The sequence below is a fragment of the Capricornis sumatraensis genome, chromosome 16 (genome assembly GCF_032405125.1).
Source record: "Capricornis sumatraensis isolate serow.1 chromosome 16, serow.2, whole genome shotgun sequence".
NCBI classification, from domain to species: domain Eukaryota; kingdom Metazoa; phylum Chordata; class Mammalia; order Artiodactyla; family Bovidae; genus Capricornis; species Capricornis sumatraensis.
The window spans coordinates 54,950,351-55,093,552 of record NC_091084.1 but is presented as its reverse complement, the minus strand read 5'-3'; the positions used below and the strand labels follow the sequence as shown (position 1 = coordinate 55,093,552).

At 48.1% G+C, this 143,202-nt stretch overlaps 2 protein-coding genes and 2 pseudogenes across 5 annotated transcripts; 3 read left to right on the top strand and 1 right to left on the bottom strand.

Moving 5' to 3' along the window:
• Window positions 1-36,870: 36,870 nt before the first annotated feature.
• Window positions 36,871-88,950, bottom strand: SLCO2B1 (solute carrier organic anion transporter family member 2B1). 4 transcript variants are annotated; one of them, XM_068988143.1, is made up of 14 exons: window positions 88,859-88,950; window positions 76,036-76,166; window positions 74,900-75,037; window positions 72,351-72,513; window positions 68,670-68,903; window positions 68,338-68,436; window positions 65,638-65,828; window positions 53,098-53,200; window positions 48,613-48,970; window positions 46,240-46,405; window positions 41,357-41,520; window positions 40,145-40,209; window positions 39,679-39,799; window positions 36,871-38,672 (listed from the first exon to the last, which is right to left on the bottom strand). In XM_068988143.1, the coding sequence occupies exons 1-14, from the start codon at window positions 88,872-88,874 to the stop codon at window positions 38,492-38,494; spliced, it is 2,130 nt and encodes a 709-aa protein (XP_068844244.1). In that variant the 5' UTR covers window positions 88,875-88,950; the 3' UTR covers window positions 36,871-38,491. The 4 variants fall into 4 exon arrangements, with proteins under 4 accessions (XP_068844244.1, XP_068844245.1, XP_068844242.1 ...); XM_068988144.1 differs by lacking the exon at window positions 88,859-88,950 and adding an exon at window positions 81,061-81,224; XM_068988141.1 differs by lacking the exon at window positions 88,859-88,950 and adding an exon at window positions 81,128-81,218.
• LOC138092353 (olfactory receptor 2AT4-like) lies at window positions 85,098-104,914 on the top strand (annotated as a pseudogene).
• Window positions 104,915-113,792: 8,878 nt separating this feature from the next.
• LOC138092212 (olfactory receptor 2AT4-like) lies at window positions 113,793-114,757 on the top strand (annotated as a pseudogene).
• A 19,044-nt stretch (window positions 114,758-133,801) lies between these two features.
• LOC138092211 (olfactory receptor 2AT4) lies at window positions 133,802-134,773 on the top strand. The gene has a single exon (XM_068988038.1). The coding sequence runs from the start codon at window positions 133,802-133,804 to the stop codon at window positions 134,771-134,773; it is 972 nt and encodes a 323-aa protein (XP_068844139.1).
• Window positions 134,774-143,202: the final 8,429 nt, after the last annotated feature.

Genomic DNA, 143,202 nt, shown 5'->3' with positions numbered 1-143,202 from the left:
TGGTCCATGGAGTTAACAGGGTGTGTTGTCTTTTCTTATATGGCACAAGAGCTCAAGCATGCCATGGACGCTGGGCCCTCAGCTGTTGCATTCACCCCAGCCCTGGCCCATGTCAGCTCCAAGCCCCAGCTCTGACATCTTCCCCAGTGGGAGGCACTGGCTCTTCCTCCTTGTTGTGTTTCTGGCACACTGACTAGCGCATGAGACTATGCAGTAAGTGTTTGTAAATGAATGAGTGAATGAAAAGGTCTGTTTCCTGTCCTGCTGCGTACAGCCCCTTCAGGCTCCAGCCACTAAGACATCACAGGCCAGCCGTCAAGGCCCGCTCTCCCTTCTCAGGCCCCATAGTGGCTGGTTTCTGATTGGCTGATGGCCTCCAGGGGAAGCCCTGCAGGGGAGCCAACAGCTTTGGTGATGGGGGTGGGGATGTGTGTGCATTTACTAGACACCTCAGTTGGGGAAAGGAGGCCCAGAGAGAACCTAGGACCATCAAAGGACAGAATACAAGACAATGACTGTGTTTTATAAATGGGGTGGTGAGGCCAGAGGCCAGGGACTTGTCAAAAAACTTGTGGTCCTCAGGCCTTTGCCTGGAAACCTGACCCCAGCACCTGGCCCAGGGCTCTGTCCAAGGTAGTAGGTATGTCTGAGTGGCCAGCACCACAGGAAAATCTCTGCTTGACCCCAGGGCCTGAGGCCAAGAACAGATGGCAAGTAGGGTCTGGTGTGACCTTGGACCTCTCTCCACCTCTGGGCTGTCAGCTTCTATTTCTGCAGAGTAGGTGGGCTTCTGAATTTGTCATTTCTGGTCCTTTTAGAGCAATTGTGATAATGTGAAGGGAGAATGTTTTGAAACAAGAAAAGCCATATTAGGGTCTAGGCACCTAGCACCCACATGGTTCTGGATGAGGCATTGCCCTTTTCTGGGACTAATTAGTTCCCATGCTGTTTGGCTCTGTTCCATCTTCCTTCATCCCCCAACACCTCAAATTCATGGTAGATAGTAGAAGGAATGAGTCTCCACCTGCTGTCTCTCTCTATGCCTCTACCCTGCCTTCTCCCCTGTCTCCCCTCTTTCTGCAGGTGTTCCTTATCTCTGTCCAGTTTCCCTTAGAACCAAGTCTGTGAGCCATTTGGGGGGTCTCTGTTCTCTGGAGGAACAGCCTTCTGCGTCTTGGGAGTATCAGTGTTTGGTATGTAGTAGGTGTTGAATAAACACATTCAGTAAATGCATCTTGAGGCTGTGTGTCTATTCCCTGAGGCATCCAGTAGATTGCTCACTGTTTAACTCTCATAGGGTGCTCTCTCCCCTTGATTCTTTTCCTCCAGTCTAGCCTACTGTCCCTCAGGGCTCTACTTGAGTTCTGTCTCCTCCAAGAAGCCTTCCTGGCTTCCTTCTCTCTCCTTTGAATTTCACTGAGTGATCAGAGGGCTAGAGCTGTCCTGAGCCCCCTGACTGTCAGCAGCTGGAGCTCACGACAAGTCTAATTTCTTGTGTTGTCAGCACACAGCTTAGAGCTCAGCATGGAAAGGGCACCAAGGAACATTTACTAAGTGAAATAATGATTTAAAAATCTCTGGCTCTATCCACCCCTGTGAAGCAGGCTAGGTGAGGATCCTTCACCTCTGCTTTACACCAGGAGACAGCTGCGCAGAAAGGTTAAGTGCTTTCCTCAAGGTTGCACAGCTAACTGGAACCCGCGCCTGACAGGAGCTCAGGTTTCCTGTTCATCTTCTCTGCCGCAGCCCTCCCCATCCTAGGTTCTCTCTCTAGGGAATGTGACTGGGTCAGAGCCCAGGGGAGCCTGTGGGCAAAGAGCTCAGGCCCTCAGGGTTTCCTTAGGACTCAGCAAACAGATCACCCCAGCTCCACCCAGGCAGAATGATCACGTCTGCCATGCGCCAGGTTGTGAATCACCCATGTCAGCCTTGAGGGACCTGAATTCTTGAATTTGTTACCCCACTAGGTCCCAGAGCCCCCCTCAGGCTTCCAAGAAGCTTTCCCTCCCCTAAGCCCCAGTTCCTACATCCTCTTCTCCCTGAAAAGGCCCTACCCTCTGTATGCTCCACTAAGCCTTTATAGGGAAACTGGAGAGGTGTTCAACTTCCCCAAGGTCACCCAGCAGGTAGCTCTTACCCATCCATTTTGTCCAGCTCCATTTTGTCCCTTAGGGGAGACTCAGTGTTACTGGAACCTATGGGCAAGTCTGTCTTTCCAGCTCCATTTCCCTGTTTGCAAAGGTGTATGTGCAGGGGATGGTCTTGAAAGGCTTTTAAGTACTGTGCCCCATGGCCTTTTAGGGATGAGGGTCCTGGAGCTGCCCAAGTTGGTGCCCCCATCTTTTCAATATGTGACCTTGAAGCTGGCCCCACCCTTAATTATAAAGTGCGCTAGGATGGCCTGCGGCTCCTCCAGAGTCCCATGCTGTAGTAGTAGTAACCCAGGCTCCCGCTTTTCCCGCCCTCGTGCTGCCTGCCTTTCCCTCTGCTCCCCCTTCCTCTGAGGCAAGTGGAGGAGCAGCCCAGCAAGGCCTGACATGATGAAGCTCAGTCATTAGGTAGTGGAGGAGGCCCCAGGTTCTCTCCTGTAGCTCCAGCACTGGTGGGGAGGGGAAAACTCCACTGCAGGCTTAACTGTTCCCATTTCTCACTGCCCCCCTCCCTCGCCCCACTGCCACGAGACACAGGAAAATCCGTAGACCCAAGATCCATTTTCTCCATTGAGTCAGCAGAGGCCACACTCTGCTTCTGAGGGACTGGCAACCGGCTTTTAAATAACTCAGATATTTAATACCCTCCTCCTCCACTCTGTGGCCAGGGCCTCTGGGGAAAGCCTAGAATAAAATTGGATGAATCCTCTGAAAGTCATAAGTGCTCCTGCCCACATCTCAACCCACCCTCCCCCACTCAGGCTGCCAGGCCATGGAGGAAAACCAGATTCCTTATCAGCTTTGCACAGTGCTTTAGGCAACCCAGTACTCTTAGTACTCTTCAGTACTCTTGCCTGGAGAATCCCATGGAGGGAGGAGCCTGGTAGGCTTGGGGTCGCAAAGGGTCAGACAAGACTGAGTGACTTCACTTTCACTTTTAGAGTTTCTAAGTGGTGCCCCTGACTTGGTTTGTTATCACAAGTTTGGAACTGGAAACTGAAGTGTAGAAAAGGGGACTGACCCCATCTGACTTTAAGTCTTGGTCTGCTGCTGGCTGGCTGTGTGACTTTGAACAGGTCCCTGTCCCTCTCTGAGCTTCTATCTCCTCACCTGTGCTTCATGGTGGTTCAACCCGGGGGTTGCCACTGGTCCCTCTAGCTATTATGTTTCATGAATTGGTGCCCTGGTCTAGGTCTCTTCTCACGGAGCTACTTTTTGCCTCCATACGCTCCTTGGGGAAGGCTAAAGGCCAGAGCAGACTGAGGCTCAAGGCCATGCAGGGTCTGGCGCTAGGATTCCAGTGTAAGTCAGAGACAGGAGTGGGTGGGGGGAAGGGAAAAGAGCAGAGTTGGATTCTTTTGTCCCTTCCTCCCCGCTCCCCTTCCTTTCTTCTGGAGGTGGAGGTCAGGACAGACCAAGGGCAATAGTACTTGACTTTTGGCTTCTTTAAGACTAAGGCTCTCAGTGGCTGTAGATATAATTTGAGAAGGTGGGAGCAGAACCCTCTTCCTAAGTTGTGTCAGGATCAAGGTCCTGATAATGAAAGTTAGCAGGCCCGGTTCTCCTGGCTTCACCTCTGTTCTGTGTCATTTGGAAGACAGGGATTGATATCTACATTGGTTATACGGGAACACTGGAAGATTAAGAGCCGTGCTTGGGGTCACCTCATGATGAGGTGACCCTAATGATGGAAGAGGGCATATAGTCTAGGGTTTTTGATTCCCAGCTCATCCCAGCCTGCTCTAGCAGGAAACTGGGGGCCGAGGGATGGGAATGGAAGAGGCAAGTGGGTTCCCACTTAATCTGGGAGTGACCTTGCTTTGTTTTACTTCTCTTGCATCCTCTTGGGTCTTCCTGATCCTCCTGAGCTCTGCCAGGCCTTCTGTGTGTGTGTGTGTGTATCCTGTTAGTTGCTCAGTCATGTCTGACTCTTTGCAACCCCCTCAACTGTAGCTTGCCAGGCTCCTCTGTCCATGGAATTCTCCAGGCCAGAATACTGGAATGGGTAGCCTTTCCCTTCTCCAGGGGACCTTCCCAACCCAGGGATCAAAGCTGGCTATCCTCTGGTCTTTGCAGAGGAGATTCTTTACATTGCAGGCAGATTCCTTACTGTCTGAGCCACAGGGAAGCCCTACCAAAGCTTCTGCTTCTAAAATTACATAATTTTAGAATCAAAACACTGAATTTTAAGAACCACAGACTCTGGGAGCCATAGAACCATGGTTTGTTTCAATCAGAACATAAGACTCTTATGCTGCTGGTAGTATGAATGGTGGTGAAGCACTTAGAGCTTGTGGTAGGTTGTTATATTAATATTACTCAATGAAACCTGTCTTTCTGTATCCATACTTTAGTGCTGTCCCTTCACTGAGTTTGGTTTGGCCATGTGAATTTCTTTGGCTATTGAGACATCAGAAAATGTGATGCAAGCAGAGGATTAAAAGGTGCTTGTCCCTGAGGCCTCCCCTCTTCTTGCTCCGCTGAGATCTCCAGGCATAGAAACCCCAGTAAGCCTCTTAGGGGAAGAGACCAGCAGTGAGCCATTCTGCTGAAGCCCTCTAGACCAACCAGCTCCCAGATGATCTTCCAGCTGATGCCAGCTGCCTGCATGACCCTAGATAAGACCAAGAGAACTACCCAGCTGACCTGAGCCCAAATTGCTGACTCACAGAATTGTGAACAGATAAAGTGACTTCTGTTTTAAGCTTTTAAGTTTTGGGGGTGGTTTGTTACACAGCAGTAGATAACTGATTCAGAGCCTCAGCATTAGATTTGTAGAATCTTGGTCACCGATTCCACGTACCCCTACAATCATAGTATCAGAGATCCTTTGGTGTAGTACCTGAAGAACAGGAGGGTCCTGAGAACTCATTTAACTCTTGCTCAGTGCTGCCCTCTAATTCACAGAGCAACGGACCCACTCACTCTCTTCCAACCTGGAGCCCCCTGCTCAAGGGTCCCTGATTCTTCAGTATCTGTCCATCATGTCACAGAGTCTTCTTGTTCCACTCCTCAGTTGGTTTCTCAGTTCTTAATTCTTAGAGAACCTTCCCATGCTGATCTGCTTGCTCTGGTCTTAGGAACTAAATGTGGACATGGTGGAAATTTGTTGTCATATTTATCCCAATTCCTGGCACAGTGCCTGGTACAGAGTGAGGGTTAATAAACATACCTTGAGGAAAAACAATCACCAGAAAGCTTTTGTCATCTTCTCTGCCCTATCCCCCCTTACTGAGTCCTGTGATCTGTCCATGGTGCTGAATGCCTATCCTTGCTTCTATCTGCCTCAGAATGGCTACTTCCCAAGGGAAGAAGTCTCTCCCATGTCCTGGAATTCACTCAGTCTCCCTCCCTGTTTCCCTATCTCTCTTTGCACCACCCCTCATGTCCTGTCTTCCTCATTTTGCCCCATCCTTCATATTCAGATCATTGGCCTGAACTATTTAATGCAAACTAATATGAGGCGATGTATACTGATTAGGATTAGATTTAGCTGTAGGCATCAGAATGCACAAAACAACGATCTCTAAAATGATATGGAAATAGGAGGGTTTTTTCCTTTCATAAAAGGAAGTCTAGATGTAGCAGTTCAGAGTCTGAATGGTTTCTCTATGGTTATGAGAAATCAGTACTTCTTCCAGCCTCCCACTCGGCTTGCCCTAGGGTGTAGTCCTCATTCTTGTGGTACAGAATGGCTCCTAGGGCACCAGCCATCACATCCGGTAGAAGACGGAGGCAAAAGATAAATAAAGGTGCCCTTTCCTTTTATGGTTACTTCTCATAATCTCATCCAACACATTCACTGGCATGGGCACATCTAAATAGCTTCAAGGGGCTTGGGAACTTTAGTCTTAACTGGGTCGGGGGGGAGGAGGCAATTTTTCCAGCAAAAAGTTGTGGTCCTTATTACTGAGGAAGGAGGAGAAGTAGTTATTGAAAAGTAACTAGAAATCTCTGACATTAGTGATGAAATAGTGCTGCTGATGGTGACCGTGACTATGGCATACTACTTATGTTGATGGTAACAGCAGTGCTTACGGTGGTGGTGGTGGTGGTGGTGATGATAGTGGTGGAGGTGATGATAAAGCTGGTGGTCAATATAAGCTCATGTCCAGGAGCACAGCCTGGACCAGGAGAATACCCAGAAGATAGACCCAGTGACTACAAGGTGTCTGGAGCTCGGGGCCAGCTCCAAGCCACAGGAGAGTGATTTCTGGCACCCCTGCTGCTTTGCAGTTCATCAGCCATGGGCCTCTCACCTTCCTGAGTCCAGAAGAGCATGAATCAGATCCCTCCCACACCCCACTTAGGCTGGAAATAACCCTGGAATGAAAATTTAAGGCCTTAGGGAGGTGAAGCAGGAAGGGGATAATGGGCTTCCATTTATTAGACAATAAACATTGATGGAATTTGTTGTTTCACTCAAGGAAATCTTTGCTGTGAAATATACAGAGACACACATAGACACATAGCCTCCAACATAAGACAAACGGTTACAAAGATAGACATGCAGAGAGAATTACAGATATACAGAAACAGGCCCATTGTCATGGAGACCCATAGGCCCAGATGCACTTAGTCTAACAAAGAGGCATCAGGATAGCCCCTCTCCCCAATGAGATGCAGGCCATCCAGCCATCTTATTCCATAGGACAACTTACAAGTCACCCCTGGGTCCTGGAGGCTGAAGTCCTGAAGACACCAGGGAGCCAGAAGTGACATTGAAGAGGGGGTTCATAGATCAGTAGCCAATCAGAAAAGGAAGCAGTCTGACCTTTGATACACCTCCCACCTAGGGAGGGATTGTACCATTGCACCGTGGCCTGCCTAGGCCATCCCAGGTTCTGTGGCTGAAGGTGATCAGGTGGGGTGGGAATTGGGTAGGAGGGGGTGTGTCCTCCAGGATGTCTCCCCCCAGGGGCCCAAGGACACACCTGGAGGCCATTAGCAGAGGAGCCATCAGACAGCAGGCTCCAGCTCCAGGTGAGGAGGCGTGATGTGAACATGTGGCAGCCTCCCGCCAGCTGGAGCTGGATCCTGGAGGACACCTTGGCCTGGGTGGTTCCAGCATCACTCCCCCAACACCCACGTGGAATGTGGAGGTAACTGCAGCACAGGCCTTCACGCTCAAGATTGTGGGTGAGCCCACCTCCAGTTTACCTCTTGAACCAGATTTCCTGAATTTCATGGTGACATTCTTCTCCTCAGAAGGCATCCTGATGACTTCACTGCCCCCTCCCCTATCACCCCACCGAGTCTTTCTCTGCTTCTGCTCAGAGCTCCTATGTGACATCGCCCTGACCTGCCTACCCTTTCCATTGATTTGTGCTTCTTGGTAAGTGACAGCCCTGCCTAGCTCCAGCCGCTGCCACCCTCCCCCTGTACCTAGCTGGAGCAGCTTTGCTTCACTGTAGTTTCAGTTCTTTCTTCGTGATGGAAGATGTTTGAGCCCCAAAGGGGGCTGAGCCCCAAAGCGGGCTAAGCCCCTTTTGGGGCTGACTCATTTCCCACCACTGGAGTGCTGGAACTCCCAGCTCATGGAACAGCCCCCAGGGAGCCCCGCTCTGTGCAGACAGACCATCTATCGCCACACTAGCCTAGGCTTGGTGGTTTCCTGCCATCCCAGAGTCTCTGCTACTTTCCCAGATGCATGTTGACCATTTACCATGACAACTTAGTGCTGGCTTCCCCCAGTGGGTCATATTCTAGGTCCCTAGATTTTCCCAACTATATCCCAAAATGGTAGAGAAAGCATTCAACCTTAGGTGTGGTAGGCATAGCTTTTCTCAACCCTAATAAGAGCCTGATTTCCTGGGCATCTCTCTGAGTTCATCACTTTACAGAAGGCTGCAGATGGGTAGCAAGACATTGAAGCCTCGCCAGAACATTGATTATTGGCTGCCCCACATGTTCCTGGACTTAGGACAGGAACCTCGGGGCAGAAAATAGGCAGCAGCCCACAGAGTCAAGAAGCAGTTTTCTACTGAGCAATCCCACACTCAGCAGCCCTGTGACAGACAGCTCTCCCTCCTCAGTGCAGGGCCTGACTGTGGTGGCGGCTGCAGCTTGACTCTGCCAGTGTGTCCCCTGCCCTGCCCTGGGGAAGGAAAAGAGAAGCCAGTTGGAAGTTCAGAAAAAGAAAGGCTAAAAAGGAGCCCACAATTGGCCCTAATTAGCCACTGAGAGAGAAAAAAAGGAGGTCAGAGGGCTGAGTCTACTTCTGAAAGAAAGCACCTGGCAGGCAGAGCCGTGCCTGATTTTTGCTCTGCACCTCCCAGCACAGGGCTGTGTATGGGCCCATCTGACCCCGAACTCTTCGCCCCGCCAGCTGGGGAAGGGCACCACATCCATCTACAGCAGTCGTGGCCCTCTCCTCTGGAAGAGACAGCTGGCTCTAGGGAGGAGGGAGGGAGGGAGGGAAGGCCGACTGTACTGAGTTCAGCGCTTTACATACATAGTTGTGTTTAATGCTCACAGTGGCCCTGAAATGGAGGTACTTTGGCCCCAATTTTTAAATAAAGAAGTGGACACTCAGGTTAAGTAGTTGACCCAAGACCACACAGCTTAAAAGGGGCCCAGTGGGGAGTCCAGTTCAGGCTGTGGGCTCTGCAACCTGTGCTCGGGTGCTATAAAATGAGCACCCAGAGGGCAGAGCCCTGGTCTACGTCACCTCTGTGCCCCCAGCGCCCAGCCTGGGGAGGGGCAGGCATGTGGCAAGTGCTGAGAAGAGCTGTTGGACTCAACAGGCAGGACAGGCTGAACCGGGGAAGGACTTAGAGAGGAGGATAGATGGAGGGACAGTGGAGGCTCCACCAAGACAGGCAGATCACCCCCATGCCCGGGAACACCGTGCAGAGGGCCCTCGGGGTGGGGTTTCCCTTGGGCTGAGGACGGTGCTGGACTGAACACAGCCTGTCCCAGCCAAGGGGGGAGATGAGGAAGAGGTACATTTCTTCTCCCCATTTTGCTGCTCCTCCTACCCCCCCAGCCCACCCCAGATGGTTAAGCTGAAGCAGAGACAAAATGAGGAGCCTTTAGCTCTTGCTGGAGCTGAGCCACCCCCGCTTAGCCTGGGCAGATCACCAGCAGGCCAGCTGGGCCAGGGCCAGGCCGTGCTCCAAAGTGGTAGGGGGAGCACTGGGGAGGGGAGGAACACTGGGCATCAGGGCAGGACCCCTGTGGGTACAGCACCCGTCCACGCAGGCTGCTTCTTCCAGGAGGTGCCGAATGCCCCTCGCATAGGAGAGCCAGTAGGGTGGGGAAGGGGAGGAGCTTCCTTTGGCCCTGTCTTATGAGCACCCCGGTAGCAACTGGAGAATAGGAGAGATCTATTTTGGGTCAGGCTGACTTCAAAGCCTGGTTCAGTCTTCACAATCACCACTCTGAAACATAGTGGTTCTCGAGTTGGATGTTAAAGTTGAGGAAACAGGCACAGAGGGAGCAAGTAAGTTGCCTAAGGTCACAGAGTAGGAGGAGGGCTGGGATTCCACCCCAGGCTCTTTGGCTCCAGGCCTGCTCTTAATCATCATGCTCTCCTGAGAAGAGCAGTGAGAAGCTTGCCTGTCTGCACCCACCAGCAATTAGGGGCCCTCAGTATTGTGAAAAACATCAGTAGAGTGTGTCTGATTAGCCTCATCAGTGCCCAGCATGGGACACGTGTGTTTTTAAGAGGGATCACCATTATCCTTGGCTGAAGAATTGCATGGGGTTTTCTAATTACAAATTATTCCTGCTGGATTTCATTATTCTCCCACTTGTACTGGATTTTTGTGTTCTCAATAATCTTACAAAACTTTGAAAATCATAATCGGCCCAGCTTATTCGCTAGGTCTTAAAATATACAGCTCAGCTTTTGTGAAGGCACAGTGTAGTTTAACAAGTGAATGTTTGACTCAGTATTATAAGAAGACAGCGATTATTTGAATTTTACCATTTCACATTTATCATGAGTCAGAACAGCAGGACAGAAATTTACCTGCCTATAGAAAACCTTCATTCATCCAGAAAGCAAATTTCCTGTGGTTGAGGGAGGTTTTAATTTAAGTGTTTTGAGCTGTTTTCAGCCACTAGTCAACTGTTGTAAGCGAGTAGCCTGGGTTAATTTGCTCATTTCTAAGTGTAACTTTTCACTGAGGACTAAAAATTCTTCAGATTTCACAACACTAACAGAGAGAGCAGAAACAGAATGCTTTATATCATTCAAAAGAAGAAAATGCAGTGGTCATCAGGACCCAGCATAGACTTACTTTCAGGCTAATCTCCCATCTCCTCCTTTGGGAGAACCTGAGATCAGTGGGTCTATCAGAGTCTTGACAAAATCTTGATTTCAAAAGGCATTTGACCATATGATATCACTTATGTGTGGAATCTAAAATATGACGCAAATGAACCTATTTGTGAAACAAAAGCAGAATTACAGACATAAAGAACAGACTGGTGGTTCTGTGGTTGGTGGTTCCAAGAGGGAGGGGTTTGGGGGAGGGATGGAGTGCAAGGTTGGGGTTAGCAGATGCAAGCTTTTATATAGAGAGCTGATAAACAGCAAGGTCCCATTGCATAGCACAGAACTATATTCAGTACCCTGATAAACCATATGGAAAAGAGTATATAAAAAAAAGAATATATATGTTTAACTGAATCACTTTGCTGTACTGCAGAAATTAACACAACACTGTAAGTCAACTATAATCATGAAAAAAAAAAAAAAACCCAAAAGGCATTTGGAACATCTCCCAAGGTATTTTTATGGCAAGATGAGGGGCAGGATCACATAGTGACTGACACTCCAAAAAATCCCTAGCTGCCTGGTTAGCTGGTGAGGGAGAATTGATTAGCAGATCAATGGCAGCCTGGAGGGCAGACTAGAGCCCTGCTCAGGCTCCATCCCGCAGGTTGACTTGTGGGTCTGATGTATTTTTGAAGGACTTGGATGAGGCCAAATAAAATGTGTATCTAGTCTGTGGGGGGAGTGTGACTGTGTCAGATGGCCAGACTAGGTTTCAAAATGATCTGAATTGACTTGGCCTATAGGTGACGACTGTAGGTTCAGGTTCATCCAGGTAAATGCCTAGTCCCTATCAGGGAAAATGTTGGGTGAGGGAGAGGGGAAGGAATTATTGAACACATATGCATGTGGGTGCATGCTAAGTTGCTTTAATTGTGTCCAACTCTTTGTGATGCCATAAGCTGTAGCCCACCAGGCTCCTCTGTCCTTGGGATTCTCCACTATCTACCATAACCTCTGCATACTGTCACTCACTTAATTATGAAACTCCTAAGAGGGGGATGTTGCTCTCATTTTGAGGGGAAGCAGCTGAGGCCCTGAGAAGCTAAGCACTTGCTCTTGGTTAAAAATGGGTGGAGCTGATGTCAAAACTAAGGCTGGTCAGACTCCACCTTCTCACTTAACAGCACTTGATGCGAAAAGACAAAAGTCCACATTTATGAGATGTTAGTCCCAAATTCTAGAGCTGAGGCTTTTCTGAGACTCTCTCTTATTTCTTTTTTTAAAATTTATTTATTTTTTAGTTGAAGGATAATTGCTTCACAGAATTTTGTTGTTTTCTGTCAAACATCAACATGAATCAGCCTTTGGTGTACATATATACCCTCTCTCTTGAACCTCCCTCCCATTTCCTTCCCATCCCACCCTTCTAGGTTGATACAGAGCCCCTGTTTGAGTTTCCTAAGTCATACAGCAAACTCCCATTGGCTATCTCTTTTACATATGGTAATGTAAGTTTCCATGTTACTCTCTCCAAACATCTCACCCTCTCCTCCCCTCTCCCTATGTCCATAAGGCTGTTCTCTTTTTCTGTTTCTCCATTGCTAGCCTGCAAATAAATTCATCAGTACTGTCTTTCTAGACTCTGTATATATGCGTTAGCATTCTATATCTTGCTGTTTCTGATTTACTTCACTCTGTATAATAGGCTCTAGGTTCATCCAACTCATTAGAACTGATTCAAATGCATTCCTTTACATGGCTGAGTAATATTCCTTTGTGTATGTGTACCACAGCTTCTTTACCCATTCATCTGTCGATGGACATCTAGGATGCTTCCACATTCATGCATTTGTAAATAGTACTCCAATGAACAGTGGGGTACTGTGAATTTTTCAGTTTTGGTTTCCTCGGGGTATATGCCTAGGAGTGGGATTGCTGGGTCATATGGTTTTATTCCTAGCTTTTTAAGGAATCTCCATACCATCTTCCACAGTGTCTGTATCAAATACATTCCCACAACAGTGCAAGAGGACTCCCTTTTCTCCACACCCTCTCCAGCATGTATTGTTTGAAGGCTTTTTGATGATGGACATTCTGACTGGTGTGAGGTGATATCTCATTGTAGTTTTGATTTGCATTTCTCTAATAATGAGCAATGTTGAGCATCATTTCGTGTGTTTGTTAGCCATCTGTATGCCTTCTTTGGAGAAATGTCTGTTTAGGTGAGATTCTCTTTTGAGATCACCCTGAAGCCAGACTCAGGGTGCAGAGATGAAATACCTAGCACCCGAGTAAGCTGATCAGAGAAACCAACACAACCACAGGCAAATTGGCAGTTCTGGGCATACTGAGTGCTGCGGGAGCCTGGGGAAGACAGCTCTCCTGCCCCAGGGAGTCCTGGAAAACTGTACAGAGAAGGCAGTACTTGGCCTGAGGTCTGAGGATGGCTGGCTGATCTGGGAGCCCAGGGAGCCCAGGGTTGCAAGCCCAGGCAGAGGGCACCAACTTGGGCACTACATTTCTGCCCCTCTGGGCTCACTGTAAGGCCCAGAAAGTGTCTGGGCTGAGGGGATGGTGAGATTTGCCCACCCTCCACTCCCAGACCCCAGTCCAGAAATGGAGGGAGAAAGCAGAGTAAAAGTGGGAGTTCTGGAAGGCACCTGGGGGCCAGAGTCGGGGCTGTGCCTCTGGGAATGCTGAGAGGTTCTGAGACCTTGGGTAGCAAATCTGCCAGTTACTCTGTGACCATTGGCTGTGTCCTTAAGCTATTCCTTCAAGTGAGAAGGGCCAGAGACTGGCATTCAGCGATGGTGAACATGCAAAGAACAGACATTCATGGAGTCAATTTGGCAAAGGAAAGGATGGCACACCACGTCTTTGTGCCCAAGGGGGAGGCAGTGTGAATGACATGTACAAAGGTCTCTGAGGTGGGGCCCCCAGGCTGGGGGTGGGGCAGAGACAAGAGATCAAGAGATGGAGGAGAGGGTTGCTGAGATACAGTTGGCGAGGTCTGCAAAGGCCAGGCCTTGTGGGCCTTGCAGGCCTTGTTCAAGATGTTAACCTTTCTCCCAAATGCAAGAAGCCACTGAAGGCTTTTAAGCAGAAAGGTGACAATTTTATGTGTTGTTCGGAAAGACCACTGTCGCTGCAGGACAAGGGGGGTAAGTGTGAGAAAACAACTGAAGATATTCTTGGGGGCATGCAGGTGGAAGATGCCAGTGCTTGGGCTGGGTGGTGGGGGTGGGAGTAGCGAAGGGTTTGTCACTTGGTGCCTGGTGACTGACTGGGTATGGGGCTGAGAGAGGGATGGCTCTGGGGTGTCCAGCTTGTGGATGATGCGATCATGCACTGAGAGAGGGAAGGCCAGGTGTGGGGTGGCAGAGAGGGTGAACTTGGCCTTGATCCTGATGTGTTAGAGATGCCAAGACATCCAAGTGGAGATGCTGAATGGGCAGTTGGATAGTTAAGCCTGGCATTTGGGAGCCATGTCAAGGCTGGACCTGCAAGGCTGGGAGTTGTTGGCATTTAGTGGTAATTGAAGCTACTTGGTTATTCAAGGCCCCCTGGGATCCATTGCCTGCCCTGGGAAGCAGTTGCTGGCTCTGGGCCACCTCTGGGTTCCCACAGCTTCCCCAGCACTGTGAGTGCTCAATGTCTGTCTTCTTCCTTAGATGGAGAGCTCCTTGAGGGCAGGGGCCATCTTCATCCTTGCATCCCTAGGGCCCAGCCCAGGTCCTGGCACAGAGGACACACTGGTGGCAGTTTAATAACTGAGTGTGGACAATTTCCCAGTGGATTGGGCTGCTGTAGGAGGGAAGGCGCTTCCCACCCCAGAAGGCACATTGGGAATGCTCTGCAGCCACTGGGGAGTAGAAGAGATTCCTGTATCCAGCAGGTGTTGTTTGGGGACCCTCTCAGCCCTGGATTCTAGATTGCCAGAAACTAAGTCACAAGTCACACTCCCTAAGGAAGAGGAAGTGTCATTTCCTCTTATCCCTCTGTCCAGAGGTGGGGCTGGGACTCTCTGGGGCCTCCTCCTCTGCTGAAAAGGTTTCTGGAGGCTGTGCTGACCTCAGCAGATGCTTCTCTCCCCCAGAACCTCTCAGCTCTGGAGTGGCCACCCGAGCGGAGTGAGCAGTGAACGGAGATGCCTTGCTGGAGTTTAGCAGGAGCTGCTGAGGCAGCTTTGGCCAAGGCTTCGCAGGCTGGCTGCCCACCCTGCCCAGCCTCGGCAGCCTCTGCCTTGGCCTGGGCCCTTCTCCCTTCCTCAGCCACCTCTACTCTACCCTATTGCCTCCCTTGCTGCGGCAGCTTGGCCCCTGCAGGAGCCAAGTGGGCCTCCACCTGGAGATTCTGGGGGCTCAGCAAGAAGAGGGTGGGCAAGGAGGGAGAAGAAGAGGGAGCGGATTGGTGAAGAAACTGAGAAGGAAGGGGGAAGGGGAGGGGTCCAGGAAGAGGCAGTGAGATAAGAATGTCCCCACTGAGACGGAGGACCTGTCCGATGATCTAGCTCCCTCTCTTTGCCCAGGGGAGCAGGAAGGGGGAAGTAGAAGTAGGGGGTAGTGGTGTGTGTGACTTACCGGAGGATGCCGGGGATGATACACAGGGCACAAGAAACCCCTGTGTGCTTGGGGAGGTGGGGGAGGGGAGGGAGCAGAGGGCCAGGAGGCTATGACTGGGACTGTCCAACCTGGAGGAGGGGGTAAGGAGGTAATGGGGTCCTGGCAGAAACTTTAGGAATCAAGCTTGGCTGAGACTGATTACTTCCTGTATAAATAAACTCCTACTCTCTCCTGTCTTGTCTCCCCATTCCACTCCCCATTTAGTGGAAAAACACTGCCTCTTCCATCTGATTGGGACATTCCTCCTGCATTGCAGGTGGATTCTTTACCCACTGAGCCACCTGGGAAGCCCTGATTGGGACATTCCTAAGGCAGGGAATAGTCTAGAGTCTCCCTGAGGTTGGAAGACTGACTCTGCCACCAGACAGGGGCCAGACAGGACCAAACCTCACTTGGCATTGGGGCAGTGGAGAGAGGAGAGGGGATAGAGGACCTGCAACTCAGACCAGGAGACACAGATGGCACCTTTGATGGACCTAAACTTCCCATGACTGAGCATCCCCACCCCATTCATAGGAGGGAAGGTGAACCCTGAAGCCTGGGAAAAGAGAGAGAAAACCAGCAGAGAGGAAGAGCCCAGCCCCCTGAGCTAAATCCTTAGAGGTTAGTAGAGTCTGATAACATGTACATTGTAACAAGAGGTGGGTATCCTGGGTTATTCCCATGATGGTTCAGAGTGTTCAGCATGAGATAACTGGTGACTGTGATGCATGCCAGCTGTGCCAACTCTGGTAGCAAACACGGCAAGGGACTGCCAGGCTGCTCCAGAAAACCCAGAACCAACTTAGCTTCCAACCACTATAGGACATGACTATGGGAACTTGAAGGGTTTCCCTGGTGGCTCAGATGATAAAGAATCTGTCTACAATGCAGGAGACCCAGGTTTGATCCCTGGGTGGGGAAGATCCCCTGGAGAAGGAAATGGCAACCCACTCCAGTATTCTTGCCTGGGAAATTCCATGGACAGGGGAGCCTGGCGGACTACAGTCCTTGGGGTCACAAAAAGTTGGACACTATTGAGTGACTAACATACACACATGGGAACTTGAAAGCACTAAGACGGGGTTGTACCATCTCTTAGCTAATAGCATTTTTACACTGAGTTTTAAAATAAAACTTACTTTACTGTTTGTTTCAGAGTGTGCTCACTATAAAAAATTTGAAAAATGGAAGTTGAAAGAAAGCAGACCCATATCCCACTATCCAAAGACTTTTTGGACAAATTTCCTTCCAGTCTTTTTTCTATGCATGGTTTCTCCATGGTTCTGTTAATACTGGTAGAATCTTTTAAACTATTGTCATTTTATTTTGTCTTATAATTATTAGAGTAATTATACTTTTTTAAAAAAAGAAAGTATAGAAAAACATAAAAAAGCAGGGAAAAATTATTCATAATTTTATTAGCCCATCAATCATTGTGTGAAGATATTGGAGCATTTACTTCTAGTCATTTTTATTTGCCCCATGCTTTAAAAAAAAAAACAAAAACATTTAGTGCAGTTCAGTTCAGTCGCTCAGTCATGTCCGACTCTTTTGACCCCGTGAATCACAGCACGCCAGGCCTCCCTGTCCATCACCAACTCCCGGAGTTCACTCGAACTCACGTTCATCGAGTCGGTGATGCCATCCAGCCATCTCATCCTGGGTCGTCCCCTTCTCCTCCTGCCCCCAATCCCTCCCAGCAGCAGAGTCTTTTCCAATGAGTCAACTCTTCGCATGAGGTGGCCAAAGTACTGGAGTTTCAGCTTTAGCATCACTCTTTCCAAAGAACACCCAGGACTGATCTCCTTTACAATGGACTGGTTGGATCTCCTTGCAGTCCAAGGGACTTTCAAGAGTCTTCTCCAACACCACAGTTCAAAAGCATCAATTCTTCAGCGCTCAGCTTTCTTCACAGCGCAACTCTCAAATCCATACATGACTACTGGAAAAACCATAGCCTTGACTAGACGGACCTTTGTCGACAAAGTAATGTCTCTGCTTTTGAATATGCTATCTAGGTTGGTCATAACTTTCCTTCCAAGGAGTAAGCGTCTTTTAATTTCATGGCTGCAATCACCATCTGCAGTGATTTTGGAGCCCCCCAAAATAAAGTCTGACACTGTTTCCACTGTTTCCCCATCTATTTCCCATTAAGAATCATAAACACAAATTCTCTGTAGTTACAATTTTGGAGACAGCATAATATATTTATAACAACGAAACCATCCGCTTGTATTGGAATCCTGGTTCCATCACTTACCAGGTGAATGAATGTTAGTTCACTTCCAAAATCTCAATTTCCTCAGCTGTAAAATGGGATCAACCAATGTCCTATTGAAAGAGAGTTCGCTTTGCAGATTTGCTTATGTAGAACTCTTGGAACACACCCAGCATTTGGTGACTCCTCAATAAAGGTGTAGTGTGCATTTGTCACATTTCCTGCTGCCTAAGGCCAATCCATCGCTTTGTATTATGTTTTGAGTGTATCTCCCACTAGGTGAGTCCTTGTGGAAACTAGGACCCAATCTTCAATTTCAAAGTCAAAAGGAGCCAGATTCTCTCCCACTCCCACTTCCTGCCAGTTTGACCAGTTGTACCTGTCTCAGAGCTTTGGTGTGACAATTAGTGAGGCTGGCAAGAAGATTCGTTGGCATTCATTTGTGCTTACATCACGTAGCAGTGCCATGTCTGGGTCACAGTACGGTGGAGATGTTCAAAGGGCAGGCCGGTGGAAGTGCTGGGGCCATTTGTTCCTGTGGTATTATATAACCCTGGCTGTGAGTTCAGCTGCATGCTCATTTGGTTCTCCAGCTTTCTCCACCATTCTTAGCTGCCCAGTGGAATTGCTAATCTTTTTTTCCTTTTTTCTGTTTTGCTTAGTTTCAGTAAGTTTCTTTTGCTTGCAATCACAAAGGTTACTTCCTAAATCTTTTAAAAGTAGAATAAATTTCAGGCCCTAGCTTCACTTCCCAGCCAGCATTTTAAATGCAGACAAGTCCTGGATGTGCTGGAATGTTGTGCTTAATGCTGGTCATTTGGACAAAGAACAGGATGACCCTAGGTCTGTGCCTCATTGTTCAACCCAGAGCCTGCTTGAAGAGAAGAGGTACTGAGAGCTGGTGAAGGAAAGACTGAAGGAAGGGAGAGAATAGGGAAGGGAAGGATTTCCACCAGCCACTTCCTACAGACCGCTTGTGTGTGGGCCACTTGAATTCCTAAGGTTCCATGGGCCACCACCCAGTGAATCCTGTAATTGAGGAGCTTGAAACTGTTGCAGCTCCTGACCTTACATCCTCCTGTTTCCCGTAGGATGGCAAGACCCAAGATAACAACCCGAGTGTCTCCTGAAACCCTTCGAGTCTAACTCTTTTACGTTTCTTGATCCATGCCTTGCCTCCCTCCCTAGGACACCAGCTCAGCTGGTCACTCTCCCCTATCTTATCTGAATTTGCTCATGGGGACCTTATTTGCCACAGGACTGGTCCTCAGGAGTTAAGTGTCAGGAGCAGGCCTCCAGAGGCCAGCTCACTTTTGACCAGCAAGACTGCTTGCCTGGGTATCTCAGTCCTTGGGCAAGGGGTTGTAGGCAGATCCAGCCAACAAGCAGAGCTCCAGAGACATCAGCCTGAGTCCTACCTAGAGCCAAGCTGGGACTATGAGGTTGGTAAGGGGAAATATTTGTGTGCACTTCTAGAACTCCTGGAGGACAAGACCTGGTTCTCATTCATCTCTTTATCCCCACTCCCATCTGCTCCCAGTCCCAGCATTGGGCCTGGTACACTGTCAGTGCTCAGGAAGCGAGGGTTGATCAGAGAGACTCTGGGGTCCTTGCCTCTGTCCCTTCTTGGCATGCCATCAGAAGCGAGACTGGGACCAGCTACCTCTTCTGGCTCATCTCCCCCATTCCTACGTCCTGCTCTAGGCTCCAGACAACCAACTGGTTCCCTGAATGTGTGCCAAGCTGTTTCACTGCCATGCCTTTGTACATGCTGTTCCCTCCACCCAAGGCCCTCCCTCAACCAGGTCAGCGCAGTGAACTCCCACTAATCCATCCTTCCTTTAAGGCTCAGTGAGTGCAATTACTGCCTTCCCTGGGGAGCCTTCTGGAACTGGCCCCAGGAAGTCTTCCACATCGTGACCTCTCTGGGTCCTGCCCATGTGGGCCTGTGTTGTACCACTTGGCATAGAACGTTGTAGGTCTACGTCCCCTCCCCTAGGCCATACTTCTCGGTCTGTTTCTCTCTGTACCTCCAGTGCCTAGCTAGGACCAGGCAGAGAGGGAAAAACTAGGAGGTATTTTTTGCCTCTCTACCCACCCCCACCCCTTGGAGACAGGAGATGCAGCTGGCAAATTTGCAGGGCTTTGAATGCCAGGCTAAGGAGAGAGGCTTGGTCAGATTTTCATTTTTGAAAAATCCTGGTGGCTGGGACACCCTCACTTGGGGGTCATTTTTTCAATTTGTCCCTCTCTCAGACCAGAGGACAGGGAGTTAGTTCTCAGCAGGAAGATAGAATATGGGCCTCCATGTGGGCTCATGGCTGCCCTTTCCCCTGCAGCCCCTCTTTTCCCCCTCTGCTTTTACTCGCAACCCCTGAGGTCTCTTCCCAAAAGCTTCAGGTCTGGTATCCACGCCCACTCTTCAGGGGCCAAGTCTAAACCTCAATCCCCTGTTATGTAAGTGAATTATCCACTGTTCCTAACCAGCGCCAGCCAGATCTCCTCCTCCTCCTAATTGATTTAATCTTCTCATACAGGAGAGCTGGGCGGGGTTGGGGAGACAGTGTTGATCAGAAGCCAACACGTCCGTGACGTAGGCTCATTAATTACAGAGAATCTAGGTCATGGATTGGCTCTGGGTGGCTCTGATTCTCCCCCTCCCTTGTCATTTGGGCCTCTGAAAGGACATTTTCAGTTTCTCCTCATTCCTCATACCCCAGACCCAAACAGAATGTTGAGGGTTCCATTAGATCCTATTTCTGTCTCTCATATCTCCTCAAACCCTCAGTGCTAGATGGAAATTCCCCACATTTTAATGTGAACACAGGACACAGCTAAACCTAATTGTTGAGGATTGAAGAGATCAGCAGATGATTTAATTTGGGGGTGGGATGAGACTGTAGAGTTGCCTTTATTTGCGTTCCACACGAAGCAAGTCTCCAGTTTGTAGCTTCTCTGCTAGAGGATGTCCTTCTTGTGCAGCCCTAGAGATGGAAGTCTCACTCTCCCAAGAAAGTTCTTCTCATTGTATGATGTCCTTCCTCCCATGAGGCCGAGACCTCAGTCTTGTGACTTCCTCTGGGAGTTAGCTTTGCCTCTGGGGCCATAGGGCATGCCCCAGGACAGCCAGCCAGTTCCTGAGCCATCAGTTTAGTTCAGTTCAGTTCAGTTCAGTCGCTCAGTCGTGTCTGACTCTTTGCGACCCCATGAATTGCGGCACGCCAGGCCTCCCTGTCCATCACCATCTCTCGGAGTTCACTCAGACTCACGTCCATTGAGTCCGTGATGCCATCCAGCCATCTCATCCTCGGTCGTCCCCTTCTCCTCCTGCCCCTAATCCCTCCCAGCAGCAGTCTTTTCCAATGAGTCAACTCTTCGCATGAGGTGGCCAAAGTACTGGAGCTTCAGCTTTAGCATCATTCCTTCCAAAGAAATCCCAGGGCTGATCTCCTTCAGAATGGACTGGTTGGATCTCCCTGCAGTCCAAGGGACTTTCAAGAGTCTTCTCCAACACCACAGTTCAAACGCATCAATTCTTCGGTGCTCAGCCTTCTTCACAGTCCAACTCTCACATCCATACATGACCACAGGAAAAACCATAGCCTTGACTAGGCGGACCTTAGTTGGCAAAGTAATGTCTCTGCTTTTGAATATGCTATCTAGGTTGGTCATAACTTTCCTTCCAAGGAGTAAGAGTCTTTTAATTTCATGGCTGCAATCACCATCTGCAGTGATTTTGGAGCACAAAAAAATAAAGTCTGACACTGTTTCTACTGTTTCCCCATCTATTTCCCATGAAGTGATGGGACCAGATGCCATGATCTTCGTTTTCTGAATGTTGAGCTTTAAGCCAACCTTTTCACTCTCCTCTTTCACTTTCATCAAGAGGCTTTTAGCTCCTCTTCACTTTCTGCCATAAGGGTGGTGTCATCTGCATATCTGAGGTTATTGATATTTCTCCCGGCAATCTTGATTCCAGCTTGTGTTTCTTCCAGTCCAGTGTTTCTCATGATGTACTCTGCATATAAGTTAAATAATCAGGGTGACAATATACAGCCTTGACGTACTCCTTTTCCTATTTGGAACCAGTCTGTTGTTCCATGTCCAGTTCTAACTGTTGCTTCCTGACCTGCATACAGATTTGTCAAGAGGCAGGTTAGGTGGTCTGGTATTCCCATCTCTTTCAAAATTTTCCACAGTTTATTGTGATCTACACAGTCAAAGGCTTTGACATAGTCAATAAAGCAGAAATAGATGATTTTTCTGGAACTCTTTTGCTTTTTCCATGATCCAGCAGATGTTGGCAATTTGATCTCTGGTTCCTCTGTCTTTTCTAAAACCAGCTTGAACATCAGGGAGTTCACGGTTCACATATTGCTGAAGTCTGGCTTGGAGAATTTTGAGCATTACTTTACTAGCGTGTGAGATGAGTGCAATTGTGCAGTAGTTTGAGCCTTCTTTGGCATTGCCTTTCTTTGGGATTGGAATGAAAACTGACCTTTTCCAGTCCTGTGGCCACTGCTGAGTTTTCCAAATTTGCTGGCATATTGAGTGCAGCACTTTCACAGCATCATCTTTCAGGATTTGAAATAGCTCAGCTGGAATTCCATCACCTCCACTAGCTTTGTTTGTAGTGATGCCTTCTAAGGCCCACTTGACTTCACTTTCCAAGATGTCTGGCTCTAGATTAGTGATCACATCATCATGATTATCCGGGTCGTGAAGATGATTTTTGTACAGTTCTTCCGTGTATTCTTGCCACCTCTTCTTAATATCTTCTGTCTCTGTTAGGTCCAGACCATTTCTGTCCTTTATTGAGCCCATCTTTGCATGAAATGTTCCCTTGGTATCTCTAATTTTCTTGAAGAGATCTCTAGTCTTTCCCATTCTGTTCTTTTCCTCTATTTCTTTGCATTGATCGCTGAAGAAGGCTTTCTTATCTCTTCTTGCTATTCTCTGGAACTCTGCATTCAGATGCTTATATCTTTCCTTTTCTCCTTTGCTTTTCGCCTCTCTTCTTTTCACAGCTATTTGCGAGGCCTCCCCAGACAGCCATTTTGCTTTTTTGCATTTCTTTTCCATGGGGATGGTCTTGATCCCTGTCTCCTGTACATTGTCACGAACCTCATTCCATAGTTCATCAGGCACTCTATCTATCAGATCTAGACCCTTAAATCTATTTCTCACTTCCACTGTATAATCATAAGGGATTTGATTTAGGTCATACCTTAATGGTCTAGCAGTTTTCCCTACTTTCTTCAATTTAAGTCTGAATTTGGCAATAAGGAGTTCATGATCTGTGCCACAGTCAGCTCCCAGTCTTGTTTTTGTTGGCTATATAGAGTTCCTCCATCTTTGGCTGCAAAGAATATAATCAATCTGATTTTGGTGTTGACCATCTGGTGATGTCCATGTGTAGAGTCTTCTCTTGTGTTGTTGGAAGAGGGTGTTTCCTATGACCAGTGCATCCTCTTGGCAAAACTCTATTAGTCTTTGCCCTGCTTCATTCCACATTCCAAGGCCAAATTTGCCTGTTACTCCAGGTGTGTCTTGACTTCCTACTTTTGCATTCCAGTCCCTTATAATGAAAAGGACATCTTTTTTGGGTGTTAGTTCTAAAAGATCTTGTAGGTCTTCATAAAACTGTTCAACTTCAGTTTCTTCAGTGTTACTGGTTGGGGCATAGACTTGGATAACTGTGATATTGAATGGTTTGCTTGGAGACGAACAGAGATCATTCTGTCGTTTTTGAGATTGCATCCAAGTACTGCATTTTGGACTCTTTTGTTGACCTTGATAGCTACTCCATTTCTTCTGAGGGATTCCTGCCCGCAGTAGTAGATGTAATGGCCATCTGAGTTAAATTCACCCATTCCAGTCCATTTTAGTTCACTGATTCCTAGAATGTCGACATTCACCCTTGCCATCTCTTGTTTGACCACTTCCAATTTACCTTGATTCATGGACATGACATTTCAGGTTCCTATGCAATATTGCTCTTTACAGCATCGGATCTTGCTTCTATCACAAGTCACATCTACAACTGGGTATTGTTTTTGCTTTGGCTCCATCCCTTCATTCTTTCTGGAGTTATTTCTCCACTGATCTCCAGTAGCATATTGGGCACCTACCGACCTGGGGAGTTCCTCTTTTGGTGTCCTATCATTTTGCCTTTTCCTACTGTTCATGGGGTTCTCAAGGCAAGAATACTGAAGTGGTTTGCCATTCCCTTCTCCAGTGGAGCACATTCTGTCAGGTCTCTCCACCATGACCCACCCGTCTTAGATTGCCCCACAGGCATGGCTTGGTTTCATTGAGTTAGACAAGGCTGTGGTCCTAGTGTGATTAGATTGACTAGTTTTCTGTGAGTATGGTTTCAGTCTGTCTGCCCTCTGATGCCCTCTTGCAACACTTACCATCTTACTTGGATTTCTCTTACCTTGGCGTGGGGTATCTCTTCACGGCTGCTCAGGCAAGGCACAGCCGCTGTTCCTTACCTTGGAGGAGGGGTATCTCCTTACCGCCACTGTTTCTGACCTTCAACGTGGGATAGCTCCTCTAGGCCCTCCTGCGCGCGCAGCCACCACTCCTCTGGTTGCTCCTCCCGGCCTCCGTCCCTGGCCTCGGACGTGGGTGGCTCCTCCCAGCTGCCGCCCCTGGCCTCGGGCTCGGGGTGGCTCCTCAAGGTCACCGCCCTTGGCCTCGGGCGCGAGGTGGCTTCTCCTGGCCGCCCCTGATCTCGGACGGAGAGTGTCTCCTCCCGGCCGCCACTGGCCTCGGACTTGGGGTAGCTCCTCCTGGCCGCTGCCCTGACCTCGGACACAGGGTGTCTCCTCCTGGCTGCCACTGGCCTCGGATGCGGGGTAGCTCCTCCTGGCCGCTGCCCTGACCTCAGACACGGAGTATCGCAGCGCAGGTGGCTGCGAGCCGGCTCACTAAGCGCAGGCGGCTGCGAGCCGGCTCACAGATTATCAACCCTGATTTTTCTCCAGGCTGAATACTCCTGGTTCTTTCACCAGTTCCTCATTTGGTAGACTTGACAGATTACTCCTCACTGTATCTACTATGTGGATAAGACACGGATGTCATCATCCCTCCTGATGAACAGAGCAGAACACAAGCCCCAGAAAAAGACCACTACCTTTTTTGATCATGTTATTAGACTTTCACTGATATCAGCCTGAGATCTTCTGGGGTCTTAGCACACTTTTGACTCAATTTAAGGATAGCGTCAACTCACCTCCATGGTCATTTTTCTGATGTTAGCAATAGAAAGTCTCCATGATTGCCAACATCTGCTGGATCACGGAAAAAGCAAGAGAGTTCCAGAAAAACATCTATCTCTGCTTTATTGACTATGCCAAAGTCTTTGACTGTGTGGATCACAATAAACTGTGGAAAATTTTGAAAGAGATGGGAATACCAGACCACCTAACCTGCCTCTTGACAAATCTGTATGCAGGTCAGGAAGCAACAGTTAGAACTGGACATGGAACAACAGACTGGTTCCAAATAGGAAAAGGAGTACGTCAAGGCTGTATATTGTCACCCTGCTTATTTAACTTATATGAAGAGTACATCATGAGAAACACTGGACTGGAAGAAACACAAGCTGGAATCAAGATTGCCGGGAGAAATATCAATAACCTCAGATATGCAGATGACACCACCCTTATGGCAGAAAGTGAAGAGGAGCTAAAAGCCTCTTGATGAAAGTGAAAGAGGAGAGTGAAAAGGTTGGCTTAAAGCTCAACATTCAGAAAACGAAGATCATGGCATCTGGTCCCATCACTTCATGGGAAATAGATGGGGAAACAGTAGAAACAGTGTCAGACTTTATTTTTTTGTGCTCCAAAATCACTGCAGATGGTGATTGCAGCCATGAAATTAAAAGACTCTTACTCCTTGGAAGGAAAGTTATGACCAACCTAGATAGCATATTCAAAAGCAGAGACATTACTTTGCCAACTAAGGTCCGCCTAGTCAAGGCTATGGTTTTTCCTGTGGTCATGTATGGATGTGAGAGTTGGACTGTGAAGAAGGCTGAGCGCCGAAGAATTGATGCGTTTGAACTGTGGTGTTGGAGAAGACTCTTGAAAGTCCCTTGGACTGCAAGGAGATCCAACCAGTCCATTCTGAAGGAGATCAGCCCTGGGATTTCTTTGGAAGGAATGATGCTAAAGCTGAAGCTCCAGTACTTTGGCCACCTCATGCGAAGAGTTGACTCATTGGAAAAGACTCTGATGCTGGGAGGGATTGGGGGCAGGAGGAGAAGGGGACGACCGAGGATGAGATGGCTGGATGGCATCACGGACTCGATGGATGTGAGTCTGAGTGAACTCCGAGAGATGGTGATGGACAGGGAGGCCTGGCGTGCTGCAATTCATGGGGTCGCAAAGAGTCAGACACGACTGAGTGACTGAACTGAACTGAACTGAACTGATGATGATCTTTATGATATTTAAGAATGTCTCCATGTTTCCCATAATTATTCTTTCCATATACCCTGACATTTATCTTACCATATAATCATGTAATTATACATCATTTGCCCACACAACTATCTAACTATGTATTAATCTATCCACTCACCAACCACACTGTCCACCTACATACCCTTCGTTTAGCTGTGCATAGAATCACTCATGTACTTTTTCACCTGTCCATCTTCCCACCTACCTACCAACCTGATTACCTTTTCCCCACCTATATTTTGTACTTATCTGTACATCCATAAATTTACCCACCATCCACCCATACACCCACTTACCCATCCACACATCCATCCCTTCATCTACTCTCTTTCCCAGTCACCCATACATCAATATTCATCATCCATCCATCTATCCATCCATCCAATACTTTCTGAGATTCTATCACATCTCAGATCTTGTGTTGAGTATTCTGAGTGCTTCAAAGCTGAATAAAATGCAAGCTCTCTGTCGTCTCAGGGGAGGGGATGGGAGCAGATAAGACAGATGATGCTGAGTATGATAAAACAGGAAGAAAGAAAATGTGTGGAGGTTCAGAGGAGAGAGAAGTGGCATCTGGATAAGATTATGGATGCTTTCCCAACAGGGGAAACTTTGGTTTGAGCCTTGATGGGACAGTAGTATTTGAGCATACACAGATGTATTGAAAGTAATTCCAAGTAGAACCAGCACATGAGAGGTATAGAAAGCAGAACTCATGTCTCATTTTGTATGTTCCTGCCAAAGATGCTAGTGCAGATCTGGGCACATTTTAGTAACCTAATACATACTTCCTGCTTGATATTTTTTTCTTCTCTGATGGGGACATCCCCAACACTTGATCAGGATAAGAGTTCGCTCTTTCTGTTTAAGAGGATTCTACAGTTGCCTTGCTGATGGCCTTGGGCAAAACGCAAAATGTCTCTGGATTTCTCTAAGTTTAGGGCTGAATTTCTGTCTGTCAGGTGTTCCTTTCCCCCAATCTTAGTTATTTTTATCATGCTTTCTGAAGAGAGATTAGCCTTTCCACATATCTTGAATTTTATTTCCTTTTGTTGGTACAAATGAACTCAATCCCTCCTGTCCTTGACTTCTTCAGCCCTGTTCCCAGGCAAAAAGTCTGTGATGTGGACAAAGTGGGGAGTTCTATGCAAGGGAAATATAACTGAAGTAGAAACCAGGAGCCATGAATTCAGACCCACCTTTGCCATCAGCTTGCTATATGGCCTTGGGCAAATCTCTTCCCCTGTCTGTTTTAAATAATTTTAGCACTGAACACAACATTTGAGATTGCCTAATCCAACATCCTCATCTTAAAAATGAAAAAAAAAAAAAACAGTCTCATAAAGGGCATGCCACTTGCTATAGATCCTATCTAGATTAGTAGCAAAGTCAGAACTAAGCTTCAGATTTCCTGACTTTCAGTTTGGGAGTTTCTTTACCCAACCACAACGTTTCATCTCCAGCCACAGCCCCCTATACATTTCAGGGAAAGCTTCCTCTCCCACCTCCATTCTCCAAGAAAAAATGTGAGTCTTTCAGTTGTTCTGGCTATGTGTTCCTGATTCATGTCTAGGTGGGGGCTGGGCAGGCAGTATTTAAGAGCAAGTATTCCCAGCCTGACGGAGTTAATTATGTTCATCAGGAAGAGAGAAGAGAAAGGAACAAGGCGCTCTGGTTATCTACTGGGCTTTAATCAAATTGAGAAACGAGGAAATCCATCACCCAGAGGCTAGGGGAAGTTGAAGAGCTTGGCTTCCGCTGGCTCCGAGTCCTGTAATGGGTTGGGCGCTGTCCAATGTGCTGACATCTTCACTTACTGTTCTGAGTTGCTGGGAGGGGCCCAATCTGGGCAGAGGGACGGCAGCTCTTAGGAGATGGCCCAGGATAGAGCAAGAAAAGGTCTGAACATGTTGGGGGAAAGGTTTGAGTTTCTAATCTTCTCTTCTTCATTTGTCTGTCTGATTTAGAGAAAATATCTGTTCTTAAGACTAGAGTCCTGAACTGGGGTCAAAGAAATAGAAAGAGAAGGGAGCACCCTGAACCCCTTGATTTCAGGAAGTTGCCCCCCCTGTGAGGGCAAAAGCCCAGTCCTTGATCTTTGCAGATTCCCCATATTAAGGGGAGATGTATCTTCTGCTTTTATAAAGTCCTCAGTCTATGGCAGAGAAATGAACTTATCTTTGGGAATTTATTAATCTGGTGGAGAAACCAGATTCTGCCTTTAACTCAAGCTCAAGTATGATATAAGAGAGGCATAGACCATGCCTATATGGAGCCTCCAGTCTGATGGGGAAGACATTGTCTTCCTCTAGAAAACTCTGTTTGGTTGAAGAGACACTCTTCATTTATGCAGGAGCCTGAATTATAATCAGAGAGACAAGATAACAGATAAATTAAAATATGCTCTATAAGCAACCAAAGATGTCAGATCTTCACATTTGTGACTAAGGTTTTTGGTGCTAGATATTCAGTATCAATCAAATCAGGCTTTCTGGTAGAGGTGAGTTTGAGTTGAAACTAAAAGCAAGGAACTTGAGCCCTTAGTATTACAATCATGCCTTTTCATTCTCTTATATTCCTTTTGGAATAAGAATAAGCCTGGGCACAGAGAAGGTTCTTATTTAATGAACAATCACCAGAAGATAGAGAATGAATATACCTGCTTTGTGGGTGTGGAGACTGCAGAGTGAGGCTGAGGTAGGAATCAGGGAGGAGGGCCAGTTGGAACAGAGAGCCCAAGGCTGGGTGGGGGGCGGCAGTGGGATGATAGCATGAGCAGAGAGGTAGCCCAATGTGTGTCCAAGCCAGGGAAGCACTACATACGGAGCAACTCCTTCATGCTTTTGGAGCTGGTAAGAGACATTTTATTGAATCTGGGATTGTTAAAGCTAGAGACTATTAAATTACAGAATCATAGACTGTGCAGCTTCTAGAGTCACACAATCATGGCAAGTTAGAATATTAAAATCATAGCGTGTTAGCCGGGCAGAATTACAGGGTGTTAAAATTATAGAACTGTGGCATATTAAAGCCAAATGGCCAACAATCCATATTAGAGCATCTTAAAATCCAAGAATCTCAGTGTCAAAAAGGAAAAGAAACTGCAATTTATTGACTCTATTTGTATCAGTTATGGTGCTGGGAGTATTAGAATATACTAGAGTATTTGATCCCATTTAATTCCTACCCCAGGTTTTAAGCCATTCTACTCCATTCCTACTCAATGCAGTACTTCTGGCAAATGTTTATCAAGCACAGCCTTGGGTCAATTTCGTGACAGGGGGGTCATTGCCTCTCTGCATACCCCACCCCCCAGCTGAATGGAAGCCAAGAAGCTCTCCATTATATAAGCTGCCTCCCTGTAGTGTCCACATATCAGTCCAGTTCATGTCCACTGAGATACACTAGGTCTAATCTTCCACTCACATGACAGCTTTTCAGATGGCTAAAGACAGTCCTTATTTCTTTCTTCTCTAGGATAAGCTGGTTTGTTCATCATGTAGCTAGAAATGGGACAGCAAGTCAAAGAATATTTGCGCTAGAAAGGCCCTTAGAGGTCATCTTGTCCAGAGACTTCCTTTTACTGCAAAGCAATATAGCATTATGTTTAGGAGCCAGGTCTTTTGAGAAGAGAGATGAGCCTGAATTCAGAATCCAAAGATCCAGCACTAACTTGCTCTGTAACCTTGGGCAAGTTACCTAAAATCCCTGAGCCTCAGTCTCCTTATCTAAAAAATAAAGACAATAATAATATTGACATAGCACAGTTGATGGGAGGATTGAATGAGATAATGCAAGGGAAGCTCTTAGCAGAATGCTTGGCACACAGCAAGCAGTCAATAAATATTAGCTATGATCATTGGAGGCCCATAGGAGCAGGGATTTGCTCAAGATCACAGAGCAACTCAGAGACAGAACTGGGGTTAGACCAAGGACTCCTGCCTCCCAGCCAAGGACCCTTACATGTACTACAGTTTCACTCTACCTTCCTGGGGAAAAGGAAACTCAGAGGGGACTGGAATTCTTTGCTCTCAGTTAGAATGCAAGTAAGAGAAAGCCTGGTAGCTTATGAGGGCCACAACTACTGAAGCCTGTGTGCCCTGGAGCCCATGCTCTGCGACAAGAGAAGCCACTGCAAAATAAGCCCACACACCACAACTAGGACACAGCCCCCTCTCATTGCAACTAGGAAAAAGCCCACTTGCAGCCATGAAGGCCTAGCGCAGCCAAAAATAAAGAAATAAATAAAATCTAAAAACAACACCACAAAGCCAAATGTCTATGGCACACCACCTAAAATTATTCTGAATGCTCCCATGACTAGGCTTACTACACTTTTGGAAATACTGAGACATATATTGAAACGAATGTATATTTGAAACCTTCTCGGTTGGGGTAACTATCAAATCCATAAATGAGCAAGGAGGTCAGGGCAAGGTATTGTGTCTCCTTAAAGTATTCTCTGTACTGTTTTATTATCAAGCTCCTCTAACTTTCTGTCCATCCTCACTAGACCATACCTTCTAAGCCTGTGTGCACTCCTCCAGGTAACAGAGGCCATCACAATAACACACCTCAGTCCCCACATTATTGATCACATGAGTCTTAGCTGAAGAGTTCAAAACATGCATTCCCCACTCTACTGGACAGCACATCAGCCCAACTGGAAATTTAAATATTTTCATTGTATTGCTTTGTCAAAAATTTCACTCAGGTATCATGTAACCAACCACCCTCCCCCTCTGATGTATTTATTCCTTTCTTTCTCATATCTCTCAAAATTCCTTTCCCAGATAAGAGGATGTCTTAGGGTTTCTTGTGACACCCATTCCAATCTCCTATCACACCCCTGTCTCCACACAGTAGGGACTCCAGTTAGTTTAAAATTCTCTTTTAGTACTTACACATTTTTCACAATTTAAATATATTTTCCTCCAACCTCAAAAGGGCTTCTCAGGTGGCGCTAGTGGTAAAGAATCCCCCTGCCAATGAAGGAGATGCAAGAGACGTGGGTTCAATCCCTAGGATGGGAAGATCTCCTGGAGTAGGAAATGGCAACTTGCTCCAGTATTCTTGCCTGGAAAATTCCATGGAAAGAGGAGCCTGGAGGGCCAAAGAGAGTTGGACACAGCTGAGCACACAGAGCACATGACCTCAAAAACAAACAAAAAACGACTGGTGTGGGGACTTCCCTGGTGGTGCAGTGGATAAGAATCTGCCTGCCAATGCAGGGGACACCGATTTGATCCCTGGGCTGTGACGATCCCACATGCCATGGAGCAACTAAGCTCATGTGCCATGACTACTGAGCCTGTGCTCCACAAGAGAAGCCACCTCAATGAGAAGCCCAAGCACCACGACAAAGAGTAGCCCCCACTCACCGCGACTAGAGGAAGCCCACGTGCAAAGCAGCAAAAACCCAGAACTGCCCCCCTCTCCCCCCAAAAAACCAAAACTGATGGCTTAAACTTTTTATTTCCTTAACAAGGAAGCCAGAGGGACATGGAGCCAGGGTTGGTATGGCTATTCAACCATGTCTCTGACGACCCACGCTTTTTCCATTCTAAGCCTTGAGAGAGAGGTTCTCCTTGTGATCACAAAGTGGCTGATGTGGCACCAAGTATCCTGACCTCCCAAGCAGGAAGAAAGGGCATGGAAATGAAAAGGATCTTCTCTCATGCCTCTCTCTTATCCAAGAGGAGCGCTTTCCAAGAAGACCATCCCCTCAAATCTCACTGACCAAAATAAAGTCACACATTCATTCTTAGACTACTCACTGGCAAAAAGGAAGGCATCTCCATGAATGACTTGGATCATCCTGTGGCTGGGCACCTTGCTATTGGAAAGAGGAAAAGGGGATTGGCTGTTGGAAGGCAACCAACAGTGCACGCCACACTCACCCTCTGTCTCCTCTCTGAAGCCTCCCTTCTCAGCTCCACCTCCTCCAGGTGGCTTTTCTTTATTTCCACCCCTTTGTCCTGCGGATCCCCTTCCATCATGTAATTGAACATTGCCCAGTTCACTTCACAGTCTACTCTGCCAAGCTTTTCATCTTTTCATGTCCAAATCTTGTCTCTTTGGCTAGCCTGTGAGCATTGGGAGAATAATAGCAGCTACTAATGAATAAGTACCTATTGGGTGCCAGGCCCTGTTTTGACACTTGTGGTAGCTTGTTTCCAACAGCTCCCAAAGATCCACACCTCCTGGTATCCACACCTGTGTGTGTTCCTGTCCCACGCTGTGCCAAGTTTAGTCTGTGTGACCAAAAGAGTATGATAAAAGTAATGGTATGTCACTTCCAAGATTAGATTATAAAGGATACTGTGGCTTCCATCTTAGTAGATTCTCTTTCTTGGCTCACTCATTTAGTGAAAGTTAGCCCCCGGTCATGAGCAGTCTCATGGAGCCTCTTGTGTAAAATGGAACTGAAACTTTTGACCAACTGCCAGCAAAGGATGGAGACCGGACAACAATCACAGAGGGAGCTTGGAAGTGGATCTTCGAATCCTGGTTGAGCTTTCTGATGACAGCACCCCTGGCTGACACTTGACTGCAACCCCATGAGACATTCTGAGCCAGAATCTCTCAACTCTGAGTTCTTGATCCTCAGTAATTGTATGTTGCACTCTGCTCAGTCACTCAGTCCTGTCTGACTCTTTGTAGACCCATGAACTGTAGCCCGCTAGGCTCCTCTGCCCATGGAATTTTCTAGGCAAGAACACTGAAGTGGGTTGCCATTTCCTCTTTCAGAAATTTTGTGAGATAATAAATATTTGTTGCTTTAAACTGCTAACTTCAGGGATAAATTGTTACTCAGCAATAGTTAACTGCTACAGGGCTACATTATCACATTAAACCCTCATCAAAGTCTTGAAACATAGGACTTTTTTCTCCCAATTTTCTGATGAGAAAACCAAGGATGAGATGAATGCAGCTGACTTCCCACACCTGGAAAGTGAGGAGCTGGGATTTGTCCTCATGTCTACTGGATTCCAAAGCAGAGGGAACTTGGTTCTGTTTTCCCAGCTGGAATGTCTCCAGCTTCAAGGTGAAGGTTCCAGTCACATCAGTTAGCAGCTACTACATCTGTTGTGTGTGTGTGAGTCAGGGACAAGTACGTTTATTAGAAAAAACACTGGGGTTTAAAAGGGGGATACCTGAGCGACCTTGGACAAGTTCCTGCCTCGGTTTCTCTAGCCATTGTGTGGAGATAATAGTTTTTGTTCTACATTCCTCCCAGGCAGCTCTGAGAATCAGTGTGAAGGGACTTTGTAAAGTGTAATGCTGTGTAGCACTGTGAGAGGCTCTCACAGACTGTGGAGAGGCTCTCACAGTCTGCAGGGGAGACAGCCCCACAAGGTCACCTCTGTACACAAGGCCAGCGCGCCCTCTCTTCTTCCACCTGACTCTAGGTTCAGGAGACAGAGAATACTGAGACCAATTGAGGGTCCCAATCAACTGCTCCAGCATCATCCCTCACTATGATCTCTCTTAGACTACACTGTAGTCCTGCTGAACTAGTGGAAATTTCCCAAGCTTGATAGGAACTCTCTGTATTTTGAGCTTTTATCTGTGTAGTTTCTTGTCCCTGGACACTGTCCCCCAACTTCTCCACCTGGTATGTTCCTACTCATCTTTTAAGACTCATCTTAGATGTCCAAACTTATAGGATGCTGCCGCTGACCTGGTTCAAGGCTTTCTACATCTCCTCTTCACTAGAACACCAGTCTCCTGCCTGAGCTCTTGGCATCCAGCTTCTTGTTTCCTTTCAAAGCCCCCATGATGCAGCCTGCAGTCTTTATAAAGCACAAATCTTGTCATGTCACTCCCTGCTTAAAATAACCAGTCAATTGACTGATCCATCAATCAGTGCTTCAAGGGCTCCTCTGTGCCCTCAGGAAGACATCCAAAGCCTTCAGCTGGAAATCAAGGCTTGGTCCCCACAGGTATCTCCAGCTTCGGCTCTCCTTTCTCTCCTGGTGGCCCTGCACATGTAGTACATCCCAACCACATCACTCTTGTACCGTATCTCAGACACACTTTGCTCTTTCTCTTTTTTTTTTTTCTATAAAAATGTGATTTTTATTTATTGCTGTTGTGCCGGGTCTTCATTGCTATGTGGCCTTTTCTCTAGTCGCTGGGAGCAGGGGCTACTCTTCGTTTCAGTCCTTGGGATCCTCTTGTTGCACAGCACAGGCTCTAGGCTCACGGGTTCAGTGGTTGTGGCACATGGACTCGGTTGTGGCTCACGTACGCTAGAGCACCAGCTCAGTCGGGGTGGCTCCCGGGCTTAGTTGCTCCGAGACACGTGGGATCTTCCCAGACCGGGGGTGGAACCTGTGCCGCCTGCAGTTTTTTCTTTACCCCTGAGCCACCAGGGAAGCCCACACCTTGCTCTTTTGTTCCTTCCTATCTTTGCTCTTCCCACTGTTTCTCATGCCCATTCACAGATCCTCTACCTGGGGATTTCCTGCCTAATCTGCAAGGCCAGCTCTGACTTAACCTTTTCTGGGAAGCCTTCCATGGTGGCTCCACGAGAACCCATAGCATGCCCTTCTCCTCTCTCCAAAATGACTACTCATGCTTTTGTTACTATTTGTCAACTTATCTGCTTATACTGGGAGTTTCCCATCCTGGCCCCAAGGCAGCATCCCCAGCAGGGCCAGGACAGGGGTGTAGAGCAGCCATATAAATTGCTGGTTGGTTGGGTGGTCGAATAAATGAATGAATGAATGGTCAATAGATCCATTCCGGAACCATCACTTCTTGGCCAGCGCCAGAACTGTTTCCAGCATTAGCCCATTTTATAGCAAAAGGGGAAGCAGAAGGAAGGGGCTGCTGGGACTGCTGGAAGGGAGAAAGAAAATCAATAAAAATGTAAATCTAGTTGAGAAAAGCTGTCCCAGGCTGGCTGTGGGGAGAGATAAGACTGGGCTGGCTGAGCCCTGGCTGACAGGGGAAGAGAGATTAGGGGACAGGCAGAGCGGCAGCCAGGGCAGGGCAGAGGGAACGTGTCTCCCCCCATTGGTGCCTCCTCCCTCTGTCTTCACTGTCCTCTTGCACCCCCGTGTGCTCCCTAAATTCTTTCAGGGACAGGAGAAGCGGGGGGAAACTTGCAAACACTGATCATCAGGTGTACTGTCTGTGAATGGGTATATTATCATTATTTTGTCTTCATACTTTTTTAGGGTACAGGAAGTAGAATAATCAACCTCACTTTACAGGTGAAGAAACTCAGGCAGAGAAGTTAAATCTTGCTCAGGGTCACACCATAAGTCAGTGGCAGAGTCCAGATTTGAACTGACTTTAAAATTCTGTTCTTTTTTCTCCACTCCACGGGAGGTCTACAGCCAGGCTTTAGATGATCCCCAACCTCTGAAATCAGATGCACAATTGTGTATAAGTCTCTGAGCATCTTTAATGGGGCATCTATATCTTTTATCTGATTCCCTAAGGTGGTAGTCACCCCCTCCCGTTGCTTATATGATGCTGTGTCCCTGGAGGTGGTGGCCTTTGAGCTGGAAGTTTGGGCAGGACTTCATGAAGTGAGACTGAGAGACTAACAGTGGAGTGGGATGTGAACAAGGCCGGATGGATAGAGGGAAGAGCACATGTAGGCGTTCTAGGGGGAAAGAATTCAGCACATCCAAAGAATGGCAAGAGTGCCGTAGGTTCTTGCTCCTGTTTATTTGTGCTCCAGTCGTGGCTTCTGAGGGCGATCTGCCTGCCCTGCAGTTTCTCAGGATGGGTCTGCGGCCCAAAGGAGCTCCCGGCCAGGAATCAGGATGTCCAGTCTGGTTCCAGTTCTGTTCTCAGCTGGTTTTACCACCACAGAATCTAGCAGGAGACTCTACACCTTCTCCTCCAACTCCCAGGGACAGGGTGAGAAGAAAGGGAGCTAACATGTGCAACTGCTCATGGCTTCTCATTGGCCAGAAGCCTTGTCAGGGAAGAGGGCTGCTCCCTGTATCTGGGAAGTCCGCTGGCCCTTAGCTGTTCCACCCCTGGCTCTCAGCCCATGTGTCTCTTGCGATTTACTCCTAGAGTCTCCTCATACTGACCAGCCTGGATGATTTTAAGCACCTCAACTTCTTTGAATCTCAGCTCAACCCAGAGGTGGACTCCGCATGAAGCTAAGGCTTCTTGAGCATCAGGGCCTCTACCCAGGCCCAGGGAGAGGCCTCTGCAATACATCCGCATTGTCAAGTTCTCAGGAAATTTGCAAAGGTTGACACTTTCACCACAATGGGTCAAGATTGCTAGTTCTTTCCACTCCAATTTCCCTTGTATCCCAGCTTCCCTTTATGTAAGGTCGTTGGCATGGGCATTTCTGGAATATGGCTAAGGGGGAGTGGAGTTGGAGATCAATTTAATTTGGGCTTATTGGAATATATTTATGTGATTATCAATCACCTCCATGAAGAGATAAATCATTGCTAGCTACCTCTGTATAAAGAATGGCTTCTAGGAATCTTCCTATCCACAGTCCAACTCATTTGGCATTGTGACATCAAACTGTCATATTCAGAGGTCATCTGGTGACATGAATGTGTTTTCTGCTGCCTTGCCCTGAAGTATATGGACAATAGGGGAGAAACAGTTTTGAAATCTACAGAACCAGAAGCTAGTCTGTAGAAAATATTTCCAATCATTAGGGGGAAATTTTTGGAAGTGTGCACAGCAGATAGTAAAAAAATCTTAGGCTATTTTTCTGAATTGTGAGATACATTGTTTTGACTTCTTTTTAATTCTAAGTAAATATTCACCTTCTTACCTAATTTTGTATTCTTTTGCTTAAAGAGAACTTCCCAAGTTGTATAAGCTCCAGTTCTCACAAAATTGAAGTCTAATCCTGGCTCCAGCATTTACTTTGTGTAATCTTGGTCAAGTTGCTTATCCTTTCTGAACCATTTCCTCTTCTGTAAAATGTGAATGACAATTTGAGCAGGTAAGGACTTGGAAAGCCTTGTGACCTTATTCCACTTCTGAAAATGTTACTAGAGGAAGTAGCCCAGCCAAAGGAAAATGAGACCAGACTATACAGGGAGGGGAAGATGTAATGTACAAGAAATAATGGTAAGCAATGAATCCAGTAAAACTTAAATCTAAATGACTGGAAATAATGTGGCTGCAAACTGTAAGGCAGTTTGTGAGAAAGATTTCTGTAATAGAAGAGACATTGTGCAAGAACAAATTTATTGATAAGCTATATTTATGATTCCAGATTATTTCTGCAAAACATGGGAAACAAGAGGGAAGGAGGAGGAATACGCACATACAAACAGCCTCATCTTGTTGGATGAGACTTTGAAATTTCTGGCATTGATAAGTACAGGCTCAGATATTTGTTAAACGTCTAAAGGTATCAACCAGTAGAATAAAAATGGGGATTAGAACGTTTGTATCTCCCTCTTCTTTCATACAGAATAGCACTGAGAGCTGCACAGAAGGCCAGAGCTTCTGGCTAAACCCCCAGCTTCTCCCCTGGCCCCCAGCACAGGGCTGCACCTGGGCTGGGGAAGCTCCTGCTGATGACTCCCTGTCTCCTGTCTCCCAAGGATGGGTATGGGTGGCGACAGAATGGGCTGGGAGCAGGTTGGGAAACCCTCTCCGCTTCCCAGGAAGATAATCCAGCCAGATAAGACCTGTCCGAAAACCAGACAAGGCCTGACACAGACAAGCGCCTGTCTGTTCGGGCCCAAGCAGCCCACAGACCCACTGATTATGCAGAATCAGGCATTACTGCTCCTGGGTCACAGGGCTGGGCATCACAAAGAACAGGTTCTCATGCCAACCCAGGCGTCACAGAGAAGATGTTATCCCAATATGTGGGTGTCACAGGAGACATTGTCTACACAATCCCAGCTGACACAGGATCAGGCACTGGGGAGGAAATGGTGAAATTAAGATTCTCGTCACAGAAGTCACAGTAGTGGGCCCACGTTAAACGTATGAAATCTTGGCAATACGTGGATGCCAGTGAGTCTGTGATGAGTGGGTTTGGTCTTTGAGATTAGAAAATGCCCAAGAGTGGGGCCTGGATCCCCCTCACCCCCAGGCAGAGAATAGGCCTCACCCAGACTCTGACACCTTGAGGACGAGGGCTGGGGTTTCCTGAGTCCAGAGAGGCGGCTCCCTGCTCAGCCAAGGCCCCTGGGGCCTTCACCAGGTTTCTTGAAGGCCCTGCATACCTGGACGTCCTGTCTCCCACTGCTCAGGACTCTGCCTCCAGGGGGCGCCAAATAGACACATCTCAATAGAGGCTGTGCTGGCCCCACATTCAGGCTGAGTGGGGCTGGGGAGGAGACCTGAGTTGGATGTCCAGGCCACATAGATGGTCCCAGATGGAAGAGGCCTGAAAGCTGACAAGTTCATTTCCACCTGACCGAGATGGAGGCTGAGGCTCAGATGGAGGCTGAGGCTCCAGGTGAGCAGCAGAGAGGGGCCAGGACCCAGGGTGTGGGGGAGCCTGGCTTACCATTGTCCACTTCTCCATCCTAGGGCCCTGGGGGAAGATATGCGGTCCTTCCACCCAGGAAAGTCTGTTTTCAGGCCAGCCTGTGTGGCTGAGGGAGAAAGGCGGAAGACCCTCATGCTCCAGGAGGGGTCAACACAACAAACCCCCAAGGAACTCTTTGGTTCAGATGAACAAACACAGGCCCAGAGAGGGTCAGTGGCTTGCTCGAAGCCACACAACAAGTTAGTGGAAGACTCACAATTGGAAAACAGGGTTCCCAATACCCAATTTCAGGCAAAGGGCCCTGAGGAGGTACTCGCTGTGGCTGCCACTCTTGGCTAGGCTGGGGCCCTGGGACAGCTCACACTCTGGATTCCTCAGGCTCCTTCTTTGCCTCTGATGCTAACAGCTGCTGCTGCAGGCCAGGGTTGGGTTTGGTGGCCTTGGTCCTCTCCTCTTTGTCCTGCTGCCTTAAGATGGCCAAAATCAAGGCAAAGCAGGCCAGGGAGCCTGTCTTGAAGAAGAACTGGAGGCCGATGAACCTGGGAAAGAGTAAGGAACCCTTGAACTCAGGACCTCCCCATTCAAAGCCTGGATGTGCTGGGGCTGGGAGCAGAGTCAGGTCAGCAGTCATCACCCATTATGCAGTGGAGACACTGAGGCCTTGTCAGGGAGAGGCCTCCAGCCCCAGGGCAGTGAACCCAGTCACCATGGCTTTGGCTGGGGAGGCAGGGGAGCCCCTGAAGTTGACCCCCCTGGGAGTCCTTCCTTGGAAAGTGGGAAAGGCTCTGAAAAGGGAGCCCTGGGTTGGGGGAGAAGCCTGGGCATCTCCCCTGCCCTGTCCTGACTGCCTCATGGCCTGGGCTGGCCCTGCCTCTCTCTAGGTCTTTCTAAGGGCTCAAGGGGCCTGTTAGTTGCAACTCTGGATCACCTCGCCTGCCACAGGAGGATTCCTGCTTCTCTAATTCACCCCTCTTCTTTGAGTTTTCCTCCTCTAGGCAGCCCTCCTGGAACCATGCACTCCTGAGCTGGAAGTAAACAGCTCTCTGCTTCCAGATCTACTAGTAAGTCCCTCTCCTCAGCTGTCCATTGATCCCAGGGCCAGTAGCCTCTCTGCCTTCAGGGTCCTTTGGGCTCCCCATTATACAGATGGGAAGACTAAGTCCCCAAAAAGGTAGGTCTCACAATGAGGGAGACAGAGCTGGGCCTGGATCCTAGGCCTCCTGTATCCTAGATAGAGCCATCTTCCTACCGCATGCCAACTTCCTGTCTTTCTCACCACTGCTTGGCTTCCCTTAGTCTCCCCTCACTCAGCCCACCTTTGCTAGTTATCAGCTGTGTGACTTTGGGCCACTTACTTGAATCTCACTATCTTCATCCATCCACAGGGGAGACAATATCTAGCTAACAGGCCTGGGGATTAGCACTGGAGAGAGCCTGTGTCACCTTGCAGGTGGGTGTCAGTGGACCTCCCCTCCCTGATGGGACCCCAAGAATATTTTTAGCAGTTTCCCTATAGCCCCCTGCCAATTGACTCCCAGGTCTCACCGGTTTCGGAGGAGGTCATGGTCATAGTAGCGGCAGACGGCCCGACGCCCGCAGCTCTGGGCCCAGTACACACAGGTGGTGTCGATGGCACTGCCGTGGATCACGGGGCTGGGCATCCAGGCTGAAGGAGGAGGTGCTCAGGGGACAGTGGAACCTTGGCATCCCTGTACCCCTCGCCCCGCCCCGTCCCTGGCACTGAACCACTGGGGCTCTGATCCACTGGGAGCCTCTTAGCCCATTAAGTCCTCAGCCTTCAAGCCTACCCCTGACCCTCGTATTGGATGCTGTTTCCCTGATGGGCTGTTTAGCTGCTTGCGCACCCACGTCCAGGGTACCTAGGTCAGATTTGGAGCCCCGTGGACTGGTGAAGCCTAAGGTCGGGGACTGGTTCCCACTCATCCCTGTGCCCCCCCAGGCCTGGCACACAGCAGGTATCTGGACCAGTGGTCCCCAGCACGTTCTTTACCCAAAACTCTCATGAGCATGAACTGGATCCCCACAGCCAGAGTCTTGTCTTCTTTCTTCACTCCCCTAACAAGCAGGGAAAGAATGACATGAGGATTGAGAGGGCTCCAGCCTTCAAGGGGTTCTCACCATCCTCCTCTCCCCCACTACCCAACATCAGCCTGCCCCCAGTCTGAAGTCCTTGGTGGGTAGGGCACAGGCTCCACACTCCCTTCAACCTACAGAGCCTGTTCCTAGGTATATCCATTGACCATCAGGGCCCTGTGCTGATCTACCTGTGCGTCACAGCACCCCTCTCTTCCCACCCCCTGGTCCCACCAAATTCTCCCCTTCCTTCTACACTTGGCAAAACTTGGAGCTGGGCAGTCAGACACATGGTTTAACTTCCCTGATCACTATGATACCTCAGCCTGGGTGGCCCTGGTGACCACTGGCTCCTCTTCTTAGTAACCCCAGAGTGCTCGCTATGGTTCAGTTATTCTCTAGTGTCCGCCCCCACCATGTCACCACCATATAGTAGGTATAGCATTATCCCCATTTTACAGATAAAGAGACTGAAAGATATTTAGACAGGTTGAGTGACTTGGCCAAGATCCCACAGCTGATGGGTGTCAGGAGTCAGAATTTGCACAGCAGACTGACTGTATTAACTCCTCTTAGGCTGCCTGCTGGGGCATCTGATTCCTCTACTTTCGCTCTTGCAGCCAGCCTGACTTATGGATCTCCATGCCTTCTAATATTGTAAGGATGCCTCTTCTAATTTTCTAGAAAAGAAATAGGGAATAACATAATCCCAGCATAAGGAAAATTTGGAAATATCCTGCTCTGAGGTCCTCTTATTACAGCCTCCACCTCAGGAGGTGCTGACTCTGGCCTCAAGTGACAGTTTGTTGGTCCCAGCAGGTATCCTCAGGTCAATGGCTAGGAAGATCTTGGACCAAGAGGGAGTGCACAGCACAGGCTAGGTCCACAGTGGGCACTTAATCCCTTCAACACTTGCCTCTGACTTTCTCTGAGCCTCAGTTCTCCTATCTATAAGATGGGGAGAAAACTTCATCTCAGCAGTTGCCATGAGGATGATGATACGACAGCCTGATCTGCTGCAGGGGCCCGGGACACCGGCTTCTTCAAACCCCTCCCTCCGGATTCCCTGTCCTGCCTGTGGTTAAGGACCTGTTGGTCTCCCCCTGTTCTGGCATGCCCCTGCTTTCACCTTAGGATGAGCATGAAGGAGGGTGTGTGGGTGACACTCGCCAGCGCGGCACCCAGGCTGACCAGGATCATGAAGGGAAGCACCAGGTGGCTGCAGGCCGAGTCGCAGGAGCCGGCTGGCACGGGTCCGCCCCCCGCCACGCAGCTGCAGTTGGTGTAGAGGACCTAGGGTGGGGAGGGGGGAAGAAGAGCCTTCAGGAACCTCTAAGGACAAGCAGCTGGCCAAGGGCATGAGGCTCCAGGAGGCGTGTGAGAGAGCCACGGACACCAGCGGCAGCGAACTGGGGCAGAGCTGGCTGGATGCTGGGACTTCTGACCCACTGGCTGAGTCAGGATTGCTTGAGCTCCAGACAGTATCTGGACACAGGCTGTCTGCACACAGGTGGGCTGAAGCTGTGGGGAGAGGGGGGCAGGGAGAAGAGAAAAGGGAGAAAGAACCAGAAGAGAGTCACCCCCAACACAGCACAGACACACTCATGCACGTTCGCTACACATGCTCGTGTATGTGCTCACACACTCCCACACACATACATTTAATCACACACTCACTACCTGTACACACACATACCTTCACACATGCTGACAACTCACACCCCACATACATGCTCGTGCACTTACACACACACACACACCACATACGCTCGCTCATTTTTTTCACCTGGCAATGTCAGAATGTTTGAAGTTCCTGACGGTCTGTGCAAATACTAAAGCAGCGAAGAGTATCTGGGGGGAAGGAACTCAGATTTTCCAGTTCAGTGTCCCCCTTTCTGCCTTCCTGAAGTCTTCCCGGACACTGGAGGCTCGAGTGGATTCTCAAGGAGAGATTCAAGTACAGGATGGAGAGACAGACATCACAGGGGGAGTCTTGGATCAGCAGGCAAGGGAGGACCAAGGAAGGCTTCACCAAAGAGAGGTGTTGGGTTTGGGTCTTGAGGAATGAATAGGAGTTCGCCAAGAGGAAAACTGGAGTGAGTAGAAGGAGTGCCAAATGTAAAATTACAGCGGCATGAAAGAAGCCAGAAAACCTTTCCTTGCATGTATGCGAGGGCAGAGGGGAGGCCCCTGGGGTGCGGGACGCTGTGTGCTGGGGCCGCACTGTGAAGAGCCTTGGACACAAAAGGGAACCGACTGCTGTCTCCAGAAGAGGGTGGGCCAGGTGCCCTGTCAGCCATCCTGCTGACAGCGATTTAAAACACTGGATAAAACGTTGACAGCAATGTTCCAAAAGCATCCATAGGCTAGAAAAAAGGAAAAAGTCCTCAGGTTCAGAACTAAGGGAGGCGAACCCAGGGAGCTGAGCAGAGTCCTGACACAGGTTTTGGCTGCCAGGGTGTTTGCAGAACCCTGTACGATGGAACACAGCTTTCCGGGGTTTGGGGGCTGCAGGGCCAGAGGACGAGCCCTGGCCCTCCCTCCAGCCAGGTGAAAAGCCTAATAGGAGACGCCCGGAAAACTGGGACCCCACCAAAGGCTGAAGAATGAGAAAAAGCAGACCACTTTCTAAAGTGCAAGGAAGTGTCCTTAGGCTGGTGTGGGGTGCATTTGATTCCATCCTTCATCCCCACCCCCAGGTGGCCTGGAAGACCCCCAGTTCTTTCAGAATTGGTCTATACCACCTCAGGCGCCTGAAGGGAGCAAAGCTGACCCAATAAGACCTGGCTTTGCTCCTCTTCCCTGTAGATCAGTTTCCCAACCAGTGTGTCCAGAGGCCCTCAGCCTCAGCCAAGAGACAGGTGAGCAGGGATGCCAGCGGCCCTCGGGATGACCTGGTGAGCTCCAGGCAGAGAGAACCCTCTGGGCCTTTCACCTCCAGCTGTGGCAGCTGTAGACTCTTCCTAGTGTGGAAAGGGCTGGGAAGCCCTGACGTGGATGCCCAGAACCACAGGGAGATTTTAAGCATGGGAGAGACAAGACCTGATAGCACACAAGCTGCTCTGCTGATTCAAGAGGGTGGACCTGATCCAGGCGTTGAAGAGGCAGGAGGGAGGGAGAGTGGGATGGAGAAAAGGGTTTTGATTTGAGAGATACTGCTTTGGCCAGAATGTTCATTCGGGTTTTTTCCAAACATACATCATATGGGAAAACCTGAATGAACCTTTTGGCCAACCCTATATTTAGGAGGTGGAATTAGGGCAAGATGAGACACACACACACAGAAACAGAGGAGAGATTGGAGACCTAGGATTCCAGCTTGGGTGACTGGGTGCTCCCTCCATTGCATGACAAGGCTATGCTGGCCATATATGGGTCCCCCCTGAGCACACACCATTTGGACTTTCACTACACTGAGCAACCCACTGGGTTGGAGACACAATAGAGGGACAGGTAAATGGAGAAATATACCAAGGCCAGGTTACTGGACGTGAACGTGCATCCTGTTCTGAGAGGCAGAACGTTGCTGGGAGGGGTGAAAAAGCTACAGGCCTTTCTCTTGGGGTTTTCCCAGCCCTTTTTTCATATTCATCTAATTCCACGGCAGGAAGTTGTTCTTGTGAATGGCTTCAATCTCTCCAGCTGCTTCTGAGTCTCACTCCCTAGGGCCCCACCCCCTAAGCCCTAGATGCTGCCAGCCAGCCACATCTCCCTTTTTTTCCTCTGGGCCTTCACTCATTCATAAATGGTTACTGAGTGCAGCTGTGATGGACACTGACTGACTCATCCCTGGGCGGAGGAGCTCAAGTCTGCCTGAGGACGCAGGCTCATCAAGAGACAATTCCAGGACTGCCCTGGCAGTCCAGAGTGATCCCTGGTCCAGGAGGATTCCACATGCCACGATGTGGCTGGACCTGTGTGCCACAGCTATGGAGGCCCATGCACTCTAGAGCCTGTGCTTTGCAACAAGAGAAGCCACTGTAATGAGAAAGCTGCACGCTGCAACTAGAGAAAGCCCGTGCGCAGCACCGAAGACCCAGCACAACCAAAAATAAATCAATTAATTTTAAAAAGAGAAACAATTCCAGGCCAGCGTGACAGTTTCTGAGTGTCAACCAGGACTCAGCTGTACCCTCCCCCAAATGCCATACCTTACATTACCTCTGAGGGTGCTCTGGAGAGGGAGCCGGGCTCAGAGGCCAGAGCCCTTGGGTCTAGTCCCAGCTCTGGCATTAAAACCTTGGGCAATGCCTTGTCCTTTCCTGGGCCTCCATTTCCCATCTGTATAATGGGCATAACAGAAGTGTGTATCACTGCAGCCTTAAAATTTCTCAGGCTGAGTGCTTTTCATGGATCATGTCATGTGGCTCTTCACTTAATAAATGTATCTAGATGAAGAATTCTGCACAGTGCCTGGTGTTTAGCAGGCACTCAATACTCTCACCCCCACTTTGCAGAGCAGGAAACTGAGGCAGAGATTAAACCATTTGCTGAAGGTAACAGAGCCAGCTGGAAGCAGAACAGGGATCTGAACCAGATAGCCTGGCCTCCATGCTCATAGCCCCATATCTGCAGGAGTTCACAGTCACGTGGAGGATCCTGCCCCAGCCCTCAGGGCTGGAGACCTCTAGGAAGAGTCTAGCGGAGATCAAACAAGGTCAGGACAGTGAGTGCTAGGACACTTGAAAAGGCTTTGATTGTGATTATTCCAAATGCAAACAGTATACATAGCTCGGGAGGCGCCTGGCTGGCTTCTGAAGTACCATCAACCAGGTGCTTCCCTCCATGCCAGCCTGTGTGGCCCAGATCCCTCCCCAAAGGGGTCTTGGGCTTAGAGGCTGCTGCCCAGCAGGACACAAAGGCAGGGGTTCTGCATGATGTGGGTGGGGCTCTGGAGAGAGGGAGGTATTGTCATAACAACCAGCCTGACACTACCCACCCAACCACACACACACACACACACACACACAGAGACACACACTATATTCCAGCCTGGGGACCTGAGGAAGGTGAGTATCGTCCCCATTTGCCCTTCAGGGGCAATGAGGAGAGAGAAGGGTAGGAGCCAGCTGGTCCCGGTGGTCTTCCGAAGGCTCCCATAGGATGCACTGCAGTTAGTTATGCTGTCCACTCCTCCCCTTCTCTCCCCAACACCCCACCCCTGGGAGCTCCTTGAGAGCAGGGCCCCTTGGCTCTGGGTCTGTCCTTAGCCCCCAGCACAGGACCTGGCACAAAGGTGGGGCTCCACAAAGGTTTGTTGACTGAGTGATTGACTAACTGAATGGGCTCATTGCTCCAGCCTCCCCCTCACCTCCCTGCCTCCTGGTCTGCATTCTACTCACCTTCCTCCACACTATGGCCTCAAATGTGATCAAACACAGGTCTGACCTCCCCGGCTCAAAACCCATCCAAGTCTCCCCACTGCTCTCCAGATAAAGTCTCTACTCATGGCCCTTCCTTATTCGAGGCCCTTCCTTGTCTGGGCCTTGCTTTCCCTCCATGAACTCTCAGGCTTCTGCCCCAGTTGTATGTGCAAGTGTGTGGATGTGTGCCTGCATGCCATGTGCTGGGCCCTCCCTGCCGGGAAAGCCCGTCCCTAGCTTGCCTGCTCACCCTTGAAGATCCAGCACAAATGCCATGTCCCGTGAAGCCTTCTGGGACCCTCCCAGGTGGGCTACATCTCCTTCCATCATTGATTGTCCCTGTGGGGGCCACTCTGTCTGTCACGACCCCTGGAATTCCTGAGTTACTTCTTTCTGCACCTCCCCTGCCTGGACAGCTGGGACCAGATCAGATTCACGTCTGCACTCGGGGCCCTGGCCCAAGACTGGCAATGAAGTCTTATCGAAAGAATAACATTCTGTATTTGCCAACAGAAGGAGAAGACAGGTGACAAACAGGAAGAAGAGCCAGAGAATGAGGACATTCAGAGGTGGAGGGTGTGACAGGCACACAGAGACAGAGAGAGCGGAGTCCGTGAGAGGCAGAGGGGCAGCTGGAGGCCTGACCCACCTGGCTTTTGTCTGGCACCTCCTGGACTACCCGGCTTGTACAGCCTGCGTGGCAAGGCGTGATGTACTCCACACGAGTGCTGGAGTCGCAGACAGGGTTAAAGTCGTCTGAGGGGCAGGAACAGGACTCCATGCAGCCTGGAAAAAGCTCCAGGCCAGGCTGGGCGCTGGTGGGAGAGAGGGCCGGCATGGTTGGTCTGGTTCTCCCTCCCTCAGGCCAGGGCTACCTCGCCCCTGCAACCTCCCCTGAGAGCCACGGTCAGATCTCAGCTCTGCACAGAGTTTTTTACCATCAGAGCTGTTCCATGACACGCAGTGGTGAGCCCCTCGCCAAGGAAACTGCAAGAGGCCTCCAATGGGAGAAGTGGGAAGCAGGGTATGGGCCAGAGGGTCTGAGACCCCTTCCAGCCCCAAGATCCTACAAGTCTTTGAGCTGCTTCTGTGACCATCTCTGTTCTTCAGTGACCCTCTTTTTAGGGGACATATGATAAATTCTTCCCAGAATTTAGTCTCAGATGAAAAGTACCTTTATCTCGATGAGCTGGATTGCTTCCTTTTCTGATAGAACTATACGTGTGGGGTCCGTAAGGGTACCTGAGTAGCTGTGAGGTCTCCGACTTGTTCCTGCCTCTCTCTGGCCTTAGTTTCTCTGCCACCTTTGTGGATTCCCTCTCCCTATTGCCATCCTGCAGTCTCACGACCTCCCTGTCACTGTCACTCCCCTGTTCACTGCCCAGGGCATGTATCAGTCCCATCTGACTCCCTTTGAAGGTCTGTTCCCAAGTCTCAGGAGATTCCCTGCTCTAGTCTGGCCAGGCTCGGCACACGGGGACAGGAGATCAGAAGGGAGGGGCCTTGCTATCCTCATCTGTGAAATGGGGATAATGGTAGGACCTCTCCTGGAGATCCCACCAGGGTTCAGTGAGATGGAATATGGGAGCGTCTGAGCGCATGGAAGACCCTCAGTTCTTGGCAGCTGCAGATACCATTAGTTATGATGGAGTATGAAAGTGAAAGTGAAAGTCACTCAGTCGTGTCTGACTTTTTGTGATCCCATGGACGATACAGTCCAAGGAATTCTCCAGGCCAGAATACTGGAGTGGATAGACTTTCCCTTCTCCAGGGGATGTTCCTAACCCAGGGCTCCCGCATTGCAGGCTGATTCTTTACCAGCTGAGCCACAAGGGAAGCCCATGATGGAGTATGAGATATTCTCAATTTGTTAAGTTGGTCCCCAAAAGCTTCTTCAATGAATTAGAACCCAAAGCTCAGTGAGTAAATTGCAAGAATATAGATGAGAATCTGGGTGAGATGAAATGTCGGGTCAAGGTGAGAGACTTCAGAAGAAGAGACAAATGGGGCATGTGAGGTAGGCTGACTTTTCCCCATTTGCTTTAAAAAAAAAAAAACTGTAGTAAAATATTCATTTACTTTTTAATCTAAAAATGATTAAAAGGCCCTGGCTCCCTCCTCTGACCAGAGGCTTCCTGAAGGCCTGGTTGAAGCCCCTCCTTCATGCCCAGAAGGAACCTCTGCAGACCTTCGAGAAGAGAAGAGACAAGGAAAGAGGGGAGAGGTCAATGAGGTGGAACCTGGGACAGGGTGGGCAAGAGCTGAGTATATCTGGACTGAGCCTCCCCAACAGTTACACAGAAAGAGCCCCTGGTGTGGAAAGTTGGCACGTGGGTGGAGGGAGGAGATGCCAAAGAGAGGAGTGAACAGAGCACGTTGGGGGATGTTAGCTGGGTGTTGTGCCAGCCTGAGCCTGGAGTGGCTTCCCAGGAAAAATGCAATCATTCTGGAGAAGAGGCATCAATGGAACTTCCAACATCCTCTCCAAGATGGTTCCCTAGGGGAAAGAGTCTGTGTCTATGAGGGTTTAGGGGACAGAAGGGGAAGGGAGAGAGGCTTTCCTCCTGGCGGGTAGAGGTCCTGCCCCTCACATCTGGGGAAAAAGACTGGTACTTTAGGGTCACAGGACAACAGAATTTTAGCTCCCAGCCTCTAAGGACCAAGAATCTCCAAGGTCTCCAGTCCAACTCCCTCCCAGGGCATATGTCCCCTGGGCAGCGTTCCTGAGAAGGGCCTTCTTACAAGTGCCATCCACACAAGTGGCCTTGCCCTGCCTCAGTCTCCAGCCCATCCCAGACCTGAGCTGTCCTGCACACAAGTTCCACCCCTCCCTGGTGGTGACTGACACCTTCACTGAGCCTTCGAGGGAGAAGTCCCACTGCTCACAGCGAGCTAAGTGGCGAGAGGTGGGGAGATGTGAGGTGGGGGCTACTCCACTGACCTGGCCTTTTCTGGGCCACCCCTTCCTATGCCCCTGGCACCCTCCTCCAGCTTATGCTCACCGGCTCTGAAACATACTCACCCAGGCTGGTGGCTGATGCCTGCAACCTGATGGGAAGAGCAGCCCATGAAGAAGAGGGGCGTGCTGAGGATCAGGCAGCACAGCGCCCCCAGCAGGCAAAGGGTGCCACAGTGCAGGGGGCCCAAGCGGAGGCGCTTGACCAGGATGCCCCCCACCACGATGCCCACGATGGCCAGCGGGATGGTGAGGCAGCCTATGAGCAGGTTGGCGTAGGATGCTGTGATGGAGAACTGGCGTTCCAGGAACTTGGGCAGGAAGGTGGCCATGCCCGCCACCATGGACGACATGCACACCTGGGACAGGACCACCAGCAGAAAGATGGGGTGGCGCAGGGTCCTCAGCAGCACCCTGGGGAAGACTGTTGGGGTGAGTTGGGGGACGGTCAGGGTGGGCTGGCAGTGCCACACGTTTCCGTCCCATCCTGCCCTGTTCAGCTTGTTCTGTGTCTTCCATCCTGTCTCATTCCATTTAATTCTATTGCATTGAGTTTCATCCCATGACATTCCATTTACTTCTGTTTCATCTTTGAAGTTCGGTTGCATTTCATTCCATTGAGTTAGACTGCATTTTAATCAACTACATTTCTTTCCAACTCAATTCTACTCAAGATGCAATTCCATGTAGTTTGCTTCTATATTATCCTGTTTGATTCTCATTCAGCTCATCCCATCTCATTTCTTCTGTTCTATTATCCATCTCATTCCCCCCACTCAGTCTTTTCCAACCTGTCCTGCAATAGCTCTTTCCAAGGTAACCCAGGCCTCTGTCTTCCCTTCTGTGTCTCCAACATGGGGCAGCACCCACTGCCTTGATTTCCCCATTCCTAGTTTATGTTTCTCCATAGCACTTTACCTAACATACTACACATTTCACTCATTCAGCCATTTTATTGTCACCCAATCAGAATGTAAGCATCACGAGAGCAGGGATTTTTATCTATTATGTCAATTGCTGAATCTCCAGAGCCCAGGGTATAGTAGGCACTCAATAAATATTTATGGAATGAATGAGAAAATGAGTGAATGCACATACAGACTCAAGGTGATCAAACAGCAAAATGTTAGAGTGGAAACTAAAATCCTCAGAGAAGGTTAAAACTAAGCAGGCCTGGTGCTAGGCAGCTTCCTGGAGGTAGGACAGAGGCAGGGCCTGAAGAAGGGGAAGATTTGGAGTCAGGCAGTCCTATAGGGGAGAAGCCAGGGCAAAAGCCCATAGATAAGAATAGAAGGGATGGCTCTCCCCTCTCCTGCCACCTCCTAAACCAATGCCTATGTACAGGTCTCCTCGCTGCAAGTCGACACATTGAGTCAGTCCCGCAGTCTGGGCTTCGGGGCCTTCATCAGCAGGGCCACCCAAGGTGATGCCCAAGAAGGCTTTGTGTGACCTCTTTCCACTGACAAGAGATGAGAAATACGTGTTTCTGCCCTCAGAAGGCAAGATGAAATGAGAGCCATAAGGCATGAAGGAGACAGGAGAAAAGGCCTTTCTAAGAAGAGGCATCAAGGTATCGGGGATTTCCCTGGAGGTTCAGTGGTTAAGGCATCAGGTTTCCATTGCAGGGGGCATGTATTTAATCCCTGGTCAGGGAACTAAGATCCTGCATGCCGCATAGTGGCCAAAAAAAGGAAAAAAAAATCCTGATTCATACCAATAGGTCATTCTATAGGATTATATCTAAAACAATAAACAGTATTTATCAAAAAAGAAAAAAGAAAAGGCATCAGAGGAGCAAACTACTTGCCAGGCTGGGCTGGGGGGGAGACATGGACATGGGATCCTCTGGGCTGAGTCTGGGGGGGGTCCCTTCTGTTCCTGCAGCAGCAGGGCCAGCGTCCTTGTCATGGGAAATTTCTGTTTGTCCTCAGAGCGTGGGGAGAGCCAAGCCAGCTGGTTCCCTAGCACCCTGGCCTGGCCAAGAACACTTCTCCTTGGGCGCCAGAGAATCAAAACAGAGTCTAGGCAGGGTGTAGCGGGGAGAGCTGGGGCTGTGGAATTCCCCTTCCTTCATGTCCCAGGCCTCCTCCTGTCCGAGTCCCTGGCCACACATGCAGCACATCCAGCCGGCGCTTGGGGTGGGGAAGGTGTGACACCGGGCCTTCACCCCAGCCATCTGCTCCCCTTTCCTCCCTCCTTGAACTGCTCTGGCCAGGAGTAGCCTGGGCTTGGTCCAAGCCATACAGGTAGGGCCAGGAGTGGGGCAGGAACTGGCCCAAGTTCATCTAGGAAGGTCTGAATCAGGCCAGGAGTTGCTGGGGGTTTCCTGACTCCTGGTGTCAGGGTCATTTCCCCTTCTGTGCCCCAACTCCCACACCAGCCTACATTCCTAGGCCTCTGGCTGCCTGACTTCAGAGGGAGGGCTCCATCTCATGGACTGCTTCCATCCCGTTCTCCTGGGCTGATCACTACAGCGCAGCTCGCTCCTATTCTCTAAACCCCTTCATCATCTTCAATTGTCCCTAGGGCAGATGGAAAATTCCTGGAGGGCAGGGCTATGCCTATAGCTTAGATAAGGGATACCTGAAGGGGAATTCCAAGGCTGTCTCTAGCTCAGAGACTTTAGCTAGACAGGTGCTTCCCTTGGCTCATCACAATGTCTCCTCCCCTTGGACAAGTCAGGGCCTCTCACCGCTTAGAGACTGTGTCTCCCTTATCAGACAGGAGAACCTCCTCCAGCACAGAAGCCAGGTCTCCTCCATTAGCCAAGGCAAGTTCTCCCCCCATTCAGGGACTAGGGATCCTCTATCAGACAGGGACTTATGTCTCCCCATCAAACAGTGCCTCTCCCAGCTCAGGGACTATGTCTCCCCCATCAGATTAGCTCAGAGACTGTCTTCTTCTAAGAATTAAGGATTCCAGAAGCTGAAGGACTGTGTTGCTTCTTCTCTCTGCTGCTCCCTCTCCCAGTCCCAGGTTGTCAAGGCCAAACCTTAGGATTAGACCGGCCTCCCTGGAGCTCAGCAGGAAGCCGAGAAGCTGGCCTGTGCCAGCCCTGTCTTGGTCTCTCCTAGGATCACGTAGGAGCTTGAAACCATCAGAGATAATCTGGCCCAGGACACCCACTCTAGGATCCAATTTCTGCGACTGGCCCCAGCTTTCTTCTGGGCTAAAGCCAAAGCAGTGATTAATAAGCTCTTCCATGGAGCAGGGCACTGGGGCCTTCCAGCAGCTGGGGGTGACCTCAGGTTAGGGAATCTAAGCCCCTGCCTCTAGGTCCAGCCTCATAGGTTCCAGGCCTTTCTTTCCCTAGGAATAGAGGACAACCAGGCTACTGGTACCCTAACATCAAATCCTAGGACACCAGGGGATAAGTGGCTGATATCCTAATATCAAATCTGAGGACACCAGGGGCTAGATTACTAGTGCCCCAACATCAAATCCTAGGAAACTTTCCCTAAGAAACTCTCCGCTAATTAACTTCCTAATGCAAAAGTCCTTGGGGACTGGGGGGTGGTTTAAGCAAACCCTGTGGTTATCACCCTCTTAAACCATAGGCAACTCAATTTACTGTCCTGAGATATAGTCAGAATAATAACAGCAGGGCAGAAACGATAATTGAAAAAAATAATTGTACCTTATATAAGCATAGTTTTTTAATAGTATGTAAAGGACCTTTCATTCATCATCCCATTTGAGTCTCCTAACAGTCCTTGAGAGAGGCAGAGCAAAGATTACTGACCCAGTCTTTTAGATGAGGAAACTCTGGTTAGGGGACGAAAGTAACTTCTAAAAGATTGTACACTGGGCAGTGCCAGGGGTGGGCCTCTAAACCACCCCTTCTTCTGACTTGCCATCCTGTGCCCTACAAGATCCCGATGCACAGCAGGCACTGTGTTTGCAGGATCAGACTCTTTAGCTAGGATGATGGGGCCACAGCATGGACCCTGGTTACTGATCAATTTAGCTCAAAGTCTCAGGGTCAGAGTGAAATGGATTTCACCCCTCACTGTACAGATGGAGAAAGTGAGGCCCAGAGAGGAGGAGCAAGGACCCAAGATGAAAGTCTAGATTTCTGGACTTCAGCCCAGAGCTCCTTTCACCAATGCTACAGCCAAAGAATTTAATTAAAAAAAAAATTTACTGAGAGCCTCCCGTTTGCAGGCTTTATAGTGGGAGGAGAAAAAGGGTCACAGATGAGCCGTCACAAGCCAGACGCTCAGGAGCTCACTGCTTGGTAGAAGGGTTGGACAGCACAGATCTGAGCTGATACAGGAGCCCTGAGAATTCAGAGAGCTGACAGCAGGGAGAGCCAGGCTGGGGGAAGGAGAGAGTGGCTTGACTTAGAGGTAAAAGGAAGCTTTTAATAGATAGTGATAAAAAATGATGTTCTAGGCAAAAGGGATCCTATGAGCAAAGTCTTACAAGAAATGTATGGTGCTTATGAGGGGCCTGTAGGTATGGAAGATGAATCAAGAAAGGTAGATGGGGGGCTGGATTCTGTAGTCTCACCTGCCTCTCTGGCCCCACCTCTGGCCTCAGCTCACTTACCTTTGATAAACTGGATCACAGTCAAGTCTGGGGCAATCTGAGTTAGGTTGTCTTTCTTCTCTGGGGAGTCTGCAGGGCTCTGCTCAGAAGAGGAATCCTCACCCTGGGAAGACACACGGCCGAGGGCAGTCAGTTAGATGCCCAACATTCTGGTCAGAAGTGCTGTGGGCGAGGGAAGGGAGCTCTGGGGGAGGAGAGGACAAGGGGTCTGTCACTGCCAGCAGCGTCCCATTTGTTCTTGGCCCCGCAGATATTTAGCAAGTGGTTTTTGAAAAGTGGATGAAATTCCAATGGTTGAACTTTGTCACCACCATCATTAACATCATAATAACCAACATGACCATGAAAATTCCCACAACCAGCATCATCATTATTCTCATCATCTTAAATATCGCCCCCGTTCATATCACCAATTTCACCACCAATAAACAACCAAGATTGGCCTTACTATTGTTGTTGTCTCTGGGAAGGTCACCAACCACCTGCACAATCTCACAATCATTGTCATCATCATGGTCACCTGACCCTTTACGTCACCAGCAACAACGTCATGATCAGAATCACTGTCATCATCGCTGTCTCTCCCGTCATTGTCATCCCTACCACTGTCTTCACCACAACCAGCAGCATCGCCAGCTTCTATACAAGGTTATCACCATGCTACCTTCAGTTTTATATCACTCACGGCTGTCATCACATGGAGAGTCACCACGAGCAGGTACCTCCAGGGCCTGTCCTGTTCCATCCCATCTGCAGCAACAGGAAGGGGTCTGGGTTGGGGGAGGCAAGAGGCAACAGCCCCCTTCTCCTCTTGGAGGAGTCAGACGACAGTCAGAGGGGATTGCTCAGCCCCTGGACCACATTGCAAGGAACCTCACAGCTACCCTGGGGTGTGCTCTTCCACGCGGGAGAGGATGGCTTCTGTGCAACTGCTGAGAAAAAGGTCTTCAATCCCAGAAAAGAGATCAGAGGTGACACAATTACAGTCTTCTGACTGCACCAAGGAGGGAAGGATAAAATGATAAATAACAGTTAATGGTTATTAAGCACTTACTACCACCCCAGTGCTGTTCCAATGACAAGTCCGTTAACTCATTGAAGCCCCACAGCAACTTTCTTAAGAACAGTATAATCCCTGTTTTTCAGGGGAATAAAACTGGGACACAGAGAGATGAAGTAATTTGCCTGGTCACACAACTAGTAAGTGGTCTGGCTAGAACCTGAATCCAGATGGCTTGACTCCAGGGCCTGTGTGCATTTGGTCAGTTTACCCTAAAACCAGGAGGGAACCAATGCTCTGAGTGACCCAGCACGGAGTGCTGCGTAATCTACCCACCCTGCTCCAATACAACAATGCTTTCCTACAGCTACTATCACCGTGCACATTTTTATGTGAGTAACTAAGTCTTAGAGAAGTTGCTACTGGGTCACTCAAATATAAGTGATCTAGTGAAGTCTGATTTTACTACATTAAAAAAAATTTTTTTTTAGTTTATTTTTCTGGTTGCACTGAGTCTTCGTTGTTGTGCTCCAGCTTTCTTGAGCTGTGGAGAACAGGGGCCACTCTTCGTTGCAGTGCCTGGGTTTTTCATTGCAGCGGCTTCTCTTGTTGTAGAGCACAGGCTCTAGAAGCAGGAACTGCAGTAGTCGCAGCTCACGGGCTGAGTAGTTGTGACACACAGGCTTAGCTGCTCCGTGGCACGTGGAATCTTCCCGGACCTTGGATCGAACCCGTGTCCCTTCATTGGCGGGTGGATTCTTATCCACTGTACCACCAGGGAAGTCCTGATTTTACTACATTTTTATGTGCAGTCCGAGACGAGGATTAGGAGCAACAAGTTCCATGGAAGAAGACTGAAGCCCAGTGTGACAAGCAGTTTGGACAAGGCTGTCCTGGGAGGAAGTGAGTACTTCCTTGCACAACATCACCCAACTAGCACGGGACAGACCTAAGATTTAGCTTAAGCCTGCCTGAGTTAAAAACACACATCTGATCCACCAAGCCTGTGAATCTGAGATCTGGTGCAGGGCTGGCAAAATTAGGAAGCACCATTGTGGGAGGATGTGAAGGGGCCTGAAATCCCATAACTAGGAGCATGCTAGCACAAGCTGGCTTCCCCTGGTCTGGAGTGCTGTCCATGCTGGGGAAGGGTGGGTTGGGCTGGAGAGTCCATCTGGGGTCTCAGTTCTGCCTCTTTTCTCCCTGTAGAGCCTCTGTGAGGCCCCTACAAGCTTCACCCTCTGGCTAGTATATGACACCTTCTCTTTTGTTGCCCATCTTTTATGCTAAGGAGCAAATGTGGGATTTCCCCACATTTTAGAACCTCCATGAGGGCTCCCAGGCCAAGAGTGCCCTGTTCCAAGCCTCCTCCACCTTGCTTCCAGGTGTTGACTGGCTTAAGCCTAGCCTCGCCCCCGTAAGGAAATTTATTCCAAAATCAGTTCAAGTGTGTTTGTTCCCCTGTAGGCTTCTCCCTTCCTCCTCTCTACTTCTATCCCAGCAGGTACTGGGCTCTGGATTCCCTGGCCTCAGGGGAGGTTTGTGGCAGGGCAAAAAGTCATGGCTGCAAGATTTTCTCCCTTCTGGCTTTTGTTTCCAAAGCCTGACTCCATCGATGAGATTACTCTGAGAGTTGTGGGGAGTGTGAGTTGAGAGGGAGGCCCCTGAGCAGTCTGTGGGTTCCCTGAGCAGCAGGAAGCCGCATAGCCTCTGTGACAGTGTCCAAGGAAGCAGTTCACTTCAAAAGGGCAGGCTGCAGACTGACTGAAAGGCTGAGTTCCCATGTTGCCACCCACATGGAGCTCCTCAACCCCAAACAAGTTAAGGGGGACCACATGGACCATGGGGAATTGAGGCTGATGCCTGCTGGGGGTGCGGTGGTGGTGAGGATGGGACCTCCCTGGTGCCTGGATATCCTGTAAGACCTCAGGACATTTGCTTTACCTTGGTGGGAGAGCCCCGAGAAAGGCTGAGGTTGACTTTCCTGCTGAGCCAGGGTGGGCATTCAGAGTAGAAGTTGATTTTCAGAGGAAACCAGGAATAATCTACCTTATAAACACTTAGAGTCTGAGTCAAACCTTGTTCGACCTCTCTCCTGCTGAACTCTGAGCTCAGCAAGAGCAGGGACCGCGTTTACCTCATTCCCTGTTGAAACCCTGGTGCCTAGCCCAAGGCCTTGAGCGAAATGGTGGCTGTCTGAGGAGCATCTATGGAAAGAAGGAGTGCAGGAGATGGCTTCAACGGGCTGTGGGTATAGGCAGCACCAGGCTCTTGGAAGAAATGTGAGAACATCAGCAGGAGATGCTATTGTGTTGGCAGGAAGCTTGTAGCGATCTGAGATGCTGTCTCCCAGGCTAGAGTCCTCCTTTTGCTCCAAATAAAACTTAACTCACAACTCTTGTGTTGTGCTTTTTTTTTTTTTTTTCCAGTCAAAAGTAACTTGCACAACATCACCCAACTAGCACGGGACAGAACTAAGATTTAGCTTAAGCCTGCCTGAGTTAAAAACACACATCTGATCCACCAAGCCTGTGAATCAGAGATCTGGTGCAGGGCTGGCAAAATTAGGAAGCACCACTGAGGGAGGATGTGAAGGGGCCTGAAATCTCAGTCTTATTTTTCTGGATGAGGCACTGTGGATCTGTTATGCATTTTTGTCTCAGAGCTGTGCTGTCTGATGCACCGCTGGAACTGTGACTAGTCCAAACAGAGATGGGCCAGAGTGCAAAGTACACACTGCATTTCAAAGACTCAGTATGAAGAAAAAGAATGGAAAATATCTCACAATTAGTCTTTTATACTTATGATACGGTAAAATGGAAATATTTTAAATATAGGAGATTAAAGAAAATATTTTATTAAAATTAATTTCTTTTATTTTTGAATGTGGCTACTAGAACATTCTTCCCAGATGGCTCAGCAGTAAAGAATCCACCTGCCAACGCAGGGTTTGATCTCTGGGTCAGGAAGATCCCTTGGAGGAGGAAAAGGCAACCCACTCCAGTATTCTTGCCTGGGAAATCCCATGGACATAGGAGCCTGGCAAGTGACAGTCCACCGAGTCACAAAGAGTGGGACATGACTTAGCAAATAAATAACAACTAGACCATTTAGAACGATGTTTGTGACTCACGTTGATATTTCTTTTGGACATGCTGTCTTAAGGAGAATTAGAAACTCTCCTTACTCCATTCTCAGGCCTAGCCTAGCTATAGGAGAGCATGTGGGAAGTTCCTGGGTCCCAGAGGGAGAGGGTGCCGCCCCAGGAATGGGAGTAAGAAGGGTGGGGATAGATTGATTTCTTCCCAATCTTCCTATTGGGGGTGGGGCAGGCCCATCCTTCAGACACGCAGCGTCTTGTGAGTTCCTTGCCTGGGGTTCCTTGTCCCCGAGTAAACAGTAAAAGCCACAGTGTCATCTGCTGCGACACGTGCAAACCCTCTGTGGTCTACACTGCACTTTCACATCCACCCTGTCATTTAATTCCCACAACAGTCTGATGGAGGGATTGTTATTGCACCTACTTCACAGAAGAGGAAACAGAGGGCCTCCCCCCAAAAGGGCACGTGTCACCAGGGAGTAATTGGCAGAGCAGTCTCCGTTACCACCCCCAGCACCATCTTGCCCTCTGGGGTTTGGAGACAGGAGGGGAGGGACAGTCCTTAAGGGGCTGGGGGGTCCGGAGGGCATCCAGGTAGAGGTGAGTCTGAGATTGGATCCACAGGAAGGGAGAGGTTATTTGAAGCAGAGGCCTAGTACTAGCAGAAGGGTGGTGGCGGGAAGAGCGGGGTGTGGGAGGTGGGGGGAACCACCCTGACAGCGGCTAAGAGCCTCTCAGGACCATGGCAAGAGAACCACCGCAGAAAAGCACCCCATCAACCTCTACTTGTTACAAGAAATGGCCAGACCCCAAAACCTGCCAGGGTTAACACTGAACAACCATTTCTCCTTTGAAATACTCACAAACTACTCTCTTTTCCCCTCCATAGGTTGTCAAATATATCTGGAAACCAATTAGAGATTCTCCCCCACTTCCAAAGAAACAATTTTAATAGAATGCTTGCCAATCAGAAATTGTCTCAGTATTCTTTATACTCTTTAAAACTCACTTTTCTTTCTAACACCTTTGATCCTCTCAAGAAAAGAATGTAACAGCAGATGGGTTCACTTGTCAAGTTTATGAATAAACAGTCACTGTTAACTTTGGGGGGGAAAAAAAGAACTTCTCAGGGCAGGAGTGGGGCGGTTCAGAGGGCCAGACTGAGGGATTTGGGCTTTCTTCTGTGGGTACTGGGAACACTGACCTCCAGTCCCTGTCTCTGAGGCCTTCAGAAGTTCCTTCTCCCTCCCCACATCTGTTTCTGAGGACTCCAGAGCGGGCTTCAGAGAATGACACATCTGGGCTGTGGTTTGCCCAGGTCAGCAGGTCTGGGATCTGGTCTGAACTTCCCCTCTTGGGCTGTGTGCTGACTGCTGCAGCCCGCAGGAGTCGGGGAGCTGTGTGTGGTCCAGCCCATGGGAGAGCCCGCTGCCTGCAGGGCCTGCAGAGGCCAGGAGCTGTCCTTGGAGGAAGCTGGGTTCCTCGAAGGCGCTGGGGCAGGACTGGGACCCCAGCCCCATGGAGCCAGTGCTGACCCTGGTGGGTGATGTGGAACTCTCTGCCAGCCCTCAGCTTCCATCACACGTGGTCATAGGAAGCAGCCACAGGATGGCTGCTCAACTTGTACACACACACACACACACACACACACACACATGCACACACAAACACGTGCATGCACACATACACGCACGTACACACATGCTTTAATCAGACAAATTCTACTTTTCCATGTTTTTATACCAGTCTTTTGAGTGAGATATAAATTGAGAAAGGGGTTCTACTGCAAAAAACAGTATTTAAAAACACTGGTACAGTCCAGTACCACCAAGTTTTAGAGGAGGATACTAAGGCTCCTCCAGGGTTTTCTATTCAACTTCTTATCTCCCACAGGAGGGAGATGGTGTTTTCTAGCAGAGTTCCTGGGCATCTGAGATTCTATGGGGCGGGGGGTGGGGGAGGAGGGTGGTGTGCTCCCAGCTCTCTTACATCCATGGGTTTCTTGCAACTGACCGTGTCTCTTTTCCTTGTGGCTACCAGAAAGCTCAGGACCAAGTGAGTGTTTCCATAATAGCATCTAAATTCGTCTCTCTTTCTCTTTCATTCTGATAACCTTTTGCTGTTATTTCTATCTTTCTGTGTCTTGGTCTTGATTGAGTGACTCAGCACAGGCCCTGCAACAGCTTTTCTGAGCCTGAATCCCAGCTTCACCTTTTACTAGCAATTCTACTAGGTTATTTTATCTCTCTGCAATTCAGACCCTCGGGTGCAAAACAGGGGTAAAAACTGAACCTATTTCATAGGTAAGTTACAGGGAATAAATGGGCTAATTAATACAAAGGGCGTAGAACAGAGTAGGCAATACAAGTTGGCCTATTTTCCACTCTCTTACTAGTACTGTACATGTATTTGGTGTGAGTAGCCTTTAAACCTTTTATGGAATATAGTGGAAGTAGGATATAGAAAAGCATCTAAGAAGAATATCAGAAAAAAAGTCATTTTTCCTTTTAAGAGCTGGCCTGATCCATGTTAAGAACAAGCACTCCTGGTTACTGAGACTGCAGGCTAGGTATTGAACAACCCACCTCACAACCTCGCCTCATTTCCTTTTACAACCCCCGCCGCACGGATATAGATGGTCTGGTTATTCCCATTTTACAGATTTCAGATTAGTAAGTGACAGAGTTAGAATTCACATGCAGGCTGGGATGGTGCAGACAAAGCTGCTGCTGGCCTTCCTCCCTGCCACTGAGGGAGGTCTTAGACTCAGACACCAAGGAAATGCTTATCTGGTGCATCCTGGGCCAGATCAGCTGGAGTCAGCTCTCTTCTTTAGCCTCAATCTCCTCCTCTATTATTTGGCAGTGTTGGACTACACCAGTGTTTTTAAAACTGGTTTTTGCAATAGAACCCCCTTCTCAATTTATATCTCACCCAAAAGACTGGTATAAAAACATCAACAAGTAGAACTTGTCTGATTAAGGTGTGTGTGTATGTGTGAGTATAAGGGAGGAAGGTCCTTGGCCCTGCTGGGGAACCCCTCTCTCAGTCTCCCTGTGATGGCAGCCTTGGGGTCCTATGGGGTGCAGTTGAAAAGCCACAGAGCAGATCACCCCAAAGGACTTTCCATACCCAGTGACTGAGGAAGCTTGGATCTGTATCAGGCCGGGCAGAATAAGCCTCTCTTCAGCCCTTTGGGGCCAAGCCCTGCCCTTTCACAGACTGGTGCAGCAGGAAGTGCCACTGGCCAAGCTCTGGACACAATCTTGACCCAATCCCTCTGTCTGTAAGATGCAGTGACGGTTGAGCTGGATGAGGTGGGGTGAGGATCACAAGAGCGGGGTCACTTGGGAAGGAGAAGGACTCCTAAACCAACTGGGAGGGATCTGGAGGCAGTGCCAGCTAAGGAGAGACATTGGGCACAGAGAAGACCATGTCACCCGGCACCCAGCAGGCTCTGCAAGACGGAGCACAGAGTCTTAGGCCAAAACTATAACTACTTGGAAAAGTGAATTTTGGGAGTCACATAGCATTTGAGGCACAGAATCTTAAAGTAATGGAACACAAATACTTGAGAACCTACACCTAGTATAAACTTAGAACTTTAAAACCAGATAATATTAGAATCCCAGACTCTGGGAGATACCCTAAAATAATAGACATGGAGGCTCCTGGGAAATATAACAGAGGCCAGTGGTGCTCAGAGGGTGGGTGCGGACCTGCAGTCCCCAGGGGATCTGATTTCAGTCCCGGGCCCAGGACCAAGGGCAGCTCAGAAGGGCCAAAGGGCCAAAGGGCCTGGAGAGCAAAGAGGGCTGCTAGCTGAATGGGTCCTATAGCCACTGCCCATATGGGGCCAGATGACCTGCTAGGTGCACTTAGGAGACCTCTTTACCACACGGGCCCTGCAGAGCCGTCTGCCAGGAGCCCTGAGCCTTTGACAGGACCTTAGAAACTGGCTAATTGAAGACAGGGAAACAGAGGCCTAAGAGAGGTGAGGCCTACCCTGGTACCCTTCTAGAAAGATGTCTGCGTAGCCACCCGAGCTCGAGGTCACAGACACATGGGCAGAGTCAAAGGGAGGGAAGCTGAGCTCCTGACGCTCCTGTACGGGCATGGCCTCCCCCACCCCCCACCTCATAGTCTTCTCTGTGGAAACTGTTAATCCCCTGCCCCCTGGCAGAGAACTCTGTCATTCAAACCTCAGCTGTGTTTCAGTCATGTTCCATCTCTCTGCACCTGGCCTTCTTTCATGACCTGAGAGCTCCCTGGGGCAGGGGCTGTGGGATGCACCCCACTGTCCCCCTGTGAAAGTGGTCATGTTACTATCAAACCTCCCAGAGCTAGCAAACTTTGTTCAGTCTTCTGCCTATTGCATGGACAGAGAGACTGAGGCCAGAGACCTTCTCTGGGTCATACAATCCTTTCTATTACATACCACCATCTCCTGGACACCAGTAAAAGCTGCACTTACTTCTAGGAAGGTATTTAGAGAACCCCTGTGAGGGGGTGCTTGAGGGACTTCAGAAATAGCCTCCCCCTTGACCCTTCATTTTCTCGTGCCTGTTTCTACTCTCTGCAAAAGATACATGACCATGTCGAAACACTTGGACTTTCACCTAATTGGGCCCTTCCTCCTGGTCCATCCACTTCATCAGTGGCCTGAGCACACTGGGCAAGCCCAAGCAACTGCAAGCCGACGCAGCCTCAGCAGGCGGGGGAGCAGTTCCTCCCACTTCAATATTTATTACCTGAGAGCTGCTGGAAGCAGATCATCATGTTCTCGGCCCTCGGTTCTTTTTTCAGAACCTCTCACCCCCTTCCCTCCCCACTCCCCATCCCCCATGTGCTGACGAATGAATCCAGACAGTCAGACAGGTTCACAGCCTAGGAGCCAGGGTTTCAAGGCATCACAGAGACACAGCTCTCAAAATGAGGATCTCTGCATCACAGCAGCTTTGACTCAAGAAATCGTGTGTTCTCAGAATCCAAGGCACACAAGACATTGCTTCAGGAATCTAAACCCAGTGTCTTACACAATAGAACAGAATGGGGAAGTGACTTGCTCAAGGTCACATGACCGAACAAGGACATATGACTGAGCCCAGCCTAGCCTATTCCACCCCATGGCCCAAGTAGCACTTCTCTGTTCAGATTTAGTACCCAACTTGGAGATTACCCATAACTGGTAACCAGTCTCTTCCCTTCTTCTGTGATCATCCCTTCTTCTGTGATCATCCCTGCTTCTAAGAACTCTTCTGCAAGTTCCAGGAATTTCATCTCATTCATATTTTGGCCTGAGCTAGGCAGAAGCGGGAAGGACCATCTGTGGTTCCAAGCTGTCTTCTTCCTTTCTCTGAAACTGATCTCTCTCCAGCACCTGCCTCCCCCTGCCTCTGAGCCAGCATCAGCCCTTCGCTGTCTCTGGGATGACTGACCCATAGCAGAGCAGGATCCAGGTCTGTGTGTTTCCCCTCCTGCGTGGTGCTTTGGACTCATCCCCACACCCTGCCTTACTGCAAATGCACCAGTTCCTGCCTGGACCGACGCCATAGCTGTCACATCAGTCTTCCTGTCCCCAGCTGCTCTCTGCACATCTTCCCTTGCCTTCCAATTCTTTCTGTGCTAGCACCTGGTGATAAAGCCGCAGGACTCCCTCCAGGGCTATCCGCTGCTCTTGAAGCTGGCAGGCAAGGCTTTAATTGTTCTGGCCCCTGCTGGCTGTCCTGACATCAATTTTCTTTAGTCCCCCAGCCCCAGGTATACACCCTTTGCTGCAGCAGGGGGTGGGCAACAGAGTGGTGTGGGTGCCGTATCAGACTGATTTGGGGGTTGAATCTCAGCTTTTCCAGCAGAGGCATTTTCAGCCCTTCATCTTAAGCCCAGACTTTCTTGTTCTAAGAAGGAGACACTATCTCACATTATGGCAAATGTATTCAAATGCACCAACCTGCAACATTAAATTGAATTATTCTTCCTGCAAAATATTTGACAGGATTTTTTATAAATTGTCCCTTTGAAATTAGAATTACTTAGCAACAACTGACTTCCTTAATTTATGATTGTTTGTGGTTTCTCAAAATTCTGGCACAGAGATCCTAAAACTCCTGTAAACAAGGGTGCTAAGAAAATCTTTTGTTCTAATATTTAGCCTTTGATCCTGGTTCCTGACCCAGAGCTCCTAAGAGCTTTGTAATTTCCTGATTGGTAAGAGCATCTGACACCGAGCCCCTAAATCCCTTGGCATTTCCTGGTGATAAGAACATCATTTGTTTTAATGAGGTGACTCCACTGGGCTCCAGGTTAGGGCTGGTCACCAAAAAGACCAAGCCATGATTGGAAGCTTAGAACTTTCAGCCCACCACTGCAACCTAATTCTGCAGAGAAGGGAGAGAAGCTAAAAATAGACTTAATAATCAATCACGCCAACATGATGAAGCCTCTATAAAAATCCCAATAGTATAGGGTTCAGGGAGTTTCCAGGTTGGTGAACACAGCCACGTGCTGAGTAGGCGATGCACCCAAACTCCACAGGGACAGAGCTCCTGTGCTCAGCACCCTGCTAGACCTTGCCCTAGGCATCTCTTTATCTGGCTGTCTATCTGTATCATTTATCATATCCTTTATTATGTAATGGAGACCTTCCCTGGTGGCTCAGAAGGTAAAGCGTCTGCCTGCAATGCGAGAGACCTGGGTTCAATCCCTGGGTCAGGAAGATCCCCTGGAGAAGGAAATGGCAACCTACTCCAGTACTCTTGCCTGGAAAATCCCATGGATGGAGGAGCCTGGTAGGCTACAGTCCATGGGGTCGCAAAGGGTTGGACACAACTGAGGGACTTGACTTTTTCACTTTATTATGTAATAAACTGGTAAACAAGTGTTTCTCTGAGCTCTGTTAGCCATTCCAGCAAATAACCAAATCCAAGGAGGGCATTGTGGGAAACTCTGACATGTAGCCAAGTCAGACAGAAGTTGAAGGTGACTTGGGGGCCTCCTACTTGTGATCGGCGTCTGCAGCAGGGGCAGTCTTGTGGAAGTGAGCCTTACCCTGTGGCATCTGATACTGTCTCCAGGTAGACAGAGGCAGGATGGAGTTAGGTTGTAGGACACCCAGTGGATGTTGCAGAGAATTGATCAGTGTGGGAACAGCCCCATACACCTGGTCACTGAAGTCTTGTTTATGTGTTTGTGTGGGGGCCGTGGGAGGTGAGGTGTAAAGGTGAAATAGTATTTGTCTTTATACACCCAGATTTGGGAAAAGAGAAACTCTAACGCACAAATTTTCAGAATATAATGAGTGGTGAATATAATGAAATGTGTATGAGCATTAAAGAAAAATGAATGAAGCTGACTCTCATGATGTATAATTGAGCTTTTATAAGACATTTCCATTTTGTCATTTTTCTTTTGTATTTTAAAGCCAATGTATTATTTCTCGGGCCTCGTGTTTTTGTGGGCCCCTGGAAAACGTAGAGAACCCTAGGCCAGAATCCTCTCTCCTGTCCAGTGGCCTCACACAGTCCTGCCTTCTCCTGTCACATGTGACCTTGAGCACATCCCTGCACCTTCTGGGCCTCAGGACGGTCCTCTGAGGAGAGACGACCTGCCCCAGGAGCTGAGCAGAATGGTTCAGTGAATCCCCTTGCAGCACCTGGCCAGTTGTTACTTATCCAAGAGCCTCTGTCCTCACTAGGCTATGCCTGTTTTAAGGGTGGGGCTCACATGCTGAGCCCCGGGGTCCAGCCTGATGCCTGGTCCCCAGCGAGGCACTCAATACCTGTTTGTCCCCTCACTGTCCCTGAAAAGGCCCTGGTCATTTCTACAGCCAAGTCCTTTGTCCAGGCTGTTCCCACCTAGAATGGCCCTCCCCGTCCTTGCCACGCTTCCACACAGGCTTCAAAGTCCAGTGGAATACCCCTCTCCTCAGAGAAGTCTTCCTAGACCCTCCTGCAAGCTCTCCACCTCCTTCCAGTTCTCAGCACTGCTGTAGCATTTCGCAATCTACTAAGCACGTTCAGCGACAAGCAGAGGCAGTAGGGTAGTGGTTAGAGCAAAGGGCATGGGCCCAGACAGGCTTTGGGTTCTGGTCCCAGCGGTACTTAACCATGACACACACTGCCATAAAGTTGAGAAAGTCAAGGCCCAGGAAGGGTCAGGGATGTGCCCAAGGTCACACAAGACACACCTGGCAGAGCCACAGCTGATACCCAGATCTCCTTGGGTGGGTCACTTCCGGCTCTGGCCCTCGATCCCCTCAGCTGCGGAAGGGGCTGGGGAGACACACCATGCAGGAATGCTGGGGAATGCAACAGAGCTCTATGGAGATGGCTTTGGAAGCTGTGATGTGCTGTGCCCAGGAGAATGGAGTTGAAGGTTATACCAGAGGACAAGCGTGTGGGGGCTGGAGCTTGGGTTAGGGTGGGGCAGGGAGGGGGCTTACCTTGCTGACAGGTAGGTCTGAAACTTCCAAGCCCTTTCGCCGGAAGCGAAGCTCTTGCTTCTCCTTGGGCATCTCCTTGGGGAAGAAGAAGTAGGGGATGGCGGCCAGGGCCACTGCGCCAGCCGAGATGAGGAAGCCCAGCCACCAGGCACCCACCCATCGGGGGTCCTTTGAGGTCAGGTTGATGCCACCTGGAAGAGAGGGTGTTAGGGTCGGGATGGGCTGTAGCTTCTTGGCCACCACTCTCGGACCAGCCTCTGAGGTAGGACGTGACCTGGGCCGGGGTGGGGAGATCTGGGTATCAGCTGTGGCTCTGCCAGGTGTGTCTTGTGTGACATTGGGCACGTCCCTGATCCTTCCTGGGCCTTGACTTTCTCAGCTTTATGGCAGTGTGTGTCGTGGTTAAGGTCATGGACTTTGGAAATGGCATGACCTTGGGCAAGTTACTTAACCTCTTTGTGCCTTGGTTTCTTCCCCTGTAAAGCGTAGATGCTAGTAGTACCTACGTCATAAGGCTGATGTGAGAATCATAGAAACTAATATGTGTAGACCACTTAGAATAGTGTTGGCACATAGAATGTCGACAGCGTTTGCTCTTTGCTTACTGTTACTTTTGTGATTGTTATTAAACTGATGGCTAGAATGATTCTTGGGGTTCTCAGACCTGCATGATGGTTAAAATCACAAGGGGTGTGTATCAAAACTACTCAGCCTTTTCCAAGATCAACTTAGAACTGCCACCGGATGGGGTGGAAAGGTGGCCAAGGAATCTATAACTTTAACAAGTTCCCTAGGTGATTTTGAGCCCCATCTAGGTATAATCAGGACAAGATTAACTCAGATATGGGCTTCCCTGGTGGCTCAGGGGTGAAGAATCTGCCTGCCAATGCAGGAGGCACAGGAGATGCAGGCTCGATCCCTGGGTCAGGAAGATCCCCTTGGAGAAGGAAATGGCAACCAACTCCAGTATTCTTGCCTGGGAAATCCCATGGACAGGCGAGCCTGGCGGGCAACAATCCACGGGATTGAAAAAGAATTGGGCACAACCTAACCAGTAAACAACAACAACAGTCCCAGATGCGCCTCCCTACTGGAGTGCCCATCTCTGCCATCAGACCTCTTGACGCCAAGGCTGAGTTAGGTACCTCCTTCTTCAACTGCCACAGCACCTGCAAACACTTTCTAACAGTACGGATGCATGTTGACATCAACCCCCTGAGTGGGGCTGGCTCCCAGATGCTTTGTCCTGAGCGCCTCTGGAAGCGGGCCCAGAGGACACAGTCAGCGCTCAGCAAAAGCATCTGGAAAAGTGGGGGTGGGGTTGGCTTTTGTGCAGTTTCCTCCTCCACTTATTGTTCCCCCATCTTCTGTTCCAGGCTGGTGGGAATTCACGCACACCCATCTCAGATCTTCCGCTTCTCACATGCTGGTCTGGGCTTGCAGTGGATGTGACCCACCCAACCAGTGAAATCCCCCAGAGAGAAAGAAGGAATAGAGAGACAGCACCTTGGTTCACAGTCCACAGGAATGGCATGTCTGCCTGTGAAGGTGTTAGCACCACCAGGATGATGTCAAGAGAGCCAGAAACATACTCTCTTCTCCTGAACTGGGGTGTGTCTGGGAAACTGAGCCCTGACTTTTAGGACTGTTTCATCAAGGGAGAATGGAATTACAACCAGAGACCATGCTGGGCTCCTGGGCCCAGATTTCTAGAAGGAAGGGGGTTGGGGCAGGGCCACCCCTAGTGACTCCTGTTCAGAGCTGCCCAGACCTATTCTGACTAGAGGCACTCTTGGGCAAAAGCTGGATAACGAGAAGCAGAATCTGCCTGTCCATATTTTTGTGCATGTGCCCCCTGAGGCTTCCAGGGTTGCTGGAAAATCTCCAAGTGAGGGATGGGACATCTGAGCAGCAGGATGCGGCAGGCAGAGCTGGGGGCTTGGAGCTGCTTGGTGTGACCAGCAGGCAGCTGGGACGCCACAGTGACCTGTTCTAGAAACAATCCACTCCCACTCCCCACAGAACGCCAGAGCTCTGAGACCCCCAACACTCCCCTCCTCCTGACTGTCTTTGAACCAACTTCAGTTCCACACCTTGGCCCACCCTGACCACCACCTGGATCAGAGACCCCTTTTTCCCAAATGGTGCCCTCAGCATAGATGGCCAAGCTTTGAGGTGGTCAGAACTTGAAGGGTCCTTAGAGGTCACCCTGAATTTCCCCTCTGAAATGGCCCAAGTTACTGAGTCCTGCTCCAAAATTCTCTCCATCATGCCAGTGTCTTCTCTGGGTCCTGAAGTCTGTCCCCCATAAAGGTGGGAGCACCCCAGAGACCAAGAGAATACATGGCCCTGTCTGTCCTGTAGTGTATCTGAGCAGAGGGCTGAGGGCCTGGGGTCGGGGGAAGTCAGGGTGGAACTAAGTGAAGATTCATAACAACAGTAGCAACAATTACAACTCTCCATCTGATGGCAACTTCTGGCTTATCTCCACATTCTCACTGCATTCTGATTGCAGCTTTGGGAGGTGGACAGGGCAGACAGTATCTCAAAGATGGGGAAGCTGAGGCTCAGAGAGGTTAAGAGGCATGTCCCAGGTCAGTGGGGTTGCTGGGTCCTCTGGTTCAGCGTCTTCTATGAGACCAGCAGTTGATCAACTGTGTCTGTGTGCCCCTGGGGACAACTGTGTGCTCTGAAGCTCACCTTCTGGCATTCGATCAATGTCCACGTAAAGGCGCAACATGAGGCTGCCCAGCCCATAGGCCATGCCTGGTCCCATCATGGTCACTGCAAACAGGATACCTGCGATAGGAAGCCTGGGTTAGTGCCCTCTGGCCCAGCTTCCTTTCACAGGTCAGGGCCTGCTCAGCCTCCACTGGGCAGGAGCAGCCCATCTCCCCGACTCAGGCCTGGGAAGCTCTCCAGGGCTCCTCTGGGCCTCTAGTGGCCACAGAGGGCAGGGGTCAGGGATTCGTACTTAGCCCGACCTGAGCCTGGCCCTCCCTCAGAGCCCAAAGTGTGGGACAGATCCTCACCAAGGTAGAGGGGCGAGTTGCTGTTGTGGGAAAAGTCATCGATGTAGGAGATGCCAAAGGGCTGAATGGGCACCCCACCCACGCCGAGCAGGGTCTGGGCTGTGAACATGATCCCCACCACAGCCAGGTGCCGAGCCTCTGTGTAGCTAGAGCAGCTGCTGTTGGATGAGGCTGAAGATAGGGCCTTGTTGCTTGGCAGGCACAGGGAAGCCTCAAAGTCTTGTGACATGTCTGCTGAGAGGTGATAAAAGTATTAGGACAATAGCTAAGACTCCTATAGCACTTACTGATGGGAGGTGCTCTTCTGAACCCCTCTGACCCCCACAACAAACCCAGGGGATGGGTACTCTCGTTACTCCCATTTCGCAGATGAGAAAACTGATGCTCAGGCAGCAACTAACAAGGGGTGGAGCCGGGACTGGGACCCAGGCAGTCCGGTTCTAAGTCCGTGCTCTTAACCCGCCCTATGCCACATCTCTGAGCAGAGGTACGTGGAAGTGCCATGGCAACGGCGGGTCTTGAGTGAGGGTGGGGTAGGACAGCTGAAAGACGTGGTTTGAACTGGGTGGAAAAGAACGAACAGGATTTTCCAGAACGGGAAGGTGGTGGTCAGGGGTGGGGTCCAGAAAGAGGCCACAGCACATGTAAAACCAAGGTCTTGAGAAGTTCAGCATGGCTGGCTCACAGAGTGTAAGGGTCAAGGCCAGGGCTGAAGGCAGGGCCCAACAAGGGCGGGGCGCTGCGTCTGGGCTGTGGAAGCAATGGTTCCCTTAGGCCTTCATTCTGGGAAGGGCTCCTGTCAGCTCGGGACGCAGAGGTAGAGCGCAATAAAGGGAAATTTCTTAATTTAGCGCCAGACATTTGTTTCCTGTAGCTCACCAATATTTGGTGAGCAAACTTAAGAAGACCCTCATACTATTATTACCCCAAATGTGGGTAGAGAAGTGGCCTCCTCTCTGTGGCTGGCCAAGTCCTTTCTGGGAGCTGGGTCTCTGAGCCATGTCCACCCAGCCCAGTGAGACCCTCTCTAGGGCTGGAAAAAGCCATGTGAACCAAGTTCAAGGACTTGGACCCTCAACCAGATTGCCTGGGTTGAAGACAGTGAGACTTTGGCAGAGGACCTCAGCCCCTCTGGCCTAGGTTTCCTCATCTGTCGAACAAGCCTTGTAGAATGAAAGTTCTACAGAAATATGGAACTTACAAGCAGAAGAATTCAGCGGTCAGAGCAGAGGCTCTAGGGCCAGGCTAGTAGGGGATGTCTATTAGTTGTGGGCCTTGAGGAAGTACCTCCCTCTCTGAGAGTCAGTTTCCTCATTCATAAAATAGGATAATGATAACACCTGCTCTAAGGGTTGTAAGCGTTAGGAGTGGTGAGTGATGCCTGTGACAGTGCTTACTAGATGTGAAAGTGATTATAGGGATCTGTCTTTTTTTCCACCCCTGAGTCCCCAGCAGAGGGCCTGGCACATAAATATTAATGTGCTGGATGCTAAGTTGCTTCAGTCATGTCTGACTCTTTGCAACCCCATGGACTATAGCCCACCAGGCTCCTCTGTCCTTGGGGATTCTCCAGGCAAGAATATTGGAGTGGGTTGCCATTTCCTCCTCCAGGGGGATCTTCCCGACCCAGGGATCGTACCCGTGTCTCTTAAGTCTCCTGTATTGGCAAGTGGATTCTTACCAACTAGCGCCACCTGGGAAGCCCAAGGATATCTTTGGAAGGTTTTTTTTGTGTGTGTTAGTCCCTTAATCGTGTCCAACTCTTTGTGACCGCTGGACTGTCGGCTGCCAGGCTCCTCTGTCCATGGGATTCTCCAGGCAAGAATACTGGAGTGGGTTGCCATTTCCTTCTCCAGGGGATCTTCCCAACCCAGGAATCAAACCTGGGTCTCCTGCATTGCAGGCAGTTTCTTTACCATCTGGGCCACCTTAATGATAATTAATTAATTAATGATGAGGAATGAGGGAATGAAATAGCCTTGTATGTCAGTTCAGGGTGGGTACTTAGAGGTCACCAAGTCCAGTTCACCCATTGGACAGATGTGGAGACTGAGGCCCAGACAGGAGAAGAAGTTTGCCTGGGGTTCCATAAGGAGCAGAAGGGTGTGGTATGGTGGTGAGGATGGAGAATGTGTGTGACCCTGCACAGGAAAAGCTCTGTTAAGGTGAAAATTCTGGATGGGGAAATATGAGTAAGTAAAATTTTTTGGCATCTGAGTCAGACCTCTTGACAGTTCTCCACTCTGGCCTAGAGAACCACTCGGCTGTCTTCTGGGACTTCCCCCCTTTCCAGCCACTGCCTGAGCAGCTTCCTCTACCTTCTTTCTACATCACAGTCAGACGCCGCCTCCTCCAGCTCACTCCAGCCTCCAGGGTCCATCCTCTACTCGGGTCTCTGCCTGCTCCCCGTGGCTGTCCTGTGCTGGACTCTCTGTCTGCAGCAGAGCTGCCCATGCTCACACCAACCCACGCTCCCTCAGAGCTTCTTAGGGCTGGCGGTATCTGCTCCATCTTTCCATCGCTCGGCCTGGCACAGAGTACGAGCTCTGGGGTCCAAGCTGATGGGAAGACAAGGGAGAAAGGATGCTTTCTGATAGCTCTCCTCCCCTGGGAAGCCTTCCATGATGCCTGGCTGGGCTGTGGGCTCCTTCCCTGGGCTTCTTCTGCCCAGCTCTTCCTCACACAGTTGATACACTGGGTGGGGGCAGGGGAGGTATTGTTTGTTTCTGTTTTCGCTCCCAGTCTGGGAGCTCCCAGAGGGCAAGGACTGAGTCCCTCAAGAGGGTCCAGCACAAAGTAGGAAGCACGAATATCTTCTGGGGTGGACCACCAGATGGACAGATGGGCGGAGAGGGTAGGAGGGGTAACGGAGGGGAGGATAAGGAGGTGGATGGGTAGGTAGGTGGGTGGGTGAGTAGATGGGTAGATATGTAGGTGGATGGGTAGGCGGACGGATGGGTAGGTGGGTAGGTAGATGGATGAACTGATGAATGGATGGGTATGTATGTGGATGGGTAGATGGATAGGATGGGTAGGTGGATGGATGGGTAGATGAGTGAATGGGTGGAGAGATGGATGGGACAGGGAGGGTTGCTTGAGTCCTTCTCCAAGGGACAGGCATCCATCTGTCAAGCTGACTCTCAACAAAATCCCACTGGGCTAAACAGGGGCTTCACTATTCTGTCTAAAATTCTTTCATGTTTGTGTCTGTTCTTTCATTCATCCATTCTTTCATCATGCTTTGACTTCCTGTGTAAATTAAATGCATCAGTACACATCAAGTGCTTAGAACAGTGGTACCTAGTAGGTGGCGTGTGACACTGGTATTATTATTCCACAGATATTTATTGAGGACCCACACAGACCAGGGCCTGCCTAAATCCACCTCCACCTCAAAAAAAAAAAAAAAAAAAGCAGCACCATACAAGCAGGCCCTCCCCAAGAGAAACCCAGAGGGCCTCAGCTTTCTGCCCCAGGACTACCCCCCCATCACCACTGCCCAGGGCTGCCAGAAGGACTCATCTGGGCTGAAGCTGAAGGAGGCTGTGGGGTGGGGTGTGGGGGACTAGTAGGTGTTCTGGGAAGCTGGGCCCATCCTGACCGCTGGAAGCCTGGGGGTGGACCCTGTGTATGAGTGTGGCAACTCATATCCACCCTCAGCCCAGCCCCTCCTGTTCTTACCGGGGCTGGTGTGGTCATAGCGGTATGGCTCTGAGATGAAGTGCGGGACAGTCATTAGTATGCCCGCCAGGGCCGCAAGGATGGCTCCACACCCGATCAGGCGGGGCCGATGTACTCGGCTGCCGAAATAGCTCACAAACACGATCAGGGCTGTGTTCCCCACCTGCAAAGGCATGAGAGTGAAAGGTTGTTGTTGAATCACGACGCCGGGATTCTTGGCCCCCAGAGGAGAAGAATTCAATCCGGGGCCAGAGACGAGGCTTGATCACTCAGAGCTTTTGTGTAATAAAGTTTTATTAAAGTATAAAGGAGATAGAGAAAGCTTCTGACATAGGCATCAGAAGGGGGTAGAAAGAGTACCCCCTTGCTAGTGTTAACAATGGAGTTATATACTCTCCAGTAAATCAAAAGAATGTCTGGAGGTTGTAAAGACCTCATCAGACCTACTCCCATAATTTACATTTTAAGATAATGGAATTAGCCAGAAGGTTTAATCCAGAGACTGTCCTAAAGCAGAATACATTGTTGGTATATAATCCTAGTAAAGAGCAGGTCTACTCCCATAATTTACACAATTAGCCAGAAGGTTTAATCCAGAGACTGTCCTTAGGCAGAATACATTGTTGTTCTATAATCCTAAGGAAAGTAGAGAAGGAAAAAGCTTGTCCTTTCTTCCTCCTTGAGAATTCCAGACCCCTCTCTCCTTGGGGACCCCTAGACTTCTTATCAACCTGCCTGGGAAATGACTCTCTCAAGAGGACCCATGAAAGCAGAGCCCTTCTGCAGAATGGTTGAATTAGAATCATTCGGGTCCCTGTTAAAAACACAGATTCTGGGTCCTCCTAGGATGTGTTCTATTTACTGCTCCAATAGAGGCGAGAAATAAGAGCAGCGTGGACAGGGCCGGAAGTTCAATTTCATTCTAGAATGCGGGTTGGGTCCCATGTTAAAACACGGGTAGTAGGACAGTCAAGGACAGGGATTTGAGCTTCTGGGATGTCATGAATGGGAAATAAACGAAGTCTGGGTCTCCCAGGTGGCGCTGTGGAAGAGAATCTGCCTACCAATGCAGGAGACATGGGAGACCCTGGTTCGATTCCCAAGGTCAAGAAGATCCCTTAAAATAGCAAATGGCAACCCACTCCAGTATTCTTGCCTGGAAAGTTCCATGGACAGAGTTGCCTGGCGGGCTGCAGTCCAAAGAGCTGGACACGACTGAGCACAGCACAGAGTAGATCTGCCCGTGTGTCTAAACCCAGAATCAGAACTTCCGTCTTGTTTAGTGCTTCCCTGGTGGCTCAGACGGTAAAGAATCCGCCTGCAGTGCGGGAGACCTGGGTTTGATCCCTGGGTTGGGAAGATCCCCTGGAGGTGGGCATGGCAACCCACTCCAGTATTCTTGCCCGGAGAATCCCCATGGATAGAGGAGCCTGGCAGGCTATAGTCCATGTGGTCACAAAGAGTCAGACATGACTGAGCAACTAAGTACAAAAAAAGTCTAAAGCCACAGGACTAAGGCTGGTATTTCAAGCCTTAGAATTAGAATCCTTGGATGTGGGTGCTGGAGGGGCCTGGAGGGCTGTCAGGGCAGGGCGGGCTCTGCTGTCAGAAGCTGGGGTGTGTGTGCTGCACTCCACTGCTTCTTGGTTGTGACTGTGGGTGGGGTACTCACCTGTGAACCCCAGTTCTTTGCTGATGGAGTGGGACAGTATCAGCAGAGGGGCCTTGGGAGGACTGATCCTGGGAGAGACAGCCACTCTCCATTTTTTAGACGGGACACTGAGACCTAGAGTCAGGGAGTGACTTGTCCGAGGTCCCACAACTGCATAATGACGGTAATGACATTCTTTCCCCATCTCTGACATCTGGGAGTGGGGTGATAAGGAGAGTCTGGGGACTGAGTGGAGACCATGGGCCTTGGGTTGGGAGGAATGTGTCATATCACCCAAGGGAGAGACAATTTCACAGAAATCTTGAGGGCTGGGGAGAGAGTGTTCTCTGAACAATAGCCTTCTCCCAGGCGGAAAACATCTGGTGGGGGAGGGGCTGGGCACAGCTGGACTCTGATCTCCAAATCCACCCAGAGGAGCTTGTCCAGGCCTCAGGGCTGGGCTGTCAGCCCAGAGGCAGAGGCCTGTGGATCCTGCGGCAACTCCATGCCCTAGTATCGTCCGCTCCCTTCTCTGCCCTAAGGTCCCAAAGTTTTGCCTTGGATCTCATTTAAACCTCTCTCCCTACTGTTGAGTTGGCTTCCTCTGATTCCTTCCTGGGCCAGAAAATTGTCGGGTGCCTGAAAAGGTGAAGGAACCAAAAGGAGAATGGTGGGGAGGTGTGGATAATGGGGACCCTGCCTAGCTCTAAAATCCTCTGTGAACCCCAGCAGAAGGCCCTCCCCAAGGGTGCGATTGGAAGGAGCGGTGATGGGGTTGCACGTGGCACTGGGGAAAGGGTTTACATTAGGGCCGTGAGGGAGGGGGAGTGGAGGTGAGAATCTCCCTCAATTCCCCACCACCTCCCCTGCCCCGTGGCTATGCTGCCGGGGCCAGTACCTCATTGAAGGCGGCCAGCAGCCCCGAGGTCTGACTGGAGAGGCCGAAGCGCTTCTCCACCGTGGAGATGGAGCTCTTGAGGTAGCCGGAGATCATGAGCTGTGCCAGCTGCAGCAGGCTGTGGCACAGGACGAAGAACTGGTGGAGGGGCCGCAGGTGGAGACAGTCGTGGAGGAGGATGCAGAGAGACAGAGACAGAGAAAGGGAGGAAGAGAGTCAGAGGGGACAGACATACAGGAGGAGCAGAAGGAGGGAGAGGAAGGGAGGGAGAGTCCAGGGCAAGAGGAGAGAAAGTGTTATCGGGGTAGTGCATGGATTCTCACAGGCCTGAAAAATAGGAAAGCTGTCCTGGGTACCCCGGGGGTTCATGAGGCCAAGGATGGTGGGAGCCCCTCTGTCCTCAGAGGTCTGCCAGGTTGGACTAGAACCCCCTCCTGTCCCCAGGAAGCTCCCCAGATCTCACCTCGCCCCACCCCACCCAGTCCTCGCCTGAACTTCCCTGGGCGACCGCCTGCACACAGCGAACCCCCAGCTACACTCTCACCTCACTCAGCCCCATGCAAACACCCTGCCTGCCTGCAGCCCTCCTGAAAACCTGGTCGAATTCCTAAGAGAAAAACGTGTCTCACAGAATTAAAAATAGGGTGTTTATGCTGGAGCTTAAAAAATAGAATGGTTTGTTCTGAGTTTTGGTTTCCTCATCTGTGTAACCAGGATGACACCCCTGCTTCGCCAGGTTACTGTGAGAGCTAAATAAGACTGTGTGGAGTGGCCCCTGGCACAGGGTCTGGCACCGTGCAGGTGGTGGTACAGAGTTGGTTGTTTAGGGCTACCCTTGGTTGAGCCAGCACTCCCAGGATTCACACAGGTTCAGAATCCTTCTCTTTCCCCCTAGAAAAACTGGCGCCAAGAAGACTGGTCCCCCAGTGCCCACAGAAGAGCCTCTCTGGAAGGAGAGAACATGTGCCTGAAATCAAGCTAAGTGCTTCTAGAGATCACGATCACCCATCCTACAGATGAGGAAACTGAGGCTCAGGGAAAGGCAGCACCTTGCTTGGCATTTAACAGCCTGTAAGTGGCATAGCCTGCTCTGTCAGGCTCAGATGACCCTTCTCCTGCCAGGTCCCGAGAGGTACCTTGATGCTGTGGAACACACTTGGCCGAAAATTTTGAGGATTTGGGCTGGCTTTGCCTCCAGGTGTGTCTTCTGTGCCCATCATGGCCTTGGCATCCTTGTCTGGCATCTGGAGCTCCTCACCCATCGGCCCTGTGGGACAGAAAGCCAGGGAGTGAAAGCGGAGATGGAATCTCAGAGGATGACCCTGACCAGGCAACCTGAGGTATTTCTTGGGTTGGTGAGAATCTGAGTCAAAGCACTGACAGCTTTCCTGCATCTCAGGAGCTGAAGGAGCCCTTCCTCAGAGGGTATGTGTGTGCTCCATGTACCTAAGCTCCCAGATCCCACTGAGACCACCTATCCACCTCTTCATTCCATTCCTAGCATAAAGCTTCCTTCCAGTGAGAAGCTGCAGATGCCGCCACACATCCTTTGAGCTGTGGTGCTAGTGCAGAAATGCATAGCCCTACCCTCCTGGGGCCTGTATCTGTGAGATGTCCAGTGTTCCTGGAGGCTAACTCTGGGTCAGGGTTTGTCTCACTTATTCTAAGATCAGAGGTCTAGGGCCCCGTGTATGGTCAAGGCTTGGTCCAAAGTCAGGGCATAAAGGTTTTTCCTAGGGGTAGTTTGGAATAGATAGCAATACTTCCACAGGGCACTACACAGCATATAATCACAGAACTCACCAGTCCAACGCCCAAATCATGGTCTCATGACCCACGGGAACCATGGTAACCTTGTCAGTCTCCCACTCACTGCAGCCCTTTCAGAGGCATCTTTCAGGGTTTCCTGAGGTTTAATCTCAGTGAGGAGCCTGGAAGCCCAGCCTTGGGAGACTCCACCTCTCCATTAGAGGAAAACCTCAGGCAGCCCAGGCTTCTAGGACTTTCCTCCCCTCCTGGGGCCCTGCTTCCCGCGGAAGCCTCTCCATTGTCTCAAATGTCTCTCAACCTGGCAGGAATTTCCCCTCATTCAACAAGCTCCTTATGGAGCCTGAAAGATGCCCTGAGGACACTCCTGACCGAGGGAAGGGGTGTGGGCCCTCTCAGGACATCTCTGGACCTAGAAGACCAGCTCAGCCAGAGGGATAAGGAAGCCTGCAGCCGCCACCAGCGAGGGTTTTCTGCTCCTCACACAAAGTACCTGGGAGCCTAAGGAATCTTTAAAAATTGAGAAATAATTCATATACCATAAAATCTATCCTTTCAGAGTATATAATTCAATGGTTTTAGTATATTCAAAAAGTCACGACTATCTAATTAGTTACATATTATCTAATTAGTAATATAGTATCACCACTCTGTAATTCCAGAATACTTTCACCACCCCAGTAAGAAATCCCATACCCATGAGCAGTCATTTCCCATTCTTCTATCCCTCCAGCTCCTGGCAACGAATGATCTATTTTCTGACTCTCTGAGCTTGCTTATTGTGGATATTTCAAATGCATTCACATAAAGGAAATCATACATGTGGTATTTTGTGACTGGCTTCTTTTACTTAGCCTAATATTTCAAGGCTTGTCCATGTTGTAGCTTGTATCTGTGCTCCATTCCTTTTAATGACTGAAATAATACTCCAGTGTATGTGTATACACACAAATACATACAATTACATTTAGTTTATCCATTTATCTGCTGATGGACATTTGGGTTGTTTCAGGTCCGGTGAACATTCATATACCAACTTTCGTGTAGATACACATGCTCAGTTCTCTTGAGTATACAGCCAGGAGTTGAATTCCTGATCCACTGGGTAGCTCTGTTTCACTTCTGGAGGAACTGTCAAACTGTTTTCTAACACCATCTAACACCCATGCTTGCTGGCAGTGGGTCATGGTTCCAATTTCTCCACATTTTCACTAATATTTATTGTCTGTCTCTTTGATTACAACCATTCTCATGGGTGTGAAATGATTTCTCATGTGGTTTTGATTTGCATTTCCCTAATGACTAATGCTGTTGAGCATCTTTTCATTGCTTATTGGCCATATCTTTGGAAAAGTATCTATTCAAATAGCTTGAGTAATTTGGCTGAGGAAATGGAAGCGGGTGTGGCTGGGGAGGAGTCCCTTTAATGGGTACGAACACTCAGAGGAAACAAGGAGATACTGAAGTAAAAGTGACACCTGATAGGGAGGAGGTGAGGGATTGGCCTAGGTGGAGGAAGTGGAGGTAATGCTCCATGGACATCACTTTGAAGAAGAGAAAGTAAGGGCGTTCCCAGCAAACTCAGTTCAGTTCAGTTCAGTCACTCAGTCGTGTCCGACTCTTTGCGACCCCATGAATCGCAGCACGCCAGGCCTCCCTGTCCATCACCATCTCCTGGAGTTCACCCAGACTCACGTCCATCGAGTCCGTGATACCATCCAGACATCTCACCCTCGGTCGTCCCCTTCTCCTCCTGCCCCCAATCCCTCCCAGCATCAGAGTCTTTTCCAATGAGTCAACTCTTCGCATGAGGTGGCCAAAGTACTGGAGCTTCAGCTTTAGCATCATTCCTTCCAAAGAAATCCCAGGGCTGATCTCCTTCAGAATGGGCTGGTTGGATCTCCTTGCAGTCCAAGAGACTCTCAAGAGTCTTCTCCAACACCACAGTTCAAAAGCATCAATTATGGAGATTGACAGGACAATTTCCGAACTCCAGCTCCTCACAAGCAGAGCCCAGTCACCCGTGAAAACATAAATGCTGTGCTACATGCTTTCCATGTATGTAAAGGCTTGCGTGCACAATCTGTGCTGGCCAAAAAGTTCGTTCGGGTCCATCCACTTATGGACAAGTCCGAATGAACTTTTTGGCCAAACGGTAAGTGCTTGGAAAGCCTCTCCACAGCTCCATGCCTTCGGTGCAGTCATGAGCTTTGTGCTTCTGATGGGGACACCGAGGTTCACAGGTAACTAGCTCTGCTAGCTCACACTAGTACAGGAACTCAAGCCCAGGTGTTAACCTCATGCTGCTCTGCACTACTTGCACAGATTTAATGAGGGGTAGAAGCACAACATTCTTCTCTGTCTTGGCCCAGCCAGTCCTAGCCAGGCCACCTGAAAGGCAGCAGTGCCTGCCTCCCGAGGGGCAGGTCAACCAGATGATGGAGTGGGAGCTGAGGTTGGGAGGGCAGAGTCACTAACGTGGATCCCCAGCTCTGAGAGAAGCCCAGGGCATGGGTGAGAGAGGGAACTAAAGGTCAACGGACCCGATCAGAACTTTCCACCCTCCTGTGACTCAGCCTATAGTATGAGCCTCTGGGGGGAGAAGGGGAAGCCCTGGCCCCGTTCCACTGGGTTCTGAGAGCAGCTGCCAGTCAGTGTGTGGATGGCCAGTTGGTCTCTAAACAGGGCTGGTCAGACTGGTTGTCAGTCCCCTTTGAGCCCTTCCTGTGGGCTGGAGTCCTCTATAGAGGGGCTGGCAGCAGAGAGTCCGACGCCCCGATAAGGGGTAGAGCTTCCCCTGGAAGGAAAGTCCTGAGTCCAGAGCTGTAGGTCCACCTCACCTGCTGACTCAGAAGTCCTTACCATCCTGTGAAGGCTTTTTCAAGGGCCAGCTCTGCAGGAGAGAGGGCAGCTGAGGGAGTGCCCCTGAGCTGAGCCCGGGGGCCCTGTAGGAATGAGGGGAGAGGCAGGGAGCCAGGCCCCAGGAGAAAATGACAGCCCCTTCCTCTCCCAGTTGGGCAGCCAGGTTTGGGGGCCCCAGGTAGGCCAGGTGGTTCCAAGGCCTAGCTCCTACAGCCCCAGAGCTGGCAGGCAAGGGGTCTGTGTGCCTGTCGGTGGGTCACATGGCTGGCCATGCGCACAGGCACACTCACGTATGTCAGCTGGTGAGTCACTGGGCTACCAGTCCACTGTCCTTTAGGAGACTCATCTGTTCAGGTTTGTCAGTTCTTGAACAGAACCTACAACTGCAGAACCTACTGTTCTGCAATTGCTCAGAAAGTCAGTCAGTTCAGAGATTGACTCAGAAATTGCCCTCAGAAATTCAGGGCAGTTTCAGTTGCCCTGAAATTCTGTCAACCAGAGACCTTCAGTTCAGACGCTCCAGATGTCTACGAGGCAGAGTGTACCGGCCACGGCCAAATCCCCTCCAGGGCCAGGAATTTGAGTCTGGGAGATGAGGGCTGAGATTCAGAGAGCAGCCTGACAGGAAGGGCCACTTTTCTCTGCCTGTTCTGTTTTCCTTAAAGACTCAAGGATCTGCCTCCTCCAGCCACCTCCCAGCTATAAACAGCAAATCTAACGCAGATATGGGACTGAGTATATGTTTCAAGAGGCTTCCCAAGTGGTGCTAGTGGTAAAGAACCCGCCTGCCAGTGCAGGAGATGTAAGAGACTCCCGTTTGATCCCCGGGTTGGGAAGATCCCCTGGAGAAGGACATGGCAAATCCCCTCCAGTATTCTTGCCTGGAGAACCCCATGGACAGAGGAACCTGATGGGCTACAGTCCATGGGGGTCACAAAGCGCTGGACTCGAATGAAGTGACCTAGCACGCACGTACACAAAGGTTGCAAAGTCCCCAGACCTGGGTCTGAACCCCAGCCCAGCCACTGGTCCTCTGTGGAGCATGGATGTGCCCTTGATTAGCTTGTCTCCTCTGTAAAGTGAGAATATAGCCTCTACTCAGGGAGGTAAGGCATCTCAGGAGCCTGGCTCAGACCTGGCACACCATAGGCCCCCTGAGGGCCAATCTTCCCCCTCTCCTGAAATCTTCAAGCACCTCTGAGGCTACAGGCCCAGCTGAACCCTTCCACACACAGCTAGCTCCTCCACGTGAACCTCTTCCTCTGACAGTGCCATCCTCCATCTCTGGATTCTCTCTCTCCCTCCCGTCCAAGCCCCAGTCAACCACAAGACCGGAGGACCTAGGTTCCTTCCCACTGTGCACACTCATAGCCACGCAGGCAGTTGCACAGGTTTCAGTCCTCCAGCTGAGATCCTCATCCTCAACGCAGGGACGGCAACCCCTGCTGCCCACTGCCGAGAGCGCCCACTGAGAACCTGAACCTTCCCTCCACATTCAGCGAGGACCCTTAAAGCCCCAAACCACACCTTACCAATGACATTAACTTGACTTTGCTACTCTACTGTCTTCATTAGCAATTTTCTTCTTATTTTTCTTACTTTTCCAGCAGATTCCTTGATTTTTCATTACAGAAACTTCCAGAAAGACGGAGCAACTGTTCAAGAAAAACTGTCAGCACCTCTGATTCTTTGAATCTCTACCCGCGAAATCTTCACCCTGATGTTTCTGCCAACAAACCCTGGACTGTTGTATCATGATTCTTGCTCAATGCTATTGATCTTTTCTCCCTATTCTGAGACACTGCCAAAAATTCAAGAGGTGTGTTGGGCCTTATCTTGGTAAAAAGCAGACTTTGTCTTATCCACAGGTTGTGTCACTAAGGTAGGAGAGCCAGCACGGACACGACACAGAGCAGATGCTCAGTTAGCATTGTTTTCTTCGCTGTCAGGTACAAACACCCTGCCTGCCTCCATAACTGCTTTGGGACAGGAAGAGCATTGCTGCCTCTAGAACCTGGGTACCAGGAGAAACGTCCACCCAGGAGGGCCACAGAGATGGGGGCTGGAGACCCAGCTCTCTGGCTCACCGCCACCCGCTGATGGGAGAGGCTCACTGTCTCCCCTTGAGGCTACCCTATGTGCTGCGCTGGGCACACTCACCCATCTGCCTGGCAAACCATTGAGGCAGATGCTGTGACTCCATGAATGAGGAAACTGAAGCACAGAGAGGGGAGGGGGCCTGTCCAGGTCCTGGGGCTGGTAAACAGCAAAGCCTAGACTGGAGCTCAGACCTGTTTGACTCTTGGGCCCCTGATAGCAGCCATGAAATGGTGGCTACCAATGATGGCCTTAGAACCTATGAAAAATACTCCCCCTGTAGCCATTTCTGATTCTGGCCTGGCTTCCCTCCAGTGAATTGCCAAAGGTGATTGCAATGGGGACAGTTCTACCAGCTGATTTTTTAGCTTATCAGTCACTTAGTCAGTTCATTGGTCAGTTCAAGGCTGGACAGAGAAATGTGGTGAGAAGGACACAGCTCCTAGTCTAGGGGATCTGCGTGTGGTGAAAGCTTGGGACTTGCAAAAAGGCCCAGATTTGAACTTTGAGGAGGGACGAGCTGAGGAATGCCAAGAGCTGGGAGGGTTCTCACATCCTGACGATGGAGCAGGAGGGCTTGGACTAAGGAAGGACAAGACAAGGGCACTTTCTCTCCAGAATATTCCAGCCTGTCCGTCAGCAGAGAGACCATGACCTAGGGTCACTCAGACCCAGTGTGGCCTTGGGCCAGCAGCTCTCTGAGCCTCTGCAAAATAGAAATAATGAGCCTTGCCTCTTAAGCCTGTATGAGGGTCCCAGAGGTAGCATCCTTTGTCAACTCCGGGATGACACACAGAGTCAGTTTTGTCCGCGTTTGCCCCAAACTCACCTGGGAGCTCTCACCTGGGAGCTATCTCTAGGCCTGGTCACCAGGCCTCAGAACTTACTGTCCTCCAGGGGGGCACCCATCCTCGGTACTACTCTCTCACCTCCCAGTGGCCCCTGAAGAGACACAGACCCCTCAGGAAGCCTCCCTCTGCTGTCTCCTGGTCTTCCCTCTGTGCTCCACAATCACCTGCTGCATTCCATTCCATGACCTCAGGGAAGCTAAATCCCGCACGCCTCCAGCTAGAGGTTTGTATGCTGCAACTAAAGATCTCGCACGCTACAATGAAGATCAGAGATTTCCCACGTGCCGCAACTAAGATCCAGCACAGCCAAGAAAATAAATATCTTAAATTCCAAAAAGAGAGAAGGTAAGGCCTCTCCCGGAAACCTGCCACCACACACACTTTGCCTGGGCCGTCAGAGGAACTGGCAGAGAGATAATACAGGGCAATGGTCACAACACGGAGGCCCTGGACAAAGGCCCTCTGTGCAGTGCGTGAGCTGTGCGCCGTGAGGTGAAGGGTGCCCTCTGGAGTTGTGCAGTGGATGGCAGTCCTGCCTGGAGCCGCATCTGACTCCTAGCCGTTTTCATTTGGCTTGAACAATGCAACAATGCTGGCTCACTGAGTGTTTTTAACCTAGTTGCCAGCATTTAAAAGTCAGGAAATTTCACACAAAACTCCCACTTTTTGTTTTTTCTTGAAAGATTAGCAGATCTGGCCACATTGGGCCTACTTTCCCATATGGAAACAGCTGGTCTAAGATGTTGGCCTTTCATGTGGCAATTTGCCCTGTGCGAGCCTCTTTGAGCTCATCTGGCTTGCTCCAGGACCCTTTACACTTGCCTATGGGTTTCCCTGTCTGTGACCCACAGCACCCCTGGGAACTGCGGAGTACTGCAGGACAGGAAGCCAGGGCTGGGTGAACCCTTTGAAGGGTGAGGCAACAAGACCAGAAAAGGCCAGGACTTGCCCAGGGTCACCACGGTGGGGGACACAGCTGGTCTCTGCTGCTTCTAGGAGTAAGAATGAAGGTTTCACACGTGCTAACAGCTCCACAAGACAGGTGGCCGGGGTTTTGGAAGCAAGCAACCTAGGTCCCTGCTCTCAGGGAGCTATGAGGGTGTGTGTGTGTGTATGTGTGTGTGTGGTGACAGGGCAAACATCTAACACAGAACCACAGCAAGTGCTCACTATGTGACATAAGGAGTTCCAAGACTTTCGAAACATAGTGAAGAAGCTCTAACCTACGTTGGAAGGTTCTGGAAGGCTTCCTCAGGGAAGAAACATCAGAGTAAAGGGAAGAAGTATGAAAGTGCAAAGACTGCTCAGGAAGCAAACAGTCCAGGAAGACAGGAGCTCTGGGGTCAAGGTGGGGAGGCGAGGCTAGAGTGGCCAGTCTATGGCTGCCCTTGAATGCCAGGCTGGAGGGCTGGGCTTCATCCTGGGGTCAGGCATGAGGTCTAATTTGGTTGCCTATGAAGACCTCTGTGCCGTTTGGATGAGAGTGGAGAAGTCAGGCTGTGGGCTGGGACCAGGGAGAAGGCAGGAGTAAGGAGAAGTGGAGCAGATGGTCGTGGGGCCTGGGCCAGGTAGGGGCTGTAGGGATGCTGAGTAATGAGCTGATGAACCACAGATGGGAGGTGGAATGGACAGGATTTGCTGGAAAAGCAGGTGGGTGGGGAGTGCAGGAAGCCGAGGAACCCTGGGGGCAGGAGAGTGGGGAGTGGGGAGAGATACAGCTTTTGGTCTGGGAGTACTGCCATGGAAGGTGGGATTGTAAGGTAATGGTGAGCTCAGCCATGTGTGAGTCTGGGCTGGTAGGGGAGCTCCCAGAGGAAGAGGCCTAGGGGGCCATGGGCTCCAGGAGAGCCCATGAGAGGACGTGGGCCAAAGCCAGTCCTCTGGCTCTCCGTCTGGAAGGCACGTGTGGAGAGAAGGAAAGAAAAGCCACACGTGGGCAAACTTGGCTTGTAAAGTGAGAAGATCCGTTGCATATATGCTCTACAGAGCAAAAGGAGGAACCCATCCTGGAACCATGTTCAGATGCCAAGGTTAAGGTGATAGAGCAGTGTCACAAAGAAGTCTGGATGTTTCTGGAAAACCTACCAACCTCCAGCACTCACACACCCACAGCCTGAGCCTGGGGAGGCAAATATTCACAGCAGCAGACACTGGGCGATGCATCTGTCAGAGTGACAGCAGGTACCTCCCTCTGGAAGTGTTGGGGTAGGAGGAGGCCAGCCTCATGGACAGCCCCACCTCCAGCCCTTCCTACCTCCTAGATTTCCCTGGGCTCCCTCAGCCTGCTGGCTCCGCCACCTAGCTCCTGCAGCCCGTGCCAGCTCCTTCTCCCTCCCCCTCCTGGTTCAGTTCCCTCAGCCCTTTCTCTGGGATACCAGGCTGGTCACCCACCTGCATCATTTACATCCCCCTCCTATCTGCCTGATATGCCAGTGGACTACCCCCAGGCAGAGGCTCTCCTTTCCTGGGTATAGCAGGCCCCTGTTGAAACCCTCTGGATCAGAACCTTTGAGTTCAAATATTTGTTTGCTACATTGTATGACCTTGGGCAGTTTGTTTAGCCTCTCTAAGCCTCAGCTACCCTCTCTGGGCACACAGCATTTTTGGTAGGATTAAAGAAGACCATCCTGCCTGGTACACTGTGGTCCTCAACAATGGTTAACCACCCTTCCACCCCATCGGCAGCACGTGAGTCCAGACGCCTCAGCATCCAGAAGATCAAGGCCACCCTAGTGAACATTCTTCTGTAACTCCAGTAGATGCCGGCCATTCCCCAAATTCATCCTGTTCTTTTCCACCTCTCTGCCTTCGTACATGTTATACCCTCAGCCTGGCTTCCCAAGGTGTCCTACCTTCTCAGAAAACCACTTCTCATCTTGCAAGGGCTCAGTTTAAAAACATGATTGTTGAATTGAGCTAAACTGAAGGAGGGAGAAGAGAAAGCTGGAGTGTGGGGGGTCTGGGGCAGCAGGGGCTGCGGCAGGCCGGGGGTAGGGTCGAGGAGCTTGGGGCTCCAAGGGGCTTCAGTGCCCCATGTGACCCCATGGGGCTTCTGCACAGTGGGGGCGGGGGGAGGTTATAATCAAAGACAGGAAGCAGGGTCAGGTCTCAGGCTTGGGCCTTGGCTTTCCTCTTTGGGAAATTCCTCCTAGCAGGACCCTTGGGTGGTCTGTTGGAAAGACAATAACATGCTGCAGGCCTCCAGCTGTTGCTTTTTTCTGGTGGTTTCCAAGCTGGGTCACAGACCCTGCGCTGGGACTTTCTATTCCCGATTCTGACCCCGACTACCCCATCTAGACCCAAGATGACCCTAAAAAATAGAGATGAAGGCACAGAGAAGGGAGGGTGAGCCCTGAGCCTGCAGGGAATCCAGGCCGGCCTCCTTAGACCTAAAATACAGAGCCTGAGGCTCAGAGACACATGGGCATTGGCTCAGGCCACACCCTGTCCACCAACCACAAGTTCTGGTTCATCTCTCTCTGTGTTTACGTTTACTCCCCAGCACCTCACTGTAGCCCCATCTCACTCCTTATCATGAATCTCCAGTCCTCAACAAGAGTAGGCTTTCAAAGCAGGTTGGAGGAGGGAAGGAATGTCATGGGGGTGGGGGTGGAAGCATGAGGAAGCTTCCAGGAGGCTGCATCTTCCCCAATACCTGACCTCTGACCAGCCTGTGCAGAGTTCTGGGGCCTCAGGAATGGATCAAGTCAGACCCCATTCCCAGGGAGCTCCCAGGCTGGGGAGGTGGGCCTTGTTCTCCATCACTCTAAACATTAGCACTTAGGGTTCTGGACTGTAGCCCAGAAGGGGTAGCAGGAGCCAAGTTTATCTCCTTTCTACCCCCAGCGTATGGATGGGCCCAGACTTGCACCCTGGAGATAGCCAAGCCCCTGCCCCATATAAGAGGCCTCTTCCCTCCAGAGACAGAAAGCTGAGCGTCTCAGCAGTGGAAGGGACCAAGTGACCACCTCAGCCAACCCCTACCATCAACTGCACAGACGGAGAAAGTGAATCCCAGAGAGAGACAGACACAGACCGGGGAGTAGATACCTGGCACCCAACTGTGGGGTCTAAGCAAGCTCGCCATGTGTTTCCCAGCTGCCTGAGATCTGGCCCAGAGGACACAGCCCAGCCTGGGAGGAATGACTCTCCTGCCCCCTCTGCAGTCACTGGCTCCAGACAAGAGCTTGCTTTGTCTGGAGCCAGTGGAGAAGTGCCCAAGGTGGGTGGAGACTCGGCGGTGTGGGGCATGTGGAGGGAAGAGGAAACCCCAAAGGCACGGAGGCAGAAGGGAAAGGGCTTTGGCGTCCGGCTGATCTGGTTCTGGCCCCTCACTCTGCTGCTTGCTTGCTGGGTGACCTTGGCCGTGTCACTTACCCTCTGTGAACATGTGTTTCCTCACATATTAAAAAAAGGGTGAGAATGTGCATTCTCATCAGGTCAGTGATGCAGAGCTGCCGTGTGAACTGGTTCCTTCCCTTGCCCTACCTCCTGCCCTGGCCCACATGTGAACCTAGACTGAAGAGAACAACAGAAACACCACCAGGAACCTCCCTGCAAAGGGAAGGTCAAACAGCATATGGGAGAGAGGTTACTTTCAACTGGGAGGATCAGTCAGGGAGGCTTCCTGGAAGAGGTGGCATTTGGAAGAATTAGAAAACAAGGCAGATTTCACCAGAATGGAATGTGGGCACGTGCCTTCCTTTGGGTAGAGGGAAAGCTGAGCAAAGGTGCAGAGAAGGGAAAGTGGCTTCTCTGAATCACAAAAATAGGAATGGCCTGGGGAGATAATTTTTCTCAAGCACCTCTCCCACAGACTGGGACGCTCTGCCTGTTATCTAAAAGCACATGGTGAGTTGGTGGTGAGGCTTCACTGAGGCCCAGTTCTGACCCCGGTTCCTCTCTCTGCTGTCTGCCCCTGGCAGGGACTGCTGGCCCCTCTCCCTCGGGCAAGCTGGGTGTGGGTCTTTTCCCAGGCTTTTTGTCCTGCCCGCAACCCTCAGACCAGAAAGAGGGCATGGGGGAAGCCTGGCCTCAGCTCAGATTAGGGCTCAGGAAGGGAGGCCAGAGACGGCTTCTGGTGGCTCAGTGGGCAGATGCTGGGGTCAGCCTCCCTCCAGCTGTATGTGTGGGAAGTGGAGGACCAGCTAGAGAACATTCCAGAATCAAGCCCTGCTGGCATCAGAATAACAATTGAGGGACAGGTGCAGTACAACCAAAGTCCCTAGTTTTTTCCCATTTCCATAGGATCACCAGGATCCCACAGCTTGCCAAGGCTGACTGGGAATTTGGTTTGTTGGTGGCCCATCTCCAGACCAACTCACCTGAATCTGACCTCGTTGTCATTTCTCCTGTGAGGCCCTCAGAGGAAGCATCCATCCCCACCCTTCCTTCCACACCACCGTCCCCAAGTCGGGGCTGCAACACAGCCACATTTGCCCGCTCGACCCAGGAAGCCCGCATGTCTCCTCCCTCTGGACGCAAGTCAGGCCTTGTCTGAGTGGGTGAGAGGCACACAGACAGCTGCAGGGAGGCCAGAGGTGATCACTACATGGTGTCCAGCCCAAGAGCAACCCTGTCTGAAGATCCTTTGTTTCTTCCACCTCCCTCTTTCTCCCCCAGAAACTGGGCGCTCCTGTTCCCAGAACCACTGCCCTCTCCAAACAGTGCTTCTGTCACCCTCTGGTCTCAGCTTCTCTTCTCCAGGTTTCAAGACACCTTCCCACCTGCCTCCTCCACACTCCAACGCTCAAGGTCTCTGCAGGTCTCTCTCTGATTCCACTTCTTGGCTTTCCGACGCGGTCTGCTGTCTCCTGATCTCTGTTGTCAGTTTCCCCTCTCTCTGTGGCCGCCTCTCTTTACTTCTCCGGTTTCCTCCGGAGTCCCTGTCTTGCACACGCTGCAGCAGACACCTGTCGATCTTTGTCTTCTGCCGCATCTGGCCTCTGTCTCTGCCTTTGTCCGACTCTGAGTGTCTCTGGACTTGCCGGCTCTCTGACTGTGTACTTCTGCCTCTATTTTTGTCTGCTTTGTCTGTCTCTAGCTTTGCTTGCTTCAGAGAGGGAACAGGACGTGGAGAGGAACAGGAGGCCTGCCTTCCATTGCTCTTTCGGTCTCTCTGTCTCAGCAGGGAGGTTAAGCTGGCTGCCCGGTCTCCAGCTGAGTAAACAGCAACCCTTCTTACCTCTCTGGTCCTTCACTCATTCATTCAACACACCCTCACTAGATCTGGCCATATGCCTGGCTCTATGTAGGGAACTGGGAGCCCCTACTCCCCTGACCCCAGCGCACAGATGTTAGCTCTATAGCCTCCCCCTTCACCACGGGAACGTGGCCCCCAGACTCCCTACCAGTGCCCCTTTCTTGCTTTGTCCAGACTTACCTATCCTGGGTGCCATGACTTCTGGAGTGGGGCGGTGAGTGTCAGCCCCTATTCCAATCACAGGACTGGATTTTAGCAGGAGAGAGGCAGTGAGAGCTTAGGGGAGCTCCTGGAGACTGCAGCTGGGGAGCCACAGTGGGGATGCGCCAGTGTGCGGATTCCAGCCACTGGGTCGACCGATGCTTCTTGGGCCGCACTGGACAGCAGCCCCCTCTTCCAGGTGGGTAAGGAAGTCCTGCTCAGACTTGACCCTGCCCCCCAAGGGCCTATCTCCTTTAGTCACTTGTTCCCACTCTCTGTCTCTTTCTCTGAATCCCTGTGATTTCTGGCTGGGGCAGCCCAGGACCAGAGTTGTGGAGGAGGCTGGGTTTGTTTAGATACAGCCCCGCTGGTGGGAGGAGGCTGCTGACAGCCTTCCCTCAGCCTGTTCCTTCCCAGCTTCTTGGTGTGGCATTTCCCTAGGATATTTTCTCCTACTAGTGGTGGAGAGATTGGGGGGTGGAGGGAATGTGGACGGCCCCTCCCAGCCCTGGGGTCATTCAGTCCTGATTTTCCAGTTTCCTCTCAGCACTCACTCTGAGCCTCCTCCCTCATCAAACTCTTGTCTCAGTTACAGAACTTTTTTCACCCTTCACGAGCCCCATATAAGGCCGTTTCTTCCACCGTCCTCCTTCACTGAACCTCTGTCTCCCTCAAGCTCTCTTCCCCTCTCACTGAACCCCTATCTCTTCTCTGAGCTCCACAGATCCAGAGCAAGGAGGAACCCCATCCACTGGGAATCACAGTGGCCAGCCCTTGGGAGATGGGGAATCATGGCAGCAGCTCCATAAAGTACGGCCCTCTCAGTGGAGCGTGGAGTTGGAGAGCAGAAGACCATATAAGAGATCCCCAGAGTGTTTTGCATTGAAGACTGAAGATGGAGGCCTTGGAGCCAGACAGACCTGAGTCCTATCTCAGCTTTGTCATTCCACGGTCAAGTGACTCTAGGCAAGTCCCTGCACCTCTCTGAGAGTCAGCTGCCTCCTCTATAAAGAGGGACTGATAGTCCTCACTCACAGGGCCACTGTGCAAAGTCAGTGCAGGAAAGAACCGAAGCCTGAGGCAGCTCAGAGAAGGGAGTGGCAGAAGCGGGACTCAGAAAAGGGCAGGGAAAGGGAAAGTGAACCTGGTTTGCCTCTTCTGCCTTGCTCAGCAGTTTCACATGTGAGGCCCCCCGGCCCCTCCTAATGACCTTTCGGGCCAGGAACATATTCCCCCATTTTACAGATGAGGCATTGAGTCTCAGTAACCACCCAGAGGTCACCTGGCTAGGAGGTGGTGGGGTCTTGCCTTGAACCTCTGATACTAGGAACCAGGCTTTTTCCTCCGCCCAAGCTGCATTTTCTGAGAAAGACCTCTGCTGCTGCTGCTGCTGCTGCTAAGTCGCTTCAGTCGTGTCTGACTCTGTGCGACCCCCAAATCCAAGATACAGAAGTGAACCCGACCCGGTTCCAAGAATAGAGTCTTTACATGTTACAAGGATGTGGATTGGAGTCCAGCTTTAGGAGTGCAACAATAGAGAGATGCACATGAGCCCCACTTGGTTCCTAGTGGCATAAGGGATGCTAGAAGGAAGTGGGGAGTATCTGAAACCATCACAGCAGCCTAGCACATAGTAGACCCTTGACAGATACTCGTAGTGTGAGTGAGTCTCTGAGAGATCAGAAATGGGAATGCACGACCACCACCCAGGGAGAGGTCAACAATTGGCTTCAGTTGATAGGAAGTTCAGTTCAGTTCAGTCACTGAGTCGTGTCCGACTCTTTGCGACCCCATGAATCGCAGCACGCCAGGCCTCCCTGTCCATCACCAACTCCCAGAGTTTACTCAAACTCACGTCCATCGAGTCGGTGATGCCATCCAGCCATCTCATCCTCTGTCGTCCCCTTCTCCTCCCACCCCTAATCCCTCCCAGCATCAGAGTTTTTTCCAATGAGTCAACTCTTCACATGAGGTTGCCAAAGTACTGGAGTTTCAGCTTTAGCATCATTCCTTCCAAAGAACACCCAGAGCTGATCTCATTTAGAATGGACTGGTTGGATCTCCTTGCAGTCCAAGGGACTCTCAAGAGTCTTCTCCAACACCACAGTTCAAAAGCATCAGTTCTTGAAACCAGACCCCAATTCTGTTTGAGAAAGCCAAACTGGCTTTCCCTCTCTAAATCCTTCAGACAGGCACTGTGAGTCCTCACAGAGATTGGCAGAGGTGCAGCCTCCCAGACTCCAAATTGCAGGCACGTGGTTGAGAGAGGAAAGGTCCCTTTTAACTTTCTGGAAGCTCACTACCCCCACAGTGGCTCCAGAGGCTGCGGAAGCTCTGCACATGGAATGATGTTGGGACCGGCTTGGCTGGCTAAGTTCATTTCACCAATCTCTGAGTCTAAGCATGCACAGCACCCCACAGGGCACAGAATATACAGTAACCGCAGGCATGAGCAGCCTTCATTTATCACTTCAGCCTCCCCAGGCTGACCTAGGTCCAAGAATATTCCTGAATTCAGCTGTGGAATTAGAGGATGAGTCCAATCTCCAGGACCTTCTGGGAGTTAGGCTAACAGGCCTTCAGATAACTCTTGGACTAATCCAGCAGTGAGGTGTCCATTTTGGGTGGCCCAGGCTTAAGGTTCAACCAACCTGGTTTGCACCCCACCATTGCCACTTACCATCGTGGTGTTTGCTAAGCCCTGTACATTTCACAGGGCCCTAGGATGTGTGTGAATTGCAACACCATCTGTGGATACACACAGTTTGCAAAGCTTGATGCCTTTCTAGCGTCCCATGTTGGTGGCACAGTTTACAGAACTCTTCAGCTTCCAGGGCCCCATGATGTTTGCACAGTCCTGCATCTTGTATCGAGTCCGATGCTGCTTGTGAAACTCCAAGCCATTTGCAGAACCCAAGCTCTTTTGCAAACCAGGCAAGATAGGGGACTCTTCATTTTGTAGAACTATCTGAATTTGGAGACAAGGGGAGAGCCCCAGGCTTCAGCCTTAAGACCTCTGGTCCCAGCTCTGTAACAACATTGCTGTGGGACTTGGAGCAAGCCCTTTCCCTTCCCTAGGCCTCAGTCTTCTCATCTGTTAAATGGAGATGCTGATATCAAATGGCCCAACCTCAGGACTGTTCTGAGGATCACTGGAAAAGTGTCCAGAAGATGGAGGTCAGGGCAGGGCACTGGGGGAAGGGGAAGAGTGGCAGAGGCTCCTTCCTAAAAAAGGCCCTAAACTGCCACATCAGCACTGCTGTTCCCACTTCCCTCTGGCCTGGCAGCCAGGGAGCGGATATCTATAAATGAGCCCTTGGCCAGGCAGATGAGCAATGGCCTCTGTCAGAACCTCAGTCATCCTTACCCCCAGATGCTGTGCGGGAGTCAGAGCCCAAGATGTGTCCACATGATACGTTGCATAGCTCATTAGATCTGCCCAAGGGAGGCAGTATCATACTGACTTCAGCCATGAGGACTCTGACACTCAGAGAGGCCGTGTGGCTTGCCCAGGGCTACATGTTGAGGATACTTTCAGGCTGGGGTCTGAGCCAAGGACAGCAAGGATGGTACTCAGAAGGTCAGAGCCCAGCAGGAACTTGGAGCTCATTTAATTCAATCCCCCACTTTTTCAGACTGGGAGACTGAGGCCAGGAGACCAGCAGGTTCTGCTGCGTTGTGACCACGGGGAAGTCACAGTCTCTCCCTGGGCTTTGATATCTCCCTCTGGTAGAAGAGAAACAGAAACCCCTCCTGCCAAGGGTTCAGGACTTTCCCACCTTTGTTGGCATGGCTCCTGGATCAGAACATAGCAAATTTCCCAGCTGGGTGAGAAGACAGGTCTGCAGGCAGGTAAGCATCCAGCCTGGCCACTTAGCCCTACCCACCTTGGCTGAGCACAGCTGCTGGCTCCTCCAGCCCACCCAGCCCTGTGCAGCCCAGCCCTGACTGTGCTTTCTGCAGCTTAAACCTGGCCTGGAGTTTCTTCCTGGAGAAGCCCATTTGCCCTAACAGCAGCCTTCCCCTGTGGCCAACGGCTGCTACCTCTCACCAGCCTCTCCTTCCAGCCTGGAGAGAATATGTACTCTGCTAGAAACTCTGCATGCGCTATGCCCAGACAGAGCATGTGTGTGGCAACAGATGGTTTCATCCTGACCCAGTAAGATCTCTGAGGCTGTTTCCTCATCTGTAGAGATGATGGGAAACCTCCCAGCAGGGCTACACTAAACCCAACCATCTCACTGTCTTCAAATCTATGTGCGCAGCTCTCCCAGGAAACTGTGAACTCTCCAGAGACCTAGCTGGGTGATCTGAGGTTGGTCTCTTGCCGTCTCTGATTCTCGGTGCCCTTGTCTGTGAAATACCTTTCCAGGGCTATCCAAGGGCTCAGATGAGTTGATGGATTAGTGCTCACTAAGTCTGAGAGCTGAGCAGACATAAGCCATTATTAATATGATGATGATGGTAATGGCAATGACTCTTGTAATTCTGGAGGCGGAGGATGAGGAAGAAGTAAATCAGGTGCGTGCCAGGGCGGTCCGACCTCACCGACAACCCCATGGGATTCAGTTACCTCTGAGGTGGGAGGGAGTTCAAGGGCGAATTTGGGGCTCCCAGGCCGGTGGGGTGGCCTGTTGTTCTGTGGGTGCACAGGGTCCAGACTGGGCACTGGCTGGCTTGTTGCTCCCAACCCTGGCTCTAACTAACACCCTGGCTTTGGTTAGGTCCTATTTCCTGCCTGGCTCTAGGTTTCCTTATTATAAACTGGTAGTCCCGGGTCTCTTCCTGCTCTGCCCCGTCTTTGGGGAAGGAACATGTGAGCTAATCAATGTACCACTGCTTTTGTAAGGTGTCAAGTGTGGGACATGAGAGATTACAGTTATTAATAATTTGACTTCCGGGAGAGAGGACACAAGTGTGGCGGTGCAGCGGAGACGGAGGGGAGCAAGCCTTTGCCCCTGGCTGCAAGCGCCCCAGTGCCCTGCAGACTTTGTAACACTGCCCCCTGGAGGCCAGAGAGGAGATCTGCGCCCCTGGCTCTTCCTTTAAGACTCCAGTCAGGGGGTGCCGGGTGTGGGGAGGAGGGGGCTGGAAAGGAGACTGTCAGAGGCGGCTGAAGTGGACAGGCCAGGGGAGCCCAGTGTGTGCAGTCACTACCTGTTCCCCTCTCTCCCTCTCCACACTCGTCTCTCAAACCAGCCTACTTCTTCCCATTCTGCTGTCACTGCCCTGGTGCTGGCCACTAGCAGCTCCGGCCTGGGCAGTGTCCCAGCCTCTTCCCTGTCTCCAGTCTCCATCTTGCTGTGAGCCAGAGGGAAATTTCCAGCCCTTAAATCTGACCATGCCTCTCCTTGCTTCAAACTCTGCCCTGGCCCACACCCTGGGGCCCTCAGGATCAACCTCTCTCTGAGCCTGATGTGGATGCTTACTCCTTCTCTGTCTTCTGCCAGATCAGAAGTTCCACTTGTAATGAGAAGAAATTGTGGGTGGACAAGAACAAGGCTCTGGGGCAGGAGTACTGGTTTTTTCCACTTGGTAGCTGTGTCACTTAATTTTTTTGCGGGGGAGTGGTGTGGTTGTTGTTTTCAGTCGCTCAGTCATGTCTGACTCTTTTGCAGCACGCCAGGCTTCCCTGTCCTTCACCATCTCCCAGAGCTTGGTCAAACTCATGTCCATTGAGTCGGTGATGCCAACAAACCATCGCTTGTCCCCTCTCCTCTGTTGTCCCCTTCTCCTTCTGCCTTCAATCTTTCCCAGGATCAGGGTCTTTTCCAACGAGTCAGTTCTTTGCATCAGGTGGCCAAAGTATTGGAACTTCAGCTTCAGCACCAGTCTTTCCAATGAATATTCAGGGTTGATTTCCTTTAGGATTGACTGGTTGATCTCCTTGCAATCCAAGGGACTCTCAAGGGTCTTCTCCAACACCACAATTCGAAAGCATCAATTCTTTGCCACTTGGTCCAACTCTCACATCCATATGTGACTACTGGAAAAAGAATAGCCTTCTGTGTGTGTGGTTACATATCTAAAACATTAAATTTACTATATTAAACATTTTAAGTGGTTCAGTGACATTAAGTACAGTTGCATTGTGGTAGAACCACCACCATCCGTCTCCAGAACTTCTTCAACCCTCTTCCAACAACACAAGAGAGAACTCTACACATGGACATCACCAGATGGTCAATATCAAAATCAGACTGATTATATTCTTTGCAGCGACAGATGGAGAAGCTCTATACAGTCAGCGAAAAAAAGACTGACTATGGCTCAGATCATGAACTCCTTATTGCAAAATTCAGATTTAAATTGAAGAAAGTAGGAAAAGTTACTATGACCTAAATCAAATCCCTTACGATTATACAGTGGAAGTGACAAATAGATTCAAGGGATTAGATCTGATAGACAGATTACCTGAAGAACTATGGATGGAGATTCATGACATCATACAGGAGGCGGTGATCAAGACCATCCCCAAGAAAAAGAAATGCAAAAAGGCAAAATGGTGTCTAACAAGGCCTTACAAATAGCTGAAAAACAGAAGCTAAAGGTAAAGGAGAAAAGGAAAGTTCTACCCATTTGAATGCAGAGTTCCAAAGAAAAGCAAGGAGAGATAAGAAAGCCTTCCTCACTGATAAATGCAAAGAAAAAGAGGAAAACAATAGAATGGGAAAGACTACAGATCTCTTCAAGAAAATTAGAGATAACAAGGGAACATTTCATGCAAATGTGGGCACAATAAAGGACAGAAATGGTATGGACCTAACAGAAGCAGAAGATATTAAGAAGAGGTGGCAAGAATACACAGAACTATACAAAAAAGATCTTCATGATCCAGATAGCCACGATGGTGTGATCACCCACCTACAGCCAGACATCCTGGAACGTGAAGTTAAGTGGGCCTTAGGAAGCCTCACTGCAAACAAAGCTAGCGGTGGTGATGGAATTCCAGTTGAGTTATTTCAAATCCTAAAAGATGATGCTGTGAAAGTGCTGCACTCAATAAGCCAGCAAATTTGGAAAACTCAGCAGTGGCCACAGGGCTGGAAAAAGTCAGTTTTCCTTTCAATCCCAAAGAAAGGCAATGACAAAAAATGTTTAAACTACTGCACAATTGCACTCATCTAGCAAAGTAATATCCCATGGACAGAGGAGCCTGGTAGGCTGCAGTCCATGATGTCGCTGAGTCGGACACGACTGAGCGACTTCACTTTCACTTTTCACTTTCATGCATTGGAGAAGGAAATGGCAACCCACTCCAATGTTCATGCCTGGAGAATCCCAGGGATGGGAGAGCCTGGTGGGCTGCTGTCTATGGGGTCACACAGAGTCGGACACGACTGAAGCAACTTAGCAGTAGCAGTAGTAGCAAAGTAATGCTCAAAATTGTCAAAGTGAGGCTTCAACAGTATGTGAACCATGAACTTCCAGATGTTCAAGCTGGATTTAGAGAAGGCAGAGGAGGAACCTGAGATCAAATTACCAACATCCGTTGGATCATCAAAAAAGCAAGAGAATTTCAGAAAAACATCTACTTCTGCTTTATTGACTACATCAAAACCTCTGACTGTGTTTGGTCACAGCAAACTGTGGAAAATCCTTAAAGAGATAGGAATACCATTGGTCGGTTGGGAACATTGGTTCCCGTTAACATTGGTTAACCAGGGATAATGCTACATGTCCTACCCTATACAGGTTAGTGTTGTGCAATGAGATTTGAGGGACACGTGCACGTGATGTCCCAGTCCCACAGGCCAGGAGCGTGTGGTGAGACACGAACCTTCACCACACTTCCCCTCACCTGAGGAGGCTTTCACAGCATTTCACACTTACTTCTGATGTGACAGATACCAGAGCCCCCTCACCTGAGGAGGCTGTGAGAGCGGTGCAGGGGTGCCCCTGACATGACCACTAACAGTAAATTCTCTACCTGACGGGACTGTGACAGCAGTGTATGTGTCCCTCAGACGTGGCTGATACCACTCCCTCCTCACCGGTGGAGGCTGTCACAGCAGACGTGGCTGATACCACCCCCTCCTCACCGGTGGAGGCTGTCACAGCAGACATGGCTGATACCACCCCCCTCCTCACCGGTGGAGGCTGTCACAGCAGACGTGGCTGATACCACCCCCTCCTCACCGGTGGAGGCTGTCACAGCAGACGTGGCTGATACCACCCCCCTCCTCACTGGTGGAGGCTGTCACAGCAGTTCAAGGGTACCTCCGGGGTGACTGGTCACCACAGGTCCCGTTACCTGAGGAGACAGTGACAGTGACGCACTTGTACCTAAGACCTGACCACCAGGCACATATCCCCTTGCATGACCAGCTGTCACAGTACTTGTACCTCACTTGTGGCCAACAGCACAAGCTGCTTCACCAGAGGAAGCTGTCCCCCTGCAGAGGGGAAGACATCTAGGGGGTGGCCTCTCAGTGACTACAGTGGTGATAATATAGAAAACTTCTTCACAGCACTTCACAGCTTGCAAAGAACTCTCGCCTAGAATGTCTCACTAAACCTTCACTCCAGCCAGTACAGCCGCTACCGTTACCTGCTGTTCACGAAGGGGAGACAAAGAGGGAAGTGACGTCACTGCCCAAATGGAGGAGCTGGGATTTGAACTCGTGTGTGGCCCCCAAAGCCAATGGCACACTGCCTCCTGGTGGAAGGAACGATGGTGACAGTGATGAGTGTTCTGGAGGCCCCAGTAATGGCCCTGGATTCTGGACTTTCCTCCCCAGCACTCCAGGAGCCTGCTGCCCACACCAGGAGGCAGCCCAGTCTCTCCAATGTATTTATAACTTCCCTTTCCCCCTTGGCACCTTCTTTTTCCAGCCTCTTGAATCTGTCGAAGCCTGACGCCAGGGAAGGTGAGGAGCAGTAGGGGCGAGATGGAGACAGACAGAGCGTCACTGACAACTTTCCAGGACAGAGTGGCTTAGGCAGCTGGCCTCCACTGGGTGTGGGAGCAGGGCGGGGAGGAATTTAGAGGGCCAGGCTGTCTTCTGTTCGGAGCTCAAAAATATTCCTGAGATAGGACCTCCCTGGTGGCCCAGTGGTTAAGACTCCACCCTTCTACTGTAGGGAGCACAGGTTCAGTCCTTGGTAAGGGAAATGAGATCTTATATGCCACACAGTGTGGCCACAAAAACAAATAAAATAATTTTTTAATAAAAAGTAAAGGAACCTATAAATTTTGAAAAATGTTCCTGAGATAGATGGACTCCTCCTGGAGACATTTCTGGACCACCCCATCCACTTTCTCAGATGGACGAGACCTGGACTGGGAATGTTATGGGCCTTCCCACAGTCCCCAGAGAGACAAGGTCGCGTAACCTGGGTGGGAGATGCTTCTGACAACTGCTGCCCCCCTTCGCCTCTTCTCACCCTGCACTTCACCAGTACGGAGCTTGCACAGAACAGACTCCTGTTCAACAGAAGAGGAAATAGAACCTCAGAGAGCTCCAAGCCAGGCTTGAACCCAAACTGGTCTGCCACCAGGGCCTGAGCACATATCCACTCTATGGCCTCCCAGACTCATTCGATGGAGAACAAACTCCATCTAAGAAAGACAGAGTAAGAGAAGCCAAGGAGAGAGAGTGAACATTTGGGAAACTGAGTAGCTCTCTGCTCAGTAACACCTGTTCCTCTAGCTTCAGTTCAGTTCAGTCGCTCAGTCTTGTCCGACTCTTTGCGACCCCATGAATCACAGCACGCCAGGCCTCCCTGTCCATCACCAACTCCTGGAGTTTACTCAGACTCATGTCCATCGAGTCAGTAATGCCATCCAGCCATCTCATCTTCTGTCGTCCCCTTCTCCTCCTGCCCCCAATCCCTCCCAGCATCAGAGTCTTTTCCAATGAGTCAACTCTTTGCATGAGGTGGCCAAAGTATTGGAGTTTCAGCTTCAGCATCAGTCCTTCCAATGAACACCCAGGACTAATCTTTAGGATGGACTGGTTGGATCTCCTTGCAGTCTAAGGGACTCTCAAGAGTCTTTTCCAACACCACAGTTCAAAAGCACCAGTTCTTCGGTGCTCAGCTTTCTTTATAGTCCAATTCTCACATCCATACATGACCACTGGAAAGACTAGACGGACCTTTGTTGGCAAAGTAATGTCTCTGCTTTTTAATATGTCTAGGTTGGTCATAACTTTCCTTCCAAGGAGTAAGTGTCTTTTAATTTCATGGCTGCAATCTCCATTTGCAGTGATTTTGGAGCCCCCCAAAATAAAGTCTGACACTGTTTCCCCATCCATTCAAAACCCTCAAAAGTTCCCCGCACCCCATCCTCTGGCCAATAGCACAGTTTACAATTACATGGAGATTTTTTCACAAACTTTTTCTCCCTTGTGTGGTTCGTTGGCTCAGAGGCTAGACTAAGAATTAGCAAACCTGAGATCTCGATCCTGCCTTGTCCTGTGTGAACTGGGCAGTTCCTCTCACCTCTGCACTCAGTTTCCTCGCCTGTCACATGGGGCTCTGAATTGTTGTTCAGTTGGTGGGAAACCTCCATAGACCACAGAGTTCTGTGCCCCAGTGAGGACTATTAATATTGTTGTTCTCATATCAGCAAAGCCCAGTGGTATCTGCTAACCAGCCACTTGGGAGTCCCCAGAAAAGCAATACACAGGGCCTTACTAGAAGGAGGCCTCAGGGGACAGGACCCCAACGGGTAGGGATGAGGGCTTAGGGGTTTAATGAATCCAGTTTCAGACCCAGCCTGGTCCTCCCTACTGAGGCGATGCTGGCCTGGGAAAAGGAAGGGGCAGCTGGAGTGGCCTGAGCTACAGGTGAGCTGAGCCCCCCTCATGTAGACTTGGAGGCTACAAGGAAGTGCCCAGAGTCTGTCAGAGCCCAAGGAGAGACAAGGCTCTGGAAGGATATGGTTTAAGGGGGCAGAAAGTCAAGGACCTTCACCCCACAATGAGAGGGGCTCCAAGAGAAGAGAAATGGGCTAAACTCTTTCTGCCTCAATTTATAGCATTGCAGGCTGACTTCCCAGTTGGTGCTAGTGGTAAAGAGCCTGCCTGCCAATGCAGGAGATGTAAGAGACGTGGGTTCGATCCCTGAGTTGGAAAGATCCTCTGGAGGAGGGCATGGCAACCTGCTCCAGTACTCTTGCCTGGAGAATCCCATTAACGGAGGAGCCTGGTGGGCTACATACAGTCCATGGGGTTGCAAAGAATAGGACATGGCTGAAGCTACTGGGCATGCAGGCTGGCTGCTGACTCACTGACTGTGTAACTATGGCCAGGCACAGCCCCTCTCTAGGCTCCTCCTCCCTATTAGTAACAGTAAGAGAGCAGGGCCAGAAGCTTTCACAGAATCAAGGGTCTATTCCACAGGACGCTGGAGGGAAAGCCCTGGGGGTGGTGGTTAGGACAACTCTGTGGAAACACTGAGAAACGAGGTGCTGGGCCCCACGGAGATGCTGGGTTTACAGGAGAGGAGCTGGCTCAGTCTCCAGCCCCAAGAAAGCCGCAGGCTGGTGAGGGAAACATGAATGATCCTGGCTGTCAGACAGGGGCGCTTCAGTGCCTCTTCCATGGTGGACTCTTGGGAGCCCTGGGCAGGGAGTCGGGGATCTGACTTTCATCTCTTTGTGTGACCTTGATTGAGCAAGTCGCTCCCTTCTCTGAGTAACTTTATTGGATAAATGAGGGGAGGGCCATGGGGATTGGACTACATTGCTTGCTTTTAAGGATCCTTCTGGCTCTGATATTCTGTGACAGCCCTGCAAACCTTGCGCAAACCTCGCACAACTCACTTACATGGGCTCAGTCAGTGGGGAGAGAACAGCATCTCAGAATTGTATCAACTTCCCTGGAAATATGGTTTGTATTACTTTAGATGCTAAAACAAAAGAAGGTAAAACTCCCTGCTGATTAGTCCATGATGGGAAAAAGTTAAGCTGAACTCGGGTTAACTGTCTCATTCATTAATTCATTTACTTAAAAAGTGTTTGTTGAGGGTTTATTATGAGCTAGGCTCCACGAGGCACAAAGTGTACAACAGCTTTACTCAGGATGGGTGCGTTGACTGCCATGACTTTTTTGCGTGCAGAAGCATCCAGTCCACCTCTTCTTTAAGTCATTTCTTTCTTTTTAAAAAAATTTATTTAGGCGCATCAGGTCTTAGTTACAGAATGTGGGATCTTTCCTTCCTTGCGTTGCAGACTCTCCCAGTTGTAGCTCACAGGCTCAGTAGCTGTGACTCTCAGACTTAGTTCCCCTGCAGCATGAGGGGTCCTAGTTCCCCCACCAGGGATCAAACCTGGGTCCCCTGCATTGCAAGGCAGTTTCTCAACCACTGGACCACCAAGGAAGTCCCCTTAAGTCACTTCTTGAGGATAGCTTTTTTTTTTTTCTAGCCATGCAGAGCCTCTGTTTAGTAACCAGTCCACTTGAAACTGTTTGAAAACACCCTCAGAACAAAAGAGAAATTCATAACTGTCTTTGACAGCAGTCTAAGAAACAGAGAGAGAAAAAGGAAAATTTTGGCCTTTTTTTCCCCCAGGTACAGACCAGAGCTTCTGAATTCTCCAGGTGGCCTTTCTTGGTGGAAAGAGTGTAAGACCAGATCTAGAGGCCTGGATTCCGGGACCGAGGCTGGTACAGACCAGCTGTGTACCTGAGGCTGCTCGCCATTCCCACCCCAGCCTGAAGATTCATCTGTGAAAGAAAGGGCTAGGGACTCAACTGTCTGCAAGCAGTTTTCGTGCTTACATAATCTTTGACACAAGAATGGTTTTGTTAGAAGAGGGAGAGAAGCTGGAGATGGTTCTGGAAAATCAAGTGGACCGGCTCCAGGTGTTCCTGGGGCAGAGAGGCAGTGAACGTCAACGTAACCTGGCCCTGGATCTCTCAGTCAAGGTGAAGGGTGAGTCAACACTGCCACTGGCTCAGTTCTGAGGGTTGGAAAGTCTCACTCTGGGGGCCTTGGGCTGCCACGCCTCCTCAGGAGCTTTCTTCAGTGGTCTCCCAGGAGTGGAGTTACTCTCTGCAGAGGGCTTGGTTGTCTCTCCTGACACTGCTTCTGAGATGTTTTAGTTCCCCGTGGTGCACTCTGGACTGGGGCCCGGGCAGTGGGCATGAAGTGGCCAAACAGTGATACCTGCTGAGCTACAGCAGTCGGGCTTGGGGAAGACCATGGAGTGGTCCAGGAAGTGCCTGGGAGTCTGGCTTTTTCTTTTTTTTCCCAATAGGTGGAGAATCCATGTTCCACTTGGATTCACTGGGGAAAATGACTCCTTTTACCAAAAGCATATAAAATGCTCCTACCCTACCCTGTTAGTAGGGCGACTAACATCTCAGTTTGCCAGGGACTAAGCGATTTCCTGGGATGTGGCACTAGCAGTGCGAAAACCAGGCAGATCTGAGCAGAACAGGATGGTTGGTCCCTGGACATGACAAAGAGACAGGATCCAAGGACAGGTCCCAGGGCATTCATGCTAGATTGAGACAGAGCCCCAGCAGCAGCTGCATGGAAATAGGAGCCGTTCTCAGCTGAAGCAGATGGCATTTTGTAGTGGCCCTTGAGGAAAGCAGCTGTCTCTATCAATAAGACATCATAGAAAGGGAATCCTCCACATTCTGATTAATGTCACTCAGTTATATTACTTTTTAAAAAGAACAATGGATCTAGGGTCAGATGGTTGCTTAAAGATTTTTAATCTAGCTCCTATCTGAACATTAAACTTCCTCTGCACCATTTTAGCCAAAAAGACCTCAGCTTTGCATACCTCTAGTTATATGGAACAGAGAAGGCAACGGCACCCCACTCCAGTACTCTTGCCTGGAAAATCCCATGGATGGAGGAACCTGGTAGGCTGCAGTCCTTGGGATTGCTAAGAGTCAGACACAACTGAGCGACTTCACTTTCACTTTTCACTTTCATGCATTGGAGAGGGAAATGGCAACCCACTCCAGTGTTCTTGCCTGGAGAATCCCAGGGACAGGGGAGCCTGATGGGCTGCCGTCTATGGAGTTGCACAGAGTCAGACACGACTGAAGTGACTTAGCAGCAGTAGCAGCAGCAGTTATATGAAATTTGCTCATTTTCAAGCCAATCTTTTGCCACATGGGATAATGCTGATTGTAAGAAACTTATGTCACATGTGGGACTCCCTGCGATCCTGGAGCTGCTCACACTGGTCCCAGTTCTTGGTATGTGTTCTACCTGTCCTTTGACAGCCCTTTAGAGGTTTATGTCCATTTCTCTTCCCCACCAGACAGGACCAGCTTTGCAACCAATGCTCCTTAGACAACTCACCATCCTGGGCATCTTAGTTGTGCAATGAAATTCTAGGCACAAAGAAACTGTTAGGATTGAAATCCATGGTTGGAAAGAAAAAGATACATGTTTCAGTTGACATTTTCATGCTTGTTCTGGTTTACAGGAATGTACTGATATTTCCAGTCTGTCTGCTGATATCCAGCACTGACTCACAACGGAAGCCATCTGCAGTGGATCAAAGGGCTCCTCACCTGTCTTCTACTTGGTGGGCATCCCCTCTCTGCCCAAATCCCTCTTCCTCCTTGTCTTTGTCATTTTCCTCTTAATCTACCTGCTCATCCTGGTGGGAAACGCCCTGATCCTTGTGGCCGTGGTGATAGAGCCCAGCCTTCACAAGCCCATGTACTTCTTCCTGATCAGCCTCTCAGCCCTGGACATCCTCTTCACCACAACCACTGTCCCCGAGATGCTGTCCTTATTCTTGCGTGGGGACCGCTGCCTCAGCTCCCCTGCCTGCTTCCTGCAGATGTGCCTCTTCCACAGCTTCTCTGCTCTGAAGACTTCATCCTGGTGGTCATGGCCTATGACCGCTGTGTGGCCATCTGCCGCCCGCTGCATTACCCTGTGCCCATGACCCCGCAGACCAGTGCTGCCCTGGCATCCAGTGCCTGGCCCACCGCCCTCCTCCTGCCCATCCCAGCAGTGGTGCAGACCTCCCACATGGCTTTTGAAAACACCGCTCACATCTACCACTGCTTCTGTGACCACTTGGCTGTGGTCCAGGCCTCCTGCTCTGACACCAGCCCCCAGACCCTCATGGGCTTCTGCATCACCATGGTGGTGTCCTTCCTGCCCCTTCTCCTGGTTCTTCTCTCCTATGCCCACATCCTGGCCTCAGTGCTTCGCATCGGCTCCCGAGAAGGATGCTCCAAAGCCTTCTCCACCTGCAGCTCCCACCTCCTGGTGGTTGGCACTTACTACTCATCCATTGCCATAGCCTATGTGGCCTACAGGGCTGACCTGCCTCTTGACTTCGACATCATGGGCAACGTGGTGTATGCTATTCTCACACCTGTCCTCAACCCTCTCATCTACATGCTGAGGAACAAGGATGTCAAAGCAGCCATCACCAAAATGGCATGTCCCCAGAACCGAGGGAATTCCAGGGCCCTTGATCCTTCAGTTCAGTTCAGTCCAGTCGCTCAGTCTTGTCTGACTCTTTGGGACCCCATGATTTGCAGCACGCCAGGCCTCCCTGTCCATCACCAACTCCCGGAGTTCACTCAGACTCATGTCCATCGAGTCAGTGATGCCATCAAGCCATCTCATCCTCTGTCGTCCCCTTCTCCTCCTGCCCCCAATTCCTCCCAGCATCAGAGTCTTTTCTAATGAGTCAACTCTTCGCATGAGGTGGCCAAAGTACTGGAGTTTCAGCATTAGCATCATTCCTTCCAAAGTATACCCAGGACTGATCTCCTTTAGAACAGACTGGTTGGATCTCTTTGCAGTCCAAGGGACTCTCAAGAGTCTTCTCCAACACCACAGTTCAAAAGCATCAATTCTTCAGCACTCAGCTTTCGTCACAGTCCAACTCTCACAACCATAGTTACAACTAATTCAGCTCCCTGGACACAAATGACAAACTCCCTGTATGCAGTACAGAATAAACACAATAAACATTTTAAAATGAATTATAGCAATCCAAATTGACTTCATTTGGTTGATCAGACATCTAAAACCTAGTCCTCAAATAACGGATCAAGAAGTCTTCCCACTGGTGCTACAGAATAATTGATTTTCACAATTTCCCCCAGTTGTTAACATGATGAATAAAATTTGATCATTCAGTGATTCATATTAAAAATCTTTACTTGATCTGCACAGAAATAAACCAGACCTATTTGTTGCTCCCGTGGTATTTATAGTTTAACTGCAGAGTCAGACCCAAAGAAATACTATAAGGCAATATGACCGAGAGAAGCAACAGGGGAGGGGACTGAAGGAGACAAGAAGTTAGCATTTGATTCAATGTGAAAATTTTCCTGTAAGTTCTTCTATTTTTGGCATTGATATCACTTGTTTGTTAGCAAATATTCATGAATCAGCAATACAGTTGGGGGAGAGGCTTGAAAAGATTGCGTAAGAAAACCATTAGCTTCTCCAGTCAGGGAGTGGTAACAGGGTCCGTGTTCTTGTCCAGTGGAATGGATCCATTTTCAGCTTGGCTGTCCATTAAAAAGTGATGCTTCCTGCCAAGAACTGGCGGGTGGAAGTTAGAGTGGCTCCACTCATCATTACCCTCAGTGACCCAGCTGGGGAAATGTGTGTCTCCAGTCCTGATGACTCTGGCCTCTGTGGATTAAGCAGTCCTGATTCAACTGGAGACACAATAAATCTCACTAAATTTAAAGCTACAACTTCTGCCTGGTCATTTTAAGCTCACTGTGAGAGTAGACCAGCAGTCACAAAAAGGAGTTACCATGTTAACAAGGGCAATTTACCGTGATCTTCAGGAGGAAGGAAAACTGCTCTTCCATAATGGGGACTGGGAGGTCGGCACTCAGGCAAGTGAGCGTTTCTTATTTCTGCCAACTCTAACTCTTAGTGGGCCATGAAAACAAGCATAGCATGATGAAGCATAGCAACCAGGAGTTCAGAACTGACATGGACGAGGATCTGGATCATGCTAGAAGGGACTCCATCTAGAGCCACTGAAAAGATTGAGTGTGAAGGAAAAGGGGAAGGGGAACTAGAATGGGCGAGAGAGGAGGCAGAAGGGCAGGACTGCTTGCAGCCTTGGGACTGACTGCAGCAGCAGGGGCAGTCGTCAATTCAACTCATCTTTTTCTTGGAAATTTCCCTCGAAAATGTGACCAGTCAGAATTCTGGAAACCCTATGTCCAAATGGAGTGAACTTCTGAAAAGTGAATGGATCTAGGACTTTCCTGGTGGTCCAGTTGCTAAGACTTTGCCTTCCAGTGCAGGGGATGTGGGTTCAATTGCTGGGGAAGTGAAGTCGCTCAGTCATGTCCAACTCTTTGCGGCCCCATGGACTGTAGCTTGCCAGGCTCCTCTGTCCATGGGATTTTCCAGCAAGAGTACTGGAGTGGGTTGCCATTTCCTTCTCCAATCCCTGGTGGGGGAGCCTAAAATCCCACATGCCTCACAGGCAAAAAACCAAAACATAAAAAAAGAAACAATATTATAACAAACTCAATAAAGATGTTTAAAATGGTCTGTGTTAGAAAAACTTTTTAAAAAGTGAATGAATCTGAGAGGTTCAAGGGATACACTGGAGTAGACAGTGTTCTGTCCTCTAGGAGCTGAGTGCTGGCTGCTAACAACTCACACGCATATACCCTAAGATAGAGGCATGCTGAACCTGACCCTCATTGCTTTCCTTTTGGGGGGAAAGGGAATAAGAGAGTAACTTTATAAGTAGAACAAACCAACTACTGGGTACTAAGCAGTCTAAGCTTTGATGCCAGCTGTTGACATCTTATAGAAGTACAGTATCTATAAAGCCAGCTGTTAGGCATCTAGAGACCCTAAGACCCCATGAAAAGTGCATCTTCTCCTGCAGGAGATGAACATCACTAGTCCCCTGGGAAACTGAATGTATGCAGGCAGCCTCTCCCCTGGGTATTGCTAGAAAATGCAAACAAAACTCCTGGAGTAATTTTCACATAATCGTGTTTCACTCCAAATACCCTATGTCTGTTATCTCATTCAGTTCAGTTCAGTTGCTCAGTCATGTCTGACTCTGCGACCCCATGGACCACAACATGCCAGGCCTCCCTGCCCATCACCGGCTCCTGGAGTTTACTCAAACTCATGTCCATTGAGTCGGTGATGCCATCCAACTACCTCATCCTCTTCTCCTCCCACCTTCAATCTTTTCCAGCATCAGTCTTTTCAGATGAGTCAGTTTTTCACATCAGGTGGCCAAAGTACTGGAGTTTCATTTTCAACATCAGTCCTTCCAATGAATATTTAGGACTGTTTTCTTTTAGGATGGACTGGTTGGATCTCCTTGCAGTCCAAGGGACTTTTAAGAGTCTTCTCCAACACCACAGTTCAAAAGCATCAATTCTTCAGCGCTCAGCTTTCTTTATAGTCCAACTCTCACATCCATACATGACTACTGGAAAAACCATAGCCTTGACTAGATGGACCTTAGTTGACAAAGTAATGTCTCTGCTTTTTAATATACTATCTAGGTTGGTCATAACTTTCCTTCCAAGGAGTAAATGTCTTTTAATTTCATGGCTGCAGTCACCATCTGCAGTGATTTTGGAGCCCCCCAAAATAAAGTCTGACACTGTTTCCACTGTTTCCCCATCTATTTCCCATGAAGTGATGGGACCAGATGCCATGATCTTAGTTTTCTAAACGTTGAACTTTAAGCCAACTTTTTCACTCTCTTCTTTCACTTTCATCAAGAGGCTCTTTAATTCTTCGCTTTCTGCCACCAGGGTGGTGTCATCTGCATATCTGAGGTTATTGATATTTCTCCCAGAAATCTTGATTCCAGCTTGTGCTTCCTCCAGCCCAGCGTTTCTCATGATGTACTCTGCATATAAGTTAAATAAGCAGGGTGACAATATACAGCCTTGACGTACTCCTTTTCCTATTTAGAACCAGTCTGTTGTTCCATGTCCAGTTCTAACTTTGCTTCCTGACCTGCATACACATTTCTCTAGAGGCAGGTCAGGTGGTCTGGTATTCCCATCTCTTTCAGAATTTTCCACAGTTTGTGATGATCCACACAGTCAAAGGCTTTGGCATAGTCAATAAAGCAGAAATAGATGTTTCTCTGGAACTCTCTTGCTTTTTCCATGATCCAGCGGATGTTGGCAATTTAATCTCTGGTTCCTCTGCCTTTTCTAAAACCAACTTGAACATTTGGAAGTTCATGGTTCACATATTGTTGAAGCCTGGCTTGGAGAATTTTGAGCATTACTTTACTAGCATGTGAGATGAGTGCAATTGTGCAGGAGTTTGAGCATTCTTTGGCATTGCCTTTCTTTGGGATTGGAATGAAAACTGACCTTTTCCAGTCCTGTGGCCACTGCTGAGTTTTCCAAACTTGCTGGCATATTGAATGCAGCACTTTCACAGCATCATCTTTTAGTATTTGAAATAGCTCAACCAGAATTCCATCACCTCCACTAGCTTTATTCGTAGTGATGCTTCCTAAGGCCCACTTGACTTCACATTCCAGGATGTCTGGCTCTAGGTGAGTGATCACACCATCGTGATTATCTTGGTCATGAAGATCTTTTTTGTACAGTTCTTCTGTGTATTCTTGCCACCTCTTCTTAACATCTTCTGCTTCTGTTAGATCTATACCATTTCTGTCCTTAACTGAGCCCATCTTTGCATGAAATGTTCCCTGGGTATCTCTAATTTTGTTGGAGAGATCTGTAGTCTTTCCCATTCTATTGTTTTCCTCCATTTCTTTGCACTGATCACTGAGGAAGGCTTTCATATCTCTCCTTGCTACTGTTTGGAACTCTGCATTCAAATGGGTTTATCTTTCCATTTCTCCTTTGCTTTTTGCTTCTCTTCTTTTCACAGCTATTTGTAAGGCCTCCTTAGACAGCCATTTTGGTTTTTTGCATTTCTTTTCCTTGGAGATGGTCTTGATCCCTGTCCTCTGTACAATGTCATGATCCTTTGTCCATAGTTTATAAGACACTCTGTCTGCCAGATCTATTTCTCACTTCCACTGTATAATCATAAGGGATTTGATTTAGGTCATGCCTGAATGGTCTAGTGGTTTCCCCTACTTTCTTCAATTTAAGTTATCTCATTAAATCCTCTCAAAAACTATGAGATGGGTAATATTGTTATGTTCCATTTTATAGATGGAGAAACTCAGACTCAGAGTTCAAGTAACTTGCCTAAAGTGACATGCTGTGCTTAGTCACTCAGTTGTGTCTGACTCTTTGTGACCCCGTGGATTAGCCCTTCAGGCTCCTCCATCCATGGGGATTCTCCAGGCAGGAATCCTGGGGTGGGTTGCCATGCCCTCCTCCAGGAGATCTTCCCAACCCATAGACTGAACCCAGGTCTCCCACATTGCAGGCAGATTTTTACTGTCTGAGTCACCAGGGAAGCCCAAGAATACTGGAGTGGGTAGCCTATCCCTTCTCTAGGGGATCTTCCCAACCATAGCTAAAATACATTAGAACTGGTATTCAAACCCAGGACCCTATTTAGACCCTCTGCCCTGATGCATATGCAGAGTACGGTTCTGGGGATGAAGTTCTGGGTCTGCCATGTAACTTTAATACTAAACATTATCATAAGCATCAGTAAGTCATTTCACTTCTCTGGACCTCAATTTCCTCCTCTTGACCTGCCTGTCTCCCTTGGCTGTTCTGGGGACCAAATGGAATAATGTCAGTAAAAGCTGCCCCATTGGTTGTAAAGTTTTGGAACCCATGAGGGCTATTAACAATGTTGTTCTCATTATCGGAACATCTCAGAGGTAAATCCCACCCCAACATAAAGAACTCAATCCTGGGTGAGTAGGAGGCTCAGTGCCCCAAAGGAGCCCTGCCTCGACGGATAGTACTCCAGCAGGCCTGGCCAAAAGGGAGAGTTAGGGATTTAATTAGCCATAGCCCATCTGCTACCAGGCTCTTCTCTGCCAGCCAGGTTGGAAGACACATAGGGGACACCACAAGAGGCATCAAGGTAGACAGGACTTGGCAGGTGAGTGAGCTGGGGGTGGCATGCCAGAGCTCAGCAAAGACCAGAGTGTGGAGACAGGGCAAGGATGTGGGAGGGAGGAATAGAACTGGGACCAGGGATCAGGAAAACTAGCTGGACGTGCACAACAGGCAGGCATCCAGGAGCCAGGTTGCTGTGTGTATGTGGGCTGCAGGGCCTTGGACCACATACCCTGTCCAGTCTGTGTGCTCAGAGGTGGGATTCAAATCGTCCTGGTCAAGGGCTTCCATAGGAAAGCAAGGCTGATGGCAGCAGTAACATTGGAGACACTAGCCCACTTGGGGTTTATAGTTGTTCCAGGTTCTTGTGTAGCATTGCTTAAGTATTCTCTGCAGGACTCAGCAACCCCGGGGGTCACAGATGAAGGAAATAAGCTGCAATTAGAAGCTGTGACGGGAATCTGGTCCTTTCTGACTCATAGTGCACACACTTGACCACTAAGGCCCTCAGGACATGCTGCAGACAAAGCCCCTGGCTGGGCAGCAGGTGCTCACTAGCTGGGAGAGCCCTCACCCTCGCCCTTTCCCTTTGAGTCATGGACCATGTGGCATGCGCTCCGCCAGACACAGAGCGGACGCTTGGGAAAGGGTTCATCAGATTAGAAACCCCTCAGAGTTCTTTTCCTCTAAACCCATCACTACACAGATGAGAAAACCAAGTATTGGAGGATGGAGAGAATGAAAATTACCCGCCAAATTGAGAAGGCATTCTGAGACTGTAAAATGAGGCAGGCAGCTCCATATGATCAATGGATCTTTTTATTATAGGGTAACTTACAAGGTGGTTTTATTAGAGGGTAACTTATCGGGATCAAGCAGACAACAATCTGGAAGCATTCAGAGCTGCACTATGCACCATGGAGGGGCCACTGGGACAATTTTATAGTTAATCTAGGGCATGGGGGTAAGTGCTTGGAGACAGGATAAGCTTTCCTAAATCAAGATTAATGAATGGATGACTGGTCTCGTGAGTGCTGGGAGTACATCACAGAAGATTTTCAGCATTGTTTGGGGACTAACAGCATAGAGGCCACATGATCCTCATTACTAAACAATATCTGTTAACTACAAAGCCCTTGATGACAGAGAAGTGGTTTACTGTACAGTACAATCCTGGTTAGGGTCAGTGGAAGGACAGGAGACACTGAAAGGGGCCAAGATGGCATCAGTTATGCTAACAGCCATACACCAGAGTCACAAGAAGTGAGTGGCAGAGCTGGTCCAGGAGCCAGGACTTCTGGTTGCTAAAGGCAGGATTCTTCTACAGCAGGCTGGCTCCAGAATGACCTGTGCTCTTACCCCTCACCAACCATTGCCTTAAACAAGGGTCTTGTTCCAACCCTCAGTTTCTCATATGCTGAAGGGAACAACTACTCCCTGGCAGGGTTGGATGATGGGAGAAGATGATGCACGTGAAGCAAAGCATCAGGTTGGATCCTTGGTGATTCTCTATCCTTCCCTGTCCCCACCTGCACTGTAACATTCTCCTAGACAATCCCAACAAGGAGGACCTGCTGGGGCAAGTTCTGTACCCTGGGAAATAGTACCTATTAGGTCCTAGTGGCTCAGCGGTAAAGAATTTGCCTGCAATGCTGGCGATGCAGGTTCGATTCCGAGATCAGGAAGATCTCCTAGAGAAGGAAATGGCAAGCCACTCTAGTATTCTAGACTGGGAAATCCCATGAACGGAGGAGCCTGGCAGGCTACAGACCACGGGGTTGCAAAGAGTCAGACGCGACTGAGTGATTAAGAACAGCAACAAAAGATCCTAAGCACAGGACTGTGTCACTCAGATGTAGTGTGCAATCCAGAACAAAATGAGAACCCTAACCTCTAAAATAGTGTAAGAAAGTCCAGCTAACTCTAGATATTTCCTAAGATAGCCAGCTGAATTGCGCTTTGAAAGATTAAATGTTAAATTCTTTCCAAAATTATTCTTGGTGCCCCTGCTTGGCTGATGACCCAGCATATGCCTAGTCTGCCTGTTGGACACTCCAGCACCAGTTGGTGTGAAAAACCACATGCCACCTCTCCTCTGGAGTCTCAGCATCCCTCTCTCCATCTGCAAGGGGGAAGGGAACTTGACTTGATGGCTCCCTTAGGGCCCCTCTGGCTTCAGATCCCTGCCTTTCTGCCCCTCCAACCCCCTGCTCTGCCTCACCCAGGACCAGCAGCAACAGATGCTTCTCTGAGAGCAGAAATGTCCAGGGCAGTGCAGTCTGCATTCCTTCAGGTGTGAAAAAACCTGGTGACCATACTTGTTGGACCAGGGTTCTGCTTAGCTGAGAGTGAACCCTTTAACATGGAGACAATCAGGTCAGTGCCTTGCCAGGTCCTGGGTGTGACCTCTGAGATTCTCTTTCCAGGAGCACACACACAGGACAGTTGTCCTTCCTGTGCTCATTTTAGACAAAGTAGTTGCCAGTTACTACTTCCAAATCTAGAAGCCAGACTGTACAATCCAAATCCATCACAGAGCAAACTAGTGATTTTTTAAAGGTGGGCAAGAAGTGTGGGGTAGGGGAAATGGGTTGGAATTGAAGATTTAAAAAACCTTTTTGTTCCAGTCGGACAGTCTCTGATTACAGGACATGAGGGGTGTTTGTAGCTAGTCTGTTTTGCATTTGTTTTAGAAAAGAAAGAAAGTAGCTGTTGTTCCTAAGAATTTCAAGGACAGTTGCTTGATGACATCAATAGCGTTCAAACAGCAGTGATAGAGTTGTAAACATAAAATTACCTGGACTGCTCATTAGAGGCTCATCTTGAAGTAGGGATGAACCAAAATTGCCTCAGCAGTCCCTGAATTGACCCCAGTGCACATTTAACGAATAACCTACGGTATGAGGTTTTTCTATTTGGGCAGCTACAGTTTTCAGTTCTCTGGGTCCTTTCTAGCTCTCATGACAGCTCCTTGTGTCTTCTGAGCTGATATTTGATGCCCACACCACAGTTGGCATCAAAGAACTAAATACAACACTGGCTGGGCAGTGGCAGCCAGGAGGAAGGATGTTGACAGACCCTAAAGGAGAAGATGCACCATCAGCTTGGGCTCCATCAGGAAGAGGGCAGTCCCTCTGAAGGCATGGGTCCATCCCATCACTGAAACATGAATGAGAGAGAACCCAGAGAACTTGGCAGGGAGAGAAACCAGCAGAGTTTCTGAACCCGAAATATGAAAGGGGAGCCCTTCCCTGGGTAATGAGTAAGCTGGGCAAGCAGCAGGCTGCAAAAAATATTGGAAAAATCAGATCTTTCTAGTGATGTGGTAGAGTGATGTCACTTAGTAGAACTTGAAACAAGAGCAAAAGAAGAAGCAATGACGTAGGAATCTTAAGCGATCATCTAAGATCTGATGCTCAAAAGATACTGTGGGACATGGAGCAGAGAAGGAACAGAAGCTCTTTCAAGGCACTTATCATAGCTATAACTAATAATTAACCATGTGATTGGCTTTTAAAAAATATTTATTTATTTCTTTGGCTCTTCGGGGTCTCAGTTGCCACGGAGGGAATCTTCGTTGCAGTATGTGGGATCTAGTCCCCTGACCAAAGATTGAATTCAGGCCCTCTGCATTGGGAGTACAGAGTCTTGACCACTGGACCACCAGGGAATGCCTATGTGGTTTGCTTTTAAACCCACCATCCTTCTACTAGAATTTAAGCCTTGTAAAGGCAGGGCCCGTATGTGCCTTATTTACCTTCTCACAGCCTTGTGCACTGTAGGTACTTACTAAATACATTACGGAAGAAGGAAGAAGAAAATTGTGGGTTAAGATGGAAGAATGATAGCCCCAGTCCTCTAAATTCAGTCATAAATGATTTGGATTGCAATCATCATAGAGTGAACTATACAGAATTCTCCTTCCAAACTTCTGTTTTATCTAGTTTCCAGATGCTCTGACAGCCTGTCACCCTGGCATATAGCTCTCTCCCACCATGTATGCCACAGCCTGTAATGGATCAAAAGACTCTTCACCCATCTTCTACCTGGTGGGCATCCCCTCTCTACAGGACGTCTTCTTCCTTCCTATCTTCTTCATCTTCTTGTCCTTCTACCTGCTCATCCTGCTGGGAAACGCCCTGATCCTTGTGGCCGTGGTGATAGAGCCCAGCCTTCACAAGCCCATGTACTTCTTCCTGATCAGCCTCTCAGCCCTGGACATCCTCTTCACCACAACCACTGTCCCCGAGATGCTGTCCTTATTCTTGCGTGGGGACCGCTGCCTCAGCTCCCCTGCCTGCTTCCTGCAGATGGGCCTCTTCCACAGCTTCTCTGCTCTGAAGCCTTCATCCTGGTGGTCATGGCCTATGACCGCTGTGTGGCCCTCTGCCGCCCGCTGCATCACCCTGCGCTCATGACCCCGCAGACCAGTGCTGCCCTGGCAGCCAGTGCCTGGCCCACCACCCTCCTCCTGCCCATCCCGGTGGTGGTGCAGACCTCCCACATGGCTTTTGAAAACACCGCTCACATCTACCACTGCTTCTGTGACCACTTAGCTGTGGTCCAGGCCTCCTGCTCTGACACCAGCCCCCAGACCCTCATGGGCTTCTGCATCGCCATGGTGGTGTCCTTCCTGCCCCTTCTCCAGGTGCTTCTCTCCTATGCCCACATCCTGGCCTCAGTGCTTCGCATCGGCTCCCGAGAAGGATGCTCCAAAGCCTTCTCCACCTGCAGCTCCCACCTCCTGGTGGTTGGCACCTACTACTCATCCATTGCCATAGCCTATGTGGCCTACAGGGCTGACCTGCCTCTTGACTTCCACATCATGGGCAACGTGGTGTTTGCTATTCTCACACCTGTCCTCAACCCTCTCATCTACACGCTGAGGAGCAAGGATGTCAAAGCAGCCATCACCAAAATATCATGTCCTCAAGACCTAGGGCATTCTGAGGACTTTTGATCCTTAGATATAGTTAACCCTGTACCCAGGATACCTGTGTGTTAAGAAGAGAGAATGCCATAAACAAAATTTTTCTGAAGGAAAGAATGACTTATAGCAGGACCAAAAATGCACTATTGGAGCTTCCCTTTCCAAAATTAATGAAAAGCTAAGTAATGAAATCAGTCCTTTGGTGGAAAGAAATAAGAATGTCAGATACAGTATGTGAAGTATCTTCTTAAAAGTATCAATTAGATTTTTTTTAACATAATAGGTCTAAAGTAAGAATAAAGACAGGAATGCAGACAAAGTAGTTATTAAGACATAGATGGACATGTAGATCAATGAAACACAGCAGAGAGCCTAGAAACAGACCCTTGAATATATGGGCAATTGATATATAAATGACACTGTAGATCAGTGTATGATAGTATCAGAACTATCAGATATCCACACGTCAAAAGATGAAACTTGTCTCTTACCTCAAACGCATACAAAAATCAATCTCAACCTAAATAGGAAAGGTGGAACTATACAATTGTGTAAAAGACTATAGTCCTGATCTTGGAGAAGGAAAGTATTTCTTAAGTAAGATTTTTAAAACTCTAAATGTAAAGAAAAAAAGCATAAATTTGACTGCTTTAATATGTAAATTTTCTATTCATCCAAAGGCACCAAAAACAGACTGGAAAGCCAGGCTACAGAACAAAATAAGTTATTTCTTATGTATATTACCAACAAAAAACCTTAAGATTCATAGCCAGGATATACAGAAAATCAAATCAATTTTTAAAACAGGTAGTCAAGCCATGAAAAAATACTGCTAGAGCAAAAAACTGCACAAAAGGGAATAAACAAATGTCCAATAAATATAAGAAAATGTGTTCAAGCTCTTTAGTAATAGAAGTGTAAATTACAACAGCAAATAGTTACCACTAGAAGCCAATCAGACTGGCTAAAATGCCAAAGTCTGATGATATCCGGGTTGGCTAAGATGTGAATGGATGGAGCTCTCATATATGGAGAGTGGGAATGCTAATTGGTACAGCCATTTTGGAAAATACTTTATCATTTTCTTATGATGTTGAAGACACACATATTCTATGATCTAGCAACAGCAGCATTTCCCCAATTTGTGAAATGTTCCTAAAATGTAACACTATATGCCAATAAAATATGAAGGAATTATGTATACATGCAACAACCTAGAAGAATCTCACAGTACTGAAAGAATCATAGCTCAAAAGGACACATATAATATGATTCCAGTTGTATAAAGCTTAAAGACAGGCAAAGCTAAATATATTTTTTATCAATGCACACAGATGTCATTAACTATGAAGAAAAGAGAAGGTATATTTATTACAAACATCAAAATCATGGTTATTTCTGCAGGAGAGGGAGAGGGTTGTTCTCAGAGAGGGCTGCCGAGGAGCTTATGAGGTGTCAATGTTTCATTCTCTCCTGAGTGATGGTGGCATGAGTATTTTCTTTACAATTAAACTATATATTTAGGCTTTATACAGTTCTGCTCTGTATGAATATTGTACATTGTAACCTCTGACAAGGCGCCATTCCATTGGACAGAGTTTCCAGTAGTAGTTCTCAATGTTTGGTCCAAGTCTTCCCATGGGTACAATGGATGGTGGTGGTTTTCACATCCATGGTAAGCATCAAGCTGCTGAATATCATTTTCTTCATTTGTCCATTCATTTAAGAAGTCTTTACTGAGCATCTGGGAAGTATTAATCTATATAGTGGGCTTCCCAGGTGGTGCTAGTGGTAAAGAATCTGCCTGCCAATGCAGGAGACGTAAGTGATGTGGGTTCAGTCCTTGGCCAGCAAGATCCTTTGAAGCAGGGCATGGCAACCCACTCCAGTATTCTTGCCTGAAGAATCCCATGGACAGAGGAGCCTGGCGGGCTACGGTCCATAGGGTCACAAAGAGTTGGACACAACTGAAGCGACTTAGCATGCATGCACACCTGCACAATCTATACTGTAAAGGCTAAGAGACAGAGGTAATTCGGGACCACCACTGCCCTCAGTTCACTCACAGTCTGGTGAGGAAGACAGACATGGGTGGAAAAAGTGTAGTGAGGTAGATGATGTTTCAGAGGGAAGCACAAGGGGCAACAGGAACCCAGGGTAATATCTAATCCAAGATATCAATAAAAATGTCTTCCATAAATACTGTTAACCTATGCGCTTGTTTCTGTTGGATGGAGTCCTCATGGAGTTAACCCCAGGATGGATGTGAACTGATTGAATAGAAGCCCTAAACTGCTCCAATTGGAGAAGGAGAGAGTTCATTCTAGTGCTGACCCGGGAACATGGCTGCCATCCCTGGTCCAGGAAGACCCCACATGCCCCAGAGCAAACATGCAGCCACTGAAGCCCGTGAGCCTGCAGCCAGCGCTCCGCAGCAAGAGAAGCCACGCCAAGGAGAAGCCTGGGCTCCATAACCAAGAGCAGCCCCTGCTCTCCGCAGCTAGAGAAAGCCAAAGACCAGCACAGCCAAAAAAAGAGAGAGAAATGGAGTGACCACTCAAACCCAAAGGATTTTAACACCCAATCCCTTTCAGGAATAACACAAGTCTAAAAGGGATCAGGATGTAGTTCTCTACACTGTTAGGCTCCCCCCAACCCCCACCCAAACAGGCAGGAAGGGAAAACCATTCTCAGAATAGTGAATGGAGCAGGCAATGACATTTTCATGGCATGGGTTAAAGGGAAGAACATTTTCCTTAGCAAATTTTGATAAAGGTGCAGGACTTAAGTGCAACTTAAAGCAAGGGCATTAGCAGAGAGTGAGAATTCCAGTAAATAATAATGAGTGTCTTCATACCTGATTAAAAAAAAATTATATCAGTTTTCGGCCATACCGCATGACATGTGGAATCTTTGTTCCCCAGCCTGGGATTGAACCCGTGCCCCCTCACAGTGGTAGCAAGGAGTCTTGGTCTCTAGACTGCCAGGGAAGTCTCCATACCTGATTCTAAAGTCATAAATACAACAATTCTAAGTCAAAATTATGAAACAAGTCATTGTTTAGTGAATTCTAGCCTCCATTTCTGCTCCCTTCACCTGTAAAAACAATTTTTATTCATGTTTTTGTTTTTTTCTTCCCATTTTTAATATAAGCAAAACCATATATTTACAAATATATGCATAATAAATAAACACAACTATATTATTTTAAAATATGGCAATTTTGGCCATGTTTCCACTCTGTCTTAGAGGAATGGTAGCATATTATAGTACTGTTCAAGACCCTGATTTAAAAAATTTAATCAGACTTGTGGTTGCCAAGGGAGAGGGGAGGAGAGGGATAGACTGGGAGTCTGGGGTTGGTGGATGCAAACTATTATGTTTGGAATAGATAAACAAGGCCCTAAAGTATAGCACAGGGAACTGTATTCAATATCTTGTGATAAACCATAATGGAAAGGAATGTTTTTTTAAAGTATGTGTAAAAATATTTGTATATTGCTGCAAGTTTTGTTATAAATAATTTTAGGCATAATATTCATTCAAAGAACACTGTTATTACAGATTAAATATTTAGAGAGTAACATACTAATGTAACTGAAAAATACCTTGATCTAATACACTGAATTATTTTGTCTTTTGCATTTACTATTATCTACTGAATTTGCTTTCACTCTTTAAAAAAATATTAATTCAGTTCAGTTCAGTCATTCAGTCGTGTCTGAATCTTTGCGACCCAATGAACCACAGCACGCCAGGCCTCCCTGTCCATCACCAACTCCCAGAGTCCACACAAACCCATGTCCATTGAGTCGGCGATGCCATCCAACCATCTCATCCTCTGTCCTCCCCTTCTCCTCATGCCCTCAATCCTTCTCAGCATCAGGGTCTTTTCAAATGAGTCAGCACTTTGCATCAGGTGGCCAAAGTATTAGAGTTTCAGCTTCAACATCAGTCCTTCCAATGAGATGATGTCCTTTAGGATGGACTGGTTGGATCTCCTTGCAGTCCAAGGGACTCTCAAGAGTCTTCTCTAACACCACAGTTCAAAAGCATCAGTTCTTCAGTGCTCAGCTTTCTTTATAGTCCAACTCTCACATCCATACATGACTACTGGAGAAACCATAGCCTTGACTAGACAGACTTTTGTTGGCAAAGTAATATCTCTGCTTTTTAATATGCTGTCTAGGTTGGTCATAACTTTCCTTCCAAGGAGTAAACGTCTTTTAATTTCATGGCTGCAATCACCATCTGCATTGATTTTGGAGCCCAGAAAAATAAAGTCAGCCACTGTTTCCACTGTTACATCTTATAAATACTGAACTTTGTTTCCCTCCTAATGAACATATTTTGTCATATACCGTCCTTTTCTTACCCCCTAAAATCACAGTCTATCTGTATTTTAAACTTTTTTGAATCCTAAAAAATAAAAAATTTAATCAGTAGTTTAAGATGGGAGTAAAAAACAGCATATTTGTATACTGATGGAAATAATTCAGGAGAGCATAAAAAAATTGGTGATACGAGGCAGAAGGGAACATTATTGAAAGGACTGGCTTCAGATAGGAGCATGAAAAGTTTATGGGAACAGAGCAACTTCCTAGGCAGGGTGTGAGCACAGATGCTGGTAGGTGAGTGAAGATGGGATGGAACTCTGCAGGACTTCTCTCCTCATTCACTGTAGTGACAATGGGAATAGGTATCAGTGGACTGAGAAGAGAAGGAATGAAAAAGACGTGTAGAAGAGAAGACAAGGGAACGAAACAGGGACGTATAGGACGACTGCCTGCCAGCGTTAAGGTCCTACCTGAGTTAGGTTTATCGCCTACAGAACGTTCTTACATTAAACTCAGATAAGGTGTACTTACAATAGGAAAATACTTCCTGAAGATCAATTTCACTCTAATCTAAAAGTATAGTGCTCATCCTGAGTCATAGGGTGCACAACTAATAGTCCTGATGTTACTGATTCTTCCCAGTGGAGACTTAAAAACAACTAAGCATTGGCATAATCACATAAGCCAAGCTGTATCACAGGCAGAGATGATCAGATTTTTTAAAAGTAATCTGTCCTCACAAATGGCTACCTAAGCTTCTTGTCAGAAAAATCAAATCTGTCAGCTAAATGACGCAAGCTGTCATGTATTAAGTATGTATACATGAGCCTACTCTGTATTATATTTCGTATTTCAATGCTACTCTTGGAGAGGAGGGAAGAAGAAATATTAAAAAATAATTTAAAAAATGATTCTAAGATTTCAAAAACTAGTTTAAAATACGTTTAAACTTCATTAGAATGTTAAATTCTAAAGCTGACTTTACTTATCACTTATGCAAAGTGAAAATTCTTTCTTGAAAGTTAAAGTTGCTGAGTCATGTCTGACTCTTTGCGACTCCACGGACTGTAGCCTGCCAGGCTCCTTTGTCTCTGGAATTCTCCAGGTCAGAAAACTGGAGTGGGTAGCTGTTCCCTTCTCCAGGGGTTTTTCCCAATCCAGAAATTGAATCCAGGTCTCTTGAATTGCTGGCAGATTCTTTACCATCTGAGCCACCAGGAAAGCCCAAGAATACAGGAGTGGGTAGCCCATCCCTTCTCCAGGGGATCTTCCCTACCCAGGAATCAAATCGGGGTGGATTCTTTACCAGCTGAGCTACCAGGGAAGCATATTTATGTAACAATCTATTTTGGCCACACTTCACGGTATGCGGGGTCTTAGTTCCCTGACCGGGGATCAGACTCACGCTCCCACACACTGAGAGTGCGGATTCTTAACCACTGGACTGACAGGGAGGTCCCTGTAATACTATTTTTATGCATTGACTGCTTATATTCATTATGGTAAATGAAGTGATTATAATATACTAAGTTCTTATTTTGTTCTTTCTGTTTGTATTCTAAATAACATGGTTCAGTTTAATTTCGTCTTCTCATGTTTTTTCAAGTATATTGCCAGAATTGATCACACTAACTTTGTCTAGTTTCACCTTTGACTTCGTTATTTCTACACTAACTTATTTTTGGTTCTAAGCAATACATTTTAAAAATAATACGCACACTTTTTCTATGCTTTCTTTGAAATAATAGAGGCTGTCACTGTATGCTGTGCTGTGCTGTGCTTAGCCACTCAGTCGTGTCCAATCTTCACGACCCTTTGGACTCTAGCCCACCATGCCCCTCTGGTCGTGGGGATTCTCCAGGCAAGAATACTGGAGTGGGTTGCCATACCCTCCTCCAGGGGATCTTCCCAACTGGGGGATCAAACCCAGGTCTCCCACATTGCAGGGATATTCTTTACCGTCTGAGACACCAGAGAAGCCCGTTACTGAATACTAGTTCCACAATGTTTAGAAATTAAACAGCACACTCCTAAATAACCAATGGGTCAAAAAATGATATCACAATGGGAATCAAAAATATTGTGAAATGAGTGAAAGTGAAAACATAATATGTCAAAACTCATGAGATGGAGCTAAAACAGTCCTTGTGCTGTGCTGTGCTTAGTCGCTCAGCAGCGCCAGACTCTTTGCAACCCCATGGACTGTAGCCCGCCAGGCTCCTCTGTCCATGGGGATTCTCCAGGCAAGAATACTGGAGTGGGTTGCCATACCCTCCTCCAGGGGATCTTCCCAACCCAGGGATCAAACCCAGGTTTCCCACGTTGCAGGCAGATTCTTTACTGTCTGAGCCACCAGGGAATCTCAAAAATACCGGAGGGGGTAGCCTATCCCTTCTGCAGGGGATCGTCCTGACTCAGGAATAGAACTGGGGTCTCCTGTATTGCAGGTGAACTACCAGGGAAGCCCAAAACAGAGCTTAGAGGGAAATTTATAGCTGTAAATACTTAAATTAATATTTACATTAAAAGGGGGAATCTCAAAATTAATAACCTAATTTTTAACTTTAAGATATTAGAAAGGAAAAGCAAACTAAATTCAAAGGAAGCAGTAGGCATGAAATAATGATCAAGATTCAGTTCAGTTCAGTTCAGTCGCTCAGTCATGTCCGACTCTTTGCGACCCCATGAGGTGCAGCATTCCAGGCCTCCCTGTCCAACACCAACTCCTGGAGTTCACCCAAACCCATGTCCATCAAGTCGATGATGCCATCCAGCCACCCCATCCTCTGTTGTCCCCTTCTCCTCCTGCCCCCAATCCCTCCCAGCATCAGAGTCTTTTCTAATGAGTCAACTCTTCACATGAGCTGGCCAAAATATTGGAGTTTCAGCTTCAGCATCAGTCCTTCCAAAGAATACCCAGGGCTGATATCCTTTAGAACAGACTGGTTGGATCTCCTTGCAGTCCAAGGGACTCTCAAGAGTCTTCTCCAACAACACAGTTCAAAAGCATCAATTCTTTGGCGATAAGCTTTCTTCACAGTCCAACTCTCACATCCATACATGACTACTGGAAAAACCATAGCCTTGACTAGACAGACCTTTGTTGGCAAAGTAATGTCTCTGCTTTTGAATATGCTATCTAGGTTGGTCATAGCTTTCCTTCCAAGGAGTAAGCAACTTTTAATTTCATGGCTGCAATCACCATCTGCAGTGATTTTGGAGCCCCCCAAAATAAAGTCTGACACTGTTTCCACTGTTTCCCCATTTATTTCCCATGTAGAGATCGGACCAGATGCCATGATCTTCGTTTTCTGAATGTTGAGCTTTAAGGCAACTTTTTCACTCTCCTCTTTCACTTTCATCAAGAGATTTTTTAGTTCCTCTTCACTTTCTGCCATAAGGATGGTGTCATCTGCATATCTGAGGTTATTGATATTTCTCCTAGCAATCTTGATTCCAGCTTGTGCTTCTTCCAGCCCAGTGTTTTTCATGATGTACTCTGCATATAAGTTAAATAAGCAGGGTGACAATATACAGACCTGATGTACTCCTTTTCCTATTTGGAACCAGTCTGTTGTTCCATGTCCAGTTCTAACTGTTGCTTCCTGACGTGTGTATAGGTTTCTCAAGAGGCAGGTCAGGTGGTCTGGTATTCCCATCTCTGAAGAATTTTCCACGCAGTCAAAGGCTTTGGCACAGTCAATAAAGCAGAAATAGATGTTTTTCTGGAACTCTCTTGCTTTTTCCATGATCCAGCAGATGTTGGCAATTTGATCTCTGGTTCCTCTACCTTTTCTAAAACCAGCTTAGACATCTGGAAGTTCACAGTTCATGTATTGCTTGGAGAATTTTGAGCATTACTTTACTAGCATGTGAGATGAGTGCAATTGTGCAGTAGTTTGAGCATTCTTTGGCATTGCCTTTCTCTGGGATTGGAATGAAAACTGATCTTTTCCAGTTCTGTGGCCACTGCTGAGTTTTCCAAATTTGCTGGCATATTGAGTGCAGCACTTTCACAGCATCATCTTTCAGGATTTGAAACAGCTCAACTGGAATTCCATCACCTCCACTAGCTTTGTTCATAGTGATGCTTCCTAAGGCCCACTTGACTTCACATTCCAGGATGTCTGGCTCTAGGTGAGTGATCACACCATTGTGATTATCTTGGTCGTGAAGATCTTTTTTGTACAGTTCTTCTTCTGTGTATTCTGGCCACCTCTTCTTAATATTTTCTGCTTTTGTTAGGTCCATACCATTTCTGTCCTTTATTGTGCCCATCTTTGCATGAAATGTTCCCTTGGTATCTCTAATTTTCTTGAAGAGATCTCTCGTCTTTCCCATTCTGTTGTTTTCCTCTATTTCTTTGCACTGATTGCTGAAGAAGGCTTTCTTATCTCTTCTTGCTATTCTTTGGAACTCTGCATTAAGATGCTTATATCTTTCCTTTTCTCCTTTGCTTTTTGCTTCTCTTCTTTTCACAGCTATTTGTAAGGCCTCCCCAGATAGCAATTTTGCTTTTTTGCATTTCTTTTCCATGGGGATGGTCTTGATCCCTGTCTCCTGTACAGTGTCACGAACCTCCATCCATAGTTCATCAGGCACTCTATCTATCAGATCTAGTCCCTTAAATCTATTTATCACTTCCACTGTATAATCATAAGGAATTTGATTTAGGTCATACCTGAATGGTCTAGTGGCTTGCCCTACTTTCTTCAGTTTCAGTCTGAATTTGGCAATAAGGAGTTCATGATATGAACCACCCAAGATGGCCAGGTCATGGTGGAGAGGTCTGACAGAATGTGGTCCACTGGAGAAGGGAATGGCAAACCACTTCAGTATTCTTGCCTTGAGAACCCCATGAACAGTATGAAAAGGCAAAATGATAGGATACTGAAAGAGGAACTTCCCCGGTCTGTAGGTGCCCAATATGCTACTGGATATCAGTGGAGAAATAACTCCAGAAAGAATGAAGGGATGGAGCCAAAGCAAAAGCAATACCCAGTTGTGGATGTGACTTGTGATAGAAGCAAAGTCCAATGCTGTAAAGAGCAATATTGCATAGGAACCTGGAATGTTAGGTCCATGAATCAAGGCAAATTGGAAGTGGTCAAACAAGAGATTGCAAGAGTGAACGTCGACATTCTAGGAATCAGCGAACTAAAATGGACTGGAATGGGTGAGTTTAACTCAGATGACCATTATATCTACTATTGTGGGCAGGAACTCCTTAGAAGAAATGGAGTAGCCATCACAGTCAACAAAAGAGTCCGAAATGCAGTACTTGGATGCAATCTCAGAAACGACAGAATGAACTCTGTTCGTTTCCAAGGCAAACCATTCAATATCACAGTAATCCAAGTCTATGCCCCAACCAGTAACACTGAAGAAGCTGAAGTTGAATGGTCCTATGAAGACCTACAAGACCTTTTAGAACTAACACCCAAAAAAGATGTCCTTTTCATTATAGGGGACTGGAATGCAAAAGTAGGAAGTCAAGAAACACCTGGGGTAACAGGCAAATTTGGCCTTGGAATACGGAATGAAGCAGGGCAAAGACTAATAGAGTTTTGCCAAGAGAATGCACTGGTCATAGCAAACACCCTCTTCCAACAACATAAGAGAAGACTCTACACATGGACATCACCAGATGGTCAACACTGAAATCAGATTGATTATATTCTTTGCAGCCAAAGATGAAGAAGCTTTATATACTCAGCAAAAACAAGACTGGGAGCTGACTGTGGCTCAGATCATGAACTCCTTATTGCCAAATGATAAAGATTAGACTGCAAATAAATGAAAAGAGAATAGAAAAGCTGGAGAGAAGAGACAAAATCAACACTGATTCTTTAAATGTATCAACAAACTTGACAGAACTTTATCTGGACTGACCATGAAAAAAGAAAGAAGAGCTAATTACTAAAATAAAAATGAAAAGAAAGACATTAATACCATCTACAGAGACATAAATAAGAAATATTAAAAGAGACCACCATACAACATCTGAAATGAAAAGTTGAGTTCATCACTAGCTTAAGCACAGGAAAGCTATAGTTTCTGGCATGGTTTGTTTCTGAGCAACACAGGGAGCTGATCTTAAATAGAGTTGTGGAAAATGTGGAGATTAGTGATTGGTAGACTTTCAGGAGTAGGAGTATCTAGGGATTGGTTTGTCTTTAGCCATGGAAGTGTGGTTACTGGAGTGAAGTAGTTGCTGGGTGACTGATTGATTGACTGGCTTTCAGCAATATGTGTACTGATGCAGAACTGTCATTGAGTGATGAAAACAGATTTTAAAAAGTTATGATGACTATTTGTCACCATAGTTTTAGAAGAACCAGTAATTTCCTAGAAGTTTGAGAACATTTTTATTCTCAGAGGTAAATAAATAAATCATATTTTATTCCATAATGTGATAATAGTAAGTCGTAGAATAATGGCTTTTTACATGGAAATCTCAGCCAACTGTTTAGCTCTTCTATTTAAGTTCATTTTCTTTAGTAAAACAAAATAAAGTTAGAAACCTAAAAGGAATCTAAATCTTGGTTTGTGCTTGTTTTCTCTGGCTTAACTGTTGTACTCCATGCAGGTTCTTCTGGCCCAAGTTTCCAAGTCTTTCATTTAGTTTCATCCGTAACATCCCAGAAAGCCTTTAATCATTCTCATGCTGCCAAAAGCTGGCTCTGATTGTTTATTAAGGAGTTCTGCAGTGTCCGAGAAACAGAAAACAGAACAAAAGAATTCACCTAACAATCTGGTTATTCTATAAAATTCTTTGCCTTTTACTTAAGAATGGTTAGATTATCTCCCCCAGAAACACTTTCAGCATTTACCATTACCATCCAGAAGCAGAGATGCACATGTATAAATTTATCCCCAACTCAAATTTCTCTCTTCAATCAAAAGGAGTAGATCTGGAGAGGAAGAGATGCCATATAGAGTTCTCGTTTGTTATTCAAAGAAATTCCAAAACCATCTTCAGCTCCATCATGAAGTTCATTGGATCAGGAGGGGCTGCAGTTTTTGGTTTCCACAAAGTTTTGTACTCAGCTGCCAAGGCTTAGTAACCTTGCATCCTGCAGTTATAAATCTATAGTGCTGCTGCTGCTGCTGCTAAGTCGCTTCAGTCGTGTCCGAATCTATGTGACCCCAGAAATGGCAACCCACTCCAGTATTCTTGCCTGGAGAATCCCAATGGACAGAGGAGCCTGAACGGGCTACAGTCCACGTGGTCACAAAGAGTCGGACACGACTGAGTGACTTCACTTCACTTCACTTCATAGATGGCAGCCCACCAGGCTCCCCTGTCCCTAGGACTCTTCAGGCAAGAACACTGGAGTGGGTTGCCATTTCCTTTTCCAATGCATGAAAGTGAAAAGTGAAAGTGAGGTCACTCAGTCGTGTCCGACTCTGTGCGACCCCATGGACTGCAGCATACCAGGCTCCTCCGTCCATGGGATTTTCCAGGCAAGAGTACTGGAGTGAGGTGCCATTGCCTTCTCCAAAATCTATAGTGAGTAGATATTAACTATGGAAGTTTCTTCTCAGTGTCCTCAGACTCTGTGGGTTTGAAGCTGTGACCTTCTTTGTCCATGCACACATGCAGATTTTAAAATCTATAAAATCAAATCAAATCTATTCATACAGTAGAAACTAATACAACAGTGCAAAACATCTGTACTCCAATAAAAAGGAATTTTAAGACATAAATAAAATAAAATAAAATCTACTTACTGCTCACCCCAGAATTCCTACTTTTAAGAGTCATCTCAGAGATATATTTGGGCATATGTGCCCCTCAAATGTATGTTACAGGATGGGAGAAAAGAACTACAAATTAAACCACCAACAAAAGATTAATCTCCAAAGTATACAAGCAGCTAATGGAGCTCAGCACCAGGAAAACAAACAACCCAATCAAAAAATGGGTGGAATACCTAAACAGACATTTCTCCAAAGAGGACATACAGATAGCCAATAAACACGAGAAAGTGCTCAACATAGCTCATTATTAGAGAAATACAAATCAAAATTACAATGAGGTAAAACTAAGATCATGGCATCTGGTCCCATCACTTCATAGCAAATAGATGGGGAAACAGTGAAAACAGTAGCTGACTTTATTTTTGGGGCTCCAAAATCACTGCAGATGGTTACTGCAGTATGTGAAATTAAAAGACACATACTCCTTGGAAGGAAAGTTATGACCAACCTAGACAGCATATTAAAAAGCAGAGATATTACTTTGCCAACAAAGGTCCATCTAGTCAAAGCTATGGTGTTGCCAGTAGTCATGTATGGATGTGAGAGTTGGACCATAAAGAAAGTTGAGCACCGAAGAATTGATGCTTTTGAAATGTGGTGTTGGAGAAGACTCTTGAGAGGCCCTTTGACTGCAAGGATATCCAACCAGTCCATCCTAAAGGACATCAGTCCTGGGTGTTCATTGGAAGGACTGATGTTGAAGCTGAAACTCCAATATTTCAGCCACCTGATGGCAAAGAGCTGACTCATTTGAAAAGACCCTGATGCTGGGAAAGATTGAGGGCAGGAGGAGAAGGGGACGACAGAGGATGAGATGGCTGGATGGCATCACAGACTCAATGGACGTGAGTTGGGTAAACTCCAGGAGTTGGTGATGGACAGGGAGGCCTGGCGTGCTGTGATCCATGGGGTCACAAAGAGTCGGACACTACTGAGTGACTGAACTGAACTGAACCAATCACCTCACACCAGTCAGAATGATCATCAACAAAAAATCTACAAATAATAAATCTGGAGAGGATGTGGAGAGAAGGGTACCTTCTTTCACTGCACTTGGGAATGTAAACTGATACAGCTACTACAGAGAACAGTATGGAGATTACTTTAAAAATTATGAATCAATTAGATGAACCAGCAATTCCACTATTGGGCATATACCCTGAGAAAATCATAATTCAAAAAGACACATGTATCCCAATGTTCACTGCAGTATTATTTACAATAGTCAAGACTTGGAAGCAGCCTAGATGTTCATCAACAGATGGATGGATAAAGAATCAGTGGTATGTTTTTTACAATGAAATATTACTCAGCCATAAAAAGGAACAAATCAGAGCCAGTTGTAGTGAGGTAGATGAACCTAGACCCTGTTATACAGAGTGAAGCAAGCCAGAAAGAGAAAAACAAATATCCTATGCATACATATGAAATCTAGGAAAACTGTACTGATGAACCTATTTTCAGGGCAGGAGTAGAGATGCAGTCATAGAGAGCAGAGTTGTGAACAGGGGGTGGGGGGAGGAGAGGGTGGGGCAAAGTGAGGGAGTAACAGTGAAACATACACATTACCGTATGTAAAGTAGTTAGTGGGAAGTTGCTCTGTGATACAGACAGCTCAGTCTGGTGCTCTGTGACAACCCAGAGGAGTGGGATGGGGTCGGGGGTGGGAGGGAGGTTCAAGAAGGAGGGGACATATGTATGCTTATGGCCGATTACCATCGTTGTATGACAGAAACCAATACAACATTGTAAAGCAATTAGTCTCCAATTAAAAGCAAATTTTTAAAAAAAGTATGTTAATTATAACATTGTTCATAATATCAATAATTGTATATAGCTCAAATATCCACTAGCAGGATGATTATTAGATAAAGTATATAATGCCCATACCACCAAATACCAAATATCAGATAAAAGAATGAAGTAGATCAGACATAGAAAGATCCCAAGACTTATTAAGTTAGAATATAAGTGACACAATAAGTACAAAATGATTCCATTTATGCTAAAAGCAAAACACAGCTATGCACACACAAATGTTTAGAGAAGGTCTGAAAGGAACACAGCAAATCGGTCATAGTGATGACTTGTGAGGAGGGAAGGGGAACTGTGCAGAAGGGCTGATGTGAAGAAAATTTCCATTTTTTATTCAAAAAAGCTCTGAATTGATGAAAATACTTAACAAAGGGATCTATTTGTTACTTGTGAAATTTAAAAAAACTTTTTTTTTTTTTTTTAACATTTTACACACGTGAGTGAAAGAATAACGGAAAGAGAGCTGTGGACCCAAAGGAGAGAATCAGAAAGCCTGAGGCAGGAACGGGCTGCGGCGAATTGTGTTCTGATCATGGGACAGGGTTTCCTAGCTAAGTTCATTAAAGTGATAGTTCTGGAGACCTCCCTAGTGGTCCAGTGGTTAAGAATCTACTTTGCAGTGCAGGGCACTCAAGTTCAATCCCTGTCCCAGAAAATAAAATCCAACATGCCATGATGCAATTAAGCCCACAAGCCACAACAGAAGGTCCTGCATGAGGCAATTAATGCCCAACACAGCCAAATAAATAAAGCTTGACTATTAGCAAAATATTCACCTTCTGTTCATCAAGCAAAGTGTTTAAAGTCAATGTTGCAGTATATTTATTTAATCAGAAAAAAAAATAATAGCTCTCACTTAATTGAATGTTTATCATGTGATAGATACTGGGCTAAGCACGAAATCTTCCCAGGAGCCGCTTACACTCTTACAAGATAGGGGAAGGAAGGCTCAGTGAGGTTAAGGTGACATCATTGGAAAGAACTCAGGTCTCCGCCACGAGGTGATGCACAGCTGAACCAGATTAGGGGTCCAAATCCCAGCTCTGCCACCAGTAACCCATGTGACCTAGGTCAAGTCACTCTACTTCTCCAAATCTCAGTTTCCTCAAATGCCATATGGTAGGAATCATCCTACTGGCTATTGTGAGACCAGCTAGGAAAACAGGAATCAAACTGCTTTGTTAGTGATAAAGTTCTGGGACCCATGAGGATGGTTAATGACACTGTTTTCATTTTCTGCAAAGCCAAGGGCCAAGTCCCCCACTCCACCCTAGGAAGTGTTCCCAGTGGGCAGATGTGGGGTCCCATAGGGGAGCCAACTTGGAGAGCATCCCCACAGGCCCTGGCTCTGGGTTTTAATGGGCCATGGCTCGGTTCCAACTCGGCTCTTTCCCCAGGGCCAAGTGTGATGACTCCACAGAAGACATCAAGGTGGATCAGGCACAGGAGGTGAACTGGGCTGGGGAGGGAATGTTCAGAAGGGAGAAAAGTCTGGGGTGGATGGGCAGGCAAGCTCAGGGAGGCCAGGAGCCCAGGCATACACACGTGCTGTGCTAGCATCCAGATCCCTGTGTGCACACACAGTCTGACTATGTGACCCCAGGTCAGCCACCTTGGCAGGACGGACAGGGATGTGCAGTCACAAGCAGGAGGCCAGTGATCTTGTAAGAGTTTCTCACAAGGAAGCAAGGCTGAGGATGGTAAAAGAATATGGGACTATTCAACAAGGTGTCCGTCAACACTGTGAGTCACAGAGGAGAGAACTGCAGTTCAGAGAGGGAAAGTGAAAGAGGCAGAGCGGGAATGGAAACCCAGGTCTTTCTAATTCCAGGTAATAAACCCAAACTCTGTAATTCACACCTATTCTCCTTTTCTGTGGGAATAGCACCCGGTAGGGGACATATGAGAGAATGGCATGGATTTCGGAGTTGTAGAGATGTACAATGACCCAATGACTATAAAGAATGAGGCATGCACCAGGAGCTTAATAAATGGGAGAACCTTACTCTCTCTTCTAGAGTCTTAGGCCAGGAGGCATTCAGCTCCTGCCAAATCCAGAGGGGACACTAAAAAGTGTGTATTGAGTTGAAGGAGATTATCTCTCCCAAGATGTTCATTTTGCAGATGGGAAGACTGAGGCCTCGAGGCCCAAAGTCACAGCAAGCAAGAGGCCAGGACTCTGGGGTTCCAGGCAGGGCTCAGTCTTTTGCCCGCAAGCTGGCTCCAGAACAACCTCTGCTCTTACCCCTCACCAGCCTTGAACAAATATCTGTTCTTCTTCAACCCTCAGTTTCTCCTTTGTTGAAGGGGCATAGCCACTCCCTGGCAAAATTTCATGATGGGAAGAGAAATGCATGGTGTGGGGTTGGATATTCAGTGGTTGGGTTTTCTGTTCTCTGTCCCCTCCAGCACTGTAACTGGCTCAGAGATAATCTTGACCAAAGAAATGGTCTTCTAACAATGTTTAGTGTCCTTAAGTCCTGAAAACAACCCCCTGAAATATGTATTCAGAATAAAATTATTTAAACCACAAAATAAATGTAAAGGAGTCCAAATTTTTTCCAATTTTTGCTGTTTTTTACATCAAATGATGCTTTTTAAAAATATCGAACACTGACGTTTTTTCCTGTTGTTATCTAGCTGGCACCCTAAACACATGTTTTGTTGGTTTGTTGCATAGGCCCACTCTGCCAAGCAGAAGTTTAGGGAAGGAAAGTGTGTCAGTGCCTTTAGAATGAGCAAATAAACATCAACTTGTTGATCTGTCTTGTGGCCCCAAGTCGATGAGGCAGCCTGGGCTCATTGCTTAGTTATCCTGGACTCAAAGTGATAGTCCAGCCCTGTTGATGGTCTAATTCTGATTCTGTCATTCACTTACTGTGTGACCATGGGCAAATGACAGCCTGCTTCTAAGCCCCCCACCTTTTGTGTTCCCTCCTATATAAGAAAAAGTTAGACTAAGACTGTTTATTGCTAATGATCCTTTCATTCTAATTCTATGAGTGAGTAGCAAAACAAAGCCAGTTGGGAAACTGCATTCTGGCCCCTGCCTCTGGAACCCCAAGTTCCTAAGAAGGGTCATGGTGCTTCATTAAATAGAAAATCGGGCCTCGTTACAACCCTGGGCTCCCAGTCTGATGGAGCCACAAACACATAAACAGACAGAGAAGAGACAATCCAGCGTGATCATAGCGATGACCAAAAAAAGCACATAACAGTGAGAGCCAGGAAAGAGACCTCCAAGCCAGCTGAGATCCACAAAGACCTCTTGGAGGAGGGAATAGTGGAGCTTAGTTTGGAAAAAGAATGAAGCAAGAGCAAGGAGTTGCCATTTGATGATAGTCAGGAGAAATAAGGCTATAAGAAGATAAGCTTTAAATGGAGGCTAAGGGATCATCTCTCATGAAAAATCCTTAATGAATACTGGATGGGAGCTTGGACACTGGGTTTAAGCCCTATCTCTACAATGAATTGTCAGTTGACCTTAAGAAAACAGGTTCCGGACTTCAGACCCAGTATCTGTCTCCCCCACTTAATAGAAATGAGCCAGAGAAGGGAGAAGGAGTTGGACTTGATAGCTCTGAATTTTTGCCCCTCAAACCCCAACTCAGTTTAACGCAGTGACATTCAATCCAAAATTGACTTCTCTGAGCTCTTACAACATGCAAGAAAATAAAGGTGATTTGCATCAACTTGTGTTTGAGAGAAAGCTGGTGATTGGCTTTGGGAGACTGGATCTGGTCAGCTGAGGGTTCACTCTTTTAAGGCACGGTTACAGGAGTTTTGCTTTTCTGCTTGGCTAACGGGGGATCAACATCTAGAACATTTTTTTTTTTTCCTTTCAAAGAAGACTTCACAACAGAGTGGCCTATTTCAGGTGTCTTTTACAAAGACATTTTACCAGCCTTCACCCTCTTACAGGAAATCATGTCGCCCTCCACACTTAAGAAACTTAAGAACAATTTGGAATTTAGGGTTGTTGTTGACTGTATCATCTTAGAAAAGGAGATAGAAAGAGAAAATCATTGCCCAATCTCTCTCCACATGAAAACTTAAGTTCTAGATTCTCCAGAAGACATAACATAGAATAAATAGACTTAGTCTGGCAGTCAGAGATCTGGGTTCTGGTCCTAGCTTTGCTGTGTAATTAATCTTGGGCAAGCTCTTGCCCCTTCTGTCTACAAAGAAAAAACAAAACAAAACACCTGGCTGGACATGTCTAGATTTGGGATTTTTATAATTCAGTGGCATGAAAGATATTTTATTAGAAGCAGTATCAGGGATGGAGTAATCTCAGAGTCATATTCCCAGAGAAGAAAAGAGCTGGTGATTGTCAGTTCACTTTGAAGGCCCCTCCTCCCTGGAAATCCAGCTCATTGCATCCTTCTTGCACCTGTGTTTCTCCAGATTACTGAAAAATATGATATTTGTAATTCACCCCATTTTGCCTAATTGCTGCAGTGGAAGTGCTGGGCTAGCATGATCTATTATATTCTACACAGAAATGGAAGTACTGACACCTAGCTTAGAAGGAGGCAGGAAAAACCACCATTTGAGGCTTACAAGAGAAGAATAAGCTTGATAACTATGTGAGCAATAGCATGTTGCAAAGAACCCTGGAGAAAGCAGTCCTTCCAAAGCAACATGGTGGAACTTTGAGTGCAAAAGAGGCATGAGTTCAATGACTTGATTTAAGAGACCTGGCATCCCAAACTAGATACATAAAACCTAACATGAAGACTAGCAGAAATCTTTCCAGAGAGTTTTTCACAATCATAATTCAACAATCAAATGTTTGGATCTGACTATCCTAGTAAATGTAAAGTCCAAGAAGATAGGGACTTTGCCTGCCTTCTCCATTTTCATCACTGTGTCAGCTGAACATAGCATGTCTTTCATTTGGCAGGTTATTAGTTAATTAATAATTAGTTTGACAAAAGAAAGAAGGTAGAAGTTTTGGGTTCCTACAGTAGGAGTTAACACCACAACCTACTAATCAGTCCTCAAGAGCTGGTTGTGATATTACCTTTATATTTTGACTAGAGTGTAAATATTGTAGATTTCTCATTCCATAATCCTTTGATTCTATTGTTTCCAGATATTCCAGTGTCCGGATGTTCCTGCTGCTCATCTCCCAGAAATCCAGCTCTGGCTCATTATGGAGGCCACAACCTGTAATGGATCAGTGGGTGGCTCACCAGTCTTCTACCTGGTGGGCATCCCCTCTCTGCCAGAGTCTCTCTTCCTCCCTGTGTTTTTTATTTTTCTCCTTCTCTACCTGCTCATCCTCACAGGTAATGCCCTGATCCTGGTGGCCGTGGTGATAGAGCCCAGCCTTCACAAGCCCATGTACTTCTTCCTGATCAACCTCTCAGCCCTGGACATCCTCTTCACCACAACCACTGTCCCCAAGATGCTGTCCCTATTCCTGTTTGGGGACCATTTTCTCAGCTTTTCTTCCTGCTTATTGCAGATGTACCTCTTCCAAAGCTTTACCTGCTCTGAAGCCTTCATCCTGGTGGTCATGGCCTATGACCGCTATGTGGCCATCTGCCGCCCATTGCATTACCCTGCGCTCATGACCCCGAAGACCAATGCTGCCCTGGCATCCAGTGCCTGGCTCACTGCCCTCCTTCTGCCCATCCCAGCAGTAGTGAAGACCTCCCAGATGGCATATGACAACATTGCTAGAATCTACCACTGCTTCTGTGATCATCTGGCTCTAGTTCAAGCCTCCTGCTCTGACACCAGCCCCCAGACCCTCATGGGCTTCTGCATCGCCATGGTGGTGTCCTTCCTGCCCCTTCTCCTGGTGCTTCTCTCCTATGCCCACATCCTGGCCTCAGTGCTTCGCATCAACTCACGAGAAGGATGCTCCAAAGCCTTCTCCACCTGCAGCTCCCACCTCCTGGTGGTTGGCACTTACTACTCATCCATTGCCATAGCCTATGTGGCCTACAGGGCTGACCTGCCCCTCGACTTCCACATCATGGGCAACGTAGCATATTCTATTCTCACACCAATCCTCAATCCCCTCATTTACACTCTAAGAAACAAGGATGTCAAGGCAGCCATTACCAAAATCACACATCTTAAGACTCAGGCTGGAATAGGAGCCCTTGACCTTTAGATGCAGCTAATTCTGCTCTCTGGAGAAGGAAACGGCAACCCACTCCAGTGCTTTTGCCTGGAGAATCCACAGATGGAGGAGCCTGGTAGGCTACAGTCCATGGGGTTGCAAAGAGTCAGACACGACTGAGCGACTTTTTCAATTCTGCTCTCAGGATACCTAATAACAGTGCCCAGCACAGATTGTTGTTTAATTGTTAAGTCATGTCCGACTCTTTGCAACACTATGGACTGTAGCCTGCCAGGCTCCTCTGTCCATGGGGTTTCCCTGGCAAGAATACTGAAGTGGGTTGCCATTTCCTTCTCCGAGGGATCTTCCCAACCCAGGGATCGAATCTGTGTCTCCTGCATTGGCAGGCGAATTCTTTACTTCCAAGCCACCAGGGAAGACCCCAACACAGATAAGGAACTCAATAAATATTTTTGAGTAAATAAATCAGTAGATATAGAATGGTGAAAGAAAATTCTGTTGAGCAGTCAACTTCAACAGTGGTTGTCATATTTTGGTCCAGGGCTTTCCCCCTAGTGCAATGGAATAATGTTCATCTTTATATGATATCTTGCACTGTATAAGAATTTCACTTCTTCATAAGAAGCTTTTTCTTTAAAAAAAAAACAAACCTGCATAGCAAAAAAATCTTTAAAAGCAAAGTCAAAAAACAAAAGACTTACATCACAGGGAAAGGGCAAATATATAAAATAGATAAAGAGTTCTGGAGAAGAAACTGGCAATCCACTCTAGTACTCTTGCCTGGAGAATCCCATGGACAGAGGAGCCTGGTGAGCTACAATCCATGGGGGGTCACAAAGAGTCAGTCATGACTGAGTGATAACATATGTACATACTTCCTGAACTTATAGAAGAAAAATCTAACATACAAATATAAAAATGGGCAAAATATATGAAAAGATAGGTTACCAGAAAAATGCAGTGGTCTTTAAACAATGAAAAAGTATTTAGTCGACTGTATTAAAATAGTGTATAAAAAGAATACAAATTAAAACTACAGTGTGAATTTCCCTAGTGGTCCAGTGGTTAGGAATCTTCCTGCCAGTGCAGGGGATGTGGGTTTGAACCCTGGTCTGGGAAGACTTCAGATACTGCAGGACAACTAAACCCATGTGCCACAACTACTGAGCCCACGTGCTGCCACTACTGAAGCCCGTGAGTTCTAGAGTCCACACTTCGCAACAAGAAAGCCACTGCAATAAGAAATTTCTGCACTGCAACCAGAGAGTATCTCCTCACTGCTCACCACAACTAGAGAAAGCCTGGCACAGCCAAAACAAAATAGGAAATAAAAGATGTAAAACTACACTGAAATGCCATTTTCCACATAATCAGATCAGCAAAACAATATTTTGGAAATATGCAAGTAGAAAATCAGAACCCTTGTAAATTACTTGTGAGAATGCAAATTGATAGAACATTACCAGAGCATCACCAAAAGTATATATGCATTTACCCTTTGACCCAGAAATCTCATTTCTAGGAATCAATCTCAAAGATACGCTGGCAATAATTCATTAGGCTACTCATTCATCATTAGGGAACAGGTTGAAAAAAAATTTTTTAAGTATAATGCATCTATAAAAAGGAAGTGATAAGGCTGTATACTGATCTAGGATATGCTAATAGACTTCCCTGGTGGCTCAAATGGTAAAGAATCTGCCTGGAAAGCAGAAGACCCTGGGTTGGGAAGATCCCCTGGAGAAGGGCATGATAACCCACTGCAGTATTCTTGCCTAGTGAATCCCATGGACAGAGGAGCCTGGCGGGCTATGGTCCATAGGGTTGCACCAAGTCGGACACAACTGGAGTGACTTTGCACACACGCACACAGAAGGATGAAACTTCTGAATTAATAAAGATGGTTACCTACAAGGAGAGAGAGGGAACAGAGTGGAGGGGACAGGAACGGAAACAAGAGAAATGTACAATCTGACTTTAGATGAATATATAATTTTTATATAATTAAAAGAAATAAAAAAGAAAAAACACAATTCCCTCCTTTTTAAAACAAACAGAAACACTTCACCTTAGATGTCTATCAAATCAATGGCATGATCATTAGGAAAATTACTCTAAGAGTCATCGAAACAGTGCTTTGACTGTACATCCTAAGAGGGATATAATTTAAAAACAAGAAAAATCATAATAGTTTAAATTACATTGAGATGTCTTTTAAAAAATATGTTACAGTTTTACTTAAGAGATTAGATTGAAATTAAATCATTCTATAATCATTTAAAACATTTCATTTTGAAATTATTTTATACTTACAAAAAGTTGCAAAGACAGTATAGAATTTCTAGTTAACCTTTCATTCAGCTTCCTCTAATTTTAACATCTTATGAAACCATTCTGCATTCATCAAAACTAAGAAACTAACATGAATCTATATAACACATTATCACTCAAAGTCCATCATTTACATTAGGGCCCACTCTTGGTATTATATATTATTTTTTGTATAGACATCCAGTTGTTCCAGCACCATTTTTTAAAGCCTATTCTTCATCATTAATTGTCTTTGAACTTTTGTCAAATACCGAACTATAGTTGTGTCTATTTCTGGGCTCTGTTCTGTTCCATTGGTACATTTCTCTGTCTTTTTACTAACACCACGTCATCTTGATTACTGTAGCTTTACACTTAGTGTTGAAATTGGGTAGTGTGAATCCCCCAACTTTGTTTTTCTCTTTTAGAATTGTTTTGACTACTTTAGTTCCTTTGCTTTTTGATATAAATTTTGGAACTCACTTGCTAGGTTTTGATTGGGATTGTGCTGAATCTATGTGTTAAATTTGGGATACTTGACATTTTACCAATATTGAGTTCCAATTTAACAACATGGATATCTCTTCATTTATCTAGATTTTCTTTGATTTTATTCATCAGTGTTTTGTAGTTTTTAGCCTATGGATTGTGCACATATTTTGTGGAAGAAAGAAAGTGAAAGTCGCTTAATCGTGTCCAACTCTTTGTGATCCAATGAACTGTACAGTTCATGGAATTCTCTAGGCCAGAATACTGAAAGGGTAGCCTTTCCCTTCTCCAGGGGATTTTCCCTACCCAGGGATCCAACCCAGGTCTCCCGCATTGCAGGCGGATTCTTTACCAGCTGAGCTACCAGGAAGTCCAAGAATACTGGAGTGGGTAGCCTATCCCTTCTCCAGCGGATCTTCCCGATCCAGGAATCTAACCAGGATCTCTTGCACTGCAGGCAGATTCTTTACCAACTGAGCTATGAGGGAAGCCCCACGTATCTTGTTAGGTTTATATTTAAGTGCACTTTTTGTTAGTCTAGTAATATGGTGGGCTTTTCATTGACTGGTTTTGAATGTTGAACAGATTCTTTATTTCCGGAATGAACTCCACTTGGTTATGATATATTGTCCTCTAGAAATATTGCTAAGTTTGATTTTTTTTTAATATTTTGTTTAGGATTTCTGCATGAGGGATACTGATCTGCAGTTTTCTATTAATTTCTTTGCCTAGTTTGATATTAGGTTAATATTGGCTGGCCTTATAAAATGAGTTGGAAAGTTCTCTCTCCTCTTCTATAATCTGGAAAACATTATGTAGAATTGGTATTTTTTTCCCTTAAATATTTAGTAGTATTTTCTTATGAAACGACCTGTGTCTGGAATTTCCTTTTAGGGAATTTTTTTTTCTACAAAATTAATTTCTTTACTAGATATAGAAGTGTGGGGTTCTTTGTATTTATTTTTGGCTGAATCTTTGTTGCTTTGCATGAGCTTTCTCTAATTGTGGAGCATGGGTTTCTCATTGTGGTGGCTTCTCTTGTTGCAGAGCACAGGCTCTAGGCACTCAGGCTTAATTGTTCAAGGCATGTGGAATCTTCCCAAACCAGGGGTAGAATCATGTTCCCCACGTTGGCAGGCAGATTCTTATCCACTGCACCACCAGGGAAGTCCTAGATATAGAAGTTTTAAAATTATCCATTTATTCTTGAATGGGTTTTGGTAGTTTGTACCTCTCGAGGAATTTGTCCCTTTCATCCACATTATAAAATTTATAGACATAGGGTTGTTTGTAGCAGTCTTTCATTATCCTTTTAAAGTCTGTGATGTCTCTTCTTTCATTTTGAATGTTGCTAATTTGTGCCTTCAATTCTTCTTCTTGGTCAATCTGGCTATAGATGTATCAATTTTATCAACTTTTCAAAGAGTCAGATTTTAAACCTAAATGTCCCTCATGAAATAGCTAGAGGGAAGCTCAGGGAGCTCAGTGCTGTATGATGACCTAGATGAGTGGGTTGGAGGTGTGGGAGGGAGGCTCAAGAGGGAGGTGATAGATGTATAAATATAGCTGATTCACTTTGTGGTAGAGCAGAAACTAACACAACATTGTAAAGCAATTATACTCCAATTAAAAAAAAGAATCAGCCTTTAGTTTTATTGATTTTGCTCAGCAGTTTTTCTGTTTTCAGTTGTATTGATTCTTGCTATAATATTTATAATTTTCTTTCTTTTAAGTACTTTGGGTTTAATTTTATATCCTTTTTCTAGTTTCTTAAAGTGAAAGATTAGATTGTTGATATGAGCCTTTTATTCTTTTCTAATATAAGTATTAAACTCTATAAATTTCCCTCTAGCTACTGCTTTCATAATTCCCTACAATTTTGAAATATTGTACTTCTCTCTCTTTTTTTTCAACTCAGAATGTGTTTTTAATTTCCCTTGAGACTTCTTAAATTCTGGAGCACTTCCTCAGGCCCATCCACTTGAATAGGGCTTGATTCCGACCTCTGCCTCACCAGCATCACGTGGCTGCTAAGATCTTTCTGCAGCTCTGTAACCTCCCAGCTGCTATCTTCTTCCGGTTTTTCAAAGTCTTTCCCTATACGTGCACACCTGAGGAGCTGGTCCCTGACTTGAAGGGAATTTGTATAGATTTTGAAGTTCCTTCCCTGTAGTACTATCCTCCCCAGTATTTTGCCTTTTAATTTCCAGCCTTTTTGGTAATCCAAATTCCAATTTGTATCTCGTGTTTATTAGGACTTTATTTTTCTAATTGAGCTCTATTCTTCAGTCCTGTAAATTGGGAAATGCCCTCAGGTAAAAATCTGGGATCATGTGGAAATTACTTCCTGAGCTTTCCTATTCTCAAGGATCACAATCCTTCAAGGTCTCTGAAGCCTTCAAACAACTGTTTTACATATTTTATCCAGCTTTTACAGTTGTTTTTGGCATGAGGTTTAGTTCCAAAGAAGGTACTCTGTCATAGGCAATACTTAGAAGTCCTCTTTGAGTTTTTGCACTATTGCTAGGAGAAACACAGTGCAGACCCCAGGATTTTAGAGTGAACATTGTGGTTTTGCTTTTTTTTTTTCTGCTAATAACTATTCTCCTTTTGAGAAACAGTTCCTAGCCCTAGTGCAGCTGAAAGCCTGACAAGAAACACTGAAGGACTATGGGTCCCAAGCTGACCCTTACAAACTGGGTATTAATTTGAACAAACAAAATATAAAACTGGATATGTACAAAAACATCCCACTGTCAAGTGGGAAGTCAGGTAATAAATATCATATTAGCTCAAGCAGATCTTGAAGGCACAAGACAGTTGTATGAGTGGGTGGCTCAGACTTCCAAGATGTACTATCTTGCAATATTGATACCTTCCCATCAGTTCTGACATAGGGCCTCATGGGAAATTCCCTATAATCAACTCTCCCAAGAAGAAAGAAATCAGGCTTGATTTCACAAACAGTTCTTCACAATATTCTGAGACTACTCAAACATGGACTGCTGCTACATTACAGCCCATTCAGGAAGGCCCCAAAGGAACAACAGGAAGATAAATCCTGTCAGTGGGCAGAACCTTTGCCATTGCTTCTTATCTTTCACCTGGTAGGTTCATCTCACCTGGAAGGTAAAATGGAAAGAGGTTTGGATCTATACAAGTTTATGAGCAATGGCTACATCTTTGCTGGTATATGAAGTAACTTAGAGCAAAGTAACAGGTTTGGTGAAGAGAAGATCTGAAGAGATTTAAGGCAATAGACTTCTGAGAAAGGCCTCAAACTGCGAAGATATTTTTGGCCCATGTGACAATTTACCAAAGGGAACTCATGGTGAAAAAACTCTCTGAAACCAGCAAAAATAGGTAAAGTCAGATACACAAGATGACCCATTCATGAATATCAGTCAGACTCATAATGAGAATGAAGGTTACACCATTGGCATAAAGTTTGAGGCCCCTGAGAGCTGTTAATAATGTTCTAATCATTACCAGCAAAGCCTAGGGACAAATCCTACCTCACTCTTCATGTATGCTGTAGGTGATGCCAGGGAGTTTATTCCTGAGGGATGATGGGTCCTCAAGGGAGCACCATCTTGAAGAAAATAACCCCAGGAGGCCTATCTGAAAGCAGGGAACCTAGGGTTTAATAGGTCATGGATCAGCCTCTAACAAGTCTTCACATGGAGACACAACAGGATACACCAGTATGGACCGGCTTAGTAGGTAAGCAGAATGAGGGATGGAGCATCCAGAGACAGGCAGAGAAAACCGGGGCAGGGAGACAGGGGCAGAGAAGCCAGGATGTAGGAACTTGGGGCAGGGGGCAGGGAGACTGGTTGGGTGAGAACAAGAGGCAGGAGCACAGAATCCAGGTTGGCTGTGCACACGTGGGTGGTGAGCCCTTGAGCCACACGTTCTGACAGGGCCAGGCAAAGGAGGACTCTTACACGCGGGATTCAAACCACATCCTCATCGAATCATTTCCTCCCACAGGAAATCAAGGCTGATGGAGCAGGGACCATTGGAAACACGAGGGCACGCTGAGTGCTTACCTGTCCCAGGCTCTTGTGTAGTGTTGCCTAAACGTTCCCTTCGCATTCTCTCCACAAGGGCACAACAATCCCGGAAGGTCACAAATGAGGGAAACGCGTTCAGACAGAGGGAAGTGACTTGCCCAAGGTCACACAACTGCAGGTATGAGCTGGGATGGGACTCCAGTCCTTTCTGACTCATAAGTGCATACTCTTGACCACTAAGGCCCGCAGGACAGAATGAAGGTAAAGCCCCTTGCTGGTCGCAGGTGCGCAGGAGAGGTGGGAGAGCCCTCACCCTCTTGCTTTGGGGTGTGGACCATGTGACATGACTCTGCCAGACACGGAATGAACACTCAGGAAAGGGTTTTTAATTCCAATTGGATTGGAAACCCTTCAGAGATCTTCTCCTCTAAACCTCTCACTATACAGATGAGAAAACCAAGTCTCAGGGACCCAGAGTCACAGCAAGCAAGTAGCAGAGCTGGTCCAGGAGCCAGGACTCTTGGTTGCAAGGTGGAGTTCTTTAACAGCAGTCTGCCTCCTAACCACCTCTGCTCTCACCCCTCGCTAATTGTGACCTTGAACAAGGGCCGGTCCTTCTCCAGTCCTTGGTCTCCCATTTGCCGAGGGGCGTAAACACTCCCTGGAAGGGCTGGATGAAGGAGAGATGATGTCTATCAAGTTCAGCATCAGGTTGGACACTCAGTGATTGGGCTTTCTGTCCTTCCCTGTCCCCACCTGCACGGTGACTCTCTCGTAGACAGTCCCAGGGAGGACTTTCTGGGGCAAATTCTGTACCCTGGGAAAGAGTACCCATTAGTCCCTAAAGTACAGGATGGCATCACTCAGATGTAGTGTGTTATCTAAATCAAAATAAGAGCCCCAACCTGTAAAATAAATTTAAGAAATTTCAACCAAATTTGGACATTCTCTATGATGGGCTAGTTGAATGGTTCTTTGAAAGATAAAATGCAAAGTTCTTTCATAAAGTACTTTTGGTGTCCCTGTTTGGCTGGTGTCCAATATGCCTATTGGATGGTCCAGTACCACCTGGCAATAGAAAGCCATGTCCCATCCCTCCACTGAGGTCTCAGCATCCCTCCTTCATCGTCTAAGCAGTGGGACAGAGGCGGGATGAGATGGGTAGCAAAGCTGATGGCCTTTTAGGGCCCCACTGGCCTCCCCTCTCAGCCTTTCTGCCCCTCAAATACCCTGCTCTGCCTCACCCGGGACTGCAGACATGACTGCCTGTCTGAGAGCAAAAATGTCCATGGCAGTGCAAAGCAGTTTCACTTTTTTTGCTAGGTCCTGGGGTCTGATTTTTGGAATATTATTTTAAAGGAAGATTTCCATTGCCAGATACTAGTTCTTAGTGCTTATCCTGTAGCAACTCAAGATAAAAACTTGAATTATAAATTTGTCTGATATTATCAATGAAAAAGTGGAAAGGGAAACAGAAAATCTTGGTCTTAATATGTTCTCCTCTGTAAAGCTGAACTTCTGGATTCCCCAGGAGACATGGGGAGTAGAAGAGAGAGTCCTGTCCCAGGAATCAAAGACCTGAGTTCTGGGGATGACTCTGCATCCAGTGCCATTGGTACCTGGAAAAGTTCTCACCCTTTTTGT

Excerpts from the sequence above, each read along its gene's own strand:
- SLCO2B1 (XM_068988141.1), bottom strand. The coding sequence starts at position 81,155 with ATGAAAAATCAAGGAATCTGCTGGAAAA. Across the intron at positions 68,437-68,669 it reads CAACTCGCCCCTCTACCTTG|GTATCCTGTTTGCAGTGACC; the intron begins GTGAGGATCTGT and ends TTCCTATCGCAG. Across the intron at positions 53,201-65,637 it reads CAGACCTACCTGTCAGCAAG|GGTGAGGATTCCTCTTCTGA; the intron begins GTAAGCCCCCTC and ends GTGTCTTCCCAG.
- LOC138092211 (XM_068988038.1), top strand. The coding sequence starts at position 133,802 with ATGGAGGCCACAACCTGTAATGGATCAGTGGGTGGCTCACCAGTCTTC.